Source organism: Erythrolamprus reginae, chromosome 6, assembly GCF_031021105.1.
Source record: "Erythrolamprus reginae isolate rEryReg1 chromosome 6, rEryReg1.hap1, whole genome shotgun sequence".
In the NCBI taxonomy this organism is placed as follows: domain Eukaryota; kingdom Metazoa; phylum Chordata; class Lepidosauria; order Squamata; family Dipsadidae; genus Erythrolamprus; species Erythrolamprus reginae.
Window position 1 is genome coordinate 51604248 of NC_091955.1, and position 126963 is coordinate 51731210.

At 37.2% G+C, this 126963-nt stretch overlaps 2 protein-coding genes across 2 annotated transcripts; both read left to right on the forward strand.

The window, feature by feature from the left end:
• Positions 1 to 1105: 1105 nt before the first annotated feature.
• Positions 1106 to 3893, forward strand: RPS16 (ribosomal protein S16). Its single transcript, XM_070754647.1, has 6 exons — positions 1106 to 1206; positions 1307 to 1359; positions 1971 to 2072; positions 2743 to 2839; positions 3430 to 3477; positions 3701 to 3893. The coding sequence occupies exons 2-6, from the start codon at positions 1312 to 1314 to the stop codon at positions 3844 to 3846; spliced, it is 441 nt and encodes a 146-aa protein (XP_070610748.1). The 5' UTR covers positions 1106 to 1206; positions 1307 to 1311; the 3' UTR covers positions 3847 to 3893.
• Positions 3894 to 8350: 4457 nt separating this feature from the next.
• OTOGL (otogelin like) lies at positions 8351 to 117888 on the forward strand. Its single transcript, XM_070754953.1, has 57 exons — positions 8351 to 8429; positions 9004 to 9043; positions 12035 to 12083; positions 15160 to 15220; positions 16166 to 16264; positions 18473 to 18627; positions 20075 to 20196; positions 22910 to 23115; positions 23690 to 23817; positions 24456 to 24562; positions 31158 to 31264; positions 31828 to 31953; positions 32400 to 32508; positions 34774 to 34820; positions 35756 to 35901; positions 37053 to 37179; positions 38503 to 38680; positions 41054 to 41178; positions 42086 to 42295; positions 42949 to 43114; positions 44645 to 44719; positions 46617 to 46669; positions 47136 to 47298; positions 48213 to 48320; positions 49951 to 50089; positions 64128 to 64262; positions 66030 to 66176; positions 67889 to 68008; positions 69489 to 69605; positions 69942 to 70098; positions 71378 to 71404; positions 74465 to 74632; positions 76812 to 77090; positions 78234 to 78351; positions 78543 to 78622; positions 80778 to 83158; positions 83801 to 83978; positions 86242 to 86384; positions 88003 to 88026; positions 88132 to 88224; positions 88966 to 89155; positions 90185 to 90399; positions 91562 to 91703; positions 93846 to 94031; positions 94755 to 94967; positions 96549 to 96653; positions 96771 to 96878; positions 99365 to 99466; positions 100446 to 100550; positions 100654 to 100694; positions 102104 to 102167; positions 102382 to 102560; positions 103860 to 103964; positions 105274 to 105393; positions 106999 to 107044; positions 112342 to 112421; positions 116830 to 117888. Exons 1-57 carry the CDS (start codon positions 8351 to 8353, stop codon positions 117028 to 117030), a joined length of 9294 nt encoding a protein of 3097 aa, XP_070611054.1. The 3' UTR covers positions 117031 to 117888.
• Positions 117889 to 126963: the final 9075 nt, after the last annotated feature.

The window sequence follows — 126963 nt, forward strand, 5'->3', positions numbered from 1 at the left end:
TATCTATGGTATGCTTGTGTGTGTGCTTGTTAGTATATTGGGGTTCTTTTTTAAAACTTTTTTAAAAAATATTTAAATTTATTTGAATCTATTTGGATTTGTACGATTTGTTTATGCCTTGTTGTGAGCCGCCCCGAGTTCACGGAGAGGAGCGGCATACAAATCTAAATAATAAATAAAATAAATAAATAAGATTCTGCTAAATTTATCTAGCATATCTTTAGTCAGGCAAATAATAGATGCAGACAGGCCTGAGGGCCCTAAATCAACCGCTAACTTGGTATGAATTGGTATGTATGCTGTTGAATTGTCCTTAGTTTTAAATTAGGATTTTAGATATTAATTTCTTTTTCTTGACTTTTTATTGTTGCTGTTATTTTAATTTTATACTGTTTTAAACCGCCCTGAGTCCTTCGGGATTGGGTGGCATAAAGTCAAATTTAAAAAAATAATCATCTCCCTTGCCTAATGGAGGGAAATAAGCCAAATCCTGAATACAAGATCCCATTACAGGGGCTAACTCAAGTTACCTGTTACCACCAACGTGGCACCAGGACGCTCTATTATTAAATATGGGAAATACTCCAGTTTATACGAAATATCTTGAATCCAAAGTTGAAGCTCCAGAGAAAACAAATAAATTGATAACAATGACTAAACCTAACAAAACAAGCCAAAGTTAACTGGTCAGGTGGCTTTGAAGCATGCATTCCCGCACGTTTACTCATGGTTGGTGAAGCTATGGTCTTCTCAAACAAGTTTTCTGGGGCTGCATAAAATACCGAAATTAAGCTAAGCATACCGATTGGTTACCCACAGTGTAATATGCTGAAGTGTAACTACACGTGAATACTATACTTATCCGTATATCTTTGATAGCCACCTCTTCATGGTTAAAATGAGTAGATAGAAATCATACTTTAAGGGGGAGGCGGAGAGAGACACCGCCAATAAGAGGAATGAATGAGTCCGATTCCGTCACTGAAAGACATCGCCGAAACGTATTTGCGTATTCCGCCAAGCCGCCCCACCCATTAGAAACGAGAGCTGGAAGACAAACCAGAAGCCAGAGCGGCTGCCGGAAAGCGCGGCATCGCGCTTCCGGAAGTGACGCTAACCTTTTTTCGGCCGAGCCGGCCCCTGGGAAAGTTAGTTGGGAAACCCTGTTCTTTCTTTCTTTCGCTGCTGCTGCTGCTTTTGCAGAAGGTGGGTGGGTGTTGCTGTCGCCCGTCCAAGCTTTGTCGGGGTGGAGGGAAGTTTCGGCCTGGTCACTCACTCTCTTTGTCGGTTTGTCTTTCTCCTTCAGGCACCATGCCGGCTAAGGGGCCCCTCCAGAGCGTTCAGGTTTTCGGCAGGAAGGTGAGGCTCGCGTGGTTGCTCGAACGGGCCTAACTCGTCTCTTCCACTGTAAAAAGGTCGAGAAATTCAGGGGGCATCGGGATACGCCTGTTGCTCGAAAGTTGCCTTGGCCCGGCCGGCTTTCCGGCACTGAGAAGTATCCATCGTTTCTGACTTTCTGCGCGCGCGATGCCATTCCTCCACAGCCACGTTTTCCCATTTGAGTGTCGGGGTTTGGCCTAAACCTTGCCGCAAGCCGTCTGAAGGCGAAATGGGCTGCAAACACATTTAATAAATAAGAAATAAATGTTTAGCATGAGCTCAGTGGCTTCGCAAAAAACCGTACTTATCTCAAAACATTCTCATTACATCTTGTAATCACTGGGTTCCTTTTTTGAGTTTCCTACAGTTGACTGACAATTGCACATATAATTTAGGTTTCTTTGTGGCAACAAGTGAGGGGATAAAAGCTTCAGTTGATTGATTTCAATAGCAATATATATGTGTGTGTGTATACACGCAGTGATAATTAACAGTGATGTATGTTGTAGTGGAATATTCTGGATGTTTATATTTTATACAGTGCTATAACTTTGCCTAATATTTTTATTATCAACTCAACCCCCATTTAGAAAACTGCTACTGCAGTTGCTCACTGTAAAAGAGGAAATGGGCTTATTAAAGTAAATGGACGGCCTCTGGAAATGATTGAACCCAGAACTCTCCAATATAAAGTAAGTGGTTTTCTGTGTAAATATAATGCATTTGTGTGCATGTATAAACTAATAAGTTTCTTTCAGTTCACCCACCCCCACTTTTCTTTAAAAATTATAGTTCTGGTAAAAGGAGAAAGAAATTCAAATGGGTTTGAATTGTCCCTTGATAAATACACGGCATTTTTGTAAAACCCTTTTTATCTATTATATTCAGAATCACATTGTCATTAAAGTTCCAATGTTTTACATACATTTTTGGAGAACTAGGCCCAGAGTTGTATTGCTGTTTGCTTAAATGACTTCTCTTAATAGTACTGTTTAGTCTTGGTATACATACCAAGACTAAACAGTGCTATTTGTGCTGGAATACAGTAATTTAAAAAGTTGTAAAGGATTGAAAACAAATGTTTCTGTATCATTGCATGCAAGTTAGTTGTAACTCTTGGAGGAGTTATTTAAGGATACTGTGTTGAGATACAATGAAATAACTTGGTGAATTGTTAAGAGGGGCAAGATATAAGTTTCTTAGATGAAAACAGAATATTTACTATAATTTCACTTGGTGATGTAAAAATAATAAATTCAAAAAATAGCTTGTATTCTAGAAATCTAAGGTACATTTACTGAGATGTTTGTGCATTAAATGGGACTTGTGTAGGACTATAACTAAATGCTTTTTCTTTCCCAGCTGCTTGAACCAGTACTTCTTTTGGGCAAAGAGCGCTTTGCAGGAGTTGACATAAGAGTCCGTGTGAAGGGTGGTGGTCATGTGGCCCAGATATATGGTATGAGCATTTTACAGCAGAAAAGTATATCATTAAATGTATCAACTATTCAAATATAACAACATGTATATTTGAAAAATCTGTTACCACTTCACCTGTATTGATCAGTTTCTGACAGGATATTTCAAATGTATTTTACTGGCCCCTACCTAGATTGATTGATAGTCCACCTGATTTACAAGTTTAGAGAAGTGTGCTATATTGTATTTAGTGATTTGCTCTGTAGCAGATTATTGCTGTTTTTAATTGTTTATACATATGTATAGATACCAGTGTCAGTTTGCTCTAGAGATTAAAGCACCAGACTAGAAAGCAGGAGACTATGACTCCTGCTTGAAATTTTAGCCTTGAAAGTCAGCCAGATCACTTTGGACCAATCGCACTTCACTCAACCCACTAGTTGTTGTGGAGAAAATAGGAAGAATATGTTTTAGTATATGTTTGCTACATTGAGTTTTTTGAAAAAATAAAAGTGAGATAAAAATAAATACTAAAGTAAATCAGAAGTAAGACTCCACATTTAAAATATCTGATTTAACTTTTACTAGCAGCATTTTTGTTTCAATTTATTTTACTTATTTCTCCTACAGCAATTCGGCAATCTATTTCCAAAGCATTGGTGGCTTATTACCAGAAATGTAAGTTTTCATTAACTTTATTTTTTTTTGCTGCTTTTCATTGCATTCATGTATTTTCTAAGGCAATATTGATCATATAAATTAAGTGCTTCTTCAAAGATTTTGTTTCTCGATGCTTCCTATAAGTTACCATTTCTGAGTAATGTTGTAGGACTGATTATATTTATTTATAATTATAAACAATAGCTTCAAAGTCTAATACAGATGTTTTACTTTTCTCAAGATGTTGATGAAGCTTCTAAGAAGGAAATAAAGGATATCCTCATCCAATATGACAGGACCTTGTTAGTTGCTGATCCTCGACGTTGTGAATCCAAGAAGTTTGGTGGACCTGGTGCTCGTGCACGTTACCAAAAATCCTATCGTTAAAAGGAAACTCTATCTATTTGAAATAAAGGATAAAATTTAATAAATAACTTGTGTTTCTGAGAACTATATTTCAATCTGTTTTTGTGATGTTTCAGGGGAATGCTTCATATGTAGGATACAGTTTAAGTTTCAAGTTTAATTGGATTTGTATGCCGCCCCTTTCCAAGGAGGGCAGCATACAAATGTATCTATGATTAGAGTTAGCTTAATTCAACACTTTCTTTTAGTGCAGTCTTAAGAGTTTATTCAACATGCATTAAAACTTCAACATTATAAAATGTAGTTCTATATAAAAATACAATAAATTGGGTTAGCACTTAATTCTATCTGGTGTGAATAAGAAATATGTCCTATTTCCAGTTTCTTTGGCTTTACTTCAACTACATAGTTTTTTTCAAAACTTGCAGACATTTTGGAACAAAGTCCTCCATTCAGTGCATGCTATAGATTGTTATCTTAAACTCAATGGTAAATATTTTTACCGCAGTGTAACAGCATATATGGAATTCTGGACAGTAGTAAAATAGTAATTAGAATTACTAAGTTTTGTTTGTATAATTTATTTTTAAACTACAGAAATATCTCCCATGTAATCCATGTAATTTATTGCCAGATTCTATATCAGATATTAGTTTGTAGTGTTAACAGATTTGCACATAAAGTTCTCAGTTCTGCTTATAATTCCCTTATAATGAAAAAATATTTAATTTCACCAATACATATAAAATATATTTTAAAGGATGTTCCAAACACCATTTTTGTCATATTCTCCATAGTTCCTTTGATAGCCTAACTATAAGCCTTGGTGGCACTGGTTAAAGTGCAGTACTTCAAACTGCTTCTGTTGGCTGTAGTTCACCAATTCAAATCTGGGTAAAATGAGGATCCAGATTGTTGGGGGTGATATGCTGACTCTAAACCACTTAGAGAGGGCTGTGAAGCGATATATAAGTGCTATTGCTATTGTAAAGGACACTGATTTTGAATAGTTAAATGAGGTTAGGTTGATTAATATTTGAATGAAAGAGCAAGAAGTCCCTGAACTGAAAGCTTTATTGGAAGTAGAAAAAAATCATGGAATAAAGTAATAGAAAAATGCTTCAATTTTACTAAGAGAACAACTTGGATGCATCAATTCATTAGAGCTTGGGGAAGATTGTTATATTTAAAAGAATTCTTAAGTGGATACAAAAGCTTCATATATCTGTAACTAGTTGATTATCCAGTGTTGCCCAGGTATTTATACCAATCTTGTATTAGGTAGGAAAAGGAATGAATGATATCTGCAATTTTATTTACAGAGTTTTAAAAGTGTATGGACCTTGTTCAAATCCTAGGTATGGACCCTGATGGACAGCTGAGAAATTTAGTTGCCTCTGCCACTACCCATTTTACCATTTCCTCAAACGGACTGGAACATAAATCCCTGAGCTGGCCCATGCTATGCCGCCTCCACCTCTGCTGAAATAGGCTGGGTCTACTCTGGCCTTCATACCTGTTTTGCCTGGGTGGAGTGGTCCTGTTCTTTGCATGATGTGTTGGAGTGAAGGATGCTCCTGGGAACATGGGCCGAAGCTGTAGGGGTGAATGATCCACTTAGATTGTGGCACGCTCAATCAAAGAACTACTGGCCTAATCAGGCTCCCTTCGCTTCATAGGGTGCCCACACCCATAGTTCAATGCCTGGGGAGGGCGAAAACAGCTTCCCCTGCACCCCAAACATCGTCTGGAGGCTGGAAATAGCCTATTTCCCAACTTCAGATGGGCTCATGTTTCGCCCTCCCCAGGCACCAAAGGGTTCCCTGGAGCCGGGGGAGGGTAAAAACTCCCCATCCCACCCAGAGTCTCTCTGGAAGCCAAAAACGCCCTCCGAGAGCCTCTGCAAACTAAAAATCAGCTGGCCGGCACACACATGCACATTGGAGCTGAGCTAGGACAACACCCTGCGTGCAAGCAGATATGGCTCCCTGTGCCACCTGTGGCACCTGTGCCATAGGTTCTCCATCACTGACATAGGCCATGCCATGCTCAATCAAAGGCCTCTGTACTGGCCTAGTCAGGCTCCCTTCATAGGCATACTGTGTGAGGAAGGCCTAGGCCTGTTCGGAAAAACGCTGAGCTAGGCTCAGTGTACTGAACACAACTGTTCTAAAAGACCAGCCTTAGGAGTGCTATAAGTGTCTTACCTCCACACTATATATAAATATGAATGATAGAAAGAATAAAGAAGATAGATGAATAGGCAGACAGATAAAATATTTGTTTTCCCATTTTCCTAAATTTGCATCTTAAGCTGTGGGCTTCGCTATGGTTTCCTATCTACTGATAATAAAATTCTGCCACATTCTAGAACATTTCCTATCAGTATGAAAAGAAAAATTTTCCATTGTCTCAGTGTTCTGGGAATATGTATGTGTACACATTTGTATGCTGTATGTGTCAACTCTCAAAACGACTAGCTAAACCCAAGATTCAGCTGGAGTCTTTTTGAGAAAGTCAAGGCCTCAGTGTCTTGAATTGGTTGGGAGCATTATTCAGAACCATGACGGTCTGCTCAAATATGTTTCTTTTAAAAAGGATGCTTTTAAGTGTGTAATGGAACATTAGGTGGAAGATTTAAGCTGCTTAAGTCACACTGTTCAGTCAGAGGTGGGCTGCTAAGGTGGAGCGGTGACCTGTGCTTGCCCCCGTGGCTCTGAGTGCTAGCGGAGTCCAGTGCAATTCTGCTACTGCAGCTGTGCTGGTAGCAGAATCGTGCATGGATCTGCAGGTGTGCCCATTTTTCAATGGGTTTTTTTTTGCTTTGTGCGAGCGGAAGCAAAAAACCTCACCGAAACACAGGCATACCTGCATCTCTGCACGTGATTCTGCTACCTGCACAGCTGCAGTAGCAGAATTGCGCTGGACTCCGCTGGCACTCAGAGCCACGGGGGCAAGCACCTGCCACCATTCCACCTTAGCAGATACTTGTAATCGTATGTATGAGACCATCCTGTTCCAGTTTTATTCCCATGGAAGATAATTCTGTTTTTTATTAAAAAACAATACTGTTTTTGTTCCAGCTCTAAATAAAATAGAAATGAAGAATTTCGAGACACACAGGGTTCCCTTGCTGTTCTTTCTTTTTCTTCATGGTTTTTACTTGATGTAAGCTGCCCAAAATCATACTGAGTCAGTTGCCTCTAAATCTTAGGAAGAATTACCCTAACTAATAGCATAAAACATTTTAAAGCACAGGAACAAAATGGCTTTTTTTTTCCAAACAGATGAGTGTTTAGAACAGATAAGTGTTTGCTGCTCTTTGCTCATCTTTTTGAACAACTTTTCAGTGTTCTATTAACAAAGCAGTATCTAGGCCCCAAACATTTCTGCAATTGCAGCAATTGCTGAGTAGTGAAGAAGGAATAGAAAAAAATGGAAAATGAGCTGAAGGAACAAAATAATAGATTTGGCACTACATTCCAACAAATGTGAACAGAATCATATTTCAAAGTGAAGGAGTATCCTGTAATGTCAATATAGAAAGGTTTCTAATGCTCTTGTCAAATAATAAAATATATTCCTATGCACTAAGTTGATTCACTACTGGAGTTATCTGCCTTGTTTCCATTAGAACGTTACCTTATACAGTAGTTTGTTAATGAAATGTATCAAACAATGTCAAGTAGTTGATAAGGATTTTCCACCAGAAATTATTTAAGCTTGGTATCAGTTTAAAATAAAATTGATCTAAACTTTATTCTATTTGTGCAAGGGAACAGTGACTGGGAAAGCACCAAAATGTGATCCATGGTAATCAGAAAGCTCTATAAAATAGCTAATATCAGAAAAGCAAATGGAAAAATCAATTTCAAATTACCACTTTGGTGGAGAGAATGGATTGGAAATTGTCAAAACGCCCTAATATCATCCTAGATTCCTTGTACAGACTATTAGAATGTCAAAAAAAGAAAAAAAGAAAGAAAGAAAGAAAGAAAGAAAGAAAGAAAGACCTGTTCCACTTTTAGGACAGGGATTACAACTTGCTTGCTTACTAGTTATTTGCACTCTGAAAACATTAGTAATAATTTTTCAAATATTTTTCTAAATGCTTGAATTCTATCTCTATCTCTATGTATGACAGTGGATCCCAATTGCTAGAAGCTTCAAAGTTGACATGCAAAACGATCTCTTAAGTATTGTGGCTTGCCAGGTCTGCTCTCCCCAAGTATTATAAAGGATTGATTCAGTTTCACAGAGGAGTAGGAGGGTAGAGGCTCATGTAACTAATACTGATACAGGTTGTTGCCATGCATTGCTAATGAGAAAAGCCTGGCCAAAGCATCTGCAACATTTTCAAAGCTCAAAAGCTATATGCGACAAGCTAGTTTCATTGCCCACCACTACCTAACATTTTATTTTATCTAACTGGATAGAGCCTGCAAATGATAGTGACTTTTAAAATGCCTTCTTAATTAAGGGCACCAATTTGGACAATATTTTTACCTTAAGCTGCTGCACTGAAATGAACGTAGTGAGAAAAATCAATTTCATGATACTGTGGCATATTTTGGGGGTTCACATTCTGTTTTTAACCTTCAAAGGTAAGTCTTTGTTTTGTTTTTAAATTTAACATTGCTTAAAAACACTTATAAATATGTTCTTCATTTTTTCCCTTTATGGAAAAAGTAACATTTAGAAAAATAAAAAAGTACTTTATTTTATCCTTTCTTTGAAACTAATTGTAATTATAATACTATTAAAAAGAGAGTTCAAAGATATTATTTGGATTAAAAAGATCAGTAATGTTTATTAAGAACTATGTCCTATTCTGTACAAAGGAAATATAACTTAATAGATTGTATTCCACATGTGCTACTCTTCTCCATAACATTTCCCCAACTCATAGTAGCTAGAAACTAGTTAACTGCAATGTGTTGGCATGTCAGCATAAATGTTTAATTAGCAATAGCATACTATGGATAATTTTGTCATTCTTATTTGTTTTGGAAGTTAATAGAATATTTAACAATCTCCTGTTGTGAACTCCCCCACCCCAAATGTTGTAATTTTAATAGCTGAACTTCAGTAAAAGGCTGCCTTTAGAGCTCAGATTAGTAATATAAATTTCAGAAGAGTGTGAGGGAAATAATTATTTTCGCTATTTTTGTACACTAGAGTCTATCTGTGACTTACATCTCGTAAAAAGAACTGCAAGGTGAGTTTTAATTCATGTTTGTTGATACTAACACATTCATGTTGGGTAATACAACACACTACTAATATTTAGAAGTTTAAGAATTTGTAAAAAAATCTAAACAAAGCTGTTTTAACAACTTTTCAATAACTTCGGTGTTTTTCAAAGCATGAATTGTCAGAGAAGTATTATCTAAAGATATTTGTATAATATATTTAGTACAATAAATTTATAATTTCAGAAATTCTTATAGGGCACACAAGTTTTATATTTGAAAGAGCATGGTTGTAGATACTGCTTGGAAACAGAGAAATCTGAGTTACAAAAAGTCTTAATTATACTAGCATGTTTTAAGAAAATTTAGGCATTTTCTGTTAATCCTTATTTCATATGGCTCACATAAATCAAGCACAGGATCCCTTAGCTGTTGTCTTAGATTCATCTATATTTCTTAAACATTTTTTCCCCACTCAGGGCTGAGGACTCTCAAAGAGCTCCTGTTTTTATGGGTTGTATTTATTTATATTTGCCATATTAAAATGAAAATTGATGCATTTGTTGCTTCATGACTGGTGGAATTTTAATATTGTATTATTTTTTAAACATAGATTGGCAAATAACTTTGATTTTTCAGACCCGTGAGGGGTTCATTTTAACACTGCCTTAGGTCATATATGTCTAGCTTGGTATCACGCAAATGTGTTGAAGTTGCAAATCCCAGGTCACAGAGGAAATGCAATACAGTACTATGAAAAATATATTGATGATATAGATAGGAGGGAGAGAGGGAGGGAAGGACTTTAGTATAAAATATTATAAAAGCCAGCCAGATAATATGTTCACCAGTTCTAAGGTCTAAGTAAGTTTAAAATAAGTAAATAGTGAAAATAAGTGCTTAATTTTCATAGCAAATTAAAAAGGATTTGCTGATAATTTATATATTAGAAAATACGAACTTGAATATTTGGACAGATTACCAATTTACTTCTACAGTAATCCATAAAACAAATTTACATTTTTGTCAGCATTTTCATCACAACACCAACTGCACAAAAGCAAAATCAGTAAGATTATGCTTAGATTACTGATTTCCACCTTACTGCTATCTAATAAGAGCAACTTGATTTTAGATTTGAATCACTTACTAGATCTTTCAGATTACTTTTTGTTGTTGTGCGGGTCCCATTATTACTCTTATTATTAGCCCCATTGTTACCCTGAAACCTATGTTTTCCTAAGATTAGAGGTGATAATTGTTCTAATATTAATAACAGATATAGGACTACCTGTATTTGGAAATCTTGATTTACCATGAAAAGTTAAGCAGATTTGAGATCACTAAGAAATGCAACCAATTAACACGGGTAGTGGAAAATTATATCCTGGAGGGCTGGGGCCATTTCCATATTGTTGCTAAGAAAAGTAAATGAAATATTCACTAAGTAACTAAAATTGATTCAAGAGAGTCTTTTATCTTTATCTTAGTGGTAGTTAAGGCAGTCCTTAACTTACAACCATTCATTTAGTGAAGGTACAACAGCACTAAAAAAAGGTAATATTTGGCAATTTTTCATACTTATGATTGCAGCATCACCATGGTCACAGGATAAAAATTTGGACACTGGGCAACTGGCATGTATTTATGACAGTTGCACTGTCCTGTTGTCATGTGATCATCATTTATAATCATCCCAGTCGGCTTTTGACAAGCAAAGTCAATGGGGGAAGCTAGATTCACTTAATGACTGCATGATTCACTTGACAGTGCAGCGATTCACTTAACAGCGTGGCAAAAATGTCATAAAATGGGGCACAATTAACTTAGCTGCCTTGCTCAGAAGCTGAAATTTTGAGCTCAATTGTGGTTATAAATTGACTACTAACTTTAAGGATTTTTTGGGAAAGAAATTCCTACCAAATCATTGATGAGATAAAATTAATTTGATGCAAGTTACAGATCTAGAAAACCAACCACAGAGAGGAACTGAATTGCAGTAGTTAATATATGCAAACTGGTGGTATGAGTTCTGAATGTGTTATGTACTTGTACCCTGATAATAAGGATAATTTACTCAGTCAATGACCAGCAAAAATTCCCTCCATAAAAAAGACAAGACCACAGTACAGTCAAATAGATGAGATAAATACTAGCATAACAATGTTAAACTAACACATAGAAATGTGACATAAACTACTATAATGGTACATGAATTAGTTATGCAACCGTAAATCTATAATATTAAAGGCTATGAAGTTATATATATATATTGTCTAAAAACAAAATAGCTAGAATGTGTTAAATCTAAAGTGATCAGTTAATCATAAATAATTATTTTCTAACTAGTTAAGCCTTATTTTCATTGTTGCAACACAGAATTTGACTATTGTACAGGTGGTAGTTTCATAGCCCCGAGTCCTCGGAAAGGGGCGGCATAAAAGTCCAACAAACAAGCAAACAAGCAAGCAAGCAAGCAAGCAAGCAAGCAAGCAAACAAACAAACAAACAGTTTCAAATCTTCTAGAAGATTGCTCACACAGAGTGGTCTCCCTAGAAATTTATATATTAGGGGCAGAATGTAAGCAGACCTGATATCCCTGCAGAGCTTAAAATGTAGTAGTGCATGACCCTGAGTTTCAGTGACCCAATGAACTTTAAAATTACTGATTGTCATACTGACCCATTGCCTTTTCCAATTTTAATTTCCTTATTGTATTTCTTTTCAATTATTAAATGTATCCAACTCTTACTGATTTTTCTCTGGCGACTAGTATTTCTAACTATAATTAATGTCCATGAGCAAAAGATTGGTATCTGTTAAACTTGTAAAAGAGGGGATGAAAAGGAAAACAAACTTGCACATTAACTGTTTCTTTAAAAAATTTTTTTGAAAAGCTTAGCTTAAGAAAGGTGTCTTTGATGAAGTGAGATAAATCAAAATGAAGCACCTCTCTCACGGGAATCTGTTTATTCACAACCTTTGATTATAAAGGATACTCTTTGTTTTCTTTCAGGAATGAATTTACTGTAGTTCCTCAAAAAGGAGATCTCTTAGCAGTTGAGGTAGGCTATACCTCAAAAGGAAGAAGAGAAAAGGCACATACACGCACACACACACATTTGCCAACAAAGGGTGCTTGCTATCCCTACAATGAAGTCTTTGTAAAACAGAATGGAAATGTGAATATCACAGCAGGATTGAGTGGAGTAGTTTTTCCATAAGCTATTTTCCTGTAATTCTCAAAATGCAACCTATGTTTAACTATCCATTCATTTTTTTTGAATAGCTTATTAAATTAATCACCCTAATGCACTAAGTGATACATATATGAAATAGAAAAAAAGCATCTTTCATTTTATCTCTTTTGTGAGTGTAGACAAAAAGGAATTTTGTTGGTGCTTTGCAAAATGCATAATTGGGAAACCGTAGATGAGCTCTCTTTCATATGCAACATTTCTCTCTTCCACAATAGATTCATAAAAACAAATGTTATACTGTACTTGTGAAAAATCTTCTCACTATTTAAGTGTCTCGTTTAATCTGCAATACAGTGGATAAAAAAAGTCTACCCACTCCTGTTAACATGCCAGGTTTTTGGAAAAAAAATCAGATCACGATCAATCACTTCAGAATTCTGGCCACCTTTAACATCTAAGTTGTACAAGAGGGAGTGGAAATAACAATTTTAAAAACTTAAAATAATGGGGTTACATAAAGATGCACACTCTTAAACTAATACTTTGTTGAACGTCCTTTTGATTTTATGACCATATTCAATCATAGGAGGTAGGAATCTATCAGCATGGCACATCTTGCCTTGGGAGTTTTTGCTTACTTTTCCTTGCAATAGCACTCTAGTTCTGTCAGGGAGGGCATTTTTAGATTACCCAATAGATTTTCAATTGGATTCAGCTGGAACCAATTTTGGATCATTCTAAACCTTTTATCTTGTTCTGGGGAATTATTATATGGAAACTTTGTTATGTTGAAAGATTAAATTCCTCTTCATGTTCATCATTTGACCAGGGGCCTGAAGCTTTTGTGCCAAAATTGACTGATTGATTGTTCATATTTCACAATTCCTTCCACCTTGACTTAACCCCCAGTTCCAGCTAAGAAAAGCAGCCCCAAAGCATAGTGCTGCCATCACATCACTGTGGGTATGGTATACTTCTGATGATGTGCAATGTTGTTTTGGTACCAAGCATATTTTTTACAATTATGGCTCAAAAGTTCAACCTTGGTTTTATCAGACCAGGACACATTTCCCCACATGTTTTTGTTATACTTGATGTAGGGTTTTGCAAAATATAGCCAGGCTTGAGTGTTTTTGGTTATTTTTTAAAGAAAAGACTTCCATCTTGCCACCCTACCTGCATATGAAGAATATAGCATCTAGCATACAATTAGTACTTGTCATAAATTCCTGCAGCTCCTTCAATGTTGCTATAGGGACATCTTGTTTTTCATAAACTTAAATTACTTACACATTTAAGCTAACATGAGTTTGATTTAAGAAGGCTGCTGGGTCCTCATCCATGGCAGGTATAGAAAGTCTACACACCCCTGTTAAAGATCAGCATTTTGATATGTAAAAAAATGAGACTTACTAAAAGAATTTACAATGCATCAAAGGGATCTGACTGTTGGAAAGTATTAGTCTGGAGAAGAACACACAAAAGTTCCAATGCATTGGCTTTACCATGAAACATGGTGAAAACAATAATCAACAAATGGAGAAATATATGGCATAACAGTGACATTTGTAATGTCATTGTTAGGGCATATTTTCTCCATTTGTTGATGATTGTCTTCACTGTGTTCCATAGTAGAGCCAATGCCTTGGAAATTTTGTGTGTGTCCAGATGGATAACTTCTAACAATGAGAATCCCTTTGATGCTTTGTAAACCCTTTGCGGATGATGGCTTTTATTGTAAGAAGCAACGTATTTTTCAGAGTAAATGTCAGAAAAACAGCTGAACATCATAGTCATATCCCTACTGTATGAAGAGTTATGCAACCACTTTGTTTTTGTTTTATTTTTTCCTCACAAAACAATTTCAGTTTGTTTTTCAGTTGACTTGTGCAGCTTATATATTTAAGGCAGAAAAAAATTCTGAAGTGATTTATCTTAGTCTGACTTTTTTTTATTTCTCAAAAACCTATCATTTTAACAGTGGTGTGTGGACTTTCTATACCCACTGTAGATGAAGACTGAGCAGCCTTCTAAAATCAAATTCATATTAGCTTAAATGTGCAAATAATTTAATCATCACATACTGTACTTTATCTTTTAGATGGGAGGAACACGCAAAACATTTAGGTCAGCCTTCATAGTGGGACCAACCCAGATAATATGGTGTCTTTATTCCACATTCAGTTAGAATAGGTAATGTTCCTTCAACCCTGGTGGTTAATACTTGAATATTTCTTCCATCCAAGAAAAAAGTGGAAACAAGCTTAGAACATGCAGGACAGGTTATGAAACACCCATAGCTTTGTCCATTCGCAACTTGCTCTTTCCCAGGACCTGTTGCCTGCAATGAGAGCTTTATTTTCCTGTCAAGGCAGGTTATGTTGCAAGAGACTATTTATTCAACTAAGTAAGTGGAGATGCTGACTTGGTTTATAGTTCAATAAATTATATCATGGTTTATTTGTTTTGGGCATAGCATTTTGTGGAAACTGTAGTTTATTCAAAAAGCAGAAGTGGTTTAGAAAGATTTAGTAAATGTAGTTAAAATACAAGAAACATCACTGAAATTTCAGTAATGCAGCAAATTTCTGAAGTCACACTGTACATATAACATTACATTTTTATCTATACTTTAACTATGGAGCATCATTTCATTTTTAATATAAGAATCATGTATCTTTTAAATGTCTTCACTTTGGTGGTGTTCAGTATTGGAAAGTCTCTTTTATTTTCCTAATATTGAATGAAATTATATCTGAATTCATTGTTAACCAGCCAAAAGCTTTGAGCTTCCCCTGAGAACAACTTTATATAAACTTAAAGCAATTCATTTTTTACAAATACTGTACATTGTAATTTATGTAATTTTAAGTTTTGCTGATTTATTTTTGATTTGGATACTCATGAGAGACTTGCTTGTTTTTCTCCCTTCCTCTCATAGACAACCACTGTTTCATCAGATGTTCATGATGTATTTTCTGAGGATCAGAATTCATCAAGAGGTTAGTAACATTATAACCCAGCTAACTATAATTACATATATTTGTATAATTGTCATTTTTTTCACAGCTGTTAATGTGAATATTTGACAAGTTCGCTGTTTTAATAGTTGGAAGAATGCTTCAAATATAGATGGGGTATTGACATGAAGATCAAATCCAATTTCAAAACAGATGGAAAGAATAAGGTATCTTCCCTCCATTCCACATACCTACAATAAATCAACTGGAGCAGATTTTTTCTTTAACATGACAAGAAAGAACTTGACTCTCTAATTGGGGCCCAGGTCTATTTCCCACTGAGTATTTATGGGTTAAGAAATAAAAAATCTAATTACTGACTTGTGTTCCAAGGCAGAAGATAATCAGGCAGTATAATAAAATGCATCAATATTTATCAGTGCATTAAACTGTGGGTGAGTGGGTGAAAACTGTTTTTTTTCACAAACTCATCAACCAGTTCTGTTATTTTCTGTTTCCAATTATCTTTGCTGTGATAAAATAATTTTTCTTTATTGCATCTTTGCTGATTATTCCAAATTGCGAGCTTAGACATTTCATCCACAAATTTATACACAGTTGCATGATAATATTTTTTACCTTTGGATGAAAAATGCTTTCAGAGAACTTTCCCAGATGTTAAAAAAAGGAATTAAATATGTGTTTCACCTTAATTGCAAGAAAGAATTAATTTATGAATTGTGGATTTTTGCAGAAATAAAATAACTTTTTAAGAAGAGAGAACACACTTGAGCTGCTTATATGAAGGAGAATAAATTTAACAGAAAGCTATCTGTAAGATTATGTATATTTATTTTGGGCAATCTTTCTCAACCCATCAATTCCTTGGATATGCAGAACTAAAACAGGTCTGGGAAGCACCAGAGCCTGTTTAAGAAGTTCCTCTATTCTGAGCCCTGATTGACATCTGTCTGTTTTTTAATGCAGCTTCTTGTTTTCAAGATTGTCTTAATGGAGCAGTTTGCACAAAGACAGGAGCTTGTGACTGTGAGATATTTCAGGCACAGGGGCAGCGCTGCCAAATCAGTAAGTTACAGGAGAAGGTGTGAGGCACTTTTATTGTAGGTATATTGCAAAAATAATTCAATTTCATGTTTCAATAATTCAAGCTAACATTTGGCAAAGATATAAGTACTGCTATGCCTAAATGTAATTTGTAATTGTTGTTTTGTTCTTATGACATTCTTTTAACTGTTTAAAAGGTCTTTAAATTAGGATTTAAATGTTTGGAGTTAGCTAAATTGATGTCAGATCTTCAAGGTAGCCCAATTTAGGAAACAGATTGAAGGAACCAATGGAACTCTATTTTATTGTGTAAGGGATAATTATTACAAAATCTTGAAAGTCTGCCAGTTTCCTTCTGTCCTGTCTAATGCCACACAGAATCAAGGTGGGGTTTCTTTAAGACTCTTAAAGTATGCTTACTACTTTCCCAGGGCAGAGTTTTCATTTACAGACTCTTTCATGAATTAATGGCTCTCACATTCCTTCCCCAACATTATCTCATTCCCACCCACCCACCCCAAACATTTTAACTGAACAGTTGCACAATATGAATCTCTGAGACAGTATGCAATGTAAAAGCCTTGAATTCAATCCTCAAAGATTTGCCATTAAAACAATTGCTAATCTGTATTTAATAGATCAGGGAAATGATCAAGTATTAAAGAATATGATATGGATCTTTACATTACAGTTATGGTCCCCAATAATGTTCCCTCTAATTTTTTTTCGGTGTGGGTGAAAAAGTATAATGTCTGAGTGGCACATTTTCATGCCTGGGCGTGGATTGATTAGAAACCGGGTAATTAAGCAAATCTGGCTTCTCCCCCTTCTTCCCCCATTGTCTTTGCTTGTGAGACAGTCGCAAACAAGGTTCATGTGACTTCAAGACACTGCAACGGTCATAAATATGAAACGGTGGACAAGTTTTGATCACGTGGTCGTGGGATTGCTGCAAAGGTTGTAAGTGTGAAAAAGGGGCATAAGTCACTTTTTCAAGGCTGTTGCGACTTTGAACAGTCAGTAAATGAACCGTTGTAAGTTGAGGACCACCTGCCTTCCCCCCTAGATGTTTTCTGTGGAGCTTCAAAATGGACTCCTGATCTGCTTCTAAAAGAGTGCACTGGTTAGACAGATAATCCTCGACTTCTGTTCTGACCCCAATGGAGGCCAACATTTCTATCTCCTGACTAAGATGGTTATTAAGTGAGTTCTGCCTCACTTTACTACCTTTCTTGCCACAGTCGTTAAGTGAATCCCTGCAGTTGCTTGTCAGAAGATCCCAAAAAATGTTCACATAACCCTGGGACATTGCCATCATCATAACTACGGACCAGTTGTCAAGTGTCCAAAGTTTGATCCAATAACCCTTTTATTTTTCTAACAAAGTCCTTCCTTCCTACAAGGAAGAATAGAAAGAATAAAATGGAAAAGGGGATTAAAAGGGGATACAAAAAAAAGGAAAAAAAGAAAAGGGTTTGGTTCAAAGTTCTGCTCAGATTTTTAAAAATGGAGTTTGAGAAGGGTTGATTAAGATTGGAGTACATTATTTTGTTTGCCCTTTATGATTCCCATTCCTTCATCCTTATACTCCAAGATTAGATATAAAAGTGTAGTATTGCATTTACTACCTTATAGCTTCATCATTCATTTTATTAGCAGATGCATCCGTAGAGGGGTGGAAATTGCTTATTGTGATGCAAGCCTAGTCCCTTATTTGTATTGTGATGCCACAGTCACACAAAGTTTGTGGTGACATCCTTTAAATTTAACTCTTTTGCAATAATCTTGCAAAAGCCTCTGCTTAGAATACAATTCCAATTTTTATTCTGGAAAATCCCAATCTGCATAGATAATCTTCACTATTTTTCATGCACCAGTGTTTTCATATCCTTGCAACATCCTGAAGAAGGAAGATGAAAAGATGCCAGCTCTTTTGAGAAATACAGCTATGGCAGGAAATATTCAGGAAGTTAATCTAGTTATAATATTATCTAGTTATATACTTTAGTTTGTCTTCAGAGCACATATTATCAAATTTCCTTACTTTATTTTTATTTGTTTACATTTCCATCCATAGGTTGTTTTTAAACATCTGATTATATTGTGATGTTTCAAGTATATTTTTTTTAACAACATAATGTGATGAATATCTTCGCAATGAGCAACACTCATCTGAAATTATTGCTTCTATTGGCTTGGCTTGCAAACAAATATATTTGTTTTCTTTAGTTCCAAACACTGGCAAAGACAGAGGTGGGCTTTGCAAATCATGGGGACAATATCACTTTGAAACATTTGATGGCATCTATTACTACTTCCCAGGAAACTGCTCATATATTTTTGTGAAAGATTGCAGTGATCCAGAACCTCAGTACATTGTGTGGGTAAGACTTGAAATTAGGTCAAGAGAGACCTGAAAACAGCATGCTATTTTCTCCCAGTTATGTAAAAGATTTTTCTGTACTGTGTAACAAACCTGGTTTAGATTATGGTATGGAAAGATAAAGAACTATTTCCATTCTGTGGTTTACAGTATTTACTATTCTATAATTCAGTTTGTGGATTTATGAGTCCATTCATTGAGCCATTAACAATTATTTGGTTCTGAGGTTGAAAAGGGTTCTGGCAGCCTATATAAAAGGATAGGAAAATGAGGAAGTGATAAGTATACTCTAATTACATTAGTCAATATTGTTTCTAGTATTATAGAATTATTTTGTTCATTTCCAATAATCCCTGGAAATTGGTCTAGAAATTCTTATACATTTCATTTTGTAACTTTCACATGGATTTGACAGGATTTTGTTATTTCTAGACCTAATTTTAAACGCATTAGGTAGAAGGTGGGGATTTAGTAGTCTGCATCTATCTAGTAGATTGGGAAGATAGGTGTAATATCTATAAGGTTTTGAATCACACAATTTTTTTTAACAAGGAAAGGTATAAGAAAACTTCCTTATGGTGGAAGCAAAAATCAATTCAGATATTGCCTAATAGAGGAAAATGCCAATTTCTGTATGCACCTTTTTCACTCTCCAAAAGAGGGTGAAAACGTTGGTGCATCTTATACACTGAATGTAGCCTCACCCTACCCCCACTCTTTGGTCTCTGCCTGCCAGCAATTTACCTCCTTGCAGCAAACAGCAGCAGAGCCTGATTAGCAGAAGCCACTGATTATCTGCCTCCCAACACTCACTGATTGATTGAAGTTGCCGGCAAGTCCATATACTAAAATGAAAGTGAAACTAAAGCTGCACGGAGAGCCAAAGACTGAAACTGGCTGTTTGGTTTTTTTGCTGCAAGGAGGCTTACCTATAAATAACTATAAATGTCTATAGAATATTCAAATTTTTAGACTTATTTTTTAAAGACTGCTTTATTATTGTTTTAGATAACTTAACACAATGAAGAAGCTTTTTAAAATAATGCTTGATCTGAAGCGCCCCAGTGCTATTGCATCTTTTTTTAAATAGCAGAGAATACTTATGGTGAGCGATGAACTTTTAAATACAAGTGTCAACCCAAGCAGTGTTTTAAAAGTTAAAATTGGCACCTTGAGTTGGGTCTGGAACCATTGGTAATCATTAGAGTAATCTCAATATAGGTTTTATACTTCTAAATCTAAATCTATTTTTATAAGATTGCATATGATCTGGTAGTGGAAAATACCATATATTATACATGTTAACTTAATATGCATACAGTTTTTCTTTAGAGAGAATATGCTATTGAAAAACTGCTCCAAATATTTCAGTTTGTTTCTTTCGAAAAATAAGTTGTATAGTATGTAATACTTAAAATATATTCTTATCTATTTCTTCTCTCTTTAAGATTAATAACAGTCCTCACTGTGCTGGTTCAGTGTACTCTTGTTCACGGTCAATAAGCTTGTTCTTTTCAAATCAGGATGAAATAAATATATTTGGACATGAAGTTAGAAAGGGTAGAATCAGGTAAAAACAATTGAAATATTTTCTTTACATTTCTTAAGTATTCATAGGGAAATTATTAAATTATTTTTCTTATGGTGAAAGTTTGATGATGAAAATATTCAATTCTAGTTGACATGGAGTCACAAACCCTGGAATAGAATCTCTTTTTTTTCCTAGCAAGATTGTGTGAGTGTCAAGATTTCAAATAGAATCCAAAACTAAATCAGAGTCCGAGGCAAATTATTCCTCAAACTTTCAGTTTATTAGCAGAGCAATGTTGGTACATCTGGAAGAAATTTGAATCAGAAGTCCCCAGGTTTTCTCCACCCTGTTGAAAGTTCAAGCCTTGTCCCCACTCCCCCAAGGCCTTCATGTTGATGAATCACCAATTGCCAACTTGGCAGGATCTACCCATCTCCTTTTGTGCAGGTGCATAAGTGTGAAGACAAAGGATGACCTTGACTATCTAGAAAGAATTTGTTATGGCTATAAACATACAGCCCTCATGCAATTTCCCCTCCCATCTTCCCACCGTAAAGAATGCATCTTAAAAGACTATAAAGTATGGCAGGACAAAGACCCGCCCTCCCCCAAAATAGTGTCGGACTGACAGGCAGAGTCCCCTCAGGAAAAGACTGTGTCCTACAAGAAAAGAAAAAGGGAAATATAGGGGATTAATACAGCATTCTTAACCACCCCTCCCACCAGGAGAACTCTTCGGTTTGTCTGGATATTTGTTGTGGAATTGCTTCACTAGCTTGTCAGCTTTTACATTTCAACTTTTCACCCAAATAGCTTCTGACAATGAGTATTCCTTCCAATGGATTAGATATTGCAATTGACCCCTAAACACTCGGGAGCAGTGTTTTGCAGAAATAGTGTATAACAGGGAATGCCATGCCACTGGTAACCCGGAAGGGAGTTAGTCCAGTGCTGCTATGAACAGTATTGTTATACACTACTTCTGCAAAAGGTAGTAGTTCTGACCAATTGTCCTGCTGGTAATCTACATAACAATGGATGTATTATCCTACCATTGCATTCATACATTTGACAGGAGTTGATCCTTCTTGTTCTTCTGCAATAGCATCACTGCCACAGCCACAACACTGATGTCAGATTGGATTATGAACTGCTGTTCTGAGTCAGGATGCCGCAGGATTGGTTCCTGACCGAAAAGTCACTTCAGCATTTCGAATACCTTTTGGCACCCGATTAGCTGATTTGCCTTTGACTTTGTGGGTGATGGACCTGTCTTTAGCAGCTCCATTAGTGGCAGTGCCATTTCTGATGATGATCTGCCAATAGAAGTTTGCAAAGCCCAAGAAGCTTTGAAATTTGCAAGTGCGTGGGGGCTTGCCAGTCTAGCACCACTTTCACTTTTCCCTTCACTTTTCCATCTCTATCCCCTTGTTAGAGATGTGATATCCCAGGTAGTCTAAGAGGTTTTGTGGAATTCACATTTGGAAAGTTTTGCATACAGCTTGGCAGCCAGAAGTTTTTCTAAGACTTGTCGCACTAGCTTCACATGCTCCTCTAGAGTCTCAATAAGATGAGAATTTCATCCAAATAAATGAGTATCCCCTTGTATAAATGAGGTTGAGGCACCTCTTTGGTGAATTGCATGAAGACCACAGAGGGGCCCTTGTAGACCAAAAGGCATCACTCAGAATTCGAAGCTCCCCAAAAGGCAGTTAAAGGCTGTTTTCCATTTGTACACCTCCCTGATGTATATGTTTCCCTCAAATCCATTTTGATAAATATCTTGCCTCAAATCCCTCAAATCAAAATATGATAAATATCTTGCTAAATGGTTTAGCAAGTCCTTCATGAGAGGGAGGGAAGTATGTGTTTTGCACACATATGGCATTGATCCCCTGGAAGTGAAGGCACAATCTGACCCGCCCCCCCATATTTCTTCTCTTTGAAGAGCATGGGGGCTGTTACCCTCAATTTTGCCAGTTGGATGAAACCCTGCTCTAGATTGACATTGATGTATCTCCTTAGCTCTTCCAATTCTTTTGGGGTCATTAAATACATCTTTGGTTTTGGGAGTGTGGTCCCTGGCTCAAATTTTATAACATAGTGAGGGGGTAGGTAGTTGAGTCCTCCTCACTGAAGACCCCTTCCAGATCTCAGTATTCTACCGGCACTTGCTAGGAGCCCAGGGCTTTGGCTTCAAGCCCAGGAGTGCCAGCTGGGTCCAGTCTGACCCTGGGGGCTTTGTCTCCTTTGGGCTGCTCTGCTTCTCTTTTGGGGATAAAGGCCCGATGCTCATGGTTAGCTTTCAATAGCTGTCCTCCCATTTGATGGTAGGAGTCCACTTGTTTAGCCACGCAAGCTCCAAAATGATTGTCTCCGACATCTTGGGGGCAACTATGAACCAAATGAACTCATGGTAGTATCCTATTTGCAAGTTCACCAATTTGGTGAGGAGTGTGATCATACCCAACCAGCTAAGGAAGGGAATCTCATTGATGCTAATTTAATATCTTTGAAATAACATTATCACATTAACAAACTTTAATATTTGTTTTATGGAAAAATAAAAATGGATTCAAATAAATAAAACTAAATGCAGTTGTTGTAAGTTGTATTTTATGTATAAAAATACAATTTCAATATTATATTACTATTATATATATATTTAAAGGAAACAGTATATTTATTGGTAAAATATAGCATGATAATAGCTAGCTGACATCTTTAAATTAGAATTTATTTTATTTTTCAGATTGTCTTTGCCCCAAACAATTGGAAACATTTTCATTGAAAAATTAGCAAATTATATTTTGGTGAAAACTACATTTGGCTTTTCCTTAGCTTGGGATGGAAACTCTGGGATTTACATTAAATTGACAGAAGATCACAAGGGAAAAACATGTGGTCTCTGTGGAAATTATAATAACAACACATCAGATGATCTCATATTACAAAATAGTAAGCAAATAACCATGCTAAAATATATGATGATAAACCCTACCCACTTCCTTGCATTCTACTTATTTGTAATTGTTGTCAGAGAATATTACTAGGCTATTGAATCTGTTGTGGATGGTAATTGCATACTTTTAACAAGTTGTGGTGAAAACTATATAATTGCTTAACAGTGATATAATGTATTCAAGATTCATAATATCTTTATCATTCTGATGACTTTATTTCATCAGTGGTGTCATCTGCCTATCGCATATAAGGACTGGTTTTGAAATGGCATAAACTGTTTAAGACTACTAAAATGAATTCATGTGTAAGGAAAATTTCAAACTGGACATTTCTTAGCTGGTATTGTCCATCATTAATATGATATATTAATACCAGCTATTGTTATTGTTATTATAACTCCATGTCAAGGCTCAAATTGATGTGATGGCAGATGCATTATGGTATCTATTTTAACGAATTATTCATAACATGCATATTTTACAATCTAGGGATATATCATTTCAATAATTACTCTTTGAATATCCTATTGTATATGCTGGGCTATATATAAAATGTATGTTTTAAATAGGTGACTATAAAGAAGATGTAGCTAAATTTGCTAACAGCTGGGCTGTACAAATCCCAGATGATGCAACCTGTGTAGCTATTGAATCTAGTTTTCCTAGTCCTTGCAACATTGATGCAGAATCTTATGAGGTAAGTGGTTTAGATTGCAATTTTCATATAAAATATTTATTTTTATGAGCTCAAGAGCCACAAGTAGAAGAAAGCTGGTTTTCCCTTCTCTTTCCTTGAAAAATAGATATATTGTTGGAGGGACTCTCTTTGATTTATGATGAGGAATAACGCACTAGAGTCGGAAGTATTTTACAGAACATCTTGCATTATGTTTCAGCCGTGTATATAGGATAGCTCAGGTTATATCTCTACAATAAGCACAACTGATATAATAAAAAGTGTATTGGATTTTCAAAAGGCTAGGTTTATAAATAAAATATCCTTGGAATGGAGGAAATATTTTGCATGTTTAAACTCTCTTTGCGACCATGTAATCCCTTAATTTGGGATAGAGTTGTGGCAATTAGATGAAGCTAAACATTTACTGGTCAGATGCCCTTCCTGACACCATGCAGAGTTTGTAACAGGTATGCCTTCTTTGCACCCTAAGAGAGAAGCACTTGCTGCTACTTAGGATTGAGCTCTCAACCTTCTGAATGGAAGGAGAGAGTTTTCACAACTAGGTCACTATGCTACTCAATTTTTTGAATGTTTAATGTTATATAAATGTAGGCATGTGTGAATATATTTCAATACTATTTTCATTCTACATTTAGAGTATCTACTTCAAGTGCCAAATACTCTTGCAGTTTCCTTTTCTAAGTTGTCATCAGAGCATAGATCCTTATCCCTACATTTCCAGCTGTATGAATGACTTATGTAGGTAAGTTGGATGTACTTTTTTATTTTGTTTTTCAGGCTTATTAGCCCCCATTATTGTTACCTTGCCTTTCTCTACTCTAACACAGTGGAACACATCTACTGTAACGTCTCTTAATTACAGTAAGAATGAAAGAAATGTCCTCTCGACTTGCAACAGAATAGCCAGAAACAAATTGCTTCCAAAGTATCCCTAGTTTAATGCTACTTTAATAATAATAATAATAATAATAATAATAATAATAATAATAATAATTTATTAGATTTGTATGCCGCCCCTCTCCGAAGACTCGGGGCGGCTCACAACAAGTGATAAAACAATATTGTACAGGCACAAATCTAATATTAAGAAAAAACTAAAAACCCTATCAATTTAAAAAACCAAACAGCACATACATACCAAACATAAATTATAATAAGCCTGGGGGAAAGGTGTCTCAAATCCCCCATGCCTGGCGGTATAGATGGGTCTTAAGTAGTTTACGGAAGACAAGGAGGGTGGGAGCAGTTCTAATCTCCGGGGGGAGTTGATTCCAGAGGGCCGGGGCCGCCACAGAGAAGGCTCTTCCCCTGGGGCCCGCCAGACGACATTGTTTAGTCGACGGGACCCGGAGAAGGCCAACTCTGTGGGACCTTATCGGCCGCTGGGATTCATGCGGTAGCAGGCGGTTCCGGAGGTATTCTGGTCCAATGCCATGTAGGGCTTTAAAGGTCATGACCAACACTTTGAATTGTGACCGGAAACTGATCGGCAGCCAATGCAGGCCACGGAGTGTTGTAGAAACGTGGGCGAATCTGGGAAGCCCCACGATGGCTCTCGCGGCTGCGTTCTGCACGATCTGGAGTTTCCGAACACTTTTCAGAGGTAGCCCCATGTAGAGAGTGTTGCAGTAATCGAACCTCGAGGTGATAAGGGCATGAGTGACTGTGAGCAATGACTCCCTGTCCAAATAGGGCCGCAACTGGTGCACCAGGCGAACCTGGGCAAACGCCCTCCTCGCCACAGCCGAAAGATGATGTTCCAATGTCAGCTGTGGGTCGAGGAGGATGCCCAAGTTGCGCACCCTCTCTGAGGGGGTCAGTAGTTCCCCCCCCCAGGGTAATGGACGGACAGATGGAATTGTCCTTGGGAGGCAACACCCACAGCCACTCCGTCTTGTCTGGATTGAGTTTGAGTTTGTTGATACCCATCCAGTCCCCAACAGCCTCCAGGCACCGGCACATCACTTCCACTGCTTCGCTGACTGGACATGGGGTGGAGATGTACAACTGGGTATCATCCGCATATTGATGATACCTCACCCCATGCCCTTGGATGATCTCACCCAGCGGTTTCATGTAGATATTAAATAGTTTAGTCCTTCCATTTTCATTCTCTCCTTGGGTATCACAGTTCTCCCTCCTCCAACTTTTTTCTAAATGATAGTCATCCGTGGGAGAAGTAAGCTGATAAAATGTCTATTGTGGCTACTGTGATACAAAGTTTTCCTTTGTGTGTGCAATTCATGATACAAAAGGGCAGAACTTGTATTGTTGTGTGTCATGCTACAATGCACATTTAATCTTTTTGGTATCCTTATGATTCAGAATTGATGCCTGTATCTCAATAACTTGTGGGCTAGATTTGGTGAAGAGTTTTCCAAAGGCCAAATTTCACAGGAGAACTATATTTCCTAGTGGATTTCCTAGGTGGATTTAATTAATAAGTTTATTTTCTGTGTTGCCACTTACTGAAACAGAATCAATACTCATTTTTCTGAAACATTTAGTGAATGTTAATGAATATAGACAATAACAACGTTTGTTAATTCTGCAGTTTAATTAACATTGGTTAATCGTTAATCGTTGATTATTAAAAAGAATTATTGCTGCTTGGTTTAATAAAGGAAATAGCAAATAATTATGAATTATATTGATTCATCATTTCTCATGATATACATTTAATGTGATATATGTTGTAAGAAAGTTGTTCAATGCAAAATAGCATACCCATCCTTGATGTGATTATTGTATCGTATTACTAAATTGTACATTGTGCAATATTATACCACAGGTTAAATTATTGGAAGCTTTTAATTTTGGTGATAAAAGGTTTAAAAAATTATCATCATTGGCTTTTATTCTAAACACTTTTCCAAGAAAGAAGATCGTTCTATTCCACTTAAGGAAATCTCTATAACCATTGAAACATAGTAATAGAATACAATACAAGACCCAAACTACTACAGTGGTACCTCGAGATACGAGTTTAATTCGTTCCGGACCTGGGCTCTTAAGTCGAGCAGCTCTTATCTCGAACGACTTTTCCCCATAGGAATTAATGTAAATAATTTTAATTGGTTCCAGCCCTCAAAAAACTCACAAAGTTAGTCTAAATTATGCAGAAAGACATGTTTTTAATGAAGAAATGTACATGTACATATAAATGAATAATGAAGTTTCTTTCACTTAACTTGTAAACTTTCTTAAACTTTTAAATTTACATATGTTCAACTTCTCTGCCACCCAATCCTGTAGGACAGAGGTCCCCAACCCTTTTTGCACCAGGGACCGGCTTTAAGCGATCAAGAGAGGAATGGGTGAATGAATGGACGGAGGGTGGGAAGGAAGGAAGGAAAGAGGGAAGGGACAGGAACAGAGGAAGGAAGCAAGGAAACTTATGAAAGGGGAGAGTAAGAGAGGAATGAGTGAAGGGAGGGAGGGAGGGAAGAAGGTGGGAAGGAGAAAGAAAAGAAGAAATAGAGGAAGGGAAGGTAAAAGAGAGAAAGAAAAAGAGCAAGAAAGAAAGAAAGAAAGAAAGAAAGGGGGAAGGGACAGGAGCAGAGGAAGGAAGCAAGGAAACTTATGAAAGGGGAGAGTAAAAGAGGAATGAGTGAAGGGAGGGAGGGAAGAAGGTGGGAATGAGAAAGAAAAGAAGAAATAGAGGAAGGGAAGGTAAAAGAGAGAAAGAAAAAGAGCAAGCAAGCAAGCAAGCAAGCAAGCAAGAAAGAAAGAAAGAAAGAAAGAAAGAAAGAAAGAAAGGGGGAAGAGACAGGAACAGAGGAAGGAAGCAAGGAAACTTATGAAAGGGGAGAGTAAGAGAGGAATGAGTGAAGGGAGGGAGGGAGGGAAGAAGGTGGGAATGAGAAAGAAAAGAAGAAATAGAGGAAGGGAAGGTAAAAGAGAGAAAGAAAAAGAGCAAGCAAGAAAGAAAGAAAGAAAGAAAGAAAGAAAGAAAGAAAGAAAGGCAACTTCAAAAAAGGCTCACTGAGCATCTCTCACTCTCTCTCTCTTTCTATCCCTCTCTTTCTCTTTCTCTCCCCCTCTTTCTCTCACTCTCTCTTTCTCACTTTCTCTCTATCTCAGTGTTTCCCAACCTTTTTTGAGCCGCGGCCGTTAGCCCGGCTGATTTTTCCCTGCTGCCATTTTTGCGCAAAACTGTCCTGGACTCCCGGATCGCTCGCTTCTCCGGCATCGCGCCTTTTCAATGCCGTCAGAGGGGCGCGTCAGCGGCTTCCGGAGCACAGGGAAGGGCTTAAGCCACCGTCTTTTCCCCGTGGGAGCGCCAGACCTCTTGTCTGCCCGGCCCGAGGCACGAAATCGCTGCTTATGCCAGGCGGCTCGCCTGGAACACAAGCAATGCCGCCTGGCATAAGCAGCGATTTCGTGCCTCGGGCCGGGCAGACAAGAGGTCTGGTGCGTCAGAGGGGCGCGTCAGCGGCGGGAGCCAGACCCGGCCGCCGCCCCCCCCCCACGTAGAAGCCACCCCCCAACTCGGAACCGCGGCTGGCGGGGGCGGGAGGAGGCAGCGCCGCACAGGACCCTTCAGGCCGCTCCACCCGGGTCGAGCCCCATCCCGGGCGGAGCGGCCTGAGGGGTCCGGGGGGAGGCGCTGCCTCCTCCCGCACCCCGCCCCCGCTCAGCAATCGGCCCGGCGACATTGCTGGCGTTCCAGGCGAGCCGCCCCGCATAAACAGCGGTTTCGTGCCTCGGGCTGGGCAGACAAGAGGTCTGGAGCGCGGGAGATGGACCCGGCTGCGGCCCCCCCCACGTAGAAGCCAAGCCCCCCCCAGCCGAGCCTGGTGGTAAGCTCGCCCCCAACCCCCGAGATCGAGCGCACGAAGAGGCATCTCTTGCCTTCTGCCGCGGCGGAGGAAGGCGAATGCGGCTTGGAAGCTGGGAGGGGGGCGGAAGAGCTAAGTGGCCAAAGACGTTCCGCCCCCCTCCCAGCTTCCAAGCCGCATTCGCCTTCCTCCGCCGCGGCAGAAGGCGAAAGATGCCTCTTCGTGCGCTCGATCTCGGGGGTTGGGGGCGAGCTTGCCACCAGGCTTGGCTGGGGGGGGGCTTGGCTTCTACGTGGGGGGGCGGCCGGGTCCGGCTCCCGCCGCTGACGCGCCCCTCTGACGGCGTTCGGCGGCTTCCAAAGCACAGGGAATGGCTTAAACCGCCGTCTTTTCCCCGTGGGAGCGCCAGACCTCTTGTCTGCCCGGCCCGAGGCACGAAATCGCTGCTTATGCCAGGCGGCTCGCCTGGAACACAAGCAATGCCGCCTGGCATAAGCAGCGATTTCGTGCCTCGGGCCGGGCAGACAAGAGGTCTGGTGCGTCAGAGGGGCGCGTCAGCGGCGGGAGCCGGACCGGGCCGCCCCCCCCCACGTAGAAGCCACCCCCCAACTCGGAACCGCGGCTGGCGGTGGCGGGAGGAGGCAGCGCCGCACAGGACCCTTCAGGCCGCTCCACCTGGGTCGAGCCCCATCCCGGGCGGAGCGGCCTGAGGGGTCCGGGGGGAGGCGCTGCCTCCTCCCGCGCCCCGCCCCCGCTCAGCAATTGGCCCGGCGGCATTGCTGGCGTTCCAGGCGAGCCGCCCCGCATAAACAGCGGTTTCGTGCCTCGGGCTGGGCAGACAAGAGGTCTGGCGCGCGGGAGCCGGACCCGGCCGCCCCCCCCACATAGAAGCCAAGCCCCCCCCAGCCGAGCCTGGTGGCAAGCTCGCCCCCAACCCCCGAGATCGAGCGCACGAAGAGGCATCTCTCGCCTTCTGCCGCTGGCCGCCCGCTCTCTTTCGCCCAGCGCTGCTTTGGAAGGCGCAACGGGAAGAAGGAAAGCGGCACGGCGGGCGGCCAGCGGCAGAAGGCGAGAGATGCCTCTTCGATGTGCGCGGACCCCCCCCACCCCCAGCAGAAGCCAAGGACCCCCAGAGTGGGGCAGCAGGGGAGGCGACCGCCTCTCCACTCACCAACTGCCGGGATACGAGCCGAGAAGAGCCGGGCTGGTTTACTTTCCTTCCTTTCCGGAGTGAGCCACTCGAACAAAGCGTCACGCCCCCCTGACGCTTTTGGCGGCAAAAGAGCCCAGCGTCGCTTCGGAAGCCGCCGAAAGCGTCAGAGGGGCGCGACGCTTTGTTCGAGTGGCTCTGCATCAGCGTGGGAAGGAAGGAAAGTAAGCCAGCCCGACTCTTCTCGGCTCGTATCGCGAATTTGAGCTCGGGAGACGAACAGAAATGTCTCTCCTCTCCCAGCTCTTATCTCGAGTAGCTCGTAAGTAGAGCTGCTCGTATTTCGAGGTTCCACTGTATACAGAATTTATATTATACTTTTTTAGTCTTAAGTTTTCAATTTTGTTGTCCAAGAATTAGCCTCTAAAAACCCCCCTCAGTATTGACACTGGGTTCTGTTCTTGAACAAGTTATACTTTTTAAAAATTCTGTTTATCTTTTCCTGGAAAGAGACAACTGTAAACATTTTCCTTCACAGCTTTTTTATTCTCATCTCTCTTGATTTTTCCTGTCATTCAGCTGCAAAGAAAAATGACAAAAAGAAAAAAAAAAGAAAGAAAGAAGAAAGAGGGAGGGAGGGAGTAAGAAGGAAGGAACTCAATGCAGTAAAATATGATAGCATGGAATATAAACGCTTAGGTCTCATATAAGGGACCTCTTTGCCATTTTTTCATTTTTCTTTCAGGGGGGCTGGAAAAGATCTGAAATAAAAACATTGCTACATTTGTTTTTTGTGACTATGATCCAGTGAAGCTATATCCATATTTGGGAAAGCTATACATTTAACATAAATGAGGGAAGGTTTTTTTAAAAAAAAAGCTTTTATTACAATCAGATCTATTACTAAAAAACAAATTGGTTTTAAGGATAGTTTTTTAAAAATAGTATTGCCTTTTCATATAATTTCTATATTCCTAAGAATGTATAGCACAGGTGTCAAATTCAAGGGCCATGGGCATTGCAGCCTGCAATGTGGTCAAATCCAGCCCGTGGGGCCATCCTGGAAAATGTAAGGGGCCTTCATCACTTTGTATCGGTTTACCCAATGCAAAGAGGAAAGATTGAGCCAGGCCAGCATGTGGCTTCGGCCTGGTCTACCCAGTGCAAAGAGGAAACATGCTAGCAGTTTGGGGAGTGGCATCAAGCTGGCCACACTCACCCAACTGGCCACACCCACCCAGTCAGCCACAGCCAATGAGTGACATCAATCTGGCCAAGCCTACCCAGTTGGCCATGCCTGCCCGGCCCCTGGGATCAACCACAGCCCTCATGTGGTTATCAATGAAATTGAGTTTGACACCCTTGAGGTACAGTAACTAATCAGAAGTTTTATTTTGCCTTTTCAGAAAGGATGATGATGAAACCTATTGTCGAACAGTAACAGAATATGCTCGCTCCTGTTCACATGCAGGCTATCCTATTAGAGATTGGAGAGATGATTTTCCAGCCTGTAGTAAGTGTGTTTTAATACTGTACTTTGATCAATCAAAAATTAATTTCAGGATGTAAACAAAAGCAAACAATACGTTTAAGTGATATATTAGAACACTGGACTGTAATGGAAAGCATATTGCAACTGTTCTGCAAGAGAATGGAACTACTTTAATCAACATGTTTTAGAATTTGGCTTCATATCCAGAACATTCCAGAGTATGAAAATGATTGAGGGTCACGTTAAATAGGCTATATAAACCTAACAACATATTAAAATGTGTAAATAGTTATATATAACTCTTCATAATAAGCCTCAAAATTAATTAAAATATAGTGTCTTTTTTGTGTGCCATTATTTTTAATTATAAAATGTATGTTTCTGCATCTTAATATTCATCTTACTAAGAATTAATATATCGGCCCTTTATTCTAAATTTGATGGCTTTGGCAAAGCAAAACCTTAATTTAGAAAGATATTTATATGTTTAATCAACATTTTAAAAAGAAAATAATGCATATTTTTTTCTCATTAAAGTGAAATATACTGGAGTGTAATCATTCTTTCCTAATTTATTATTTTAGCTGACAATTGTGAAGATGCTTTTATCCATCGAGATTGCATTAGTTGTTGTCCACCAACCTGTACATTTGAAAAAGAATGTCTAGGTAGTAACCTCCATTGCTTAGATGGATGCTATTGCCCAGATGGTAAGTGAACTTTTCACCAGCTGAATTATTTTAATAATAAAGTTTCTGTCTATTAAATAACTACCTGTCTTATATCCATACAATTTTGCATAACCTTTAAGGAATTACATTTTTATTAAATGTGATTCTCCTTAAAACATTGCAAATAAATAAGAAATGAATTAAAATATAGAGTATTATATTATTTTCTTAGTTGATATTTCCAGACCTCCTCTTTCCATCAGTCTCTGCAAGAGATGATTGCATTATTAGTTAGGTCACAGTTCATCTCATTTAGATCTGAAGAAATACAGTATTCAGTGACAGTATCAGATGCAGACTGAGTAATTCATTACATAATTATTTTAACTTCACCCTGAGGAATACTTTCTACATATTTAATATGGACTATCTTACATATTGTGATCTCTTTATATTTTTATAACCTTTTTATTTTTATAAACTAGGCCTTATAATGGACAATGGAACTTGTATTTCTGCATCAGATTGCCCATGTGTTTATCATGGGACAGCTTTCCCTGTAGGTTCAACAATTGAACAAGAATGTAGTAACTGGTATGTAATCTTCAATAAAATCTCTGAGTTTTGTGTCTTGTCAATTGTTGTTCTGTTTTATGAAGAATATGAAATTTACACTTGTTGTTGCTGTTCTTTTATTATTATTATTATTATTATTATTATTATTATTATTATTATCATTGTCATTATTCATTTGTCAAACATATAAGATAGTAGGTATTGGTATAAACATAAATATTAGCAAAGTAGGTATAGATAAATTAGCCAATAGGACAGTAGGACAGGGGTGGTAGGTGCAATGATGCACTTATAAACTCATGGGGTGAGTTTAACTGTAGATAATCTAAAGTTAAAGATTTGGGAGCTGGGGGAAGAAGCAGCAGTCAGCTAGTGCATTCCAGGCTCTGATCCCTCTGTTGTTGAAATCATATTTTCTGCTGTTGAGTTTGAAGCAGTTAACATTAAGCTGGAATTGATTGTGTGCTCATGTATTGTTGTGGTTGAAGCTGAAGAAATCATTAACAGGTAGGACATTGTGGTAGATGATTTTATGAACTACATTTAAGTCAGATCGAAGGCGACGAACTTCTAGGCTTTCTAAACCCAAAATTTCAAGTCTGGTGGAATAAGATATTCTGTTGCGAGCAGAGCAGTGGAGGACAGTTCTTGTGAAATATTTTTGGATTCTCTCAATTGTATTGCTATCTGATATGCAGTGCAGATTCCAGACAGATGAGTTGTATTCAAGAATTGGTCTAGCAAATGTTTTGTATGCTATGATTAGAAGTATAATATCGCCAGAGAAAAAGCTACACAAGATTAGATTAATAACTCTTAGTGCCTTTTTGGCAATGTTGTTACAGTGGGCTCTGGCAATTAGGTCAATAGATATGAGTACTTCAAGGTCCTTGACAGAGTGAGGTTCATCTACAAGGTCGTGTCTTCCAAGCTTGTATTTTGTTTTCTGATTATTTTTGCCAATGTGTAAGACAGAATTTATTGGTTGAGATTTGAAGTTGCTAGCAGTCTGATCATTCTGATACATGGTCAAGGTCTTTTGGAAGGGTAGCAGTATTGTCGGTGGTGTTAAATAATTTAACATTGTCAGCAAAGAGAATGCAGTTGCTTGTAATATGATCACAGAGGTCGTTTATGTAAAGTATGAATAGTGTTGGTCCTAGAATGCTGTCTTGAGGGACACCACTGTTGACAGGTGCAGGATTTGATAGGGCACTTCCTATTTTAACCACTTGTTGTCTGTTTGACAAGAATGCAGTTATCCAATCATGAATGTGACCAGAGATGCCATAGGATTTGAGTTTCAGGAGAAGTTTGTCATGTACCACTGAATCAAAGGCTTTACAAACGTCTATGTAAATTGAGTCTATTGTTTTACCCTGATCGAGATGTGTTGTCCATATGTTTTTGCAGTGTAGGAGTTGCAGGTTACAGGAGTGAAGGATTTTTCAAAAGATGAGAAGCATTACTCATGTTCCTGCTGTGGCTTAGACAAAGGAAGGGAGGGGGCTGTACGAAAATCAAGGTTTTGTTAAAAATCAGACACAACTTTATTGACTTTGACATAAATATTAGGTTGAGCTGGTGATAGAAGAACTCTTAAGTACACCAAGGAATGAATCATTCTGATAGACTCCTTTGCTACCTGGTTACAGATAAACATATAGACCTCTAAACTGGGCTGAGTTCCAGTACCAGTTTATGGTGAGCTTCACTCCTTCATCTATTTTGTACAATATAATTCCTTTTTAATTACTGTGGGTCCATCCTATCACATTATACTTTATAGCTTTAGAACCCACATTAAAGTTGTAACCTAGTACACTAGCCAAACAAAAGATTATCAGATAGCTCCAGTTTCTACCCTTCAGCTAGAGGCTCCAGTTTCTATCCTTCATATCGTATCATAACAACGGAACTGATTGAATGAGGGTTGGCAATATATAGTGGTAGCCAAAATGGAATTGGCTGGTGTTATTGATGAACTTACATATCTCAGATGAGCATCAAAGAGGGAACTGCTTCCAGGATTACACATAGATTTGTCTTCTTGTAATTGAAGCATGCAGATTCTATTCTGCATTACTAGGAATCAAATGAACCCACACAGCCTGGTCTCTGTGTGAAAAAACAACAAGAGGATACTAATTCTTTCTTTTATAGTTACTTTTATGTACAATACAACAAAAGGGTCATTATATAGGTTTGTGTTATAAACAAATTTCAGTGCCCAATCTTATTCCCAAATATAGAAATGTTTTTAATTTCTTATTTTAAATTTAGCATTTGTATGGGTGGTGCTTGGAACTGCACTGAACATGACTGCCCAGGTAATTTTTTTCTTATAAAGATAATTGTGTGTGTGTGTGTGTGTGAGAGAGAGAGAGAGAGAGAGAGAGAGAGAGAGAAAGGGAGGGAGGGAGGGAGCGGGGGAGAACATGTGAAGCTTGCATCTTCCATGGTGCAAGTCAATGATTTAAAAAACATTTTATGTTATTAGTTTTTATGATGATAATCTTGAGATTGAATGTTGTTCAATATTGGGCAGCACACACAGTCATAACAAATATATAAATGATACATTGACTCAGAAGTCAATTCAGTTGTATGAATCTTTAAATTTCCTTATTTCAAAAATGATATATATTTTAGCTATAAAAATATAACTAAAGTACTTTTTCAGGAAAAAAGTAAGCTATTATATGATTTGATTATAATACATCCTAGGATATTAGTATTATTACTCAAATTAACCAGCTGGGAAGGTCATAAATCATGATCATGTGACCATAGGGATAGCCACAGGTTGTAAATGCTGGTCAATTGCCAAGCATTTGAATTGCATTCATGTGACGCCAGGCTCCATACAATGGTTTTAATTTCTAGAAGTTATAAATTATATTTTTGAGGCCATTGTAACTTTGAACCATCATTAAACTAGTAGCTGGATACCTGTGCTTCACGACAACACTGAACTCCTTAGCATGGAGTACAATGTCTAAACTCCAGCCTGCAGCCCGGATGAGCCACATGCTAGCTATGCCCATGGTTTGCAGTTCAGGATAATGTAATTCTTTTTGGATTAATCCTTACTTAATTTCTTTTTACTAGTTTTTACTATTCAGTTGTAATGTTGCCCTTTAATTTATGTTATTCTTTTAGTTATGTTGCTCTCAGAGTTGGCTGGAGTCAAAGAGCACTGAAATCAAATAAATAAATAATAAAAAATAATACACTTTTTGTATTGATCAATCTTTATTTTAAGCTGAATGTTCAATTGTTGGTGAATCCCATTTCACAACTTTTGATGGTCGCCATTATACCTTTCTTGGGAGCTGTCAGTATATTTTGGTAAAAGGCACTGGGAAAGACAAATTCACACTTACTTTACAGAAAAGTCCCTGTGAACAGGTAAGCTGACAATTTAATTAACATTTTGTGTTGATAAATAAATTCCTATATATCTAATTCAGAGACAGTCAATAAATTAGTTAAGATTAGCAATAAAAATTCAGTATTTTTCTTGATATTGATTATCTTGTATGATCTGAACCTGGATTTTTTTTCAACTGTAAGCATTGGCTTTGTAAAAGCAATTATGCCTTTTACTGGGATTAAGTCTACAGGGTTTTTCATTCATGCATGATTACACAGGCATCTACATATTGGGTTACAGTCTGACCAGGTGTGTTAGACAGATAAATGCTCTTGGTGACAGGTCTGAACAGCTTGGTATATTGCCAACCAGATAAGAGCATTTTGAAGCTGACTAAGATATTTATTTGATATTTTATGTGTTCTTTTCTAGGAATAATAAATCTGGAAGCTCAGAGTATATAAAAATATTTGATCAAGCATTAAAAAGGTGGTTGGTTAAATCTGGGATACGCTGAATGGGATGAAATAGTTGAGTTATTTTAAAATCATTTTAGTTGATAAACTGAAATGTTTGTTTTCCAAGAGGTAGAAAAAGTTAGCTGTGATGCTTTTTAATTAATACTGGTTATGGATTCAATACTTTCAAACGTTTTAGTTGCTTGTTTTATTTATCTTTATCAGGTACATTATGTTTGTTTTAATTTAAACTTTGCACTTATGATTTGCAGTGTATGTTTTAATGAAGTGATTTTTTATTTTAAGTAATAAATATTTTCTTTATAATTCTAAACTGAATTTTCTTTTAATCATATCAAAAGGTTTTAAAACTCTTGTACTAGTGCTTTACATTAGCATTTAATTCACCATTTTGTCTTGAAAAATCATGGGGAACTCTAGGCCACCATATGTCTCACATCAGTATGTTAGCTATTCCTTTTTCGATATGAACTTAAACTGTTCAATATTCCCAGCTAGGTTGCATATACATTACAATCTTAAAGACAGTTCAAGATTAATCTGTTTTACAAAAATGTTTTAAGAATAAATTTTGGGGTGAGGGTGAAGAGAAAAGTAAAATAAAAATAGAATTAAAAAAAATTAAATCTAATGCAGATTAACAACATTTGCTCTATATGTTCCTTTTCCCATAAGACTCAGCCCTCCTCTTCCTTTGGTTCATACAGAGCATTGATTATAACTGCATTCAGTCTTTGACGCTAATTTTTGACGATGACATAAGCAAGCAAGTGACTCTCGTCCTGGGTGGTGAAATACAGTACAGTTCCTTCAGCCAGGGATTCACCTTAAATGGTAAGATACCATTTATCATTTAGTAGTTAATTATCTTCATGTACCTAAATTCATTTTAATGTACTGTATTCACCAAGCTGTTTCTGAGAAATAAATATGTTATCATGTAGTTTGCCACCAGTCCCTTATGCATTGGGCAAAATACAGAGTCCTCTCTTCCTTTTGCTGGAGATCAAACAAGCTCCATTGTTTTAAAACAAGAAGTAGAATATTATTGAAGTCTGTGGATCACATTTAAAAGAAGCACCTTTGTTTTCACAGCCATTCAGTAAATTTGGGAATTTCCAAGAGTCTATATAAATGAAGTAGAGAAAATTTTTCTTTGTAAAATTGTTATTCAAGTTACTCAAACATAGACTTTTGTAAAGCCTTTGATTAAGTAGTTCACGACAAACTTCTTCTGAAACTAAAATCTTATGGCATCTTTGGACCACTGTATGATTGGATAACAGTGTTCCTGTCTAACAGACAACAAGTGGTCAAAATAGGTAGTGCCATATCAGTTCAACCAAGTATATTGAAATGGTTTGACAATATTTAGAGGACAAAAGAATATTAAATCACAAAAGAAATATATAAAGGAAGAATGAATGGGATAAGAGAAAGAAGACTGAGAAGCTATAGCTGAATAGAATTACTGAGCTTATTTTTAAAAAGATGTAATTATTAACAAACGAGATCCTGAAGCATAAACATGGTGGAGCCAATTATGATTTGCAAGGCTAGAAAACTATGAAGCACAGTGAATGGTTGGGGAATATAAACAAGATTTAACCATAAATCTTTTCCTCTTTTAATATTTTTAGTTTCTTTGCCTGCTATTTCTTACTTCCTTTTCCATGCTGCATACAGGTAGTCCTCAATTTATGACCACAATTGGGACCAGAATTTTCATCTCTAAGAAAGGTGGTTGTTAAGTAAGTCATGCCAAATCCTATGACCTATTTTGCTGTGGTTGTTAAGTGAATCACATGAATGTTAAGTAAATCTGGCTTCCCTGTTGACTCTGTTTGTCAGTGCTAGCTAAGAAAGCAGCAAATGGCAATCTTGTGACTTTGGGACACTGCAACTTGCATGAATACATGCCAGTTGCCAAGCTCCTGAATTTTGATCATGTGACTGTGGGGAATGTGATGAGTCATAAGTTCAAATACCAATTGCAAATCTCTTTTTTCAAAATCTTTGTAATTTCAAACACTCATTAAAACAAATGGTTGAAAGTCAAGGACTACCTGTAACACTGCTTATTTCCAGAAAGAATAGTGTAATGGATACGAATCTATGCATGTATACAGAATTTAATTCATTTTCTGTTATATTCAGGATATGTGGAAGTACAGAACCTCTCTTCCTTGTTTGTGCAGCTAAAAACTGAATTTGGTTTAAAAATCCTGTTTGCTAAAGATGGCAAAAGAGTGTATATTCAAGTCAGAGCTGACTGGAAGAGCAGAACTATGGGTCTCTGTGGAACTTATAATGGAAATCTGAGAGACGATTTTCTGTGAGTTGGATTTAAAAGTGCACTGGTTAAAATGCATGATGTACCTTTTTACCAAAAAGCCCCCATATTTTAAAATTAAAAGGAGCTCTATTTTAATAGATGTTTTCATGTTTCATTTATAAAAAATAATCTGACTGTAGATATAAAGGAATAATAATAATAATAAACACATCTAATATTACAAAAGGCAATTAAAATGTTATCAGATAGAACAGATTAAAGCCATTTTAAAGGAGAGCAAAAATAACAGACTCAGACAAAAGCCAGCAGCACAATTCAACAAATGTTTAGTGGATCAAAGGAAACTGCAGTTGGTATGGAAACTTATAAGTTTAAATACAAACTATAAATAAGCAGGAAGGGAATTAGATGTTCTCTTTTTCACTAGCTCTCTGAAGTTATCAGTGTATTATAGCAATTAAAAATGACTCTAGGTACTCTTTTTACCAACCTTTGACTTATGCTTATCAACAGAATGTACTTGGGGAAAAATAGAAATGGAAACATTACAAACGTGGACAAATGGAACTGTCTTGTTTGTTTCAGTACACCCTTAAGAATAGTTTTTAATTTTTATTTTTACTGTTTGTTCATTTCTTATAAAATGTGCTGAATTATCATTGTTATGGACAGAGGTTTTTTTTCTTAGGAGTTATGTTTACAGGGTCTACCACACTGCATCATATACAGTGGTACCTCTGCCTATAAATGCCTCTACTTACAAACTTTTCTAGATAAGACAGTTCAAGATTTTTTTGCCTCTTCTCAAGAACCATTTTCCATTTACAAACCTGAGCCTCCGAAACTGTAACCAGAAGAGGCAGGGAGAAGCCTCCGTGGGGCCTCTCTAGGAATCTCCCGAGAGGAAACAGGGCCCAAAAAGGCCAGGAGAAGCCTCTGTGGGGCCTCTCTAGGAATCTCCCGAGAGGAAACAGGGCCCGAAAAGGCCGGGAGAAGCCTCTGTGGGGCCTCTCTGGGAATCTCCTGGGAGGAAATAGGTCCAGAAAAGGTGGGGAGAAGCCTCTGTGTGGCCTCTCCAGGAATCTCCCAGGAGGAAACAGGGCCTCCACCCTCCCTGTTGTTTCCCCAATCGCACACATTATTTGCTTTTACACTGATTCCTATGGGAAAAATTGCTTCTTCTTACAAATTTTTCTACTTAAGAACCTGGTCACGGAACAAATTAAATTCATAAGTAGAGGTACCACTGTATATTATTATATTATTGCAGTTTTTAAAAGCAGAGGATGTTTATGTAATCTTCTAAATACAAAGTGTTCTTGAAAATGGTGATGAAGATTCTCTGTCAGCCAGGCAGAGTTTCCTGGAAGTTGAGCCATGGCAACTGGACTTTTCTGTTTTGGTTTGAAATATTTTGCTGCTTTTCCAAGTAGCTGAAGAAGCTACTGTACTTGGATAAACAGCAAAACATTTCAGACCAAAAAAGAAAAGAAGTCCAGTTGCCGTGACTAAACTTCCAATGTTCTCCCAGATGGACACATAAAATTGTACTGAAGGGCTATGGAATTAGTCTCATAATAAGCTATCATTATTGCTACTTTGGAGCCACTGATTTAAATGGGACAGAAGGCAAATGTGGCTTGACTTTCTGACATCTATGTAGGGCAGAAGAGTTTCTTTCCCTCACAGAGATGTGGCTATGTAGGTTGGGTTTTACATCAGCTTAGTAGAAGGGAAATGGGGTAACATGTGAAATTCAGGAGATATGTTAGCATCAAAGAATATTATCCCCCAGATAACTAGGTGTAGGGGAATGCTACTCTTGATTGTCCTTTCTCTTGCTGGACCATTGTGAGAAAAGTTCTAAGATCTGGAAGACAAAATCATAGATTTATTTGATGCTCTGGAACAGAGGCAAAATAGCATTCCTCCATCCATCCCTCCACCCATCTATATATTATATATCTAACATCTGTCTATGATACACACAGACACATAGGCACACGCACACACATATGTGAGCTGGGGTGTGCACGAACGCGCACGTACACACACACTGACTCAATACATGGGATCCTGCAAAAAAGATGGCATTTGTATAATTGCTGGGTATAATATAGTAGTTCAGAATATAGACTGAGAAACTGACAAGATCAACATTTGCAGCACAGTACAACTGTTCAGGTGAAGTTCTGGACAGCATGGTCCCCTTTTGATATTAATATGAAATCAAATAAAATGAAATCAATCAATCAATCAATCAATCAATCAATCAATCAAGCTATCTATACAATCATCATGTTAGTACATAACTTTTCTATGTGGGCATATGTCAGAAGCCAACAGTATTAAGCATATTTTTCTGGGCAGATATGATTCTTTTGTTTAATCATTCTCATTCTCCACCCTTAGTTCCCCATCAGGAATGATTGAAGGAACCCCACAACTTCATGCTAATGCATGGAAGATTTCATCAGCATGTCACATGCCTGTCAACATTCCTGTAGTTGACCCTTGTAACATTAATCAACAAAATGGTAAATTTTTCATTTATTTGGAGATTTTTAATCTAAATTTTATCATAGTTGTATGACTAGATTACAAGTCTTGTTTGGTGTCTGAGTTTTCCCCTACTTTCTGATCAAAACATCAAACTATTCCTTTAAGCTTTAGTTTAATATTTTTAGTAAAGGCAACATTGTTTATTTGTTTACTCATTACTTTAAATAGTCATTGAAGATGTTTTACCTACTATGACTTAGTCCCATTTAGATCTGTGGAATAGATATGCTGATATAAAGTGGTACCTCTACTTAAGAACTTAATTCGTTCCGTGACCAGATTCTTAAATAGAAAAGTTTGTAAGTAGAAGCAGTTTTTCCCATAGAATCAATGTAAAAGCAAATAATGCGTGCAAACCCATTAAGAAAGAAATAAAAGCTCGGAATTTGGGTGGGAAGAGGAAGAGGGCAATCACTGCCGAAGGAAGAAGGCGAGGTGAGGGGAATAAAAAATATCCAAAACTTTAAGGCGTAAAAAAAAAAAAGGGACTCTGAGGTGGTAAGGAGGAGCACGCGCCTCCCATTCACCCAGCGCAAGGCTGCCTCCCATACACTGTGCCAGAGAGAGAAACCCAGGAGGAATGGCAGGAAACTGGCCGGGCCTTCATGCCACTCTCAAATTTACTGGGAAATTTTTCCGGGCTTGGGTTCTTAAGTAGAAAATGGTTCTTAAGAAGAGGCAAAAAAATCTTGAACATCCGGTTCTTATCTAGAAAAGTTCTTAAGTAGAGGCGTTCTTAGGTAGAGGTACCACTGTATTGGAATGTATTGCATTCCAATCAGTACCTAGTTTTAAAGTAGTATATATTATTATATATTTTTTGTTTTGCTATTTACCTTTGGATTTCTAACTAATAAACATGGTAATGTCAATTTTTCATAGTTGCATATGCATCCCAGTGTGATCTCATCAATCAAGAATTATTTGCTCCATGTCATATATATATCAGTCCAGATTTATATTATCAGCTATGTCGCTTTGATACTTGTAAATGTGGGAGAAGTTGCTTGTGCAATGCACTTGCACACTATGCTTATATTTGCAGCAAACATGGAATTATTATAGATTTCCGATCTCATGTTTCATATTGTGGTAAGTAAAACAGAAATAAGAACACCAACCAGGTATGACCTAATCTGGATTCCTTTATTTCTTGTTCAAATATATAAGCTGATTATTATGCTGGATCTAAGTAGATATTCAAAATGTATGAGACTAACTGTATATAGTAAAAAATAGCTAATTTAAGATAGCTTTAGCCCAATTTATTGTACATCTACAGAAGAAATAATTCTGACACTTTTAGCTTCCTATTGCCTAATAAATACATCTACATGTCTATCCTCATGCAAAATATATATTGGTGTTGGCGTACCTAGAATGGGAGTGAGTGTGCATGTGTTTCAAATTGGATGATTTAAAATGCATCATGGGCTGATTACTTGTATTTCTAACTTGAAATTAGGATTTTTCTCAGAGACCCTATGAGAGAAAAGCTTCCTGGCATGTATTTGTGATTAAACACTTCTCTCCTGTCACCATGCTGCTAAATGATGCTTTATGAATACCTGTGTTTGTCTGCTATTATATGTAACCTATTATATGTAACCAATTTCTGAAACAAAGTTTCTGGAAGGCCTTCTGTTCTAACTAAGAGTAGACTTAATAGAGAAAAAGAGAGAAGATTTTGTGCTACATAATGTATAGAATTTCTGATATTCCTGCAATTTGATGTTTCTCCATAGCATTAGTATGCAGAAGTGGAATGCTGTATCACCCATGTTCTTCCTTCTGTGAGCACTCCTGTTCTTCCCTTTCTCTTGTGGATGCTTGTGATAATGACTGCGCTGAAGGCTGTAACTGCCCTGAAGGAAAATACTTTGAAGAATCTATTAATTTTTGCGTGCCAATGTAAGCTCTAGCAAATTTAGTTAAATGTATTTTTAAGCTAGCACAAAGCCATGCTATTGTGACTCTGTGTTTAAGGGGAAGAAGCAGTGAGGTTTTGCATCATGTCTCTGCTCAATAGCTATATTTGGAAAAAGGGTGAGGGTTAGGATTAAAAATGCAAAAGAATGCAACCAACATTGTCAGGAGACTCAAACATCAGAACCATGGTGGCACATTAGCTAGAATGCAGTATTGCAGGCTAATTCTGCTGACTGCCAGCTGACCTCCAGCAGTTCAATTCTCACTGGCTCAAGGTTTCCTCAGTTGTTCCTCCTTCTCAGGTCAATAAAATGAGGGCCCAGATTGTTGGGACCAATGTGCTGACTCTGTTAACAGTTTAGCGAGGGCTGTAAAGCACTGTGAAGCCAGTCTATAAGTCTAAGTCAGTGTTTCCCAACCTTGGCCACTTGAAGATATTTGGACTTCAACTCCCAGAATTCCCCAGCCAGCGAATGCTGGCTGGGTAATTCTGGGAGTTGAAGTCCAGATATCTTCAAGTGGCCAAGGTTGGGAAACACTGGTCTAAGTCCTATTGGTATAGCTATTGCTATGGTCAGGCAAATGTTTCTCTCCAACTAAGAAAATAGAATAAAATCATCCCATGAAGTTGATAACTAAATTTAGGAACAAAAGGATGCAGTTTTTCATTCAGCATATAATTAATCTGCGTGATTCATTATCACAAAATAATGATGGCAGACAATAATTTGGATGGCTTTAGAGAAAATTGAATAAATTCTTGAAGGACAGAACTGTTGAGATCTATTTGTCTTGAAGTATTTAAGAAATTAACAGAGTTGGAAGAGACCTTGCAGTCATCTAGTCCAACCCCCTGCCCAAGTAGGAGGCCCTACACCTGTCTCTACCTAGGATCGAACTCAAAAACTCCTGATTGTGAGGCAAGAGCTCCACTTCTAGGCCATAGCATCTGGATTTAAAGTTACCCGCAGATTGGAGGGGTAGGCTAATCTATCTCAGAGGTATCTGGTTGGTCGACTGTAAGAAACGAGACTAAGATGACTGTTTTTGTGTTTTTAAAACAGCCTCCTACTAGAATTTGCCTCAGCAGGTGGCAGAACCTAGCTAACCTTAGTTGATCTCAGAACCTAAACCAGAACTTCCTAAACCTGAGTAAATTATTCAAAATTGAGTAAAAGTGAGATTTTGGAGGATAACACAATCCCACTACCCTATCACAACACTGAGATTTAAACTGACTTAAAATTATTTATGTACATTACATGGAGATAATTTTCTGTTAAGCAGTTTTGAGTAGTAAAGGGGGAAATGGTGGGAAACACACCTTAGACAAGAAAGCTGGCTGGGTGACTTTGGACTAATGAGTCTTTCTCAATCAACCAATCTTACAAGATTCTTTTTGTGAGGGGAATAAAAGGATGAAGGAGCATTAAGTGTATTTGTTGCCTTGAGTTATTCATAAAGAAAGTTAAGATAATAACAAATAAATAAAATATCTTTTTAAAAAATTAGGTCTAGCTGTCGATGTTATTATAAAGGCAGAAGTTTTCAGCCTGGAGAAATTTTGCCTACACCATCAGGATCATGGTATGTTTTGATTTGAAAAATTTCATTTTGACTGAAGTTGTAGATTGACTTTTTTGCATTTAATTTTGGAGTTAGATATAGGCCTGTTTTATATAAATTTATTATGTTTTTCTAAATAATTTCCTACCTTTTCTTACTTAGTATGATAGTAAAACTATGAATTATGGAAGAATAAAAACTGACTTATTTTGCCATCTGGATGCATCTTTCTTAATCACTTAATAACTTCTCTATATCATTACTATCCAATATACCAAGTAAACGTGTTTTACTATTTGGCCAAGTACAGGAAAAAGTGTTTGTTTATGTTTCTATGGAAATGTAGGCTTATTTCTATATATCAAGCCACTTAACCTTTTGTTATGCCTACAAATGAATTCACTTAGGAATATGATTTATGGGAGACTGTTCTAGATTTTGCATCTTAAAGGAAGAGTTTGTTGTGATAAAAGTTACCCATTGTGCTTTAAAAGTCATCCATATATATAACTAAATTTATCAGTACTCATTAGGGTGAAAATGCTGGAACATCCATTAAAAACAAAAATATGAGCTAGACACTGCAAAGGACATGTATAGTTTATGAGCTATAACATTGTCCCTGGCTGTTAAAAATCAGCTGTTTTGAGCTATTATGGTTGGGGAGATTACTGCCAACTTAGTCTATGTGCTCCTAAATCTACTATCAGAGTAGATCACAATTCAGATGTAGACCTTAATATAACCAAGAATAACACTAGGTAGCCATTGATTTATCTTCAGAATACAATGTGTTTGTCCTGAAATATAAACAAAATGTATGGAAAATACTGTATAGCCCTTTTTCAGAATGGTTATGGTAGCTTTTGTGTTTTTCCTTTTAAATGTTTCAGTCCAATGGATTACTGAATTTATTTATTTATTTATTTATTTATTATTTTTATCCATTTTTAATTTTTGTCAAGCATATATAAGATTACAGTAAAAGTATAAACATGTATACATGAGACGATTTTGAGTACATGGAAACATTAGGACAGGAATGGTAGGCACCTTGAGGCACTTATGCACGCCCCTTATAGACCTCTTAAGAATGGGGTGAGGTCAACAGTAGACAGTCAGTCTAAGGTTAAAGTTTTGGGGATTTGGGCAAGAAATCACAGAGTCTGGTAGTATATTCCAGGCATTGAACACTCTGTTGCTGAAGTTGTATTTTCTGCAATCAAGCTTGAAGTGGTTTACCTTAATTTTGTATCTATTGTGTGCTTGTGTGTTGTTGTGGTTGAAGCTGAAATAGTCATTGATGGGTCATTGATATATTACATGTATCATTACAAGGTATGTAAATCTAAGGAATTAATTAGCATAAGAGGAGAAGGAATGCTAGAACCTGGAAGTGGAGTTAAAAGAGAGATTAACCTAGAATCTCTATGTAGTCATAAGCAAAGTCCAACCCACTCTTAAATTCTGTGGATTCTTATCTACATTAACTCCAAAGAGGTGCTAACTATTAGTTGACAGGATTTCTGTGCATAGGTTGTTTAGCAATAAATCATTTTAATTGGACCTTCATTGCTTGACAGTAATAGACCATTGGAAGCCTTTAATTAAATTAGTATGAAATTTCTAAACATAATGATAGAATCCATCAATGTTAATCCACTGACAAAATAATATATACTGGCAGGATAAATGTTTCTTATTTATACTTTGTAAGCAAACCTGTATGCTTCAGAAAACTGGGAAACTAATGGAATTTGGGGGGAAGTTGAGGCAGTGAATGAGCACCAATTCTAGCAGTTGTGTTAATAATATACACATTAGCATAATATAATGTAATATAATGTAAGAGGTTTAAATAATGACATCAGGAAACTGCTTTCCTTATTAAACTTTAAAAAACATTTTCTTTGACTAGCCAATGTCTAAACGGAACAATGAAATGCAATGAAGCAGCAGCTGTGTCAGAAGGTAATTTTCTTGACTCATTTAGAATAACTATTACCAAATATGTCTTTCTTTTTTGCTACTTGCAGAAATTATATTCAATGTCTAAGGAAGGGATTAAAATTTGTACCCATGTATCTAATCCAAACCTTTTTCTGTATAGCTCTTGTGTAAGCCATTATTTTCAGCCTTACAGACTTTCTATCTGCCCTTAAACAGAAGAAATATTAGCCACCTACAATTTAAAAAGAGGGCTGTAGCTCTGGCTGACTCTTATCTCATTTTAGAAGCCAAAAAATGTCAGGCTTGATTACTTGGGGAGGACCCTATCTGGGCGATCTAGGAAATTGGGATGAAAAATAGCCTAGGTAATTCACAAATATGTTCATGAAGAATTGAACTAAATTTGAAGAATGCTTAATTTTTTAAAAAAATAATGAGAAATATAAATATAAAATGATTATATATCATTTGCCCTTCATATCCATAGTGCACTCATGTCCTGATGGAAAGATCTACTATGACTGCCAATCTCCTGTAGCTGGCTTGCCATCAGCTGGAATAAACTGTGAAATAACATGTACAAATATTGCTATAAATGTTACTTGTACTCCTTCTCCACCATGTTTAAGTGGTTGCATTTGTCCCCCTGGGTAAGTGATACCGAAAGTCAATGTGGGATACAGCAAAGATCAGAGGAATATACAGTATGTTTCTCTGACCATTGTATTATTTTTAATTATTCCCAACTACAGTACTCTGAATGCAAAGAGATTTCACAGCAGTACTTTAGGCCAGTGATGCCTATCATTTTGCTGTCGTGTGCCGAAAGTGCACAACCCCCTCTCTACTCCCCAACTCTCCCAACGCATACATGGCCCCCTGCACTCCCCCACCCCCTGCATATGTATGCACACCCCCTGCACTCCTTGTGCCCCATGCATGCATGTGTGACCCCCCTGTGCTCCCCCACCGCCTATGCATGTGACCCCTTTGCCCTCCCATGTATACATCTCCCACATATGCCTCACCCTCATGCATGTGTGGCAGAGACCTAAAAATCAGCTGGCCGGCGTGAGGCACGTACACATGCATGGTGGAATTGAGCTGGGGCAATGGCTCGCGTGCCCTCAGAGAGGGCTCTGTGTGTCCCACATGCCATAGGTTTGCTTTCTTTTAGGCAAGAAATTTAATAGGTAAGCCTACAGTTTATCAAATGGATAAACACATTTCCCATGAAACATACTCTTTCTGAGAGTTCTAGGGGAAGCCTGAAGAAACCAAAACATTAGCTGAAGCCTAATCGAGAAACTGTTTGTCCATTTCACCATAAACCTATGTGTAAAGATTCCAAGTTCAACTTTCCTGTTTTTCTATTTTAAAATATATTTACCATGTGACCCAATAGTGAATTCTATAGAACTCAAAAGCTATATTTGCTCTGGTTTCGATCATTGAGTCAACTAGAACAGAATTTATATCTGCTGTTTCTATATAAAAAAGATTACAAATGTACTGTAGATGGATAGTTGTTGTTTTTTTAAAGTTATGTTTTTGCTATTTCAAGGATGGCAGAGCATAAAGGAAAATGTTATGTGCCTGATAGTTGTCCATGCATGTGGAAGGATTGGGAGTATATGTCAGGTGAAGTGATAGCTACCCCTTGTTATACATGGTAAGTGTGATTATGATACTTTAATTAATTTCAGAAGTACATAGGCTGTGATATGACCCTGTATGTGTTCTTTGATTGTGTAATGATTTAAAATAATTTCACAATGATTGATGATCCTTATTAGGGTTATACATTGATGGCAACTCAGAAAACTCAGAAAACCTTGGCAACTCAGAAAACTACTCCAGAAAAAATCAGTGAAAAACTCAACCAACCAACCAACCAACCAACCAACCAACCAACCAACCAATCAGTTGACATATCTAAGTAGTAAATGCACAAGAGTCTTACTTCACCTTCAAAATTTAATAGCAAAATATTTTTAACTAAAACATTTTAAATATAGATTAATGAATCCATCATATAACATGATGAGTCTTAATCCATCTATCTAGGAATATAATTAGAAATATCTTATTATTACAATGCAGAAATATAAATTGTGGAGTTCCAAATACTTGTTTTAGTATTAAAGGTTTTTTTTTAATTTCATAAATGACCATGTTGCTAGAAATATCAAAATAGTAAGGTCAATTAAAATTTGAACATATATGACGATTGCCAAATGCCCAAATTACCAAACTACACCATGAACATGGAAACAGCAGATATTCAATATAAAAACATATCAAATGTTGTATCTCAGACTGAAAAATATTTAATTAATGATTTAATTAAACACATTTCCAATGAAACGTACTCTTTTTGAGAGTTCTAGGAGAAGCCTGAAGAAACCAAAACATCAGTTGCTATCTGATTATTATTTACACTGGAAATTACTGGCAAGAGAAGATCTAGGGATTGTGATGGATGCTTTAAGGAAACCTTTGATGCAGCAAGAAATTGTTTTGTGGCATATTGATTTAATCCATTGTCTTCTGTTTATTTCAACACTAATAGCATGTACAGTGTATGTGTGTGTGTGTTTCTACTATAGCACCCATCTTATAGCATATTCTCCCTCCGAAGACTAGGATGCTGACAATTTAGGGTCTTAAAGGTTACCACATCTTAAACTGGTTCATATAAGCAACTAGTAACCATATGTATAAAACATTTTAAGCCAAATGCATCTGAACTACCATTTTTTCAATTACTGTAGCCAGAAATTGAATATATGAAATTATCATATAATTAAAATGCCTCAAATGAGATCTTTTTCAATTAAAAAAAAATCTTATCTCTCTTTTAAGCACACAAAAATGCAGTGAATGAAGTGCTGCTTTTCTACATTGAATTTGAGCTAGCAAAGAAGGGCAAGAGTCTTCAATCACCCTATCCTAATCCTCAGGATCTACAATATTGGAGATAATTAGAAATTAGGTATATAAAATTCACACATGTATAGGATATAAATAGAATCTGGTGGCACAGTTGTTAGCAGTATTGTAAGCTAACTCTGCCCACAGCCAGCAGTTCAAATCTGACTGGCTCAAGGTTAACTCGGCCTTCCATCCTTCCCAGCTTGGTAAAATGAGGACCCAGACTGCTCAGAGAGTGCTGTAAAGCACTTTGAAGTGGTGTATAAGTCTAAGTGCTAGTGCTAAGTGTTATAAATATATCTGGAATCTTGCTATTTTATACATATATATATATAAAGAAAATTTTGATTCTTCCTTTCACATCACAGTATTTGCCGACGTGGGATATTTAATTGCACATACTATTCTTGTCCTGCTGTATGTACAGTCTATGGAGATCGGCATTATTATACTTTTGATGGATTAGAATATGACTATGTGAGTGACTGTCAAATTTATTTGATAAAGGTAAGAAGATTTGTTTTGTTTTGCCCTTTTGTATGTAGAGTAATAAATTCTGTACATATCTTTTAACAGCTATGTGGATAGAGTTACCATGCTTACTTCAAATTACAAAATAATGTTAGTGCAAGCTTTTCAATGCATATGCCTTACATTCTTCTCTTTTTCCTGCTTTATGTATTTAAATATGATCATTTTTTCCTGTCAATAAAATAACATTTTCAGTTGCCACATCACAGATTTCTAATAAAATCAGATCAACCCACAGCTACAACGGTGCTGTTTCTTATTTTTTTAAATGAAAACTTGATACTCATAAAGTACCAAGCATCAAATTTAAGAAAGAACTTGTTTTGCCAAGGTTGGATACCCCTGTACTAGAGCACCTATCATAGTGAGCACCAACAATCAATTCTCACAACAGCAGATCTTAATCTGATACCTAAAATTAATTTATTTAAATGAAATATAAGAATGTATCTATTTCATCTATATACAGCATATGCATCGTCAAAGCTGGATATTTTTGCATTCTGTTTTTTTTTTAGTTTTTAATTCATTCTTGTATACAGATGTACTGTATATCTCAACTGTTCCTGATAATATCCACAACAAATCACTTTGTTTGTTTGTTTGTTTGCTTGCTTGTTTGTTTGACTTCTATGCTGCCTACTCCCGAAGGACTCGTGACTTTAAATTTAATTGATCAAATAAAATAAAATAATAAAGCTGTATACCATCATAATAACAGGCAGCATTTAGTTTTTGTTTAACTAAAAGATTTTTATCAGGTGTTATCACTGAAACTTTAGTACACAGAGACAATTGACTTACAAATGCATGATGTGCAAGAAAATTAAACCAGTTTTAACTGGTTAGCCAACATTCAAAGGAAACACATTGCTACATAGCTTTCATATTTCTCTCTTAGGTGTGCAAAATTTCTAACTAAAGAGAACTCCAGTAGGGCCACCTTTTCCATGGCACAAAATACCGGTCAGAATTATCTGTAGGAACAAGGAGAGAGAACAAATAAAATATTCATCACAATGTTGTGACATTACCTAAATGATAATTGCCTCAAATGTTGGCACATAAGCATAAGAAGTTTACATTATAACATTGTGACACCCATTTTGTCACAATTTGTCACATTTGCCAAATGCCTAGGCTTTCGCAGAGTCTAAACATATGGAAAGCAGCAACTCCACCAGCAAAGTTAATGATGTGTAGTGGAGGCATGCAGTATATACCGGTATCTATTTCTCTTTCTGAAATATGGCTAATGCTTAGAAAACAAATTAATTATTTCTCAGGTATATAATTTGCATATAAGCAGCCTCCTTGGGGCATCAGGAGTTCTAAAGTTCAGGGAAGAAGTTGGCATTCATAAAAAAAAAGATAAGTGCCCTATTACCTGCAACTCTTTTATCTAATAAGCAAGAAGATACAAAGCTTTCTTAGCTTTCTCACCTCTCTAAAAGCCTTTGCAAATGTTGCATTGTTTTGGGTGGGGTAAGGGGGGAGAAAGAACAATAAACTTTTTTTCAAATAAACAACTAAATTGTTCTTAGTATTTGGACCATATGAAACTGTAAAAGAATTTCTTGGCTTTATAAAATGTCCATAGACTGTAGTCTAAGCCAGGTATTCTCAGACTATAACAAACTGCATCTTCACAAAAGAGATTTGGCAAAGCAAATTCTAGGCAAAAAGAGGTTGCAGGATCATCTACTCTATAGGAATCATATATGGCCAAATAAAGAAACAATACTGAAAAAAACACCCTTCAGGTTTACATCATTGCATTCTTTCACCATCAGCTGTCTAGATAGTCAGTTAATCTAAATTAATCATTTAGATATAATCAATTTTCAACAAAATGATTGTCACATTCACCTGACACTTAAGATAACTAAGCTATTTCTGCAGTAAAGAGGGTGTAGTCTCATAATGTGGTGTTTGAGATATATAGCCACCAAATATTATCACTGAACTAATTGCTTTCACAATAGAATTTTCTTAACTTCAGTCTCCATCTTTATTTATGTATTTCTTTGCTTTGTAATTGATGTCTGTGTGTTTACTTGGCAGTATTTGATTTGGCCATGAGCCTTTTGGAATGTGATGCATTTTACTTCACCTGTTCCCTTTTGAGTGATTATTATATCCCATTGTAGAAAAGAGGCGTAGCACTTTAATAAAGTTTAATAAGTTCCACCTGCTTGTTTTGAGAAGAAAGATCTAGGGGACGTGAATTGGAAATCTTAATATACTGCTTTTAAATATAAGTTGCACAACAGCTAATTATACTTTGCAATTGCTTAAGTTGATTTTAATTAAAAAGGTTTAATATACTATGATTATGGGCTGTCCAATCTTTTACTGTACTATCAGATAATCCTGATACAAGATTGTTTATTGTGTGACACAAAATATAATGATAACTTGGTATTCAAAACTTACTGGATTGGTAGCTGAGTCAGTATTGGCCATGGATATATATGGAATATATTATACCTGATGTAGCCCTCTAATTTAGAGATAAAACAAAAATAGAGAAGTCCATAAAAAACTACTCTGTGTTAGGCTCTATAAAAGGCTCTTACCTCTGAATATTTGTCAGGTGATTATTTCACCCTGATTACTGCCAGGGTTGCCCTTGTCTACAAACATAAAATTATATCATCTACATGTTTAATCAGTCAGGCATACAACATATAATTCCCATGGACATCTCTTTTGTAATTGTAATTATTTTAAAATATTTTAAGATAGTTGGAAACCAGCAGGCAGCAATTTCTATCTCTATAGTTATTTTCAAGTATTATTCTATGCCATTTATAGCCTGCAAATATACTTTAAACATTTCTTCAGTTATAAGTTATATTTACTGACTAGAGAAAAAGGGCAAGAGCCAACAATATTTGTTTGTTTGTTTGTTTGTTTATTTATTTATTTATTTATTTACCATACAAATATAATATTGTATTGTAGTATGTTTAACATGATATAAGTATAAAGTAGAGAAAGAATAGATAAAGACATTAGGACAGGAATGATAGGCATGAAGGTGCACTTATGCACGTCCCTTACAGACCTCTTAGAAAAGGGGAGAGGTCTATGGTAGATAATGTAAGGTTGAGAGATTTTTGGATTGGGGAGGAAACAACAGAGTCCAGTAGTGAATTCCAGGCATTGAGCACGCTATTGCTGAAATAATATTTTCTGTAGTCTAGTTTGGAGAGATTTACATTTAGTTTGTATCTATTGCATGCTCTTGTGTTGTTATTGTTAAAGGTGAAGTAGTCGCTAACAGGGAGTACATTGTGATGTATGATTTTATGAATAATAAAATGATTTATGATTAATTATTAATTAATTAATCATGATTAATTAATTAATTCATTCATTCATTTATTAATCGTGGTTAATGATGTATGATTTTATGAATAATATGAATAATAGTTGCATTGCATTCAGCCCCAGTTCCAAACACACACATCAGCACCCGAAGTTTCTCAATCTGGTCTTCATATTCATTGTAAATACATTTTACAGTTTCTGTAATAATAATTGTAGGGTGAAGGCTCTGTGGTGAAAGAGATAGAACAATGTGATAGTTCTGTGTTACCTGCCTGTGAAATAAATCTCTCTTAACATTGTCAAAAAACAGTGGAAAATTATTTTTAGGGAATATTGAGTTTCACTGCAATAAATTAACTCATTTTACAGATTATTAAAACTTCATGTAATGACATTTTTCAAGCCAAATACCGTAAGTTGTCGTTTTTTGTTTCTATATTTGTGAGAAATATTCTGTTTTTCTGCTATTGGATGTCTAGTGCAATTTGTTAATATGATAAATCAATTAAATTAATTCCAAATAGCTGGGAATAATATAATGTTTCTGAATAATGCCAATTTTTAAAGGAAATTTTTATAAAATATTAGTTGCTTTATGTACCTAGCTATAGGCTTTAGTGTCATCTGTCTTGCTTTGGAGGATTTTACGATCTGGATTAAAGTTTAATTAACCCTCTTAATAAGCTCTGTAAAAATAGCATTTAAAAAAAATATTCAATATTTTTAAACAGAGGTTTATTATATTGTCTCCTGCAATCTTCCAGACCAAAGATGTGTGGGGGAAAGTAAAATTAGATTTTCCCATTTTATAAAACTGGAGGAAAACAAAGATTAACATCTATGTGAGAGAATAATTACAGTAGCTCTTTTGTTGTTTTTCTCTCCCTAGGAATGACGAATTAGAAAAGGCTGTAGATATCACTATTGCCAACTATAATTTTGAAAAGGAAGGTATTTGCAGAGTGTGAGGCACATGGGTGGAGGTACTTTACAGCAAGCAGTACTTTGAGCTTGCAAACATATTAAAATATAATACAAAAATTAAGATCACTGTTCAATTAACTGCTAGCTCTCTTTTAGTTTTTGTATGAAAGGAAGCAACATTACTTCTACTTAGTTTAATAACTACAGTATATACTACTTAAATTCTCCTGTCTATGTGTCATTTTCAATTGGAAAAATGGTTAATCACAGGGCAACAATTATTGAATCAATATACCTCAAATAGGCTAACAACTTAAAGAATTGGTCAATTACTCCTGTAAGAGTGAAATGTTAAGGCTCTCCAGATCTGTTATATTAGTAAAGTTTGGGCCGCTGAAACACTACTCTAGTCAGCCTTGGTCATATGATCATGATTTACAATGCCCCCTGCTTTCATCCAATAGGGATGAAAAGTCACTCCCACTCCTACTGCTTTTCTACCTGCCTGTGATCATTCTGTATATTAGTTTAAGTAAGGAAATAACTTTAAAACAATAACCCAATAGGGATGGATCTGTCACAGTGCAATCTGCATTTTTTTCTTTCTTAAATATTTCACCTTAATTGATAAATATTCTTACTGATTTTATCCTGAATATCCTAATGATGTTCTTGATAAATCTTCAGTCATGGTTAAGTTTATTTTAACACAGGGAAAACTCTTGTTATTTCAGCATACAGCTATATATTTAGTGATTTATTTTGTTTGTTTGTTTGTCAACAAGTACAAGGAAACAGGACATATGAAAAATGGCACAAATAAATGGGAAGCAAAATATAGCCATAAACACATAAAATGAGTACATATTTTTATCTAGACCCTTTTCAGTTGGGTTTCAGATCTGGCTACAGTACAGAAACTGCTTTGGTCATGCTAATGGATAATCTCTGGTAGGTCTGGGCTGGGATAGAGGTCATTCCTTTATCCTGGTGCTTCTTAACCTCTCAGCGGCCTCTGATACCATTGACCAGGGTATCCTTCTGCGACAACTGGATGAGTGGGTGAGAAGCACTGTATGCGGTGGTTCTCCTACTATCTGTCCGGTTGATCGCAGTCAGTGTTGGTAGGAGGACAGAGGTCCATCCCTAGGCCCCTGCTTTGGGGATAAATTTCTTCCCCTCTAGTCCTCATTCTACTTTAAATGATAGCAACATAAAGTATCTGTGAAAACAGATTCATTGATCTCTTCATAAATAGAACACAGGACATATTTCTTAAATGACTTTTCAGTATTTTGTAGGAGGAAAATGGCATTTTCTCCTGTTTTCTTGTAGATACTCACAGTAAAACATTGTTTGAGTTTTATGACTCGAAAGTGGATACCCAAGCATTCCTAGAACTTAATCTTTGTACTATCATGTTTTTAATTAGGAAAGGATTGCTGCAATGTAATCCAATAAATAACCAAACTGATTCTTAGTAGAACAGAACTAAATAACTGATACAAAAGAGAACTGTTTACTATGAATATTTGCAGCATTCATAATAGATTTTCACTGAAATCAAAGAGAAGTAGCACTTTCCTTTGTACTATGATTTTTATATACCAGTAAATCAAATGCCCCCTTTGTTATACTTCTTAGAAGATTTATGCAGGACATTGGACAGGTAAACAGAAAATATACTATTTTCAATAAACAGGCATGCAGTTGATTTCTAATTTGTATTTACCGAAATTGCACATTATATATCTACAGTGAAGTAGCCATCTAATCCTGGTATTTCCACTAGCTCCTACTCTCCCATATAGACTACCTTTTATGCTAGATCAGAGGATCTCCTGGCTATAGTTTTAAAATTTGGGATTGTGTATTATATATGTACAAAAATAGAAACCCCTCTACAGTGGCATTCCAATTTTGGATAGCCCTTCTGGGAAATACGTCCAGACACTGTGATACTTTTCTTGATTCTAATCCATCCAGGAAGGGGCTTTAAAATTTTTAGCAAGGGGTTCTCTACCAGGTTGTTGGGTGGGGGTGCCCATGGTGGGCATGGCTTAATTGACCTCCTACCCCATGGCTGGTGTGTGTGTTGTTTTTGCCCTCCCCGGGCTTTGGAGGCTTTCCTCAAGCCTCTGAGAGAGTAAAAACTGCCTCCCAGGTTCTAAGGCCTTCTAGAATCCAGAAACAGGCCCATTTCCGGCATCCCCAAACTTCCAGTAGGGCCATTTTCTGCCTTCCCCGAGCCTTTCATTATTGAAAGTACATTAAGCATTTGCAATTTTATACTAATGATGAATAATGTCAATCAATGCAGATTTTTATATTGATATTTTAGATCAGTGATGGTGAACTTTTTTTGGCTCGGTTACCAAAAGGTGCACATGCAAGCGATAACATGTGCACACGTTACACGCACCATAATATAATGCCCTTCCCCCATGCATGTGCGTCCCTGGCCAATCAGATGAGGAAATAATCCACGCTTGGACTCTCCATAGCAGTGCACAGGAGAATAAGCTAATTTTTAAAATTACATTCAGGCAGAATAGCTGTTTTTATTAAGCTATGATACACTTCATTTTGGAAACGCAGGTCCATTCTGGTAACTTGCCTGGATTTTTCATCCTGTTTCCCTGTTGCTTAGCAACACCATAGTATTGCAAAGAGACTGGTACAAAATTAGAGCTGTTCTTGTTTTGGTACTGGAAAGATAGAAGATAGTCTTATAAGAAGCAATGAAATCTTTTGTTTTTCTTTCCTATTGCTATAAATTGGCTTCACATGATAGATATTTCTTTTTTGGTGCTTTGCCTTAAAAGGAAAATGTACCTCTGAATCAATTATTACATAACAAGATATAAATATAGCATTTCATTATTCAACTCTGGGGCTATATCAAGAAAGTTTAAGGGGACAGGGAAGTCCCTATTCAGTCACAAGAAAACATTTTCTCTTTTTTCATAGCGATGAGCCCATCTACAAACTGAGGAATGGAGTTTTACTCAGTAGTAGAGATTATTTTGCACAGAAATTCTCTCAGCCTCTGCTACTTAAAGCAATGTTTCCCAACCTTTTTTGAGCCGCGGCACATTATTCATATTTTCAAAATCCTGGGGAACACTGAAAGGGGGGGGCGGGGCGGGGGGGGGGGGCTAAAGAAAAGTTTGGACAAAAAAACCCTCTCTCTTCCTCCCTTTCGCTCTATTTCTCCCTCTTTCTCTCTTTTCCTTCCTTCCCTTCTTTCTCTTTCTCCATCCCTCTTTCTTTCTTCCTCTCATTTTTGCTCTCTTTCTCTCTCCCTCCTTCCCTTCCTCTATGTCTTTCTCTCTCCCTTGCTCTCTCTCTCTCTCTGTGTCTCTTGCTATCTCTTTCTTGCTTTTTTCTCTCTCTCTTGCTCTCTCTCTCTCTTTCACTGTCTTGCTATATGTCTCTTTCTTTCTCTTTGCCTCTCTTGCTATGTCTCTTTCTTTCTCTCTCTTTCTCTCTCTCTGTCTCTCTTGCTATGTCTCTCTTTCTTTCTCTCTCTCTCTGTGCCTCTCTTGCTAAGTCTCTCTTTTTCTCTTGCTATGTCTCTCTTTCTTTTTCTCTCTCTCTGCCTCTCTTGCTATGTCTCTTTTTCTCTCTCTCTCTTTCTCTGCCTCTCTTTCTTGCTCTGTGTCTCTTTCTCTGCCTCTCTTGCTATGTCTCTCTTTCTCTCTCTCTCTGCCTCTCTTATATGTCTCTCTTTCTTTCTCTCTCTCTCTCAGCTGACTGCAAGCGGGAGCCCTGACGGCGGCATCTGGATGTGCTGCTGGACACCGTATATGCCAGGCCCGCAGCGCCAGCAGCACGTCCAACCGCCACTGTCAGGGCTCCCGCTTGCAGTCAGCTGAGAGAGAGAGAGAGAAAGCGCTCCCTCTCGCCGCCGCCATCTCCCCGCGACTGCCTGCGGCCGCTGCGGCCACCCCCCCCACTCCCATCGCCAGTGCCCTCTCGCCGGGCCACAAAGGACACTTGCCGCACGTCCAACTGCCACCGTCAGGGCTCCCGCTTGCAGTCAGCTGAGAGAGAGAGAGAGAGAGAGCGCTCCCTCTCGCCGCCGCCATCTCCCCGCGACTGCCTGCAGCCGCTGCGGCCACCCCCCCCCGCTCCCATCGCCAGTGCCCTCCCGTCGGGCCACAAAGGACACTTGCCGCACGTCCAACCGCCACCGTCAGGGCTCCCGCTTGCAGTCAGCTGAGAGAGAGAGAGAGAGCGCTCCCTCTCGCCGCTGCCATCTCCCCGCGACTGCCTGTGGCTGCTGCGGCCCCCCCCTGCTCCCATCGCCAGTGCCCTCCCGCCGGGCCACAAAGGACACTTGCCGTCGACGCCAGAGAAGCTCCAGCTGGGCGGGGCGCTGCCGGTACTTCCATCCTGGGGCTCCCGCTCGCAGCTGTCAACCGGCTCCTGCTCGATGCCGCGGTTTTCGGCGCTCTCCTGCTGGGCCCCAAAGAAGGAAGGCGGGAAAAAGGCGCGAAGAATGGAGCTCTCCTTCTTCCTGCCTTCCTTCTTTGGGGCCCAGCAGGAGAGCGCCGAAAACTGCGGCATCGAGCAGGAGCCGGGCGACAGCTGCGAGCGGGAGCCCCAGGACGGAAGTACCGGTAGCGCCCCGCCCAGCTGGAGCTTGGCGGCACACCTGGCCATGTCTCGCAGCACACTAGTGTGCCGCGGCACACCGGTTGGGAAACGCTGACTTAAAGCAACTGCAATTGGAGGATTTCTGAATGAGAATTTGAAAGGTTCCTGGCAGCTCGCATAACTATGGTTCTACAAAATCCTTAACCATGGGTTTGTTTAATATGCTACAGTGGTTGTTGGCATATACAAGTTGTCCTCAACTTACAACAGTTCCTTTTTGGTTCCCGTGCCAAAACGATGTGTGGGGTGTGGAGGGTGCAGGTATGTGTGCCTACACCCATAATTCCATGTCAGCCCCCTGTGCATGAGCATGTGACCCCCCCTCACTCCCGGCACATGATGGCACACCCATCAATCTTCGGAGAGAATACAAGTCTAATAAATTATTAAATACAAGTCTAATAAATTATTAAATACAAGTCTAATAAATTATTAAATTATTATTATTATGATTCAGTCTCTCCAAGCTTCAGAGCCTTTTTAGGAGCCTGGGAAGGGTGAAAATGGCCTCCCCACCTGGAGGCTCTCTATCTAGAGCAATGATTTTCAACCTTTTTTGAGCCACAGCACATTTTTTACATTTACAAAATCCTGGGGCACATCACCAACCAAAATGACACTCTAATACACTCTCCTCTCTTTTTCCATCCCTGTCTCTCCCCCCTTGTGTGTGTGTGTGTGTGGGTGTGTGAGTGTACACACTCTTGAACCATTTCCAAAAACAGGTGAGGGCTGGGTTTTTTCTCTCTCTTCTTTGGGTGCTTTTTATCATATGATTTAAAACAAAAGTCACTTCTCTCTTTCTTTTGTTTCTCTCTCTTTCCTCTCATTCTCTGCCTCAATCATTTTCTCATTTCTCTTTTTTATACCCCTTTTGCTCTCATTTCTCTCTCTCTCTCTCTTCCCCTCCTTTTCTCTCTTTCCCTCTCTCTCTTTCTTTCTTTCTTTCTTTCTCTTTCTTTGTTTCTCTCTCTCTCTTGCTTTCTCTCTCTCTCTTTCTGTCTCTTTCTCTCTTCCCCTCTCTCTTGCTCTCTCTCTGTCTCTCTGTCTCTCTCTTTCTCTCTCTTTCTCTCTCATACACCACACCGGCAACACTGCCAGCTCCACGCCCATGCCCAGCACAGCGCCAGCATGTATGGCATCCAGCAACACATCCAGCCATCGTCCTCAGTGCCTCTGTCCTGGAGCTCCTACTCATAGCCGCCGCCCCGCGGCTACTGCCTGGTGCCGCTGCTACCAGTGCCCTCCTGCTCCTGCTGCCAGCACCCTCCTGTCGGGCCCCAAAGCTCATCTGCCACCGCCGCCAGGGAAGCTCCAGCTAGGTGGAGCAATGCAGCTGCTGGTGCCTCTGACCTGGAGCTCCCACTCACAACCACAGCCCCCGGCTACTTCCCAATGCCATTGCTGCCGGCGCCCTCACGCTACCACTGCTGGTGCCCCAAAGCTCACCTGCCACAAAGAAGGAAGGCGCAAAGAAGAAAGGCACAAGGAAGGAAGCACAGCTTCCGATTTTGCAACGTTTTGCTCTTCGTGCCCTCAGCTGACCTTCCTTCTTCACGGCACACCTGACCATGTCTTGTGGCACACTGGTTGAAAAGCACTGCTCTAGAGGCCAAAAATGGCCCATTTCCCAACTTCAACTTCTTCAAGTTGGGAAACGGGCCATTTCTGGCCTCTGGAGGACCTCTCTGGCAGTACGGAAAGCCATTTTCACCCTCCCCAGGCTCCTAGAAAGGCTCTGGAGCTTGGGGAGAGCAAAAAAGGGCCTTACCCTCCTCCTTCCAAGGCTGAAAACAAGCTGTTTCCTGACTCCCAGTGGTCCAGAAGGTTCCAAAATCAGCTCACATGTCCGCTAATATGGCTATGCATGCCACTTGTGGCATGCTTGCCATAGGTTTGCCATCACAGTTCTATGCCGTCATCATCATCCTCTCATCATTTTCTTTCACAGTTTCCAAAGTTTATTTCTACTTCATTTCAGATGCTGATACTAAAGCATTTAGGATTTTAGCCCTATAATCCCTTCCCTTATATTCTTGTCAACACACAAAAGGCATCATTGGAAGCACTGACCTCCTATGCAGTTAAGACGCTGCCAGGGAGTAAAGATAGTTCTAACTATGTAGTGCTGTCTACATGTGTAAGGTACACTGAACACCTAGCACAGATATTTTTACTCTGGTTCCTCATGTCAATGGTTCACTATTTTAAATGCATAGGCTTTAATGAAACTTTTTTGCCTGCTGCTCATGGTTATACCGTGTGTGTGTGTGTGTGTGTGTGTGTGTAATATTTAATAACATATAGCTTAGATTTTTATACAGTGATACCTCGTTTTACGAACCTTTCGTCATACCGTTCGTCATACGAACTTTTCAAGATATAAACCTGGAGTTTAAGATTTTTTCCCCTCTTCTTCCAAACTATTTTCACCTTATGGACCTGCCGCCGCCACTGGGATGCCCCGCCTTTGGACTTCCGTTGCCAGGCAAAAGCTCCCCTCATTGGGAAACCCCACCTCCAGACCTTCCATTGCTAGCAAAGCACCCATTTTTGCACTGCTGGGATTCCCCTGAGGCTCCCCTCCATGGGAAACCCCACCTACAGACTTCTGCGTTTTTGCGATGGTGCAGGAGAATCCTAGCAGGGGAATCCCAGCATCGCAAAAATGGGTGCTTCGCTGGCAACAGAAGTCCGGAGGTGGGATTTCCCATGGAGGGGAGCCTCAGGGGAATCCCAGCAGCACAAAATGGGGCACTTTGGCTGGCAAAAGGGGTGAATTTTGGGCTTGCACCCATTAATCACCTTTCTATTGATTCCTATGGAAAACATTGTTTTGTCTTACAAACTTTTCACCTTACGAACCTCGTCCTGGAACCAATTAAGTTCGTAAGACAAGGTATCACTGTATTAGACTTTTAATATAATTTTCCCCTTGAAAACTCTGTTTTTAAGTTTGCATACAAATTTGTTAAATAAAAAAATAAATATTTGATTCTTGGAATTCTAGATGATGATGATGATGCATCTGCTCAGTTGATTCTGACTCTTGGTATCTCTATAAGCGAGATATCTCCACATCTTCAAATCTTGCACTATTTCTTTTAGTTTTTCTATGCTCTGACTGGTGTCAACTTTGATAGTATTCAGCCACTGTGTCCATTGGCATCTTGGTTTCCTTTTGCCACTAACTCTTCCAAAAATAATTGCTTTCTCCAATAAATTTCCCCTTCTGACATGGCCAAAGTAAGTGAGATATGGTTTCATGATTTTTGCCATATCTAGTGTTATGTGCTTCAGTATTTGCTTGTTAGTCACCTTTGCTATCCAAGGAATATGCAGACGCCTTCTCCAACACCACAGCTCAAATGAGTCAATTTTCTTTCCACAAATTTACATATTCAATTTTTTCTGTTTAAATAGTTAGCAAAATAAAATAGTAAATTTTTCTGAGTGGTATGACATCTTAGGCTGCAGGAATAAAAATAAAAGTAACAATTTCAATTCATTTTATTTATTTGTCAAGCATATATAAGATAATAGATAAAAGTATAAACATGATTTTGAATACATTAACAGGATACAAATAAAAAGGAACATTAGGACAGGGACAGTAGATATGTTGGTGCACTTATTTACGCCCCATACAGACCTCTTAGAAATGGGGTGAGGTCAACAATGGACAGTCTAAGGTTAAAGTTTTGGGGGGTTAGGGGATGAAACCACACAGATCACTCTGCTGCTGAAGTCATATTTTCTGCAATTGAGTTTGGAGCAGTTTTGTATTGTTGTGGTTGAAAGTAAAGTAGTCGTTGACCGGTAGGGCATTGTAGCAGATAATTTTATGTACTACACTTAGATCAGACCGAAGGTGGGGTAGTTCTAAGTGGTCTAAGCCCCAAATTTCAAGTCTAAAAGTCTAGATAAGGTATTTCAAGTCTAGGTAAGGTATTTTTTTGCAGGTAGAGGAATAAAGGACTCATGAAATATCATGAAATATCTCTGGACACTCTCAATTGTATTAATGTCAAATATGCAGTGCATATTTATATATAATTTATATGTAATTCAAATTATGCATTTTGTTTTAAAGTATCAAACTTTAAAGACCAACCAATAGTGCCACTTTCTCTTCAGATTCTTCCTGTTTTGAACATCATTCTTTCTGTGCTTTTCCTTTATAAATCAGTATTTTATATGCTGAAAATAACACAAATAGATCAGTCTCCTTTCACACTTTCTTTTCAAAATAGGTAAATGTCTGTAAGTCAGGAAAGCTTTTTATTTCAGTTCCCATCTTAATTTTAAAGCCTTGTTTCTCATTCTGAGACAGCCTGAAGCACTGAAGCCTTTTTAGAGCATTCAGCCTACTCTGAAAAGTTATATGGCTGGCAAGGTCTGTTGTAAGCTGCCCTGAGTCTAAGGAAAAGGGCGGCATAAAAATTGAATAAACAAACAAACAAATAAAAGGGCAGCAGGCAAATAATTACTTTTGGCCAATAGAAGCATACTGGATGTTTGTTTCAGTGCTGCAATAGTGTAATCTGTGACAAGAATTACATGATTTATACTATTCTTTAAAGCCTTAGAACAATCCAAGTAATAAAAATGGTTGCATGAATACCATAGATTATATGTTTTGTGTATTTTTTAAAGGGACATTATGAAACTAAAAACAAAGGGAAGATCACTGTTACCTTCAATCTGATAATAATTCATTTGCAAATCTGCCTTAGAAAACATCCTTAAAGGAGAAATTGTGGTTAGCTCTAGCTTCAAGATTGAAATAATATTTTCATGTTCATAGTAATTTGGTTTCACTTCACTCCAACTTCAGTTAAACAAGGGTCCCTTATACAGTATGAAGCACAGAGAGTAACATTTATTTCTTTGCAATCTGGCTGATCAAGGTTTATAGCTAGGTCAACTTGACATCACTTGATTTAGAACTGCATTAACTCAAGTTAACCCAGAAAGCTTTCCAAGGCAGTTGTAGTCCAGTTAAGGGAATGCATTGCCTGACAATACCTTATGTAGATGTTGCAGTGCTCTATCACTATGTTTGAACATAACAGTTATTTCTCCTTCACAGAGTGTTGACAGTTCAAACTTGTCTCTCATTGTTCAAAATAAGAAGTGCTTTGATAATGGCATCGTTTGTTCAAAAGATATGTTGCTAACTATTGGAGACTCTGAAATTTTTTTCAGTGAATCTCTAGACATAGAGGTAAGTTTATTTCCCCCCTTTTGAAGTTATTATCTGAAACTCAGTTATTAAAATACTGCCTTTTTACACCAACTATATGTTCAACGTGATATAAAGACAATTACAAGATAATCAGTAAATGATAGACTGGGAAGGCTGGCTTAAGCAAACATATATAAACACATATTCTTTCATAACAATAAGTTTATCTTTTCCTCATAGACTTCTATAAAAATCCCTATTAAACTTGGCATCATAGAAGCTCTCTGCTGCCAAATTCTCCTTTCCCTCCATTAATAATGAGCTTCTGGGTTTCTGGGAAGAGACTGACAGCTTCCTATACAACACAAAATTTAATTTAATTTAATAGAAAGTTAATGTAAAAAATGGCAGTACTGTAGTGGTAGATTAGATTAAATGTTTGATTTTTCTGTCCGGTTTTGTAGTTTAAACATCAGCAAAAAAAAAAAAAGCTTTAATATTTTAATAGGAAAAACATTATTTTCTAAATTTCTCTGAAATGAAAAAATCAGTCATAATTCTTCATAATCTGCAGTTTAATTTCAGCCAAACAAACAGATGATAGATTAGATTAGTTGATAGGTTTACATAAATTTTTGATGTGGTAATTTATTGTATCAATTTAATACAATAACATTTCCCTATGCTCTCATGTGTTCCAACTATTGATCTGCAATGTTCAGTGGAGGTCCTTCATTTGTCCTTCAATATAAATACCTGCATATATAGGTATACAGTAATCAAAAGTATGCCGCTTCTGAAAGTAACAGTTCATCTATATGATGTATCACTTAAATCTTTGGAAATCTCTCTTAATTTAAATCAATTCACTTTGTGGTTTGATACTGCCGCTCCCTTTAAAAGCTAAAAACCTTAATGAATATCAGTAGTTCATTATTATTTGTACTGTCAGGGAATGTTTAACATGTTATAATTAGGGTGCATTGCAAAGAAATACCATCATACAATAATTGTGAGAGGGTGGGGGAAGGCAACTATGGCCCCTTTACAAATTGTGGACTTCAACTCCCAGAATTCCTGAGCCAGCCCTGAGTCCTTGGATTGAGAGCTAAATATGAATTTTGTGGAATGTGTTGACAAATTGAAGTAGATAGGACAAAAGGCAAACTGACTATGGGTGAAGTGAAAAGAGGGTGTGCAAAAGTATACTTTGTCAATCTAAATATACATTCATAATTAATATTGCGAATTTTTCATGTATCCCAAGTGCAAAGCTGTTTGCTTAAAAAAAACCAGAATATTGGAGACAATCTACATAAAATACTTTAGAATTGTATTTGAATACAAATTATAAATCAGCAGTGCAATAAGATAGTAAAAGTACAGTTTTAGATGTCATTTTTGGAAGTTTCCCAATCACTGGAAGAAATAGAGAAATGTGACTGGATTGCACTTTGCATCTAATTCTGGATACTGTGCTTAAAATATAATTCAAAACTGGGACAGGTTCTGAGAAGTTTAAATGTTTAAAAACTAGTAGGGAATGAAGTACTGAAGACAACTGAAGGAGTGGGCTATGTTTAGCCTTGACAAGAAAGGATTAAAAAGGGGAAATGATTGTGAATATAAAATATTTGAAAGGATATCATTGAGAAAATTAATAATTATTCCCTTTTGTTCCTAGTTTCAGGATAAGGAATAATAAAATTAAGTGTGTAGGCAGAAGGATTTCAGCTGAATGTCAAAAAGACACACACACACACACATGTACTTTACTAAGGCGGTAATAATATCTATTATTTATAGGGGATGCTAAGGAGACATGGAGACAAATCCAAGTATCAAGTTTGGAAAGCTGGATATTATGTAGCAATACATTTTCCAGAGGAAGAGTTCACAGTACTCTGGGACAGGAAGACAACAATGCATATCAAAGTTGGAGCTCAATGGAAGGTGAATCAGTGTGAATCACAAATACAATAGGAAACAGGATGACTAGTCAATTTATTCCTGAATTATACTTATCTAAATGAAACAAGTTTATAATAATTTGCAAAGTATATTTTGTAATATTTATTATATAGCCAAGTGCTCCATGATAAATATACATGTATACAAATAGTCCTCAATTGATAACCACAATTGGGATCAGAATTTCCATTGCTAAGCAAGGAGGTGACTAAGTGAATGATACACAATTTTATGACCTGTTTGTCACAGACATTAAATGAAGTAGTGCAGTTATTAAGCAAATCAGGTTTTTCCATTAACTTCATTTATTAGAAGCTGGCTAAGAAGTTTGTAATGGTAATCAAATGACTATGGGACATTGTAGCCAGTTTCAAAGTGTCCAAAGTGACAGTGGGAATGCTGCAAGGATTGCAAGAATGAAAACTTTTTTCAGTGGCAAAATGAATGGTTATAAGCCAAGGACTACATACTGTATATAGTCGAGTATAAGTCGACCCGATTATAAGCCAAGGCATCTACTTTTGCCACAAAAACTGGGGAGCTTACGCACGCAACATTTAGAGGAAAACACCTTCGTGGCCGGAAGATTTTCCCGCACTTTCTTTGCTGCTCCGCTCCCCACAATTCCGGCACCCGGTTGCTGCATATTTATGGCCCATAATGTTATATTACTTGATTATACTATCCTGGATTGAAGAGGAAAAAAATGAATTGCAAGCTGTGACAGAGATGTTTCCTCACCACCATAATGAAAATAGTTGCAACCTTTTTTTTGTTTTTACAAAACCCAGTCCTTTAATTTAATTGACACATGTTATAATTGGCATCCAATGATACATTCATCCATAAACTATGAGGATGCCATGCGTCTCATGACATCATTTGATCCCCTCCCATCTTCCTCATTTATGTATTGACATAATTGACATCTCCCCTAACTATTTTGATTTATGTATGGTTTGATTGGGTTGTGTGACTATTTTATTATAAGGGTTTTTTAAATTGTGTTTTTAAATATTGGATTTGTACATTGTTTATTATTGTTGTGAGCCGCCCCGAATTTTTGGAGAGGGGGGCATACAAATCTAATAAATTATTATTAATTATTATTATTATTATGCCACATTTTCTTATGCAAGAAGTAGAAACACAATTCCTTCTGATTTAAATCCACTTATACTGCTTATGATGCTTGCAGAAATATTATCATTGCTGAAGCTATTTGATATGCTAACAGTTCTCTGCTGTTAGAATCATAATGGCCTTTTACTGAGACAGTCCTAGACTAAGATTGCTGTTATTGACCGGCACTGGTTTTTCATGTTACTAGCAAAAATTCTCTGGTCATATCTGGAGAAGTTTGATTAGTTTTAAAGTAATAAACATTTAATAAATATTTGCACTATAAGAATAAGGAGAATAAGGTGAGCTTATATCACTAGTAAGCACAGGCTATGAAAATAACAAAACAGTAAACAAAAAGATAATATTAAAACAGTTATGGAAAACATTTCATTTTTCCAAAAGGTAGTCTAAATCATGTCTGTTTTGTGGGTATTAAATCTATAATAATACCCGAATTAAGGTTGAATTAATCATTTTTTAAAAAATGAGTGCATTGTTCGTTAGCTTTATAAATTTTGATTGTTCTAGATAAAAATGTTTAGAAAAAATGTTTGTGGTTTTATTTTCAGGGTAAATTAGCTGGTTTATGTGGAAATTTTGACAAATTTACTTCAAATGATCTGACTGCATCTAACAATATCGAAGTAAAAAATGCTCAAATTTTTGGAGAGAGTTGGACAATAGGACAGGTAAGCATAACATCTCCATTAATTTCAAAATAATAATATATTGATATTGGAAGTATGAAATCTGTGACAACATAATTTGTTTTAAGACAGCAGCTGCTAGTTCACAGTTATGAAAGCCAATGGATGTGGTATTATTATTATTATTATTATTATTATTATTATTATTATTATTTAAACTTGTATGCCTAGTCTAATTAATAAATAATAATAAAATAGTCTATATTTACTACTGGTTCTTTCCTATTACTTTTTTCCTACTTCTTTTCTACTAGGATATATGAAAGGCTTCTTTAAATGTGTTTGAATACAATGTCTGTTATCTCAATATCCATCCTGCTGGAAATCATGAGGATCACCAGTTCACCAGGAAGCTTTCTCTTTGGAGAAAGAAATTTGTTCTAAGGAAAGCCTGAAAGAGTTAATTTCAAAAAGAGTATCACAAACTCTTAAGTACTATTAAAAGAATATATGTGGCTCTATTTTCCATTTTAACCAAATAATGCTATTTATCATACCATGAACCAAACAACATATGTAGGGTAGATTTCTCCTGTTCGCTGTAAGTCTTATTGTGATATCTGATTATCTGCTACAAGCGAAACAATTTTCAATATAAATGATGGAAATCAATGCATGGTACATACAGAGTACACTGTATAAAATCTGAAAAACACAATGTTTATTTAATGCATAATTGCTTGATACAACAATCTGAGGGAGAGAATATACTGTAGGCAAACATCTGCAGCACTAACATTTTCCCCTCATGTCTCTTTACTGCTAATTATTTCCTTGGTTATATTTTACATGTTTTTCGGGAGTCAATTTATTGTTCATTTGTTATTGAACTTATGAATGGTGTAAACCTATCAGATCAGCAAATTTTGAGCAAAGGTTGTTAGAAGAACAAGGCTCTATTGACAATTTACAATTGATTGTTTTAGAAGCAGTTATGATCTGTGATGAAGAAAACAGAAATTGAGTATCAAAAAAGCAAAACAATGAATAACTATTTTTCCAAGTTAAATGGTTTCATTTGAAAGGAAATTATGAGACTAACTTAATAAAATAAATATAAATTCAGTTTTTAAAAGGCTTTTGAATTTGTAATAGATATTTCTAAATATAATAATAATAATAATAATAATAATAATAATACATATGGATAGTAGATATGGCAGTTTCTGAAAGAAGAGAAGAGAAAGAACTGAAGAAAACCACAAATAACAAAGACCGCAAATAGAGGTAGAATGACTATGGCACAAGAAATAAAAAATAGTAGGAATAGATTTCTTGGGTGAAATCCCAAAACTTCAAGAGTGCCATTGTCCGTACACATAACTATTGTCTGTTACAATATCTTTAACATTATGAAGGACTTGATAGGTGGATAAAAATGTTAAATGTAATCTAAACATCTGACCAACTATGCAATTTGACTATTATGGTTAATAGTCATGCTTTATTTCTTTTTCATTAGTGTTCAAGTCCAAATGAGACCAACAAACAATGTGAAGTTCATCAGAGCAAGTTCCCCTATGCCAAAAAAGAATGTTCAGTTTTATATAGTGATATTTTTGCCTCTTGTCGTAATGTGGTAAGTGAATATTTTTTACAGTTTCTAAAACTGGGCAGGACAGTTTGTAGTTCAAGACTTAATATAGAATTAATCCATTTCCTCCTCCTCCTCCTCCTCCTCCTCCTCCTCCTCCTCCTCCTCCTCCTCCTCCTCCTCCTCCTCCTTTCTAATGTGTCCTTTGAACTTTCTAATAAAAGGCTGATATATTTTTGCAGATATCTACTGTATATCCTAAAATAGAGAATATATTTTAGATGAGATTACATTGTATTAATTTTAAAATCTGTCTTGTTTCCTGGTGGATTTTATGTCTTTATATTATCCCATACTATTATTTTTTTCCATATTTTCCAGATCGATGTAACATCATTTGTGAAAAACTGTCATACAGATACGTGCAACTGTAATCTTGGTGGGGACTGTGAATGTCTTTGCACTAGCATTGCAGCTTATGCTCACAAATGTTGCCAGCAGGGTGCAGTAATTCACTGGCGATCTCCTTCTCTCTGTCGTATGTATACTTTTTAAGTATAATGCCTGTAAATAATGCAGGTTATTTCACGCAGTGTTTTCCATTAAGTTATAGCAGTTCCGTGTGCTAGAATGTATACATAGATGGCGACACTAGAAAACCTAGCATAGGATTTTTAAAAATCTAGTATATATTTTTATAATTGGTCTTTAAGTTAATCAGTACAGCTTTTACAAACAAATTTTCCTAACTCCCAGACTCTCTCCCTTCTAAATCAATGGAGATGGGACTATGCTAATTAATTCCATCTTCAACATCGCATGGACCATTTAGTTACTCCTTCTGCCATTTACCCATATAGAAATGTCTTCAGGCAGGGAAACTTTTCTATTTATAAATTGCATTCACAGAGGGCCTCACTTGACAAGAACCATAGTAATGTAAACTACAAGCATCCATCTACTAATATATATTTTATATATTACTCATTTAATATATTTTTATATATTACTCATTTTGAAATAAAATAGTCTTTTACACTGGTTATTGAGTGTGGATGAAAATGTAAATGTATAACAAATTGCTACCAACCTATGAAGGGTAATGAAAATATTTACAGAACCCTCACATCCTGGACACAAACTACCCTCAAAAGATGCTGTAGAGCACTGTACCTGAACAACTACACACAAGAACAGTTTTTTCCCCCAAACAACATCACTCTGCTAATAATTGTTCAACACTGTCAAACTATTGACTAAGTCTGTACTACTATTAATCTTCTCATTGTTCCTATCACCCATCTCCTCCCACAAATGACTGTATAACTGTAACTTTACAACTTTACCTTACAATTTATATTGACTAGTTCCTAACATGATTTGATTGCTTATTTGTACCCGGACTATTATTAAGTGTTGTAACTTATCTTTTATTTTATGTACACTGAGAGCATATGCACCAAGACAAATTTATTGTGTGTCCAATCACATTTGGCCAATAAAATTCTATTCTGTTCTGTTCTGTTCTGTTCTAGTCTAGTCTAGTCTAGTCTGACTTATTTTTTATTTTGAAGTTCAGAAAAGGCTAATTATAGGTATGTGCATCATAATAAAATAAATCTCCATAACTAGTGGCTCTATGTTGATATATTTTCTTGTATTACTGATGAAACTGAGTAAATACTTAACTCAGTAAAGGTCTTAATTAAAAGAAGTAAAAGTAGCTTTTTGTGAATTCTAGTTGAGTGTAAATATTCAATCACAAATACTAGTATTGTTGTCCATCATGTTTACTAATATATTGTTCATTTTTCTAGCTTACGACTGTGATTATTACAACCAAGGTATGCATTTTTCTCAGTATTAAAGAAAATAATATTAGGTACATATAAATGAATCTAAGGTACTTATCCTTTTTATTGAAGCAGGTTGCATTCGAAAATTATTTCAAGTTGCAGAAATAAAACGTGGTCCTATTCCATATGAGCAAGTGAACAGAATTTGATGCACTATTTGACTATTAATACAAATATAAATGTAGATATTTTGTTGTGTTTGCTCTGTTTCTAAAAAAGATACAGATACAAATATATTCAGGGACAACTGCTGTCTAGGACATGGGCAAAACAACTCGCAAGAGTCAGGATGCAATTTTTCTGATAGTCTGGTGTTGTGGTATTTTAAAACTATTTAAAGACAAAACTATTTTAGCTTCAGTAGTCATTAACAGAAGCAGATTGTAAAGGAAATGAATACTTTAAAATTAATTAATAATTTTAAATTTGTATTTAAAATAGAAAACAAATTCTTTTCCATTTTAGGCCTTTTTATACCATTTAATGACAATCTTTTCTATTGCATTTTAGTTATTCACTGAGAAATAAGGAGTTGAAACCTCTTGAATTATATCTATATTCTAATGCAAGTCTTTTAGTACAGTATACCCTCGAGTATAAGTCGAGTTTTTCAACACCAAAAATGTGCTGAAAAATCTGACCTCAACTTATACTGACAGCGCTTGGGCACTGCAATGGCCCGGGCGCCAGCAGCAGGAGTAGGCTGGACCCACCAGGGCATGGAACTGTTCTGCCGATGAAAATGAAGCTGTGCTCAGCTTCAGCTGACCGGCAGCAATCACTTCTGGGATTACCGGTCTTGGCTCTCCTTTTTTCCCCTGCTGCTGCTGCATCTGCACTCCTCACCTTTTCTCTGTTTCCTCCTTCCTGGCCTCGGCGAGCTTCCCTCGCTTCTGCCCAGCTCCCCTCCAGCCTCATGCGGCCACCTCCCAAGGCCAGGAAGGAGGAGAGAGGAAAAAAGCGAGGAGCACGCAGACAGCGGCAGCAGCAGCAGGGGGAAAAAGGAGAGCCCAGCCATGCCAAAGCGATCTATTTCCCCCTGGCAAAGCCCTTGCTCTGCCTTCAGCTCAGATGAAAAGGCTTTGGCATGGTGCAGCTCTTTTTGTTTTGCTAGGCTCCCACCCTATTCCTGGGGGCCTGGGGGAGAGCGAAGCCAGGGGGGTCTGTGTGACCATGAAGCCCCCACCACCAGCTCCGGTAATTTTCTTTTGGAAGGATTCCTTGCTGCAAGAAAATTACCGGACCTGGCAGTGGTGGGGGTGGGGGCTCCAAGCAGGCAGCGATCACAAAGGAAGGCGACTGTGTCCGTGGAGGCACCTCCCCCACCCGCTCTGGTATTCCTTGTTGCAATCCCAGCCGCTCAGCTTTTTAAAAACCTGAGCAAATGCCAGAGCAGGTGTGGGTGGGGGCTCCAAGCAGACAGCAATCGCAAAGGAAGGCGACTATGTCCATGGAGGCACCTCCCCCACCCGCTCTGGGATTCCTTGCTTTTTAAAAAACTGAGCGGCTGGGATTGCAGCAAGGAAATTTTCCAAAAGAAAATTACCATAGTGGGCAGTGGAGGGGTCCTCTGAAATGGCCAGAGCAAGGGGCAGATGGGAGCACGTGGTCTTCGCCAGCCACTGATCTGCTGGGACTTCACTTTCTGCCTGCCCCGCACCAAGGCTCCTGCCAGGTGAAAAATCTTTTGCCAGATAAGCTATGGATCCCACTGAAGAAATTTGAGAGAATACTCAAGATGATTCTTCATTTGTTTTGTTAACCTTAAATAAAAACCAGCACAGTATTGACTGTGTGATTTTCCCAAGGGGTGGGGGGGAGAGAAAGAAAGATGTTAGGAAGGAAGAAGGAAGAAAAACAGAAAGACAGACAGACAGAAAAGAAAGAAAGAAAGAAAGAAAGAAAGTCAGTCAGTCAGACAGACAGGGAAGGAAGGAAGACAGAAAGAAAGAAAAAGAAAGATGGTAGGAAGGAAGACAGACAGAAAAAGATGGTAGGAAGGAAGACAGACAGACAAAGAAAGATGGTGGGTAGTGTTATGATCTCCAGCTAAGGCCACTTTTAATTGGAATAAAGGCTTGCTAAATGCAGATATTTGTAAAACAAAACATCATCTTTATTTTTCTTCCTTCTGTTACACACTGTGTCATCTCGGCATGCAGCACTCTCTTATCTCAGTCTTTAGTAGTCAAGGCAACATCAAAATCATCAAACCATTCCACAAGTCATTCTAAGGTTTATGGCTAGGCAGCGTTAGCCCAGGGTAATAAAAACTGCAATTAAAAGCACATAAAGCAAAGCTTACTTTTGGAGCCGCTGAAAGACACCTCCATATTTTTTAATAGCAGATTGAGAACTCCACCCTTCTCTTCCGCTGACACCCGGACATGATGAATTAATTACTTAATTAATTAATCCGTTCCTCTCCTTAATATTTCTTCCCTGACACTTGCTCCCTTCGCCTCTGCAAGCATCTGAAAGAAGGATTTACCCATCTAATATCTGTTTCTCCTTCATTTGAATCTGAACTCATAGGAATGTCCTGTGGTTGGTCTCCTCCTTTTTCTTCTGCCTGTAAATCAGGCAGTGCCACTAATTCATAAACACTTTCCAAATCAGAATCTGCAAAATCCCCAAACTGAACAGGAGTATACACAACAGGTAGGAAGGAAGGAAGACAGACAAAAAAGGAAAGGAGGGAGGCAAGGGACGGAAGAAGGAAAGAAAAAGACAGGAAGGAAGACAGGCAGACAGAAAAAAAAGGGGGAGGGAAGAAGGAAAGAAGGAAGGAATGAAGGAAGGAAGGAAGGAAGGAGAGAGACAGACAAAAAGAAAGAAGTTAGGAAAAAAAGAAAGACCTATGACCACAATTGAGCCCAAGAAGAAATGGAATTCTAGTATTGTTTTTTTGAATGGTGCAAATCAAAGGGCCTTGTTACATTTTGCTTTTAATTCATTTCAACAAGTTTTTGTGCTTTCAAATGGCTTGTCCTAGAGGATGACTAGTTTACCTATTACTAATTAACATTGCATTTTTTTTACTTCCAGAACTTGGGAAAGGACCTTATATTTTGGCCAGTTATGGACAGAATGATACAGTTATAGGAATCAATGTTAATAGCAGAAAGATCTTTCCTTTATCTAGAAACAATTTCCATGAAAAAGTATATTACAATTTTATGCTTACTCCTGGACTTTACAAAGATAAAATTTTATGTGAGTATTTACTTCTGATCCACTATAATTAAATTCCAGGTGTTATATCTGCAAAAGGATTAAATTTTCTGCACTAGATTGTGTTCTTTTAAACACACTTCCTAAATTGGATTAAATGTCATTGTAATAGACTGGATAAGAAAAGTTTTGACAGTGACAAGATACATTTTTCCATTTCCACAGTTAAAGCAATAAGAAGATAAGTACAGTGGTACCTCTACTTACGAGCTTAATTCATTCTGTGACCAGGTTCGTAAGTAGACAAGTTCATAAGTAGAAACATTTTTCCGCATAGGAATCAATTTAAAAGCAAATAATGCATCCAAACCCATCCCAAAAGTCACCCCTTTTGCATTGCTGGGAATCCCCGCCTCCGGACTTTCGTTGACACCCAAAGTGCCCGATTTTGCGCTGCTGGGATTCCCCTGAGCCTCCCCTCGCTGGGATTCCCTTTGTTTTTGCCGGCGCCGCTTTGAATTCCAGTGAGGGGAGGCTCAGAGGAATCCCAGCAGTGCAAGAACAGACACTTTGGGTGGCAACGGAAGTCCAGAGGTGGGGATTCCCAGTGAGGGGAGGCTCAGGGGAATCCCAGCAGCTCAAGGACAGGCACTTCGGCTGGCAACAGAAGTCCAGAGGCGGGGCATCCCAGTGGCGATGGCTCAGGTTTGAAGTGGAAAATGGATTGGAAGTAGAAGCAAAAAAATCTTAAACACCGGGTTCATATCTTAAAAAGTTCATCAGTAGAGGCATTCGTAAGTAGTGGTACCACTGTATTAACTTTGTATGGAGCTGGCACCAAAGTTCACTGTTTGGGCATTAAGCAATTAAAAGGAACTACTTCTTGTGAAATGGTGCATCGGCAGCCTTTTTCACCTGCTTTCTTTCCAGCAATATCCAGTATAAATCTCTAAAGCAAAGCACCCTATTTTTCGGTGTATATGACTCACCTAGATTTTAGAGGGGGAAAACAAGGAAAAAAGTATTCTGAACCAAATAGTGTATTATTATATTGCTTAATAAAATACCAGTGTAGCATAATACTTTTTACAACCACGTATACTTTTTAAAACCATGTATACTTTTTAAGACCATGTACACCTTTTAAAACGTACACTTTTTACAAACGTCAGATTTGACAGCTTCAAGACTTGTGGAATTCAACTCCCAGAATTCCTCCTCCAATCATGCTAGCTCAGAAATGGAAGTAAAATTTGCCAGACACTTGCACTCCTAACCCCTAACCCAGGGGTCTTCAAACTTGACAGCTTTAAGACTAGTGGACTCCCAAAATTCCTCCACCAGTCATGCTAGCTCAGAAATGGGAGTTGAAGTTCACAAGCCTTAAACTTGCCAAGTTTGAAGACCCTTGCACCCCTAACTCAGGGATCTTCAAACTTGGAAGTTGGTCTTCAAATCTGTCAGGTGGCTTGCTTCAGGCAGCGGAGGTGGATGCAGCTCCTCAGATGGAGGCTTCATCTAGTGGCAGCCAGCAGCGGCATTGGCAGCTTTCCCATGTTTTGGCAGCCATAGTGAAAGCCAACCGCCACCACTGGCCACCGCCACCAAACTGCGTGAGAAGCAGCTGCGGCAGGATTACAGGAAAGTGGCAGCAGCCGCCGGACCATATGAAAAGCTGCAACACCGCTGACACCACCGGACTATGGGAAAGCCGCTACTGCCACTGCTGACCACTGAGAGAAGCCATCTCCGCTGTTGCTGGCCACCACCAGACCACAGCGGCAGCAGTCTTCCCGAAGACACACCCAGTTCTTGACACACTTTTTTGACGTAAAAAGGTGCGTCTTATACACCAAAAATACAGTATTTTGAAAACAGGTAACTGTTTTGGATATTCTGGCTGTAGAAGGGCCCCTGAATTTGTTCCTTGAGCTAGAGCAGTAAATATTCTCCCTTCTTATTGATGGGTGGTTTAAAAATGTACTTTTAAAGAAAATAAAAATACTGTTGATGGGCAGAAATATACTTACTAGAATCAGCCTCATCAGATATTTGGAAGTGAAACACATTATGTTGCTCGTACCTTTTTAAATATTACTTTGGATTGATCTGTGCAATTGAGCTTGTTTCTCTGAATTTTGTATCATTTATTCATTTAAATTCTGCTGTAATATGTATTAAAGCTTTTATATGTTGCTATGAATTTCATTTTTTCTTGCAGCTTCATCTCTGATTTCACTTGAGTGTGCAGAAAGGCCAAACTACTTTCTTTATGTATGTAATGACAACAGCATTTTCTTAGCACAGTGGGATGCAAGTTTATCATTTCGTAGAAGAACAACTTTTATCCATCACCAAGGACTTTGGATCTCTAGTTATAGTACCTTTGAACTGCACAGCAAAAAAGGTTTCTTCCTTACACTTAGCACTTTGGCAGTGAAAATCTCAAAGTTTGATGGTTCTGAGGAATTCAAAAGCTTAAGTAGCTTCAGTATTGAGGGTGAGTTACACATCATGGTCTATGGGAGATACTTTCAAATCCCCATGCTGCAAAAAACTATCATGTTTACCTACCATAGTTACAGTCCTTACTTTAAAATTATATGCACACACACACACACACACACAGAGAGAGAGAGAGAGAGAGAGAGAGAGATACACAGACACAAAGTGTGTGTGTGTGTGTGTATAGAATACAAGGGTTTCCCAGAAAGTAATGCACCACATTTTTTTCTCAGCCTACAGTAATGGTACTAATGTGAAACTTAAGATATACATTATTTGAATTGTCGGGAGTGTGTGTGTAAATTTTGCTTTTCTTCAGACAGCGTAGCAGCAGCAATGTTTCAAAATGGCGTCTGTAAGTGATGTATGTCGTCATTGAATTTCTCACTGTAGAGTAAGAAACTGTTGGGAACATTCACAAATGTTTGTGTACAGTTTATGGAGAATCTGCAGTCGACAGAAGTACAGTTAGTCACTGGGCACAGAGAATGAGGCTATTAGAGGTGATTCGCACAGGGTAGAAATGGCTTCTTGACCAGAACAAGGAGTGGTACCGACAAATCATACACGGCCTTGTGTCTCACTGGAGGAAGGCCATAGAATGGGATGGAGATTATGTGGAAAAATAGGGAGTGTAGAAGAAACATAATTCATTCTTGTGTGTAAGTTTCATTGTGTACAATAAATAATTGTTGAAGAAAAAAAATGTGGTCGGTTGTGTTCTGGGCAATCCTTGTAGATTTATTGAGTAGATTTTAAATGAATGTAATTATATACAATTATACATTTTGTTTATAAGATTCAGTTGCTTTTATTTGGAAGAGCAATTTATGTTTCATAGCTGTTGCATTTATTTCTACATAAATATTCTTTTGAATCACAGTGTGGCCTACATTCCCAATTACATCTACAATGTATGATTTCATAAAAGACACATAACTCCAGAAGTCTGCAGAGTGCATATGTAACACTATATTTGTTTGAAGTGAGGGAGAAGGCAGACAAGAAAGTACTACATTTTTCAATAGGAAAAGATTTGAGGTTTAGAGTAAATTCATTCATAATATTTCTGCCAGATTCAGGTACTGGTTTATATAGAGAAATGTATCATTTACAAAATGATTTTAAAATTTCTTAGAACTCCAGTCAGCAATACCTTACAGGAGGATATGTGAATGGAGATATGAACCTTGCACAAGTCCTTGTGTTAAAACATGCAATGATCCTGAAGGAACAGCATGCAAATTTCTTCCACCGTGAGTAAAAAGAATACTTATTGTATTATCTTCCATTTGAATTGTGTACAAATAATATTACATTAGGTTTTTTTAACTTTAGTTAAGTTGTTTACAATGATAATTCTAAATCACATTATTATGAGTGCTTGATAATTTCTATGGGCAAAATAATTGCTTGTATTGTATTTTTATTGAATTTTTTATTGTAGGGTTGAAGGATGCATACCATATTGTCCAAAAGCTATGATCCTAGATGACGTCACACTTAAATGTGTTTATCCAGAAGATTGTAAGTGTCCTTTATATAATCTTCTTGCATTGCCACAACATCATTCAGTTTTTTGGAGGAGAGGGGCTGTGGTAATTAGGAGACTCTCAGTGAGTTACAATTATAGCAAAAATATTCCATCCAGAGTACAATTACATATTAATAAAAATAGGCAGTACTCAAAATTAAATCACAGATAAAATAATTAAACAAACAAAAGCATTGATGGATTTCAGGGAGCAAAGGTTTCATAACATCCTAGAGGTACAACATTTTCAAGACTCTATTACATTTGTCATTATAGATTGCATTATTATTTGCTATTATTATTATTATTATTATTATTATTATTATTATTATTATTATTGCTATATATATATTATCTATATCAGTGATGGTGAACCTATGGCACGGGTGCCACAGGTGGCAAACGGAGCCATATCTACTGGCACATGAGCCATTGCCCTAGCTCAGTTCCAATGTGCATGTGTGTGCTGGCCAGCTGATTTTTGGCTCACACAGAGGACATGGGAAGACGTTTTTGGCTTCCAGAGAGCCTCTGTGAGATGGGGGAGGGCGTTTTTACCCTCCACCAGCTCCAGCGAATCTTTTGAAGCCTGGGGAGGTCAAAACATGAGCCTACTGGGCCCACCAGAAGTTGGGAAACAGCCCATTTCTGGCTCCAGAGGGCCTTCTGGGATGTTGGGGGAAGCTGTTTTTGCCCTCGCCAGGCATTGAATTATGGGTGTGGGCACTCGCATAGGCATGATAGTGCACACCCATGCTCTTTCAGCACCCAAGAAAAAAAGATTCACCATCACTGATCTATATCTATACATTACATATATATATATATAATATTTTATATGTATTATATTATATATTATAAATATAATATATACATATATATATATGATGGTCTTGGCATATTCGAGTTTCTTCCCATGTAGGATTTGGAAATTTCTGGCAACGTTTCGACGAGGTTTCGCCAGAAATTTCCAAATCCTACACGGGAAGAAACCCGAATATGCCAAGACCGTCATACCTGTACCCGTGAAAATCTATGAAAACATATATATACATATAATATATTATATAGATTATATATTATATAAATTATATATACATTATATATATATAATATAGATTATATATAGATTATAGATGCACAAATGCACCAAGGGACGTACATAAATGCACCAGCATGTCTGCCATCCCGTCATAGAAACATAGAAACATAGAAGACTGATGGCAGAAAAAGACCTCATGGTCCATCTAGTCTGCCCTTATACTATTTCCTGTATTTTATCTTACAATGGATATATGTTTATCCCAGGCATGTTTAAATTCTGTTACTGTGGATTTACCAACCACGTCTGCTGGAAGTTTGTTCCAAGGATCTACTACTCTTTCAGTAAAATAATATTTTCTCATGTTGTCCTAATGTTTTCCCTCTTACTAGTATCATTTATATAAACATTGTTATATCTTTGTATACTACCAATATGTACTTGACTAAACAAACAAACAAATAAATAAGTGAAAATAAGGCATATTGCTATTATTACCTCCTATTACCTCCTGCCACATGAGTCCCAGTGACTGCATGAGTCCCTGTGACTGGTTAGGTCCCACAGAGTCAGTCTTCTCCAGGTTCCATCCACTGAACAATGTTGCTTGGCGAGGCCTAGGGAAAGACTTTTCTCTGTGGGGGCTCCAGCCCCCTGGAATCAGCTTCCCCCAGAGATTCACACTGTCCCCACCCCCCTCATCTTCTGCAAGAGTCTGAAGACTCATCTATGCCGCCAGGCTTGGAGCCATTAGACTCTAGCCACTTGGCTGATGAATGTAATGTATGTTTTTTGTGTGAATGCAAATGATTGATTTTTAATGTTACTGGGTTTTTTAATTAATTAGTTTAAATTAATTGGATTAGGTTTAGGATGTTTACATTGTTTCTTTTATATTTTGTAAGCTGCTCCGAGTCCTCGGAGAGGGGCGGCATAAAAATACAATCAATCAATCAATCAATCAATAATATTACTACTGAGAAATGGAACCATTTACAAAACTATTCTCTACTTTTATTTATTTATCGATCAAATTTAGAAACCACCCATTATCCATGGTCTTTTCAAAATCATATGGAGTAAGACTTTTTTCATCCCTTCCCCAGGCATTGCTGTGAAACCAACAGAATTTTCATTTGGAACTAAACCAGTTAGAACAAATCCTACAATGTTAAGTTCCCAGATAACGAATATATCAGAAACATTTTCTCAGATGCCACTTACATTGGTTATTGAAGAGACTGAGCCAATCTATGTTAATTTACCTACCAAAATTACAACTGAACAAACAACTGACAAAAATGCTTATTCAATAATGGTATCTCATTCAAGCATGCATTTACCTGATTTGTCACCAGATTCAGAATTATTTTCTGAAGACAGCTACAACACAACCACCCCATCTATGCGGCTTAGATCTCTGTCAACAACTTTCCCAACAACTTATGAAGCTCCAATGGTTAGTGTAAAAACAACATCCTACCATAAAATTTACAATTTTTCTTCATCAGGCAACCCTGCCCTTACTGCTATACCATCAGTGACTACATTTCCTTTAATAACTAAGTCAACTACACCATTGGAAGTTGCAGTACCTTCTTCGGTAGCAGCTAGAACTTTTCTAACTTCCACAACACTGAGAGATTTACCTTTAACACAAACATTTGCTGTAACTTCAGGAATTTGTTCTTATCTGTCTACATTTACAACAACTATGTCCCCAGTTCCTGTATCCATTGCTACTGGTAGATTTACTTTATTTGCATCAAATCTTCTTCATAGTACTTCAGCATCAGACACAGCGACTATTCAACCAGATTTGAAATTGATAAATAAAACGTTAACGTCTGCATCTGTATTATCACAAAAAGCACTTATGTCACCTTCTGAACATATTGCTTCCTTAACCACAAAACATTTTTCTACTGTTGCTAATGTTGTTAGTAAAACAACTTCAGTTGTGACACAAAGTCCTTTTCCCATAAAATCATCTTTTAGTCTCCAAACAACCCACACAACATCAACTTTAATGCCTCCTCCAATTACATCTCAAAGGCCCAAAGGAACTGGGGAAGTGACATTTATTTCAAAGAGCTTTCACTTAAGGCCTTCCACAGTTTCTCTTCTATCAGTTCTTCAGACTACCAAATCATCTGAGATAAGTTCAGTTTCAGCAGAAAGTAAACATGTGCTGCATGCAGATTCATCTCCAATTCCAACTGGTTTTACAACTTTGTCAGAGTTTGCTGACACCAGGGTGCCAAGTAGCATTCCTATTAAGATTTCACAGGATGTAGCACAAATAACTCATGTACCACTTGGTTCTTATCCAGAATCAGAAATTGCATCCACAATTAAAAGTGTTGATACTTTTACTACTTCATCTTCAGAAACCTCTTTTAAAATGTTGACAACAAGAACATCTACTCCTCAGATTTCTGTTACACCATCACATTCTGGAAATTTATCAACAGTTCCCATCACTTCTGATGTAGTACCAACTGGCACTGATATAAAAATGCCTGCTATATTGCTAAATGATAATTTGAGCTCAACAAATTCAACTTTAATTAAAAATCTTTCCATTATACATACTATGTCTTCAGTTTCTTTGACTACTTTTGATGACACAGCCATGTATTTGGGAACAAGAAGGCCTTCTTTGACTTCTTCAGTGGATAGGAGAACTTTATCTTCCTTAACAGGTGCTCAATCTGCAGAACCAGCAATGGAATCAGATTTGATTCTGGCCAAACTTTGGAAAATTACATCAACCCCACAAGATATTATTGAAAAGCACTTGACAAGCCCTTCAAAAAATTTATTAGTTTCTTCTGCTGGCACAATAGCTCCTCACAAAATCACTGAACTTACTGAATTTTATCCTTTAAGTTTTGATTTTCATTCAACTACTACTTCAATTCCTATTCCTGCTGTCTCCCCAGCATCCATTTATGTTCCAAATGCTACTGTCTTTACACCTAAACCATGCAAAGACTCTTTACAAACCATGCCCTTAGAAATGGATAAAGTTTCAGACTGGGTCAAACCATCAATAACCCAGGCTTCAAAACTTCAAAATACTTTGTATGCCTTAAAAAGTAATAAAACCTCAGAGGAAAATATCACAACATATGCAAAGACTGAAAAGCCATCTCTTCTACCTGTTCAGGTGACTGTATCTGCTAGTCAAAGCAGCACAACTTCAGTAAAACCAGTTTCTTTCTCTGAGGTGAGAGATATAACATTTGATTGGTCTAGGATACCATCAACAAAATCTTACTACAGTGTGACTAAACCAGAGGAAGTAAGTATCATCAGTTCACAGAATTTCACAACAACAGATTCATCTCAACCTGCTGCAAAACTTGTGGAAACCCAACCCACAGACGCTGAAGTTAAAATGATGACAACAAAGAGTGATGAACACACTTCATTTGGCACAATAATGCATACACTTGTATCTGTGACATCTTCAGAATGCATGGTAAGGATATTTTTGCTTTCTTTTTTGTTTTACTTTTTACTTCTATATTTTTTAAAAATATCCCCATTTTATTGGAGAGATTTCCAGTTTTTTCAGGCCATGAAACTTGATAATTAAAAACCCTTGGGATTCTTGATTAAGAATGATGGGGTTTCTGAATGTCAGATGGCAAGCCCTGCCTTTTTCACTGTTCCTAACTCCTCTCTGCAAGGTCACCCAGCTTGCTTTGTAGTAAAGCTGGACTAGAATTCAGTCTTTGGGTTTCCAGTCCAGTACTTTAAATCACTACACTAAACTGCCTTTCAAAATGTGTTTTCTTAATTATAAAATTGTTCACTGGTTAAAAACATCCTTTATGATTATCCCCTAATAGCACATTTACCTATCATAACTAATAAAAAATAATGTTTATAGTTAACCATCACATGCCAACCAAAAGTATCATTTCTGTGGTAATCCCAAAGATCTATATTTATAAACCTTCATATTTCCAAGGTTTTATAGTAAAATTGTTATAAAAACATTTACACAGAATTTCAATATATATATACCGATAATCACATTTTTATACTTAAAACAGCCTGTTGATTTTGGAACACAAAATATGTCAATGACTCAATTTTTTCCCCCATCATGGAAAAGCCAAGATACCTCGATCCAATAGACAGATGTAGCCAGTTTGTCTGCATTAATATGGAATGGATGCTATACAATCTTTCAAGGAACTGCCATAAGAATGTGGAGAAACCTGACTGTGGTTTTCGAGGGATGCCAGTTCAGAAGAACAGTGACAGTTGCTGTCCTGAATGGGAATGTCCTTGTAAGTCTTGGCATCGTTATATTGGATTATATATGAAACAGGGAATCCTAAACTTGCATTTGAAATATTACAGGAAAATTATGCCAAGAAGATCCTAGAATGCCAATATTATTATTATTTATTTATTAAATTTATATGCTGCCATCTCACTGTTGAAGTGCTTTGGAGTAACATATACATTTATATCCTGTTTTAACTGCTTGCATAATTTTTATTTCTCATTTACTGAAATATATTTTTCAGTATTGTCAGACAATTGACTTGATATATTCTTGCCCAGCACATGCATTTTTCATTAGCAGAATAAGATATGAAAGTCTGAGTTGAAATAACATATTTGCACATTGTTATCTGCACAGAATGACAAATCAGCTGTTTGATTTACCAGTGAATAAGCAGAATTTCAGTGTTTGCTAGTCTGATCACTTCTGCTGGTTGTAATTATAGCTATGTCAAACAATCCAATCTTTTGTTGTGTCTGTTTGTTGTGTCTGATGCATAGGTGTAATTTTACATACCATATTTTTCAGAGTATAAGACACACCTTAGTTTTTGGGGAGGAAAATAAGGAAAATAATCTGTTTACCAGGTATTCATCTGGCTAACGTCCTTAGTCTGGTCAGCTTCAGCACATTATTTTACCCCCTTCGGAGAATGTAACAATGAAAGAACTTGCAAGCCATAAGAGCTGGGAACATCATTAGCATCTGGAAAGAAACATTCAGAGCAAGTAGAGCAATGGAAAAAACCCTGCAAAGACTTAGGGCTTGGAAAACATTCTTCGCAGAGTAACTATGAAAGAGCTTGCAAGCCAGTAAGAGCTGGGAACATTGTTAGCACCTGTATGGGCTGGAAATAAACTTATTTGGAGCAAGTTAGAGCAATGAAAAAAAATCCTGAAAGGACTTAAGGCTTGGAAAACATTATTTGCAGAGAGCAACAATGAAAGAGCTTGCAAGCCAGGAAGAGCTGGGAACATTGTTAGTACCTGGTTAGGGCTGGAAAGTAACATTCAAAGCAAATATAGAATGCACCTAAAAAAACCCACCTACAAAGACAGGGTTTGGAAAACATTCTTTACAGAGAGTAACAATGAAAGAGCTTGCAAGCTATTCTGGTTTCTGGTAGAACTTTAGCTATTACAAATAACTCTTACTAAATGCAGTATTTCATAAACAAAGAAACTCCATCTTTATTTCTCTTCCCTTCTGTATTCAAAATACAGTCCATACTAGCAAATTCCTCTTCCTCCCGTTATCTTTCTTAATTGCATTCCTCATACATTCCTCCCAGCCTTCTCCGTTTAACAAGATTTATGTACTCACAGCATGATTCAAAAACAGCAGAAATGACTGTAAAATAACACAGAATGCATTTGCTTGCTTGGGAGCTGAACAAAATACCTTTCATTTTAGCCCTACAACATTGGAACTCCACCCTTCTTCCCCCCTGACGTACCAAATACATCACTCCAGTATTTAACCCATTCCTCCCCTTAATATCTTCTTCCAAACACCTGTTCCTTACGTTTTTGGACCCTTCTGAATTTAGGATTGACCCAACGAACGTCTGATTCTTCTTTGCTAGATTCTGGACTCATAGCCACATCCTGTGGCTGACCTCCCACCTGTTCTACTACCCGTAACTCTGGGCCACCACTAATTCATAAACACTATCTATATCAGAGTCCTCAATTTCTTCATCATCCTCCAACTGACCAGGAATATGTACAACACAAGCCAGTAAGAGCTGGAGACATTGTTAGTACCTGGTTAGGGCTGGAAAGAAACTTATTCGGAGCAACTTAGAGCAATTAAAAATACTCTGCAAAGACTTAGGGCTTGGAAAACATTATTTGCAGAGAGAAACAATGAAAGAGCCTGGAAGGTAAGAGGTTGGAAGATTGCTAGCAGCTAGTTAGGGCTGGAGAAAAACAAAAAACACCACATTCAGAGTGTAAGACGCACCAAAGTTATCAGCCTCTTTTAGGGAGGAAAAAGGTGCTTCTTATACTCCGAAAAATATGGTACTTTATAAAGTATCCTTTTTATCAGTACAATATATTGCAAATTGATTTTAGTATAAGGGCTATTGAAATCATAGAGTACTTCTAAGCAAATACAGATACCATTCTGATTTCTTAAGCAATTTTTTAAATTATTGTTTCTAAGTTCAATGCAATTGTAATTTATTCAGTATATAATTCCAGATTGAAAGACATAAAATCTTAATGAGATCTCATCAATTGTAATTTCTTCCTCAGGTCAATGTTCTATCCTCTCTGAATTGAGTATCATTACATTTGATGGAAATAATGTAGCATTATATAAAGTAGCATCCTATATTTTAGTCAAGTTGTCCACAGAAATTATTGTGGCTCATATTGAAAAGTGCCCAGCTAATCAGGTATGAACCTTACATAGTACCTTGCACTAATTAGCATTTCATATTTTAAACACTAAAGATAGAAACAAAACTTTTTACAATTCTTTGAAAATGTTTTGGCTTTCTGTTTTTTTAAGCACATTTTCTAATATAAATATTAAAAAGTATGTTTCATTTATATATTATACCTGAAATATATTGTTAATGATTCTTGATAATTTTACACAAATAGAACAATTAGTAGAAGTATATTATTGAGCAGACTCAATAACATTATGTTCAAGACATTATTGAGCAGGACCTCGTAAATTATAAATATTAGCATCTAATGCTAATCATACCTTCTCAGAAAAAAATAAAGTTTAATGGGGGTTATTGACAGATATTGGATTAGATTCAGAGTTTAAATTGAGGATATAAATGTTCAGAACAAAGGTGAAGGGATTATTGCAAATTTTATACATATACATATACAGTACATATACATATACATATACATATACATATACAGACACACACACAGACATACACACACACACACACACACACATACAGAGAGAGAGAGACACTATACACTGTTATGTACGGAGATACATAGGAAATTAGCATAATCACCGCTGATTGACTGGAAGTAGTGGCAACAGAGTTGAACGCCTGTCATTGTCTGTTTTATCTGTTTATAGTTTGTGTTGGAAGGGACCCTGTGGGTCTTCTAGTCCAACCTCCTGCTGTTGCAGGAGACCCTATATCAGTGATGGTGAACTTATGGCACAGGTGCCACAGTTGGCATGCAGAGCTATATCTGCTGGCATGTGAGTTGTTGCTCCAACATACATGTGTGTGCCGGACAACTGATTTTTTTGCTCACACAGAGGCTCTGGGAGGGCATTTTTGGCTTCCAGAGAGCCTCCAAGGAGATGGGGGAGAGTGTTTTCATCCTCCTCTGGCTCCAGGGAAGTCTTTGGAGCCTGAGTAGGGTGAAACATGAGCCTACTGGAGCAACCAGAAGTTAGGAAACAGTTTCTTTCCGGTCTCCAGAGGACTTCCGGTGCTGGGGGTCAAATGGCAGCGGCAAGTGGCCACTTACTTGTTTTTGCCTATTTCCGGGTTCTGCATGTGCAGAAGCGAAAAAAATCTGGAAATCTTGCATGGAATCTTGCACGTAAATCTCGCACTACCGTTCCGGTAGGGCTGGGAATGGTAGCCCACTCCTGTTTCCAGTCCCTTTATCATTCTGATTGCCCTCTTCTGTACTTTTTCCAGAGTTTCAATGTCTTTTTTGTAGTGTGGAGGCCAAAATTGAATGCAGTACTATTGGCTTGGTCTGACTAAAAGCCTCTTAAAAGCGGCTTCCCTACCGCTCATGGCCAGTTCTTGTTCTTCTGCTTAAATAAAAGGTGCTGAATTCTCTCTGGTTTGTCTTCTTTGTTCCCATGTTCAAATCCCATGTTCAAATCTATTGCACACACACACACTCTCTCTCTCTCTCTCTCTCTCACACACACATACACGCACATAAAATGTCTGATTACTTATAAATATACACATGAGGGCAGTCTGTCCACAATATTTACTGCTGAGCTGGAGTGATGTGTTTATGTGACAAGAAATCTGACTCATTTTTAAAATTATTTTTCAGAGTGCAAATTCAATAAGAAAACTAGTGAGTATTTTTAAAGTACAGTTGTTACTAAATCAATCATTATTTAAGAATTAGTAAGCTGCTAATTGTTTTAGTTTCAGGACAGTTTGTCCTTTCTTTTTAAAGGTCCCAGCAGGAAGTGCTTCTGGTCTTTGTTTTAAGAAACTTAATGTAACGATACCACCATATGCAGTACTTATTAACCGTTTAGCAAGAAAGGTGAGTTACTGTATAAGCTTTTGCTGGACTGTTGAATCCTGCTAAAAATGTTATACAGTATAAACATTTCAATTCTTTTACAGGCATAAACCTTAATGAATAAGAGGCTACTATTAATAGAAAGCCTAAGAACTGTGATTACCTTTGTATGTATAACTTTTACAGCCATCTATATAAAGCAGATCTGAATTAATTATTTAAGAATTATAGACCATTAAATATTAAAATAATTTATATTAAAGTGCCTGAGTAAAAAGATGTGTTTTAATAAATCTTCTAATTAAGCAATTGATTAAATCTTCTAATTAAGCAATTGATTAAGTACACTGTGGAAGTACTGTACATGGTCCAAATGGTCCATAGAGCAGCTAAAGATTTTAAATTTATTTATTTAATTTAACGCTGCTCATTTTGCGTAAATGACTAAGGACAAGTTCATAACAAAAAAAGCAGTCCTCCAGATAATCAACCCCTAAAATGGTTAGGGCTTTAATAGTTTATTCCAACATTTTAATGTGCGTCCAGAAAGCAATCTGGCAATTGGTTTTAAATTTTCAGCCTCAGGTCTAAATAAAATTTATAGTATGTGATGAATATTAATGTCATTTGTCATGATTTTTTAAAACTGCAATAATGCCTTTTCAAAAAAGTACTTCTCAGATCAACATTTCATTCTTCTTCAAAAACATAGTTTTGGATTGATTCTTTTAATTCCTATAATTTTTTTAACAATTATTTTAGGTAATTGTGAATTCTATAATCCAACCTTTGCCTTTCTTGCAAGATGGCATATGTATTCAGGACACTGGAGCAATGTATGTAATCAATACACCAGCTGGAATAAATATTAAATGGGCTCATGTAACAGGCATTATGGACATCCAATGTGGATTTAACTCTAATGTATCTACAAAGACAGAAGGGCTTTGTGGTAAGAATATATGTACTTTATTTTGTTATGCCGACTTTGAACTTTAAAATTTTTAGATCTAAATTTGCTCATCAATCTTCTTTTCAAAGGTCTTTCTTCTATCTTCTCCCTTCCTTCCGGTTGCCATTTATTTTATGTAAAATTATCACAGTAAATTCTTCTAACTTATCCAGCTTCAATATTCATTAATGAAGTTAACAGAATATGAGGACAATTCTTTTTACTTTTTGAATTATATGTTCTACGCAAATGCCCTGAGTTTTAATTAATTGAGTTTGAAATTGGTGCTATATTGTTCAATTTTTGTTTCCTTCTCTAAAACGTATTATAAGTGTAACACTTCTAATGGTAATTAGAAATTTTGAACATAGTTATGATAACTGTTAAGTAGAACTTTTATGAGAATTAAGTCTCTACTACAGCTAGTCATCAAATTACAACTATTTGTTTAGTGACTGTTCAAAGTTACAACGGTACTGAAAAAGGGATCTATGACCATTTTCCACACTAATGACTGTTGCAGCATCCCCATGGACACATGATCAAAATTCAGATGCTCGGCAACTGTCATGTATTTATGAAGTTGCAGTGTATACTGGGGGTATTGCAGTGTACCTTTATAAAGTTATCACATTTTAAATCTTCTGACAAGCAAAATCAATGGGAAAGCCAGATTCACATAACAACCATGTCACTAACTTAATAAATGCAATGATTCACTTAACTGTGGCAAGAAAAGTCGTAAAATGGGACAAACTCACTTAACTGTCATGTTTAGCAGCAGAATTTTTTCACTCAGTGGTGGTAATAAGTCGAGGACTACCTAGATGTGATATACTTTGGGTTTTTTTTAAAGTAAAAGGCAGATGATGCAAGGAAAAAGGTATTCTTAGACTGATTACACCTTATTTTAAAAGTTTTTTTAGTTTTTAACAAACAGATGAGAAAATTTAAATTTGTTTTTCTGTTTTAGAAATGTAATGCTGTTTCAATTATTTCATATATTTTAGTATATGCTTTTTAAAAAAGGTGTCTGCAATGGTGACCCTTCTGATGACTTGAAAATGCAAAATAGAACAATAATTACAAATATGGAAGAAGTTGAAATTTTTATCAAAAGTTGGGAAATTGAGAAATCTTTTGATGTAACAACAAGAAGACCCATTAGAAACTGCACAGAGGATAATTGTACATATTGTATGGAACTCTTACAGAAGTGGGTTTTTGTCCCTTGTCACAAAAAAGTGAGTGTGAAGTAATTATAAATACAGAATAGGGGTGGCAACATAGAGGAAACCAGTTCTTTCTCACCTGTTTCTCAAAAGGATTAAAGAGTCTTTAGGCTAAATCTCCACATTCTAAATGAGGCCCTTGAAAATCACCATCCAGCAAATTTTACCTCCCTATCTGGCTCCAAAAAGAGCACCATTGATTAAATAATTGTCTCCAGAAGATGGTTCCTACTGGTTTGGACCAGTTCTATACAACTTCTATAGAACTGGTAGTAACTTGGCAGCTTGGGTCACTAGAACCAACAATGACCCAGGCTTGCCATGCCCTGGAACTGGCTCTCTCGGTGGCGCCATAGATGCTGCCATCTTGTTTTTTGCTTCTGTGCATGCACAGAAACTGGTTTTTTAGCACTGCGCATGCACATAATGTGTAATACACCCGCGCCCCCATGGCACAACCAAAAGTGAACCAGCAGTGAGGTAAGCCAGAACCCACCCCTGACTGTCTCTTAATTTTTTGCAGTAGAATTTGAAAATGCAGAAGGGGCTGTAAGAAGGAAGTGGAATTAAACTTCTACCAATAAACCAGGTTTCATAAGCAAAAATGGGTCACTGGGCCTTAAATAAATATGACTTTCAAAATGGGGAAAATGAAGGAATAAATAAAAACCAATTGGGAATTATTATTTTTTAAATATAGGAATTATATTAATATTTCAAAAAATATTTCATTAACATTTCAGCAACTTTTATTTAACAACTATGTTTACTTGTTTGTTTGTTTGTTTACTTACTTACTTATTTTATTTATTTATGGCCAGATCTCGACGATTAAAACCATGAGCTCAATAACCCCGGGGCTTCTGAAAAAGCCAGGTCTTAATTGCTTTTCAGAAGGCCAATAGGGTGGGGGTAGTCCTGACCTCTGGAGGTAACTGGTTCCAGAGATCTGGGGCAGCCCTAGAGAAGTCCCTCCTCCACAGGCCTGCCAGTTGACACTTTTTAGCTGATAGGACCTAGAGGAGACCAGCTCTGTGGGATCTCACCGGTTGCTAGCAGCTATATTACACAAATGATTGCAGTTTTATTTGTACAAAAGCTGTTAATATGAAACTAATGATTATTTTTTTCCAATTTATCCAGATTATTGATTTATCAAATATATTTGTTCTAGGTTTCCCCACAAGATTTTTGCGAAAAAATGTGGGTTAACAATACCTATTTTGAGAATTATGAATGTGATGCACTTTCTGCATATGTAGCACTATGCAACAAGCATAATATCTGCATTAAGTGGAGGACCCCAGATTACTGTTGTAAGTTTAATGCCCTCATTCCTGATCATTTCATTTTTATTTTGCTTTGCATTTTTCATTTGCTTGACAGTAATGCTACACAGAAGGCTACATTTAGAATGGAACAACTCAACAACTTTTGTTAGCACTCCACTCAATAATATGCTAGATACTATACATTAATTAATTACTAAATGCTAATACAGATAGTCATCAATTTATTATCTCAACTGAGCCCAGAATTATAACCCTAAATCATGCCAGTCATTAAGCAGGTCACAAACTTTTTTGCAGAAGGTTTTTTTTAGTCTAATATGTGCAATGGGCATATTTTGCTGGAATTAGAAATAAAGTCTTGTTTTCTGCTGTTTTTTTAAAAAATATATTATGGTCACTTGACTTCAGAATACTGAAAAGTGGTGTAAACGTGGGACAGTTATTAGTGCTTAAAATGCAATTGCATGATTACAGGGGAGAGGGGCGGGGAAGCAATTGGTTGTAAGTTGAACATATATAAACTCAGAGGTGGGTTCCTCCTGGTTTGCACTGGTTTTATAGAACCAATAGTAAACCACTGGAGATGTCACAGAGCTGGTTCTGTTGGTGCCAGTCCATGGATGCCGCCATCTTTGATTAAGTTATGTTAGAACCCATCTCTATACCCATGACCTGCTGGAACATACAGCTGCTGTGTCCACCTCTTGCCTACCCTGCTCCCTTGTACCTCGGGCCAGCATGGACCAGCCACTGGCTCAGCTGCAGGGGAGAGCTCCAGAGGAGCCTGAGTCTTCCAAAGCCACCACCGCTGGAGCCACGACAGGCAAGAGGTGGGTGCGGTGGCGGTATATTCAGGCAAGATGAAGGGAGAGAATGGCCTGGCTCTGCTCAACTGCACTAGGAAAGAAGTGCAGAAGTTCCAGCCCATCTGTCACATAAGCGAAGCAGGCAGTATGAAGAAGACTGCTCGGCAGAAGCAGATTGCATGGAGGAGAGGCACTGGGGGTGGGGGACTCCTCACCCTCCTCTCACCTGCCCTCCTTGCACAAAGAGGAACTGCCACCTGGCCTGAACTCCTCACAGTTCCCACACTAAAGCCCTGGCTCTGTTCAACCACACTTCTTTGCTGATTCCAGAGCTGAAACCAGGAAGACAAGAAACCAGTGCTTCAGGATGGCACATAACAGAAGACACACTGCTGTCAGGCTGGACTGTCCATCCTCCCAGTGCCAGAGCACTTTCTTTCTTCTCCCACCACTGAGAAAAAAGAAAGATCCCAAAATTTTGGTTGCTATGCAACAGCGTTGTTAAGTGAGTTTCACTATATTTTACAAGTTGGCCATGCCCACCGGTCACCTGGCCACCAAGCCACACCCATCTAAAGCCATGTCCATGAGGTACCACTGTATCTGAATAGAAAAAGGAAGATACTGGCAATTGGAAAAGAGGACAAAAGGGAGTAGGGGCAGGAGGACACTCTGTTTACATGTCTTGGCATCCATGACAAAAGTAAAATTAAAAACGGAGAAATAATGCACTGAAAAATTAAAAACAAAGCATATGAAATTACTTTTTTCAGGGTCAGAAAGACTTTTTAAAATTGCAATATTTTTCTTCAAAATCTTTATTTTCAAGAACATTTTTAGCAATAATATAGAATTGATCCCAATGAATTTTTGAAATATCACTGTGGAAATATATGACAAGTCCTGGGAGCTACAGGTTACAAACTATTTTTTGTTACTGAAAAGAACTCCTCAAAATCTAATCAGATGGAACCAGATCTTTGACTTACTATTTCTTCTCCATCAATTCAATACATAATGCTAACATGCAAGAGAAGAAAACTCTATGTGACAACTTACAGCAAAGATCAATTAAAATAATCTTCAGATCAGGATTTTAAGAGAAATGGGTCTATATTTCTAATCATACAAATCATTTTTTTCTAATATTAGGATCTACAGTATTAGTTGTATTTGATGTTTATCCTTTGATGACAAGGAAGCAATTTACAAATTGTACAGACTGAAATGTGTAGCTAAACCTGGTCATTTAGATAAACTATGATTCACAAGAAATGTTTCCTCTCGCTGCCTTCTTCCTTTTTCCCCCCTAATGAACATTAAGATAATCTCAACAATGTTTATTTTCCTTCACATGTAGGGCTTGTTTGCCCCGATGGGAAGGAATATCAACCTTGTGTCCAACCCTGTGATGCAAAAACATGCCTAAATAAATGGTTTTATGAAGAATCATCATGTTCCTATTTAAGAGAAGACTGTGTTTGCAAAAATGGGACCATTCTTCATAGAACAGACTCTGACCTTTGCATTCCAGAAGAAAAATGTGGTTAGTAAGCTAGCATTTTTCCTATTAGATTCAAGTGTTCTTGCTTTCTGCTGGGAAAGAGGCATGATTTTTATTTTTACCTTCCCTTTATCCAAATAATATAAAATTAATAAACAGTTCAGTATAGCTCCAGAATTTATTTAAATTTATACCTAATTGGCATAGCTAAAAAGCTGATATATTTATGTAGAGGTTTACTGTAAAAGTAATCAGAACTTCATAAATCTGATTAACGATTTATTAAATTCATTGCAATGATTCTCATTTAAAGCTGGAATTACAGCTTCCAACTGTTTCAGAATTTGAAAGAGCACAAGGTAAAACAAATAAAATAAAACAAAGAAATCCAATATGATTATTTTATTGACAATAAAAGTTCTTATATCACTTGAATTGAGTATTGAATTAAGCCAGGCCTTTACTTTAAATTTCTAATGACTTAGAAATCATATACAGAGTAAAGATAGGTAATCATTCTGTATCTGTAATTATAATTACAGTTATATGAATCTGAGGTCAAAACTATATAGCAAGAGGCCTTAATTAATTATAGTTTTGCAAAGGTGAAAATTTATTAAGGGCGCCAAATTTGCTACAAATGTTGAAAGTTATTTAACTTCTAGCTGCTGATAACAGATATAGTTTATAGCCTTATATAATAATGCAAATGGAATTTTGGGGAGATGTCATTAAAAAAGATTTGTTTTTTCCTTTTTTTAATAGTCTGTACAGATAACGAAGGGCATCCTCACTCTGTTGGGGAGATTTGGATTGGCTCTAATAAGGGATGCTGCATGTATAAGTGTATGGAGAATGGGAGCATTATTGATACAGAGCCTGAATGTGATAAGCAGCCATTTCCAATGTGTGATAGAGAGGCTGAAGTGATTGTCAGTGTAATTGAAGAACAAACTTGCTGTCCAAAAAATATCTGTGGTATGTAATATCTATGACAGGCATGATATTCAGTTGATAGGAAAAAATCTGTGTGTAGTATAGAGAAATCTAAAATATTTGGCATAATTATTTTTTTACATTTTTACAAATAACTCATGGAGACAAATACATCAAAAACTTTCCTCCTATTTTCCCCATAACAACAACCCAGTGAGGTGGGTTGGCCTGAGAGAGAGTGGTTGACCCAAACAGTGTTCCCTCTAAGTTTTTTGGGGGGTGGGCGGAAAAGTATAGTGTCTGAGCGACAGTCCCTTCGGGACTGGGCAGCACAGAAATAATAAATAAATAAATAAATAAATAAACAAACAAACAAATAAATAAACAAACAAACAAACAAACAAAAAACCCACCCTGTTTTGCCTCAGAGAATTTCAAAATAAAATACTGTACTCTGTGTCTATAACAGTGAGCTCATAATAGGGCAACTCTATCAATATCAAAATGCCACTTAAATAGTTGAGCTAGTTTCAAACTAGATTTTGATTTTCTTTCTCTCTTCCTTACTCCCATTCTTTTTCTTTCTCTTTTCCTTCCTCTCTTTTTTCTATCTGTTTCTCTCTCTTCCTCTCTCTCTCCTTCCCTCTCACTCTTTCCCTCTCAGCTTCTGGGCAGGTTTGGAAAACTCTGAGTTGATGATGATTTTTAAGTGAGCGATTGCTCACTGCTCAGCTTAGAGGGAACTATGGACCCAAACTTAACCCAGCTAGCTAGCGGTACTTGAACTTACAGTCTACAATTTTCAAGCCTGCTACCTTAATCACTAGACCAAATTGGCTCATAGCTAATGTATAGTGAGAAAATATATCATTTTAAAAATCAACCTATACGTTTTTTTAAAAAAACTATTCACCATATTTCATTTCTGTGGTCTAATATGAGCACAGCCCATGAAAAATCTTCCTCTTTTGAATTATGGTAGAAATATCCAGTTCATCATTTGTTGACCAAAGTCAAGACAGCAAACACATTGAATTGAAACACATTTTTGGTAACCTTCTCATGGAGAAGTGGGAGATGGCATACAGGTTTATTGACATGTTTGATTATAGACAATTAGAAAGTGAATTAAGACATGAGCATTCCAAACCCAGTCTGAAAGTTGAGAAAGGAGTTTTGTAAACATTCTCAATGATCTCTTAGAAGTTAAAAAAATCCACCACCAGCAACAATACTAGGTAGGATACCAAATGGTAATCCGGTTTTGTGCTGATCTAAGTGACATATATTATTCTCTATGTAATTTCAAGCTTCTCTTTTAGTTTAATGCATACATTAAAGCAATGGTGGTTTAATGTAAGAAGCTGAGTAGCTTTAGATACGAGTTTTTATGTTAGCACATGTTGTTATGTGCTTTTAATAAATTCTGTATATTTAATATAACATTACATATCAATGATCTTAAAATGCTTTCTTTGGAAAAAGAACGGCCAGTCCATATTTACATCAACTTGCTTATTTATTAGAACTGCTGGAAACGAACATAAACCTTTTCCTTATCATCTTCCCATGAAAAGGTTAAGTATATATTGATTTCATTCAGGACTCTATTTTTTGTTTTAGAGTGCAACATAACTCTTTGTAGCCCTATTATCCCGGTATGCAAAAAAACTGAGAAGCTGACAGTCAGATATACTCCTTTCTCCTGCTGTCCTCAATATCTGTGTGGTAAGTGATAAAGGATGAAGAAAATATTTTTCATTTAGAGGCATATAACTTCTAAACTCTTAAAAAAGCAAGTCATTGGTTGTATTTCACTAGATCGCTTTGTGTTTTTAAATTCAGAATGTGATATTTTGGCATGTCCCAATGTTACTCGTCCAGAATGCCGAGAAGATCAGTTTATTGTGGAAGTCAAATTGGATGATACTTGCTGTTTCTCCTACTTGTGTGGTAAGTACCGTATTTTTCAGAGTATAAGACACAACTTAATATTGGGGGAAGAAAATAGGGGGGAAATCTATCTACCAAATATTCATCCTTAGTCTCTTCAGCTTTAGCACATTATTTTATTCCCTAGTTAGGGTTGAAAAAGCCTTTTTCAGAGGGAGTAGGACTGAAAACAAACCTGCAAATACTTAGAGCAGGAAAAATTGCTTTGGGGGAGTAAGAATAAAAAAAATGCTGCAAGTCAGGAAGATCTTTAGTACCTACTTAGGGCTGGAAAAAAAGCTTCAAAAAAGCTATATTTAGAGTATAAGACGCACCAAAATTTTCAGCCTCTTTTAGGAAGGAAAAAGTTGCATCTTATACTCTGAAAAATACAGTAATATTTCTTATGTTAAAAATATTGGGTAAATTGGTGATTTAAATATATAAGATACTGTACCTGTAGATTTACCTGTGACTTTTTAAATTTAGTTACAAAACCATCCAGTTTTTAATGGAAAAATATGGGTGCTGCTGAGAACATTTCTTATTGCATAGTACCTATGCATATCTTGTTTTTGACTGCAGCAAAGAAGGGGGTGGAGGTTAATTGTTAATGTCAATCTCGGCCGGGAGCCACCAGCAGGAAGAAATCTTGTTGGGGAGATGATGCTCCCTCATCTCTGGCAAGCGGGTGACTCAGGCGACTGTCGTCTCCCTGACGAGCTTCTTTCCTTCCTGTAGGATTCGCTGCTGCCCAGGATCCAGCCATGTGTCTGCCAACTGGCTGCATTGGCAACAGCAGCAAAGGCGCTCTGGTTAGTTCTGCCCTGGAGCTGCCAGCTGGAAGAAATCCTGCAGGAAAGCAGCTCATTGGGAAGATGATGGGCCACCCATGTAACCTGCTTGCCAGAGACTGGGGAGTGTCATATCCCCAACAAGCTTCTTCCTTCCTGCTGGATTTCTTCCTGCTGGTGGCTCCCAGGCAGGACTAACCGGGGTACCCCTGCCACTGCTGCTGAAACAGTCAGCCAGCAGCCACAGGACTGGGTCCTGGGCAGCAGCGGCAACAGTGGTCAAACTCACCGGGAGCTGCCAGTGGGAAGAATGATAATTAATGTTTTAAATTATATTAGGATTTTTAGGGGTTTTTAATTATATTAATTGGATTTAGATTTTTAAAATCCACTTTTTAATTGGATATTAATTGAATTTAATCTTTTCTTATATATGTTGTGAGCCGCCTCGAGTCCTCAGAGAGGGGCAGCATACAAATCCAATGAATAAATAAATAAATAAATCCTCCAGGAAGGAGAGCAGCCCATCAGGGAGACGATGGTCCCCTGCGTCGTCTGCTTGCCAGAGACGGAGAAGCATCATCTCCCCAACAAGCTGCTCTCCTTCTTGCAGCATTTTTTCCCGCTGATGGCTCCCAGCCGGGATTGACCACCACTGCTGCCTTGCAGGATGGCTGCTCAGCAATCCTACTCCCCCCCTTCACAATGGAGCTGCTCAGAAGGCAGCTGTCCTGTGGCTGCCTGTGCCTTTCTGGGCCCCCTTCCCCCAGCCCTGTTTAAGTACCTTAAAGAATCAGACTGCAACTTGCTCTGTGTGTGTAAGAGACAGAGAAGGAAAAGAAACAACCACTTTGAATGCTGCAACAGAAAGATCTTCCCTCCTTCACAACGGAGCTGCTCAGAAGGCCATCCACCACTCCCTCGGTCCACCCGCTGCTATTACCCCTCTGCTAGCTGTCCCTTCCTCCCCTGCCCACCTGTCCTTTTGCCTTCTCCTCTCGTGGTTGTAGCCCCAGCTGGGTGAGCCACTCCCAAAGAAGCCTCGCTTTCCTCAGCTTCCACCTCACCTCATGTTTGTGAAAATGCACTTCTGGTTTGCCGTTGTGCTGTTTCTTTGTACTCAGTGGCTTCAGAGAAGCTTCCTTCAACCCTCCAGAGTGCAAAAAGCTGTACAACGGCAAACTGGAAGTGCAGTTTCCCGAACTTCCAGTTTGTCCGTTGGAGGATTTCTTTGCTTCCAGAGCTTTAGGGAAGCTTCCCTGAAGTATCTAGAGGGCAAACGGCCTTTTCTAATGTCAAAAATCAGCTGTCAGCGTGCGCATGCCCGCTGGAGCTGACAGAAGGCAAAGTCTTGTGTACCCTCTGATATGGCTCCATGTGCCACTTGTGGCACGTGTGCCATAGGTTCGCCATTATGGGCCTAGTACATTGGCTTAATATTAGAAGTTGTAATGCAAAGTTGGAGGCCGTTTCTTGAATTTTAAGAAATCTTTGCATAGCTTGACATACCTACTTATTTTGGCTATCTATCTATCTATCTATCTATCTATCTATCTATCTATCTATCTATCTATCTATCTATCCATTCTTCTTGCATTTTTGCAGGCTATTAAATATTCCATGATTCAAAACATGGTTACAATTTCTCTTGAATATGCCTGTATATAAATCTAATACTATATATATTACCCTATGTTTATGTTTCTCTTGAAGTTTGTGAATCTTGCATTGAACCTATTCCAGAATGCAATGAAGAAGAACTTCTTGCAGTAGATCTTAGTACTGCACATTACTGTTGTCCTCATTATCACTGTGGTAAGTTTTGTGTTGGATTATATATCTTGGAATGATTACTACTTGTTTTATTGGGATTTTTCTTTGTATATTTATGCTTGTAATAAATACAGTTTTGTTATAATGGAACTGCCATAAAGGTAGAGTCAATTATTATATTATTGCTAAGATAATTCCTCTTCTAAAAATTCAGGAAAATAATCAGGCAAAAATATATTTAGCTATATACAGCTATTCAACAGCTAAGCATGCATAATCTAAATACGCCACTCCTTATCTCAAGGATTGCCAATGGTAGAAAGAACAAAAGCAACAATCAGGTGCACATATTTGCAGTGTCACTTTAAATTTTTTTAAAAATTTAATGCTGGTACCTAAACATCTTGATTTTACCTGGTAGCTTCTTTTAGCCATTCAATGGAAAATATGTGATACCAAAAAGAGTGATGAAGAGTTATATTTTTGCATGAATTTACTTGGTGTGATGCTTTGGATTTTTGTTTTACAAGCAATTATTTTCTATACCTTATAGTTAACAGATTTGAAACATCATGAGTAATATTGTCTCTTTTATCTAAAACAGTTTGTGTTATGAAATGTGTTCTGCTATTGAAATCTCAAAATTATTGTTGATTAGTTAACCTAAAATGATTATTCATTTCCAAACCATTAATATAATGTGGCAGGTAGCAATAACCGAGTAGTTGATGCATAGAACTCACTACCAGACTCTGTAGTATCATCACCTAACCTCCAAAACTTTACTCTTAGACTATCCACCGTTGACCTCTCCCGATTCCTAAGAGGTCAGTAAGGGGCATGCATAAGTGCACCAGAGTGCCTTCCATCCCCGTCCTAATGTTTCTCTTTTACTAATAATAATATAACACAAATAGTAGAATAGTAGAAATAATATAACAGAGAAAAGCTTTATATGTTCATTTTTTTCTAATGATATTGTGTAAATAATCTTTTAAAGACATAATTTTTCTTTTTCTAGTATGTGAAGAGAATCTGTGTCCTTCACCTCTTCTGAATTGCTCAGCTGATATGAAACTGATTAAAAAAAGAGTACCTGGACAGTGTTGCCCAGACTGGAATTGCGGTATCTATAATTTGCTTTTTTTCTAATTATATAAAGGAATGAGATACAACTTCTGTTCCCATTGATGTGGTCATAGTGAACCCTTCTCTCTTATTTTCTCCAGAATGTGATTGTGAGAATGGTACTGCACCAAGCTGTAAGTTGGTAAGAAATGTTTACTTTTATAAAATCAGAATTAATGATAGATATAGGTAGTAGAATGTTGGCAAATACTTTCAGAAATCGTTCTGCAACCAATTCATGTCAAAGCAATGTTAAAATGAGAATGCCTGTAGAGAACGCTGAGATAGTGTGGAAATACAGAAATAGGGGCCAAATATGAATAATGGCAAATACATACATAGACAATAGATTAGATGATAGCTAACTACCTAGCTAACTAGCTAGCTAGCTAGCTAGACAGACAGACAGACAGACAGACAAATAGATGGGTGGGTGATAGTGGTGGCATATTATACTATAGAACACTGTTACTAATTCATTTATAGTAATAACATAATCTTTGTCTATTATATTCTACTTTTATATCAGGAGCATAGCAATTTATGATAGAATTTCTTTGTATCTGTGTTATTCAAATTATAGTTCTCTTTTTCCTTTTTTGATTTTTAGCAAAAACACATTCATGCAATTTTCTTGTCAATATTTTCAGAAATGGCTTGTCTTTGTTTTCTTCCTACGGAAGAAATTGACCATAAGTTAACTTTGTGTCTAGGGCAGGACTAAAGCCTTTTTTTTTCATTTTTGTCCAATACTTAACCAATACTGCAGATTTGCTATTAGTTTTATTAATATCCATATGAAAAGCAATGAAGATGTGGCTTGATAGATATTTGCTGTAGTTTTTACGTTGTAATTATGTTGTTAGCTATTGTGTTTGTTGAACAAATCTAAACCCAATATTAAACAATAAATATTGGGGCTGTCCTAAAGTGGTAACATTATTTGTTACATTATTGTGCTAAGTCATTCTATTATACATATTGCCCAATATTCAGTATGTAGATACAGTCTGCCTTTCTGCCACATTTAATAGAATGTAACAACACCTACAAAAACATTCAAAGCATTGATCAATCAACGAATTGATCTTTTAAATCGCTATACAGTTGTTACGCTATACAGATACACAGAAAAAATGGTCAGATATTTTATCATACACTCATATTTCTATCCTCAATTTTTATTTTTAATTTGGCTACATTTTGTGGACTCCCTGCAGTTATACCTTTTTAGTTGCCTTCCCTGAATATGCAGCTGAAACAAGATTGAAAAGCAACAGCAGCTCGCATTTAATTTTCTCATTTCTGGTGAATATCAATGTAGTTTGATTTTGTAGAAAATAACTAACAATTGTAACAATAACAAAGAGACCTAGAGTTCTTAAGATGGGTGTGTTGCCTAGTGCTTTCTTCAAACTTGCACTCAAATGTGCAATAATATTTTGCTGCTAAAATGCATTTGGTAATTTTTATGTAGTGATTCACTTTCTTACAATTGAAAGTACATATATGTGTGCAATTGAACAAATGTATCATTGAAATATTTCATAGGGTGAAGTTCGGAAAATAAGTGCTAATGTTTCTACTACATGTCGATGTCCACATTACATTTGTGGTATGTACATATCTGTATGTGTGTCCATGCATGTATATGAGCATTTTTTCAATAACTTTTGTTTAATATATAATTATAGTAACATAATTATTAAGACAAGCCCTTTACACTTTATATGCTTACAATTTTCAGTAATCTTCTAGCTTAAACTAAAAAGGGATATTTTTTGCATATTCTATTACCCCCCTCCTCCTTTCCTCCTTTCTCTCCCTAGAAAAAGAAAATGTTTGTATATTCCAAGAAGTTACTGTACTGAACCCGGGTCAGACATTGATTCAATATTTGGATGGAGAAATGTGTTATATGGCAAAATGTTCACAAGAAAGAGACCCTAACGCAGGATTTCACACTATGAATCTGGCAGTAGTTAATTGTTCCCAAAAATGTGAAGCAGTAAGTAAAAATATGCAGATTAAATCATTTTGGACAAAATTAAAATCTATATGAAAATCTGTAAATTTGTAATTTATTTGCAACTAATAGTTATTTTGTAAATTTGTAATTTATTTGCAACTAATAGTTATTTTAAAACAAATGCAGGTGAAACATATGAATTATGTGCCTATTTATGCAGTGATTTTGTTATTTTTCCAGAAAACAAATAGTCAATTTATTTCTTTTATTTTATTATTTTATTTTATTTTATTTTATTTATTTGATTATTTATGCCGCCCTTCTCTTTAGACTCAGGGCGGCTTACAACATGTTAGCAATAACACTTTTTAACGGAGTCAGTATATTACATTATAGTCACAGAGCCAGCATATTACATTATAGTCACAGAGCTTCTCTATCCATGGTCCTTCTATATGTCATATTTTCCTAGTCTTCTTTTATAATTATGATTTTGGAAAAACTGCAAACTCTGCACTCACTGGCTGGACTTTTAAGCAGCCCCTTATCTCTTTTTGTGGTATTTTGGGATTATGCATGCATAGAAAAAAATTATCCTGGTTTGACACTGAAGACAGAATAAAGTAGCTTCCACGACACTCAATTAACTCTATTCACCTAGATTTTCACAGGCATTTTGCAAAGCATAGTCTGAGTGTGAACACATATCTGATCTAGTCTAGATGAGAGAGCATCTTACAAAGCTGTGAGATTGTTTCATAATATTCTGCCTTATCTTTATACCTGGAACAGGGAAAAGGAATTTTCAGAGGGAAATTGAGAGTTTAATTCCCCTTTCTCTCCAAAAACATAAAATTAATTCATCAGACAATGTTAATTCAAGTGATAGCTTTATAGCACAATCTTTTTATGTCTAAAAATCACTCACTCACATCACATATAACTTTTTTCTTTAAAAAAGAAGTCAACATTAGCTGAGTATAATTTTCATTGTCTACCCTTGTCTGTTGCTTTGAATTTTAAAAATAACATTCCAAACATATTCATACTCTGAGATCAAACTAGATTTTGTACACCTGTTGTTTACAAGGATAATTTTAATTGGTATAAGACTGTTACCTATATTACTTTTTAAAAATAATACTAAAACTAACTTGTTGATTGGCATTGTCAAATCTAAGTTTATATCTCAACAATAGGAAATATATACCGTTGCCAAAGAAAATCACATTATAAACATATTGATACATATTGCATATAGCAGCCGAACCTAGTTTTAACATTTAATTGCCTTATATATATGAGATAATCCATATGCACATTCTTTCTTGTTAACAGCATCAAGTACACAGCCCATCTAATGGTCAACATTCTTGTTGTGGTTCCTGCATAAATGTCTCATGTCCTTTTTATACCGACAATGGAACTCTTGAGATTTATGAAGTAAGTGGATTGAAAAAATGGATCAGAAAACAATGAATAAGGATTCTGGTTAAGTCAAGTGCTAAATTCTATAATTTTCTCATATGATTGAGTCAAACCTTTCTTTTGGGTTTGGTATAAATTTTTTATTGTTTTTCACACCTTACAGAGATTCCAATTTACATACCTCAAATTAAAATATAATACAATACAATATCAAATGCCAAATTCTTAGTCAAATTAATCAAATTTTTCTAATTATTTATCCAATTATTTCTGGTATGTATCGTTCACCCTGTGCTACCTCCTTTACAGGTGCTATCATCCGGATTTTAGATAATGTTCTTCGCTTTTATTTATATTTAAAGTGTTATAGCTATCTAAATTTCTCTTGGCTATTTGCTATTTTTTCTAAATATGCCATCCTGCTTCAGTCCCTTTCTAATGTTCTTAGTAAACACATTCCTAATTTCATTTAAGAAAAAACCCTCATTTTATCGTAACTGCCCTTAATAATTGAAAATATCCAAATTTACGTCTCTTTAAAAACCCAGGAAGGAAAGAATTTTTTTTTAAAGAATAAAAGAAAAAAGAAAAGAAAAAAGAACGGAAAAGAAAAAGAAAAGGAAAACCACTATTCATATCTTATCTTAATCTATAAATAGGAGGAAGGGTTGTTGTTAGAAATTTTAAAATACATTTCCTACTCAATTCATTTATTTCACTTCTTTCATTATATCAATATATCCTTTCTACTTTAACAGATCAAAGAGTCAAACTTTTATTGATTGGAGATCATATTACACATTGAATATGGTTAACTAAATGAGCTAAGTATATAATGACATCAGGAATACTGATATTAGCTTGATGTTAGTAAATGAATTCTGTTTAAGTTTGATTTATATATTAGCAGACATTAACATTAATGCATCTGCATTTCTGTTACTGTAGTTTTCTTGGCAAGAATTTTTAGAAGTGATTTGCCATTGCCTCCTTCCTAGGGCTGAGAGAAAGTGATCCACCCAAAGCCACCTAGCTGGTTTTGGGCCTAAGGCAGGATTGAACTCTCAATTGCCTGGCTAACTGGCTTGTACTACTGCATTAACCTATTGTCATGATGTTCTCAGAAAACACTGATTGTTCAACAAAATTTAGTACTCGTTAAACTAAATTTATAGTACTACCCAGCTGTGGTCAACTGCAGCATACCTGAAGCTAAGGATAGGAAAGTTGTCTTAACATATGATTCAATCATTATTTTTTCTACATTGTAGCCAGTTTTCCATTTCCTTCCTTTTCCCCATTCCGACTCTTTTTTCTTAAATAGGAAGGAAGCACATGGGACTCAAACTGCACTAAATATGAATGTGCAAAGATTGGTGTGGACACAGTGGTACTTGGCTCCAGTGTGTTTTGCCCACCCTTTAATGAGACTGAATGTGTAAAGGTTTGTACTTTATACATAAAAATATTCCTTATTCATGTGTGTTTAATTTATTGGGAACTTAATATCAAGATTTGTTAAAACCTTATTAAAATATTATAAATTATATTTATAAATTATAAAAATATAGAAAACTGCTTTTACTGTCTTAATTTTTCCCTCCAAATTATACTTGCATACAGGTAATACTTTGAAACATAGTATTCTCCCCCCTTAGCCCAAATTACCTCTAAAGAATTATGAGAATTATAGGGGTTAAACTTGATTCTGTCTTCCCAAATTCATCATCATTTTAGCAACATATATTGTCTAGTCTTCAATTATGACATATATTTTCCAAACATTTACACAAAATTAAAATGCAAATTTAATCCACCAAATTAAAAGGAATAAATGTTTCATGCAAAAACTATCCAAAGTTATCTTATAGTCAATTGATTCAATTTTTGTACTGTTTTGATTTGTTTTGATTTGATTTGAAAAAATGCTGCCAATTCTTCTTGAAAGGCAATTATGTAGTGGAGAAGAATCACCTCAAGCCTGTGTTACATAGTTATAATGAGTTCTAAATAAATGTATGGAGGCAGTACACTAGTCCTTGACATATGATTAAGCCCAAAATTTGTGTTGTTAAGTGAGACATTCGTTAAATAAATTTTGCCCCATTTTACTACCTCTCTTGCTTCAGTTGTTAAATGAATCACTGCAGATGATAAGTTAATAACCTGATTATTTAGTGAATCTATTTTCCCCATTGACTTTGCTTGTAAGAAGGTCACAAAAGATATTCCCATGACATTGGGGTGTAGCAAAATTCATAAATATGAACCAATTGCCAAGAATCTGAATTTTGATCACATGATCATGGGGATTCTGAAACTATGAAAAATATTCATGTCACTTCTTTCAGTGCCACTGTAACTTTGAACAGACAGTAAATGAACTGTTTTAAATTGAGAACTACTGTATTTGAGAGACTTCAAATTAGGTTGTTATGTATAATGGCAGCCATTATTTTTTTACTTTTTCTCCGGGACTTTTTTTTGCTGCATAACTAATTTTCAATATATCAGGAGACAATGATATTCTGAGGAAATAAAGTTTTCCTTCCATTTTACATGAAGGGACAATCCACTATGAATCTTCAGTTCTTTTAAGTTATTATTCTGGAATGAGAAACTTCCTCAGGAATTGCAGAGTTCTAGTTGTATGCTATTTTTTCAGCCTGGTGTTAAGAAAACTGTACAGTATTTTTCTTCTGAACACCTGACTGAAAAAGGAGCATACAGCTAGAACTCCGCAATTCCTGTGGAGGTCTCCTATTCATGAATTATATCTTAAAAGAACTGAAAGATTCACGGTGGATTATCCTTTCATATAAAATGTTCCCTTAATTAAAATAATTAAATATCTGTAGATTGGATTAGATATATGGCCCTTTCTTGCAGTATCTATATTTTATTTATTTTTATTTATTTATTTATTTTGTCCAATACATAATATATATATTATGTACATATACATATGTATGTACATATGCATATACATGCCTCAATCTGTTTCTTTGAGCACAGTCTGTTTTGAAACATTTCTTTTTAATTTTCCTAGAATGGAGGCTCTGTGCAGACCTATCACAATGGCTGCTGCAAGACCTGTAAGTGAAGACAGCTGTATTCTGTGCTAGTTCTGTGTTGGTATGGCTTTGGGTTTGGACAGCTGTGTGCATTCTTAACCTCTTTAAGGAGACATATGAAAAGAAAACAGCATGTTGTCTCTGAATCATGTCATATGTGTCCAGTCCTTAACAAAAGTAATTGACAAGCCTGGCTTTCTATGGCTGCTAACATGGTGATATTAAAATTAAAATTTGTGTTTTAACCGTTTCTTTTTGGTATACAGTATAACCAGTTTCCCCAAAATAGTATAGACATGGCCAAAAACTATTTGGATACCTTTATAAAACAAAGATTATCCAATTTCTTAATATGATTTTTCTCTAGCTTGTTAATCATATCCAATTTCTTAATATGATTTTTCTCTAGCTTGTTAATCATAAGATTATAAGGAAATGGAAAAATATGAATATTTTATTTAGGTCAGTCATTCAATGCAAAAAATAATAATAATAAGATGATGATAGTGGTTACTGACCTATGTTCTATGGAAATATGTTAAGTACAACCATAAAGTTACAGGAGAAAATTATATAAAATGTTTATATAAAAAGGGATAATTGCACTTTTGAGACATTACATAAAAACATTAAATGTGAAAATGTATTTTTTTTAATACTGTAGTTTCAGTAACTGTAACACTCTGGTGCACCTGTGCACTGTAAAACATATCGGCTCTAAAAGGTCATATTTTTTCTTATTCTGGAGAGTGACAAATATTACATTCAAAAAATATATCAGGGTTTATTTTCTGATAATCTTATTTCTCAAAATCTCAGTTAAATTGGGAACTTAAATGTAAGTATGATTACTTTTCACAGTGGTGGAATTTGGATATTTTATTAGAGATAGTAAAAATCCATTGAAGCCAGGATGAATCTTTAGACAGATGCATTTTGATAATTGCTAGTACTTTCAAAAATGTTTTTCTCAAGCAAATCTACTTTGTATCTTTTACTTGTATTATTTGGGAAGTCCTTCATGTTGCAGCTTAACAAATCAGAGTGCGATCTTGTCAACCAGTATCTTCTAGAATACCTGTCTATGGATTCAAAATGTCTGTACAAAGAGATTCTGTTTTCCATACATTTATATCCACAAACTACATCTAAAGCAGTGTTTTTCAATTTCAGATGTGTGGATTTCAACTCCCAGAATTCCCCAACCAGCCATAACTGACTAAGTTACTCTGGCAGTGGAAATCCATATATCTTAAGAGTTGCTAAGGAAATCCATATATCTTAAGAGTTGCTAAGGTTAAGAAACACTGTTTTAGATGCTGAGTAAGATCTATAGCATGTAGTCAAACTCAGTACAGTGGAACCTCGACATACGAGCAGCTCTACTTACGAGCTACTCGAGATAAGAGCTGGGAGGGGAGCGACATTTTTGTTCGCCTCCCGAGCTCACATTCGGGATACGAGCGCCAAGGAGCTGTCTCCTGAAGCCGAACGTTCGGCTTCAGGAGACAGCTCCTTGGCGCTCGTATCCCGCGTGTTTTAAAAGGTTGCAACCGGCCTGGGGGGCTCGGGGGGGTGCTGGCAAGCCCCCCAGGCCGGCTGCAACCTTTTAAAACACGCGCGCCGCTTCGCAACTGTCTCCTGAAGCCGAACGCTAACTTCTGCGTTTGGCTTCAGGAGACAGCTGCGAAGCGGCGCAGGTGTTTTAAAACGTCGCAGCTGGCCTGGGGGGTTTGGGGGCTTCCCCCCGAGCCCCCCAGGCCGGCTGCCACGTTTTAAAACACGCGCGCCGCTTCGCAACTGTCTCCTGAAGCCAAACGCTAACTTCCACGTTCGGCGGCAGCGGTTTTTTTTTGTTGTTGCACGGATTAATTGACTTTACATTGTTTCCTATGGGAAACAATGTTTCGTCATACGAGCGTTCCGACTTACGAGCCTCCTTCCGGAACCAATTAGTCTCGTAAGTCGGGGTTCTACTGTACTGTAGTATTGCTTTTAAAAGTAGTGAATTTTTCTTCTAATATTTATTTACAAATAGATGCCCATAAAATAATGCAATTATTTCTTAGATCTCTTGCTTTTTATTCAGAAGTTGATGGCAGTATATCTAACACCTCCTCTTTCCATTTTCATACAATATACCTGTGATATAGATCAGGCAGAAATTTATCCAGTGTACAAGAAAGGATAGGAAACTGGTCTCCTGAATGCCAGTCTAATCACCTACTACCTTTAACCACCTATTGTTCTGGTCTAGCTGAAGTGACTCCAAAAAACTCTCTTTTGAAGGCTTTGATTTTCAAGCTAGTAAATCTTTATTTTCTCTTCTTACACTGGTAAGATCACCACAGTTACAATGCTGCTATGCAAAGGCATATTCCAAATCTCATGAGCTGAGTTTGCAAAGCTATAATTCTTTCTAATTAGCAGAGGAGAGCCTCCTTGCTAATGGCTTATCTCTGAATCATTTCAAATCTAATTTTGCATATTATATCAAAAGTGTACTTTTTGGAAGCGAGGAATGCCAGCCATATTTCAACACGCAGTTTGAACAAAAGCGGCTTCATTTCTGATACATTTCAGGAAATGACGCATTGATTGATTTACACAGTTCTAAATTGCAGATTCAAAACTTTTTCCCAAACATCTCCTCCCTTCTTTTTGCGAATCTCCTAAATCTTAGGTTCACCCAGGGGCTGTCAACTACCCCCCCCCTCTGAAGATGAGCTGCTTTCCATGCTAACATCTAACTCATTTTTACCTACGCCCTCATCTCCACTGCCCTCCGATAACCTTCTTAAATCAGGATACATTAAAGCTTCTGTCTCTTTGTCCTCCTCCGAATCTGACACTTCCTGAGGTTGACAGGGAATAATAGCAACAGCTACTAACACATTGGTCTGATAAAACACTTTTTAAAAAAGATATCTTACCAAGGAAACATCTTACCACCAGCAATTCCTTTATCAACTTTCATATTTTGCTAAATGTTGTCTTGCACTCTGCATTGCCATTAAATAGTACTGGCCAGTGGTATAGTGTCAGAGAGAAGACATCTGCAAACATTGTGTTTCTCTCCAATTTTCTAAAATAATGCTTCTTGATCCAATTTCTACTCAGAATATTCTGGGATTTACAACACACATACATATATTTTCTTAATAATTTCAAAGTATCTATTTCTTCACATCATGACTTAAATCTAAACATTCCTTTACCTGAAAAAAGTTATTATTGTGATTAATACAATGACAAGGAATTTTTTTAGCAATTATGTCACTAAATTGACATATTGATATTAATAAAGTGATATTTGAAGGTTAATAACATTTCATGAATCCCATAAATTTCTCTCTCCCCATCAATATTTTATATAAATGAAATAAATCATGTAAAAGCCAGCCATTGATGGGTAGAAGAATTTTTATTGTTCTCTGAAACAATGTTTAATTAAAAAAATGGCTTTAGTAGTTATCTTCAGAACTGTTTGCTGAATTAGCTTTTTACAAAATCAATATTAAATCCTGTTTTATATACTAATAGAGGGTTTTTTTAGAACAAACTAAAAGCATGTGCTTTTAATGGTAAAGGAGTATAACTGAGCTACAAGTACAGCTTAAAATCCCTTGGGTTTTAATGGTAATAAGTAATCTTTATTTGAAAAGGTGAATGATTATATGCATGCTGAGTGAGTTCATATGCTTAATTCTTACCTTGCCAAATCATGTTCCAGGTTCCTTTTTTCACATGTAAAATGTAAGGGCCTTATTATCAACATGGATATTAAAACATAGGGATATAATTAATTTAGAAAAATAAGAATACTTGTTTCTTTTTATTAAAAAAAAACTTCCATAAAAATTATTACCAGTTGGCAGTGTAAGAATTAAAGAAATGCTGTTTATGTAAAAATGTTTTTGCGTATTACAAGAAACTTATATTCCCAATAATTCTGCCAGGTTCTGGACGGGGTGTATTACCCTTTGCCATTAGCCCTGTAGTCTCTACTGATAGTATTAATTGTGAACCAGGTATTACTATTTTTAATAAATGTATTTTATTTTTATTTTATTTTAAAAAAATGTTGATATACATAGATATATTACATTAGATTGTGATTCAGAGAAGTGTTGATTGACTCTATAATTATCAAAAAATATTATTCAATGGTAAAACTAGCACTACCTAAAGATGCACTTCATGAATCTGATTTTGTAAACTATTCTGTGGATATAATTCTTGAAATATAAGCATTGAACATGTCCAGAAATGGAGTAAAAATATATTTGTAGTAAAATTAATGATGTGGACAATACCCATTTTTTGACTTTTATTGGGATTTTAAATTTCTGCTCTTTTTCCTCTATTGATTGAATTGTTTTCCAATGTTCAAAGTAGTTTACTACTAAAACAAAGTAGTTTACTGTAAAACAAAATAAAATTTAAAAGCAAATCTTAATTATTACTTATAGAATATATACATTACATCAGGAAAATATACCCAAAGTGAATAGCAATATTAGTAAAGCAGAATAATCTAAAAGCTGTATCAAATCAATCAATCTAATCTTGCTAGAAATGGAGCTTAAAAATTAGAATGCCCTTCTTAATTTTCTACAATATGATTGGGATGAATTATAACAATGAAGACTATTAATTATATTTGTAATAATATTACAGCTGAACTGAAATTGAACTGAAAAAAATAGGAAAATAGGGAAAATAGGCAAGTTTGAATGTTATGTTGTTTGCACAATTAAACTGGGAATCATTCTGCCTTTGCAGCTATGCCTGTTATAATTTCTGGGTGCAGCATAATTCAGATTGCAGGGTATTTTCTGTGGATACTTTCTTCCCTTTCTAAAATTAAATGGCACTCTTGGCTATGACCTTAGTTAAGAGTAGTTTCTTGGATAGCCAGGTGTGCTGTGTCACACGAAAAGGATCACTGCTTTGTTGAGCTCCTCTTGGAAATCTTCCAATCAGTTCAGAGATCTGATAGAAACTGCCAATACTAAGCATTCCATACCCTTAACATTTATACACATTTTGATTTGTCTGTAAGCTTCTTCACACTTATTCAACATGCTTGTTCAACCTATTTTAAATCCAATTCCTGTTCACCCTTCATGTTCAGCACAGTATATATGAACAGCTATCAGATGTTCTGCTATTACAAACAAAACAAAGTTCCATAAACGGATTATGGGTGGAAGATTAGACACCTTGGTGCATGTTCAGATGATGACACACAGCTAAAGAGCTTTTTAACTAATGATGTAGTAAAATAATGTCTTGATGTCTTCATGCTTTATCAGGTAAAAGAGATCAAAGGATTTGCCAGAAAATAATGGTCAGAACTACTGTAAAAAAAGAAGACTGCGTAAGCCAAAGTCCTGTAAGTATAAATCTCTAATTTGGGGGCTACTTCATATATAGGAGGGTTTTTTTTCTTCCATTCAACCATTTGATTATTGTAGACTGCCTAGACAAGTTCCTGCAGTTTGTTGGCAATTTTTTTCAGAAGTGGTTTGCCATTTTCTCTAGTCACTTTCTCTCAGCCTTAGAATATACCAGCTGCTAAAACAGTGATTAGTGTGGTAAACATACATGCAAATCCTATTACTGTTTTGACATCTGGAAAACGTCTCTCCCTAGTAATATCCTCCTACTCATAAGAAGAATTTGAAGTGTAATTGCTTTTACCTTCACATTATTTAAATGCTGACTTCATCAGTTCAAAGACATTTCAAACAAGATGACTAATGCAGAATAGAATTCCCTCTCCTAATTAGGCAATGGCCAGTTCTTTAACATGGATACCAAAGTCTACTGATAACCCAAGCAAGAATTGAATTTAATTAATATTGAAGAGACTTGTTCTGCCAATAATCAAGCTTTATTTTTTTCATTTTTAAAAATGTATTTATTTTGTCAAGCATGTATAAGTTTGTTTATCTATCTATCTATCTATCTATCTATCTATCTATCTATCTATCTATCTATCTATCTATTTATTGGATTTGTATGCTGCTCCTCTCTGTAGACTTGGGGCGGCTAACAACAGTGATAAAAACAGTATGTAGCAATCCAATAATAAAACAACTAAAAAACCCTTATTATAAAAACCATACATACATACATACATACCATGCATAAACTGTAGAGGCCCAGGGGGAAAGAATATTTCAGTTCCCCCATGCCTGATGGCAGAGGTGGGTTTTAAGGAGCTTACGAAAGGCGAGGAGGGTGGAGGCAATTCAGAGAAGGCTCTTCCCCTGGGTCCCGCCAAACGACATTGTTTAGTTGACGGGACCCGGAGAAGGCCCACTATGTGGGACCTAATCGGTCACTGGGCTTCGTGCGGCAGAAGGCGGTCCGGGAGATAATCTGGTCCGGTGCCATGAAGGGCTTTATAGGTCATAACCAACACTTTGAATTGTGACCGGAAACTGATTGGCAACCAATGCAGACTGCGGAGTGTTGGTGTGACATGGGCGTTTTTTGGAAAGCCCATGATTGCTCTCGCAGCTGCATTCTGCACGATCTGAAGTTTCCGAACACTTTTCAGAGGTAGCCCCATGTAGAGAGCGTTACAGTAGTCGAGCCTCGAGGTGATGAGGGCATGAGTGACTGTGAGCAGTGACTCCCGGTCCAGATAGAGCTGCAACTACTTTAGACTAACTATAAACATTAATATGAATATATAAGAAGTATAAATATGGTTTTGAGTATATGATATTTTATGAATCCATGGGGACATTAGCACAGGGACGATGGGCACATTGGTGTGCTTATGCATGTCCCTTACAGATCTCTTAGAAATGGGGTGAAGTCAACAGTAGACAGTCTAAGGTTAAAGTTTGGGGGGTTGGGGAAGAAACTACAGTGTCAGGTAATGTATTCCAGGCATTGAATACTCAGTTGCTGGAGTCAAGTTTGGAGCAGTTTACATTAAGTTTGTATCTATTATGAGCTTGTGTGTTATTGTGGTTGAAGCTGGAGTAGTCATTGACAGGTAGGACATTGTAGCAAAGTTCTAAATTTTCTAGGTCCAAAATTACAAGTGTGGTAGCATAAGGTATTCTGTTGTGAATGGAGGAGTGTAGTGCTCATCTCGTGAAATATCTATGGACATTCTCAGTTGTAATAATGTCTGATATATAGTGTGGGTTCCAGACAGATGAGTTGTATTTGAATATTGGCCTAGCAAACATTTGATATGCTCTGGTTAGAAGTACAATATTACCAGAGAAGAAGCTACGCAAGATTATATTAATGCCTTCTTAGCAATGCTGTTGCAGTGGGTTCTGACACTTAGGTCATTAGAGATGAGTACTCCAAGGTCCTTTACTGAGTGAGGATCATCAACAAGGTAGTGATCATCTAGTTTGTATTTTGTGTTCTGGTTATTTTTTGCCAGTGTGTAAGAATGAGCATTTGTTGATTGAGATTTGAAGTTGCAACTTGTTTGACCATTCTCATACATAGTCAAGGTCTTTTTGAAGGATAGTAGTATTAGCGGTGGTGTTGAATAGTTGTTTTTTATTATCACAAAGGTCATTTGTGTAAAAAATAAAGAGAGTTGGGAATACCACTTTTAATAGGTACAGGATTTGATAAAGCATTTCGACGACTTGTTCCCTGTTTGACAGGAATGCAGTAATCCATTTGTGCAGGGGTCCAGAAATGCCATAAGATTTTACTTTTAGAAGTAGTTTGTCATGTACCACTGAGTCAAAGACTTTGCAGAAGTTTATGTAAATTGTGTCTATTGCTTTGCCTTGATTGAGTTGTGTAGTCCATATGTTTTTAAAGTGTAGAAGTTGTAGATTGCATGATATTTTTTCTGAAATCAAATTGTTTGTGAGAGAGTAGGTTGTTTGTCTCAAAGTGGAGGGTAATGGATTGGTTAATGATTGATTCCATGACTTTGAAGATGACAAAACATAAAGAAATTGGTCTGTAATTTTCAACTAGGCTTGGGTCTCACTTTTTGAAGATAGGGATGACCGTGGCTAGTGACCATAGGTTGGGTAGGGAACTGTTCCTGAAAGATTTATCAAAAATTATGCTCAGTGGTTATACTAGGGCAGTAGAAAGTATTTTTAAAGAAGTAGGCACATATTCCACCTGGTCCAATGGATAGATATGCTTTTTTATTGCATAGGGCCTTTCCTACATTGTCTTCTGTGAAATCGGTCTGTAACAGATCGTTGCTGCTTTGGAAGCACCTGCCACCACTGTTCCCTTTATGAGTTTCAGCCATTCCTTTTATGAGTTACAGGAGTGGCTGGAGCTGATACTTTGGAGCAGGCGGAGCCTCTGTTAGGGCTAGGGAATGGTTAGTTATTACTTGCCAGTGATGGAGATGGGGTTTGGGGATAATGGCGACAACCTCAATGATTGTATGGTTGTCTTAGGCTCAATAGCTCAATAGCTTTGGACAGTTTCTTTTCCACTTCTAGAGTTGTGTAAGAAGTTAAGTTTTTGGTATGCACCCAAAGTCATCACTCAGGAGTGTTCATGATTGCTGATTTGGAGTATTGAGAATTATCAAGCAGAAGGAGCTTAAAGAGTAGCTTCTTCTTCTTGAAGCTTGAAGTTGTATTTGCACCACTGTAATTTCTAAGTGATTTCCAAAGGAAAAACCATGTGTTTTCTCAGTAATTCATCCTATTAGAGATCAGGGCATCTGCCATCACTATGGCCTCCTGGTCCATATATGGTTGTAACTGGCACTCCATATGGAACCTCTATATAGAACCTCCTTAATATCTATTGAAAACATGCTTATTCAACTTATTTAAAATTGCTGTGTAAATTTTGGAGAAAGGCCTCCTGGCTGCATTTTTCTATCTGCTATGTCATCAGTAGCTTTCATCTGCTTTTGAAACAAGAGTTGAGAATACAAACAAATCCCCAAGTCACAAAGTCCTTCTTTCAGTGGAATGTGATCCCACAAGAGAAATACTGTAGGATTTAATCTGAGTTCATTTCCCCCTATTCACAACTCCTCTTCAGGATCATCTCAGTATCTCTTGGATAGTGATGCAGAAACCAGTAGTTACTAACATCACACTAGATGAGTGGGTGATATCTTCCATAGCTTATTCTAAATGTTAAATAGCAAAGGAAGGAGTCTGGGCCCTGGAAGTCTTTGCTTAGGGGTTCCATGGGCTCAAATTCTTCTTCCCCCAGCACCATGGCCTGAAAGTAAAAGTAGGAACATAATCACCATTAATAGTATCCTCTCTACTTCAAACCCTTGTGGATACCCCTGAATGGTTTAATGGTAAATGATACTGGATATCACTAAAAGGTGTAATATAAACAAGAAGGATGCCATTTTCCATGTAGGGGGATATATTCATGTGCAAGAATAAGGATTTGTGTGAGCATATCACCTTATCTAACATGTCTATGAATATGTGTATGCAGAAATATTAAGCTTGCTGCCTTGAACTGGAGATGTCCTGTTATTTATTAATGTTCCTTTTTCTCCTTCCATGCTAGGCATGGATGCAATTAAGCAATACACTAATATGTATATTAAAGTAACATTTGTAAGTATTACATAGTAGTGCACAGATATCCTTGTTTTAAGAGTTAAATGGGCAAAGTATCATAAAAAGGCAAATGGCGAGGGAAGTAAGCTGGCTGATAGTGAATAGACCATGGAGCTATTGCATGAGACCTGAACACACAAGCAACTCAGCAAAGTTTCCAAACTGAAGCTGTCAATAAATTTATATGATAAAATTTGAAACTATCAGTGACATCCTTCTCCTTCCTGTCTCCAACAGATAAGTGTGGCTTCTTGTGATGGAAAGTGCCCCTCTGCTACAATTTTTAATGTCAACATCGATAGCCATTTAAGGTTCTGCAAATGTTGCCGTGAAAATGGAGTTCAGAATCGAACTGTGCCACTTTACTGCTCTGGAAATGGCACTGAAATTCTATATGTCATGCAGGAACCCACAGACTGTTCATGCCAGTGGAATTAAACATTTTGTGATTAAATACAAATCAAATTTTTGTTCTTTCTTATGATGAGATTTAATATATAAATATTTTCTCAATTTATATATGCATGTATGTAAAAAAGGGCACATTAATTTTTGACATATAGAACACTTAATTCACTTTATCGTGTACTGAGACATGTAAAGTATGTATGCAATTTATCAGCAGCAGCCATTTAGTCATGTCTGACCCTTGGCCACTCTATGGATCAGCACTTTCCATGTTGCTCTGCCTTGCATTGCCTCCTTCATGTCTGCCATGGTCATCACAGTGTCATTCTTTATAGTGTCTAGCCAACAGATACTAGGACAGCCCCTTTTCATTTTTCCACTGATTACTCCCAGCATGATTCACTTTTTGAGTGAATCAGCTCACATGATATGACCAAAGTATGATACCCACTGTTTGTAGATCTTGGCTTCAAGTGACATTTTAAGTTAAGTTTAGACTAGGACTTCTTTGTTATTTTTGCAGTCCATGGCATGTTTAATAGTTGCTTCCAGCACCATAGTTCAAAGGCATACACCCTTCTCCTACCTGCCAAGTTTCACAGCCATAAATAGCAAGAACAAAAATTATTGCATTAACTAATCTGCATTTGGTTGTGGGTGTGAATCTCTTTACTCTTCCAGATGTTATTCATGCCAGGAATTGTAAGTGCTATACACTCTCATAACATTTATATAATTAGCCAACATTAACTATGCCTTGTTCTGGGGTTATATCAGAACTTTTCAGTTTATTAGCACTTCCACTGGCATCACTGATTATTCCTCAAGAGTAATCCTATTTTGCATTGCAATATTTGTGATATTTTATTAAAATTTTGAAATCCATAATGTGGTGGTACTTCTTATTTTTCTGGTTCCAATCTTTTTATTACTGTGACTGCATGTAGTAATTTCTTATAAACCATTTTTGATATTATTTTATATTTACAAGAATTGAGACAAAAGTAAATGATAGTTTCTACACTACCTGGATTAAAATAAAATAGAATGGAATGTGAATAGGAATAGGAATAACAGAGTTGGAAGGCTCCTTGGAGGTCTTCTAGTCCAACCCACTGGCCAGGCCGGAAACCCTACACCACTTGAAACAAATGGTTGTCCAATCTCTTCTTAAAACTTTCAGTGTTGGAACATTCACAAGTTCTGGAGGCAAGCTGTTCCACTGATTAATTGTTCTGTCAGAAAATGTCCCCTTAGTTCTAAGTTGCTTCTCTCCTTGATCAGTTTCCACCCATTGCTTCTTGTCCTACTCTCAGGTGTTTTGGAGAATAGTTTGACTCCTTCTTGTTTATGATAGTCCCTGAGATATTGGAACACTGCTATCACTGGAATTGGAAATGCTATATGCACTACTAAAGAGGAAAATGCATGAAAAAGCTCCATTTTTTTAAAATAGAAAGCACATGTTGAGGTAGGAGTCTAACTATACTAGACTTATGTATATTTTGTGCAAGCATTCATGATATTTTTAGTATCTCTTGATTATGTGTTACAATATTTTTAATACATAAAGTACTATATATAAATAAATATTTTTTAAAAGAACTGATTATTACAGTTGCCATAGGAAACCTTTAATAACTAAGACTTTTATGGAGAAAGTAAAATGAATATTCAAGAAAAACCCTTTTGAAAGTTGTATTTTATGCAGCCTTTTAACAATTCATTTCTCCATTAAATTCTAGGGAAAGATTATAAGGTTCATTAAAGTATGAATAATGAAGTTCCTAGATGTGCTCCTATTATGTAGTGAAGGAGAAAGGAAAGAGGTAGGCAGAGAGGTGATTTTTATTGCTAATTTTTACTTTCCAAATCACCTTTCGGATAGTTTTTTCAAATGGGACTCCAAGAATTTGTTTATTTATTTATTTATTATTTAGATTTGTATGCCGCCCCTCTCCGCAGACTCGTTGTTTACATCTCAGAGGAAAATGAAGATAATTTAAATGTATGTTCAGAAAAGGTAACTTCCTTCATCTGCTTCTCTGTTAAAATGGCCCTCTTAAATAAAATTTTATTAGAATTTTTTTAGAAGATGTAGCAGAACTGTATATCTGCATTAAAATATAGTTTGGTGCCTCACTTTATTTTGTGATCAATTATTTATACATTTACTAGAAACAGTGTATGAACTGAAAATATTTTCATTTAAGGGAGTATCCATTTAATTAAAATGAAATATGCTGTTCCAAACAAAAATGTTTACTCAGTCTGTAAAAGGGGTTTTTCTGCTGATCATGTAAAGCTGCCTTTTTGTATTGATGAAAGCTTAAGGTAGAGCTGAGAGTTGCAAACAAAGTGCATTTTTGCTCTAGAGATGTCACTATATAACTAGTGAATGTATGTCAGAGGTGTATTTTAACTCCACAATAACTATCCTATGTTTACAAGAACCGTCACCGTTATAGCTGAAAGTGAACAGGGAAAATGTTGCATTTCTTTTAAAAAGTAGTCTAATTGGAAACAGGGTATTGGAAAATGGACAATGATTTTAAACAGCAGTCCTAAAACAAACATTTCAAGTTTAGTAGAATTTTCATTTGAGTGGCTTTGGACAAACTTTCATTATTAAAAATGGCTGAAACCTTTTTATCTCAACCCCTCAGGCTTGAAGGCAAAATACAGTACCTAGTTTACAAACACAATAAAATATAATTTCCTACATTATAAAATAAACTTTCTCTATGAAGGTGGCGTACACCAAATAGATAAATAAGGTGTAATCAACCTATTTTTAAATCTGTTACTGCGCACCAAAACAACTAGACACAAGAACAGTTTTTTCCCTGAATGCCATCATTCTGCTAAACAAATAATTCCCTTAACACTGTCAAACTATTTACTAAGTCTGCAGTACTTTTTCTACTGGTTTTTTCCCTCATCATTCCTATCACCTATTTCCTCCCACTTATGACTGTATGACTATAACTGGTTGCTTGTATCCTTAAAGATTTTTATTAATATTGTTTCCTCATTGCTTATTTGACCCCTATGACAATAATTAAATATTGTACCTCATGATTCTTGACAAATGTCTTTTCTTTTATGTACACAGAGAGCATAGGCACCAAGACAAATTCCTTGTGTATCCAATCACACTTGGCCAATAAAGAATTATATTCTATTATTTATAAAATAGATGACAATATATACTGCCCCCCAAAATAAAGGAACACTCAAATAACACATCCTAGATTTGAATGAATGAAATATTCTGATTGAATACTTTGTTCTGTACAAAGTTGAATGTGCACAACAACATGTGAAATTGATTGTCAATTAGTGTTGCTTCCTAAATGGACAGTTTGATTTTACAGAAGTTTGATTTACTTGGAGTTATATTGTGTTGTTTAAGTGTTCCCCTTATTTTTTTGAGCAGTGTATTTATTTTGGATTTATAGTTTTGTTTTTCCATTTTGAATTGTTTAATCCCCAGGTGACAGCCAAGTTAATGAAAAACAACAAGAAAAACTTAGCCGATATCAGGATCTTAACATCGAACTACACCGATTCTGGCATAAACCAGTACAGGTGGTCCCAGTGGTAATCGGCATTTGAAAACAATAAAACATTGACAAAAATCACGAGCTGTCAGTTGCAAAAAGCCACCGTGCTTGGATCTGCGCGCGTTGCACCAAAGTACACCACACAGTCCTAGACGCCTGGGAAGTTTTCGACTTGGGATGTTGTGATACGAAATCCAGCCTATAAATCTCGTTGACTGTGTATTACTTTGGTGAATAAAATAATAATAATTTGTGCTTTTCCAAGAATGTTTTGCACTTCCAATGGTGGGTATGACTGTATTCATACTCCTGGCCACCAAAAACGTTCCTGCTGGAACGTTTGATATTACGTTTGCCATCTACGCCCGGTAGAGGAATGGACTCCGCCCCCACTCCTCTTTCCTTCAGGCAGGTCAGCCCTCCCGTTATCTTGGAAGCGTCCCGCAGCCCACCCAGGAGAGTTTTGAGGTGGCCAAACCGAGTTGGACTGGAACAAGTAAAGGAAGCGGAGAAAACGGCGCGTCACTCTCGCAGGGGACCCGGAGGCTCTCGCGGCCCTCTTTCCCCAGCGAGCAGCAGGTGGGTTTTGCGCGCGAGCGACGGCCCAACTGGGCAAGGTTTGCCGGGAAGGAAACTGGCGCGCTGTTTTGGAATCACTTGGTGAGCCAAAACCCAGTGACGGAGCGCAAGGGCTGGATTCGGCAGCAAAGGATCTCCCGAGGTGAGCAGAACAAACTCTTTTGGAAGAGCTTTGGCTTCTCACTCTGTAGAGAAGAGGAAAGAGGTCCTGTGCAAGCGAGCTAAGCCACCGTAGTCTCCTCCCAAAGCAACCTGCCTGGCTGATCTTCAGACGTTCAGTCTAATTTCCCTTGAATAACTGAGAACCTTGTGGCTTTTTTTGGGAGGGGGGATGGTTTCTGGTTTAAGAATTATGGAGATTGAAGTTAGGCACATTCACTTTTAATAACTGAAATTTAACAGAATAGACTGCTATCTAAATATATGTGGCACTAAAATAAATTGAATTCACTTTATGGAAATAAAACATTTATTTTCATAAAAGAAAGAATGATTAAGTACTAATTGGCTTTTCCACAATGCTTCCACAACCGCCTTCTACCGCACAAGTCCCAGCGGCCGATAAGGTACCATAGAATTGGCCTTCTCCGGGTCCCGTCAACTAAACAACGTCGTTTGGCGGGTCCCAGGGGAAGAGCCTTCTCTGTGGCGGCCCCGGCCCTCTGGAATCAACTCCCCCCTGGAGATTAGAACGGCCCCCACCCTCCCTGTCTTTCACAAATTACTCAAGACCCACCTATATCGCCAGGCATGGGGGAACTGATACACCTCCCCCAGGCTTTTATATTTTATGTTGGCATGTACATGTTGTATGGTTTTAAATGATGGGGTTTTATATGTCTTTTCTCTTTTAATATTAGATTTGTTCCATTGTTATATTTTTTTTATTATTGTTGTGAGTCGCCCTGAGTCTTCGGAGAGGGGCGGCATACAAATCTAATAAATAATAATAATAATAATAATAATAATAATAATTATTATTATTATTATTATTTGAAGAATAATTCTGGCAAAAAGGAATGCATGAACTCTATGTTCCCTCACATGCATAGGAAACACCTAATGATGCAATGAGTGCCATCTTTCTTGCTGTCTGACTTACTCAGATTAATGTGTGTTTTATATTACCCATGGAGGCAACATTGATTGGTTTCAGAAAAGCTAAATGAAGTCAGAGATGGTGGGCAAAAACCAGAAAATCTCAGTGCTATAGAATAACTGGAAAAAGCCATTCTGGAGGAAGGCAATGGCAACCTTATTTACAAATAACATCAATGTTAAATTAACAGCCTCAAACTCACCTTGTAGGAAATTCACCTAATCAAGTCAGGCTGGTAAGGGAAATGCAAAGTTCAAGAGTGCTTTCCCTCATGGAAACTCACTGGGTGATTTTCCATGAGACCCAGAAAAACATCAAAGCATCTGAAGAAGCATTTATTCAAGGTTTCTGGACCCAAAACAGATTGTCTAAATGTTGTTTCCAACAAACTTGACTTTCTTATCATGGGATTTCTCCATGTAGATTAGTCTCTTCTATATATAGTTGGCACTTACTGGGCGTTCACAGTAGCATGAGGATGCTTCTCCCTGGAAGTTAGACCTTCCAACTTGTAAGTCATCCTATTCCTTCTTCACATACTAGCAGTAACCACATTTTAGGATTCAGTGGCTGATATGCTGATTACAATTAGGAATAACAGGATCTGTAGAACTAAATGGAATGGTATCCAATTTAGGCTTTGGGTGAGGGCATCTCCTATATTGGTTATAGGTCAATATAAGAAATAGTAGCAGGTTTTAGATTTCAGTTTCCATTATCTCCAATGTACTTAGCTGTTCATCAGAGTGTAAGCTGGTCATGCCACAGAACATTCCTTTAACAATACTGATTGAGTGTCTGCAACATGCTTTTTAACTCGGTATTTTATTTTATTTTGTATCTTACCTTTATTATTTTTTAAAAATAACTCGAGGCGGTGAACATATCCAATACAAGTCTATGGAGAGTCTCATTCGTCCAAGTCATGATTGTCCCAAAGGTGCTTTTTCAAGAGACAACTGGACTTTCTTGTTTTTCTTTGAAGAAAAACTCCTCCTATTTTCCTTTGTTCCATTATGTTGCCATATGCAGTATAAAACTCTTTCTTCCACTATATGAGCCGGGGTGGTGCAGCAGGTAGAGTGATGTACTGCAGGCCACTGAAGCTGACTATAGATCTGTAGGTCAGCGGTTCAAATCCCATCACCGGCTCAACGTTGACTCAGCCTTCCATCCTTCCGAGGTGGGTAAAATGAGGACCTAGATTGTGGGGGCAATATACCTTACTTATCTATTTACAATATTGCCTGTTTTTGAACTGCTGGGTGGGCAGGAGCTTGAGTGAAGGGAGCTCACTCCTTCTCATGGGCTCAAATTGCCAGAAAGTAGACCATTTCTGGTTGGCAGTTCTAGTGTCATTAAGCTGCTGCCCCACCACTTCTCCCATGGATAATGTAGGATACTGCTTATATTTTAAATAGGTATACATTAAAATTTCTTAGTGAAGCATATTGGACCAATACCAGCAGATGACATGGCTCTCCAAATCCACACAGACTGTGGAAACTTCATATTAGAGTTCAAGCATCTTACTGTATATGCCTCTCCATTCTTCCTCCATGCTCTGGGTCCTTATGAAATGCAAACGTTTCCACAGTCTGTGTTGATTTGGGGAGCCATGTCATTGGTCCACTGTGCTTCATTAAGTCCGGGGTTAACGCAGCCGTCTACCAAGAGATTTTGGAGCACTTCATGCTTCCTTTCACAGCCGAGCTTTATGAGGATATTGACCTCAATTTTCCAGACTTGACACCTGCCTACACTGCCAAAAATACCAAAACCCGGTTCAATTGCCATAGGATTACTGTGCTTGATTGGCCAGCAAATTCACCTGACCTGAACCCCATAGAGAATCTATGGGGCATTGTGAAGAGAAAGATGAGAGATATGAGACCGAACAATGTAGAAGAGTTGAGGGCCGCTATTGAAGCACCCTGGTCTTCCATAATAGCTCAGCAGTGCCATAGGCTGATAGCTTCCATGCCACACAGCTGTATAATCATAGGCATCAATAAAAAAAGTTAACCACATGTATTATTTTGCTCAAATTATTGCAATTGTATATATCATTTGGATATAATGGAACTATAGATCAACATGAATTAACTACGGAGAGTCTTTGACTTACAATATTGGACCTCTGAAAAGTATATGCATGCATATGAACTCAGTACTTGGCAGCTATTGAAGCACCCTGGTCTTCCATAATATCTCAGCAGTGCCACAGGCTGATAGCTTCCATGCCACACTGCATTGAGGCAGGAATTGCTGCAAAAGGGGCCCAAACCAAGTACTGAGTTCATATGCATGCATATACTTTTCAGAGGTCCAATATTGTTCTATGTATAATCCTTGTTTTCTTGATTCTAATTTTCTGATATGATAGTTTTCATGAGCTGTATCCCATAATTATCACAATTATGACAAATCATGGCTTGAGCAATCTTGCCTTGCATGTAATGAATCTCTCTCATATATTGCATTTCACCTTTTTAAGTTGTATTAAATGAACTTTTGCATGATATTCTATTGTTTTGAATTTTACTTGTATATGCTGTATACGTAATCATAGGCATCAATAAAAAAAAGTTAAGCACATGTATTACTTTGCTCAAATTATTGCTATTGTATATATCATTTGGATATAATGGAACTATAGATCAACCTGAATTAACTACTGAGAGTCTGATTTACAACAATTCATTTAATGACCATTCAAAGTTAATGAAAATATCACTGAAAATGTCTTATGGCCAGTTACGATCTTTACAGCATCTTCATGATCATGTGATAAAATTTCAGATGCTTGGCAATTGGTTCATACTTATGACCGTTGTCCCAGGTCATGTGATCACCTTTTGCAACCTTCTGACAAGCAAAGTCAATGGGAAAGCCAGATTCCCTTAGCAACTGGGTTACTAACTTATCAATTGTGGCAAGAAAGATTGTAAAATGGGGCAAAACTCATTTATCAAATGTCTCAACAGAAATTTTGTAAGATCATATTACCACATGATCATATACTGAAAAAAGATCTGATTTCAAAACTGAAAGACTGCACGTTTTCTCAAAGTTATGAGTGCAGAATAATGTACCGTATATACTTGAGTATAAGCCGAGTTTTTCAGCCCCAAAAATGGGCTGAAAAACCCGACCTTGGCTTATACTTGGGTCACCACAAGAGGGCGCCGGGTGACCACAAGAGGGCGCACCGCGGGAGCCCGGCAGCTGCCCTACCCTTCCCACAGCCGCGGAGCCCCCTTTTACTTCCTGCTTGGAGCTCGTGTCGGCGCCTTGCAGCTACGTTCCCTTCTCCGTTCCAGCAAAGTTGCCAGCCAACTGCTCCGATGGCGCGAGAGAGGAACAGACGATGCGAAGGGGGGGGAATCATGAAGCAGGAATCCCCCCCCCACCTTCGCATCGTCTGTTCCTCTCTCGCGCCGTCGGAGCAGTTGGCTGGCAACTTTGCTGGAACGGAGAAGGGAACGTAGCTGCAAGGCACCGACACGAGCTCCAAGCAGGAAGTAAAAGGGGGCTCCGAGTGACGCGGCTGTGGGAAGGGTAGGGCAGCTACGTTCCCTTCTCCGTTCCAGCAAAGTTGCCAGCCAACTGCTCCGACGGCGCGAGAGAGGAACAGACGATGCGAAGGTGGGGGGGGGACTCATGAAGCAGGAATCCCCCCCACCTTCGCATCGTCTGTTCCTCTCTCGCGCCGTCGGAGCAGTTGGCTGGCAACTTTGCTGGAACGGAGAAGGGAACGTAGCTGCCCTACCCTTCCCACAGCCGCGTCTAGCCTGATAATCTGATAGTCTAACCCAGCAGGCCTTTTCTGCTCCGCCCCCCCTTAAAGTCTTGCCTACTGCTCCTTTTACCGCTAGCGACGACCAGTTGAATACTTACAGCCTTTTCTACGACCCTGCGGTCTTAGCGGGTGCAATGCAATGCAATACAATACAGTACTGTTCTGTGACTACATTTCCTAGAGACTCTTCCCCCCCCCCACTATCCCTGACGCAGCAGCTTTCTGAGGTTTCGGGCGATTTGTCCAATCACGGCTCGGGAAAGTTTTTAACGGCAGCACGATGACGAGATGGCCGGTCTGGCACGCTGGGAATTGTAGTCCACTCGACTTCCACCTTCCAGTCCGGAGAAGAGACGTTCCTCTGTAGAAAAATCCACGTTTCCCAGAAGTCCAATCGCTGTTGGGGTGGGAGGGGCGAAGGAGTGCGTGGCGGGCAAGGGAGGAAAAAAAAAGAGCTCGACGAGAATTAACCCGGTGGGCAACCGTCTGAAGAAGCGAGTCGTGAGGGAAATGGCGGTCGATAAAGAACTGCTGGAGTTGGACCTCTACGCGCTTTTGGGAGTAGTGGACAAAGCGACGGATAAAGAGGTTAGGGAGGCCCAACCTGAGGGGGGGGAGAGAGAAGGAAACCATCCTTCGCAACCCAGTTTCTTTTTTTAAAATCTTTTTTTTTTAAACTTGATTTTGAGTAACAAACGTTTTGGTCCAGTTAGATAACAAAACTATATAGGAACATGTTAGTTTGAATAGTTTACTGGTGTGTTGTGGGTTGGTTTTTTGTTTTGTTTTTTGCATTGTGTTGGGTTGTGGGTGAAAATGGGGCTTTGTTGTCGGTATTGCGTGATTGTTTTCTTAGGTTTTTCAGGTGAAACTGTTGTTAAAATCAAGTGAGGGGGGAGAAAAAAGGAGAGGGGGGA

What these genes read in the sequence shown, in the direction of transcription:
- RPS16 (XM_070754647.1), top strand. Translation starts at nt 1,312, where the DNA reads ATGCCGGCTAAGGGGCCCCTCCAGAGCGTTCAGGTTTTCGGCAGGAAG. An exon ending in CCAGAACTCTCCAATATAAA is followed by an intron (nt 2,073 to 2,742) that starts GTAAGTGGTTTT and finishes TTTCTTTCCCAG; the next exon opens with CTGCTTGAACCAGTACTTCT. An exon ending in TCATGTGGCCCAGATATATG is followed by an intron (nt 2,840 to 3,429) that starts GTATGAGCATTT and finishes TTTCTCCTACAG; the next exon opens with CAATTCGGCAATCTATTTCC.
- OTOGL (XM_070754953.1), top strand. Translation starts at nt 8,351, where the DNA reads ATGAACGTAGTGAGAAAAATCAATTTCATGATACTGTGGCATATTTTG. An exon ending in AGATGATTTTCCAGCCTGTA is followed by an intron (nt 31,265 to 31,827) that starts GTAAGTGTGTTT and finishes TTATTATTTTAG; the next exon opens with CTGACAATTGTGAAGATGCT. An exon ending in AAGTAGCTTCAGTATTGAGG is followed by an intron (nt 77,091 to 78,233) that starts GTGAGTTACACA and finishes AAAATTTCTTAG; the next exon opens with AACTCCAGTCAGCAATACCT.